General features: G+C 32.4%; 5 protein-coding genes across 6 annotated transcripts; 2 read left to right on the top strand and 3 right to left on the bottom strand.

Moving 5' to 3' along the window:
* The first annotated feature begins 2,821 nt into the window (after positions 1 to 2,821).
* LOC139492054 (dicarboxylate carrier UCP2-like) lies at positions 2,822 to 14,888 on the top strand. The gene is made up of 6 exons (XM_071280163.1): positions 2,822 to 2,911; positions 7,516 to 7,662; positions 8,197 to 8,434; positions 11,387 to 11,593; positions 12,364 to 12,646; positions 13,381 to 14,888. Exons 2-6 carry the CDS (start codon positions 7,525 to 7,527, stop codon positions 13,535 to 13,537), a joined length of 1,023 nt encoding a protein of 340 aa, XP_071136264.1. The 5' UTR covers positions 2,822 to 2,911; positions 7,516 to 7,524; the 3' UTR covers positions 13,538 to 14,888.
* Positions 14,889 to 15,592: 704 nt separating this feature from the next.
* On the bottom strand, positions 15,593 to 17,700 carry LOC139492053 (putative deoxyribonuclease TATDN3). The gene is made up of 2 exons (XM_071280161.1): positions 17,556 to 17,700; positions 15,593 to 16,388 (listed from the first exon to the last, which is right to left on the bottom strand). The coding sequence occupies exons 1-2, from the start codon at positions 17,637 to 17,639 to the stop codon at positions 15,639 to 15,641; spliced, it is 834 nt and encodes a 277-aa protein (XP_071136262.1). The 5' UTR covers positions 17,640 to 17,700; the 3' UTR covers positions 15,593 to 15,638.
* A 6,896-nt stretch (positions 17,701 to 24,596) lies between these two features.
* LOC139492052 (glutamine-dependent NAD(+) synthetase-like) lies at positions 24,597 to 57,016 on the bottom strand. The gene is made up of 19 exons (XM_071280160.1): positions 56,847 to 57,016; positions 50,458 to 50,518; positions 50,025 to 50,141; positions 48,357 to 48,410; positions 47,156 to 47,297; positions 46,118 to 46,206; positions 42,920 to 43,037; positions 37,432 to 37,563; positions 36,508 to 36,582; positions 35,919 to 36,040; positions 35,234 to 35,385; positions 34,423 to 34,591; positions 33,615 to 33,750; positions 32,349 to 32,455; positions 30,986 to 31,117; positions 30,611 to 30,683; positions 28,706 to 28,834; positions 27,499 to 27,675; positions 24,597 to 26,318 (listed from the first exon to the last, which is right to left on the bottom strand). Exons 1-19 carry the CDS (start codon positions 56,929 to 56,931, stop codon positions 24,744 to 24,746), a joined length of 3,645 nt encoding a protein of 1,214 aa, XP_071136261.1. The 5' UTR covers positions 56,932 to 57,016; the 3' UTR covers positions 24,597 to 24,743.
* A 192-nt stretch (positions 57,017 to 57,208) lies between these two features.
* Positions 57,209 to 76,345, top strand: LOC139492051 (catalase-like). Of its 2 annotated transcripts, none has more exons than XM_071280158.1 (12): positions 57,209 to 57,367; positions 58,756 to 58,927; positions 59,882 to 59,992; positions 62,870 to 63,000; positions 63,549 to 63,599; positions 69,286 to 69,465; positions 71,134 to 71,325; positions 71,732 to 71,884; positions 72,596 to 72,734; positions 73,777 to 73,928; positions 74,851 to 75,027; positions 75,398 to 76,345. In XM_071280158.1, exons 1-12 carry the CDS (start codon positions 57,311 to 57,313, stop codon positions 75,419 to 75,421), a joined length of 1,539 nt encoding a protein of 512 aa, XP_071136259.1. In that variant the 5' UTR covers positions 57,209 to 57,310; the 3' UTR covers positions 75,422 to 76,345. The 2 variants fall into 2 exon arrangements, with proteins under 2 accessions (XP_071136259.1, XP_071136260.1); XM_071280159.1 differs by having other exon boundaries at positions 57,245 to 57,426; positions 58,664 to 58,927.
* Positions 76,346 to 80,467: 4,122 nt separating this feature from the next.
* On the bottom strand, positions 80,468 to 92,851 carry LOC139492050 (uncharacterized). Its single transcript, XM_071280157.1, has 6 exons — positions 92,618 to 92,851; positions 91,679 to 91,777; positions 87,853 to 87,934; positions 85,945 to 86,060; positions 82,870 to 82,945; positions 80,468 to 82,305 (listed from the first exon to the last, which is right to left on the bottom strand). The coding sequence occupies exons 1-6, from the start codon at positions 92,631 to 92,633 to the stop codon at positions 81,474 to 81,476; spliced, it is 1,221 nt and encodes a 406-aa protein (XP_071136258.1). The 5' UTR covers positions 92,634 to 92,851; the 3' UTR covers positions 80,468 to 81,473.
* Positions 92,852 to 105,381: the final 12,530 nt, after the last annotated feature.

The following is a 105,381-nucleotide window of genomic DNA, read 5'->3' as shown; positions in this document are numbered from 1 at the left end:
AAAAAATACAAACAACAGTATACAAAATACAACATATAAAACAAAAGAATTATCAACATGAACATCAATTAAACTGGGTGAGCAGATCTTGCTTTACATGTGGTACCCGTCGTGTTGTTCATGTACGTACAATACCATTGATGTAATTTAAATCAGAGAGATGATAATAATGCTGGTTCCAAAGATTTCCTTATCCATCAAACAGCAGAGTCTGCATATATATATACATATTTATCATCGATAAATAAATTAAGACGGCTTAAGATTGTATTAGTCTCTGCATTTAAATCCATCGTTAAAGTAATGTAGAAAAAATAATGGCAGGGAATAAAAGATCACGACCAAATATAGCTGAGGAAATCTTAAACAAGGTTGAAACATGGATTGAGGGGGCGGGAAGCAGGAGTCAGACTGAATAATAAGGGAGTGATTGGTCGAAACTTGGGATAAGAGTGGGTTAGAATAGGAATAATAACACTGGGCAAAAAATTACCGATTGTCGTCTCGGGGTAAACGATAAGTAAGTGGCAGTAGGCTGGAAGAAATTATGGAGACTGGGAGAGAAGTGAGTTGGAGAGTAGGGAAGTGGAAACCAGAGACCCCCTGTCCTAGTAGCTCGTTGATGTTGTTTGATAAATTTATATGAAACGATATCAGCAATTCAAATCCATTTTGGCCAACAGTTCGAACGGACTGAAAAATCGCTTTGTATGCAAACATACTGACCCACGAAAAGAACTAAGAAGGTGTGTAATTGAGTCGTAATTCTATAACGTTTGCTATATTGGGACAATGCATACTACAAATTCATTATTGTTTACATAAGGTGTGTCAAAACTGTTATGTGCTTAGAAGACCTCATAGGGCATGCGGCAATATAAAACATTGCTATTGGCTTTCACTACAGGAAGGGCCGGGAATCGGGTGCAATGGGGGTGGGGTGGGGTGGGTGGGCTCAACATGTTTATTTAGAAACTGACGTGAGGCTTTTTTAAACTTCCTCTCCCATTCATATTATTATTTCTACGAAAATTCCTACCCATTGATATATTTCAAGGAAAATCACATCCTAATTATATATTTTCCCCAGCTTTCATGACATATTAGACGTTAACCATACACATGTGAACATTCATATTATTAACATGATTATATAAATACAATTATATATGATTGTCACAATGATCATCAACATCAAAGTTTTAAGATCATGATGAAATTTATGCTTCTCGTTTGGTGCTACGTTGTTAAGACAAATTGTTTGAAATAAATTAACTAGTTTTCGTTGAAGAAAATCCGTCTAAAATTATGCTTATTCGATTAAGTTTAAAGTCCACCGTTTTTCGATGTAAACAAACTATTGTTATTGTTCTATTTGTCACATCTTCCATATATCTGTTACTTAACATTTTACATATCAAAAGAAAATAACTGACATATAAATACTTTCAGTTTGGACTTTGTCCCCTGTCCATAAATAATAAGATACATATAAATTATGACCTTAACAGTATGGATTATGAACAAACAAGTCTACGTAACAAAGATCCATTTAAATATGCTAGGTCATTAACTGTATGTACTTTGGACCCAATCGTTGTTTAGTCTGTATCACCCCACCATATAGAAATGTATTACACATTTTAAAGAATATCTTAATTGTATCTTACCCCCTCCCCCCTTTTCCTCCCATGACACCACACCAATACTTCTCGTGCAACGATATATTTCATTTTGTTTTTATCTGTTCTCAAGATTACCCAGAACCAGTCTCTTCCCCAGATACATTGTGACTTGGATGGAGAGTTGTCTCATTGCCACTCATACCACATCTTCTTATTTATATATAGTTATATAACTCGCAAAATTTTTACTTTGCACTGCCTCGTGAAGTTGTTGAAAGTGATTATTTTATTTACCCCTTGATGAATATTTGCTTCTATATTTATTTCACTTACATGGTAATTTTTCTAAATTCTTAATCAAAAATCTTTCCTAAATCTCAAAAAAGTGTGAAAGATTCCTGACCCTACTTTTACAATCAGTATGACTGTCTTGTTAATTTTGTTTAAAACATCCTTTACAAATAACAAACGCATACAAATAACAGATTTTGAGTCATTGTATCAAAATGAAAAGAAAGGACATTTCAAGCTAATTAAAAACTTATCAAAAAAGTAAATGAGACGTGTCTTTCAAATACACATGCAATGGTCCAATAGCAAAGCGGTGTTTCGATTAACTGTGGCTCTTTTGCACCAAAAAAGTTTTTATTATAGTAGTTTGTAAAATAAAAGCAAAAATGTTCGAAGGCCTTTACAGTTTAGTTTACTATTATTGTTTTTAGATTAATTTAAATTATTCTTTTTTAAAATTTAAAATACAAATGTATGTTTTGATTTGATCAATTTTCATTACTTATTACAGGGGAAAGTGGCAATATCTCTGAATAGGTGAGAACATTATATCTTTGGAAAAGGTAACGACTTTTCAATAACTATTACACAGTTATGTTCAATTGAATTATATTACCAATTTTTATTTTTGCACTTGAATAAAGTCAATTACCATTTAAATTTTACACCCGGATTACTGTAGACGTCAATAAACGGTTAAAATGTAGTAAGATGATGAAATATTAAACTTACTTATAAAGAAAATGATTTGCAGAATTTAATTACAAACAAAATCACATGTCATGGAATGACAAATCAAAACTTCAGTTTAACACACACCTCCGGAAAACTAAATTTATAAAAATAGAAGTCCTTCAAGGAAAAAATATAAACCAATGAGAATCGAGAATTTTTACACACCCTCCAGTTGAACCCGTATAAAACAGAAAACTAATATCAAAATCGTTAAAATGAGAAAAGACAAGTGATAGTAAATTCTTGAGCATATAATCACTGTAAGTTTAATTCATAGATAATCAGTAAATTTGTTTTTTGTTACCTTTACGTAAAAAAAATGCTTTTGTATATACTTTTCTATTTTTATAAATATTGCTTTGCTTTTTCTGAAATATTCAAGAAATTGAATAAATGATGCAATAGAAAAAAATAGTGACATTGGGTTTTTTTTTCTGATAAATAATTCACATTATTTCCTTGTTCGATCAACAAAAGGTATAAACGGTCTATCGAGTCAGATTAAAAGGGGGTCAGGGTGCCAAACCCCTGTTGTGGGAAAATTTGGTTAATTATATAGGGAATCACTCAATCATGATTGGAGCGGGTCACCTGTAAGGCACTCAGTCCCTTGTGAAAATTTCTTGGTCCGCTTTGCACTGAGTAGTTATCGTACTTCCAATCTATCCCTATTTTGTATTGTTTTAAATCTCGTATTTTGGACGACAATAATCATGAGTGAAAAACTCCGACTCTCTTCCCCAAATAAGATCTCCAGAAAATTATCTTTATATCTTTTTTTCAGTTTGATAGTGTACGGCTTTCTTATTTTGATAATCTCAATCGTTTTTAGATCATACTATACGGTAATATTCATATCAGATTTAATTACGTAAATCATTGTCATAAATTCCTTTGCTCTTCGTAGGTCCTTAAGTTGGAATAATAGACTATTGGTCGCATGGGCCTCTTAACTGGAATAATAGACTATTGGTCGCATGAGCCTCTTAACTGGAATAATAGACTATTGGTCGCATGAGCCTCTTAACTGAAATAATAGACTATTGGTCGCATGAGCCTCTTAACTGAAATAATAGACTATTGGTCGCATGAGCCTCTTAACTGAAATAATAGACTATTGGTCGCATGAGCCTCTTAACTGGAATAATAGACTATTGGTCGCATGGGCCTTTTGAGTCATACCATGTGAAATAATCCAATATAATTATTGTGAAGTTATCTTAATTAAAGTAAAACAATTAGTTTGTCTACCTACTACAGTTCTATATTTTATTCACACATGCTTTCTTGAAGGATTTGTGAAGTATTATACATACATCAATTAAAAGGTTCTATATTCTAAAGCTTTATATTTTAATTTGTTTAAATACCAAAAAATCATGTTGTGCTGAATTTGATTATAATAATGACAAAAAAAAAACTGTTTTGTGAACAATTACAGAAGATGGAAATGAAAGTTTTGTTCAATTGCAGTCGATATAAATATTGACGACCTTCATAGATCGATATTTGGGGTGGTGCCCACTATCGCATGATTTATTTAATTCATATATATATATATATTTAAGCTGTTTAAACGACACAAAACTTTCATCTTGGGGTCAACAAACGGTCGTCAATAAAATAAACAAGGAACCAAGATCGTAATCGATCTCAGTCTAAAAAGACTAGCAACAATACAATATTCAAAGCTTCTTTTCGGTCGACAGCGAAAACCTCCAGCAACTGTACAATTAAACAAGCTCTTAATAGGTCTCAGTCTAAAAAGACAGGCAACAATATAATATACTGAGCTTCTTATCGGTCTCAGTCTAGAAAGACAAGCAATTGTGCAATATAACAAGGTTCTTTTCGATTGCAGTCTAGAAAAAACCATCACTGTACAATATATTTAGCTCCTATATAATCGGTCTCTGTCTAAAAAGACAGGTAACAATACCTTATACAAAGCTTCTTTTGGGTCTTGGTCTAAAATGACAAGCAACTGTGCAATTTTCAAAGCTACTGTTTGGTCTCAGCCTAAGAGGATAAGCAACTGTACAATATACCACGGTCATATTAGTTCTTAGTCTGGAACTACAAGTAACTGTGCAATATACAAAGCTTCTTGTCGGTGTCAGTCTAAAATGACAAGACTTGTATATATACCAAGCTCCTAATCGGTCTTAAAGACAAGATATTTGTCTCTTCATATTTCGGCTATCGAGATTTGATGGTGATGTTAGATATTTGTCTCTTCATGCTTCAGCTATTGAGATTTGATATGGTGTCGGAAATTTTGCCTTTCATGTTTCGGCTATTATGATTTCATGGTGATGTAGGATATTTGTCTCTTCGTGTTTTGACTATTGAGATTTGATATGGTGTTAGAACTTTTGTCTTTGTTTTAGCTTTTGAGATTTGATGTGGTGTCGGTAATTTTACCTTTCATGTTTTGGCTATTGAGATTTGATGGTGGTGTTGAATATTTGTCGCTCCATGATTTGGCTCAAGTGACTAACTGTTTGGTTGACTGAGTATTTTCAATGAGTAGTGCGTACATTGTAACTGGTAATTTGGTAACTACAGCAAAATTTTCGAAACCTCTGGCAGATTTTTTTAGTGGGATTTCAAGTAAAACTCAAATCATAATTTCACATGAAAAGATTACTATACAAGGCACCAGTTATAAAACGAATTCCCTTATATCTAATGTAAGAAACCATTATTGACAGGACAAATCTGTTCGCAGAATGCAAACAGACAGTTTTTAGAGGAAATACACAAACAACAAATTTAGTTTTGCAAAGGAAAGTTCTAATGCATGCGGTTATATTAAGCCAAAATTCCACCCGCTTTTCCTCGAATGTAACATTGTCGAATTCGACAAGATGGTGCCACTTATGAAGCAGATCTGCTCACGTTTCCTGAGAATCTTAATTTCCCGATGGTTATTGATGTGGTTTGTGTTGCTCAATTCACCGATGGTTATTGATGTGGTTTGTGTTGTTCAATTCACCGATGGTTATTGATGTGGTTTGTGTTGTTCAATTCACCGATGGTTATTGATGTGGTTTGTGTTGTTCAATTCACCGATGGTTATTGATGTGGTTTGTGTTGCTCAATTCACCGATGGTTATTGATGTGGTTTGTGTTGTTCAATTCACCGATGGTTATTGATGTGGTTTGTGTTGCTTAATTCACCGATGGTTATTGATGTGGTTTGTGTTGTTCAATTCACCGATGGTTATTGATGTGGTTTGTGTTGTTCAATTCACCGATGGTTATTGATGTGGTTTGTTTTGCTCAATTCACCGATGGTTATTGATGTGGTTTGTGTTGCTCAATTCACCGATGGTTATTGATGTGGTTTGTGTTGTTCAATTCACCGATGGTTATTGATGTGGTTTGTGTTGATCAATTCACCGATGGTTATTAATGTGGTTTGTGTTGTTCAATTCACCGATGGTTGTTGATGTGGTTTGTGTTGCTTAATTCACCGATGGTTATTGATGTGGTTTGTGTTGATCAATTCACCGATGGTTATTAATGTGGTTTGTGTTGATCAATTCACCGATGGTTATTGATGTGGTTTGTGTTGTTCAATTCACCGATGGTTATTGATGTGGTTTGTGTTGCTTAATTCACCGATGGTTATTAATGTGGTTTGTGTTGTTCAATTCACCGATGGTTATTGATGTGGTTTGTGTTGCTTAATTCACCGATGGTTATTAATGTGGTTTGTGTTGTTCAATTCACCGATGGTTATTGATGTGGTTTGTGTTGTTCAATTCACCGATGGTTATTGATGTGGTTTGTGTTGCTTAATTCACCGATGGTTATTGATGTGGTTTGTGTTGATCAATTCACCGATGGTTATTAATGTGGTTTGTGTTGTTCAATTCACCGATGGTTATTGATGTGGTTTGTGTTGCTCAATTCGCCGATGGTTATTGATGTGGTTTGTGTTGCTCAATTCAAAGATTTCGGTGTAGTGTTTAGTAGACTATTGTTTGTTTGTTTATCTTTTCGTCGTCTTCTTTTTGGCCATGGTATTGTCTGTATTTCTTAAACTGATGTTTTATGATCGTACCGTTGTTATCTTTATCTATTTTCATATCAAGTGTATTATATATATATTACTGAAGTATTACATATATTACTGAAGTATTACATATATAACTGAAGTATTACATATATTACTGAAGTATTACGTATATTACTGAAGTATTACGTATATTACTGAAGTATTACATATATTACTGAAGTATTACATATATTACTGAAGTATTACGTATATTACTGAAGTATTACATATATTACTGAAGTATTACATATATTACTGAAGTATTACATATATTACTGGTATTACATATATTACTGAAGTATTACATATACTACTGAAGTATTACATATATTACTGAAGTATTACATATACTACTGAAGTCTGAAGTATTACATATACTACTGAAGTATTACATATATTACTGAATAAACCATGTAAACTGTTGATTGTTTGTTTCAAATTCCTAATTTTCCTATATGTATCGTGTTTTTGCTTTCACCAAGACAACCTTACATTTGAAGCAGGTTGCTCCCAATGTTAGATGGGTTGGCAATAGCTAGAAAACATTAATTTTCCTATATTTATTGTGTTCTTGCTTTCACCAAGACAACCTTACATTTGAAGCAGGTTCTCTTATAAAGGATGACACATATAAACTGCTCCCAATGTTAGATGGGTTGGCAATAGCTAGAAAACATTGAACAAATGAATAAAAAGAAATTCTTTAAAAAAATATCTTTAGCACATAAAAAAGGGGGGTCAATGGCCTATGCGTCTGTAAATTATTTTTATAACACAAAAGTTTTCTTTATTTTTAAGAAATGTTAAATGACATCAACAATGAAGACACCCTGTATAAAAGAAGATCAACCAAGTGTTTATGTAAAGGTTATGAGTGCTGGATTAGCTGCATGTATTGCTGATGCTGCGACATTCCCGTTAGATACAACAAAAGTTCGCCTTCAGGTACGTGTAGAAAAGTACTTTAAGATAAACTTTAAGAAAAAGTGTGCATGTATGATAGAATGTTTCTAATTTACACCTTAATATAAACAACGCATAGCTTTGAGGAAGATAGAGCATAGTGTTACCCCGAAAACTTATTGTAAATCGAAGGGTACCAATCTGCTCTACCACCCTATCATTTATGTGTAATTTAATCTGTCATACTGACTGTTCTATCATTATTGTCTTTCAATTTAAATTGTTTGTTTTTTCTTCATTGGCTGAGGGTATTTGAAGGGGTTGAGACCTTACTAACACATGTTGAACCCCGCTGCATGTTTGCGCTTTCTCCAAGTCAGGAGCCTCTGGCCATTGTTAGTCTTGCATGATTTTTTTTATTTGAGTTCATTTCCATGTTTTCGCATTTAGTATGACGTAGATTTTCACTGAACTAGTACACATTTTTAGCTGAAGGCCGCCTCCTATAATTAAAAAAAAGTAAGTTTTCTGACTAAGTCTTTGACAAATATATCTATTTCTTACAATTTTTAACAGCTACAAGGAGAAGGGAAAACACCGGGAGTCCGATCAAAACCGGTAACCAGTTTATCTCGGTCCAAAGTAAAGTACAGAGGACTATGTCATGCAGTTGGTGTAATTGCCCGTGAAGAAGGTGTCCGTGGACTTTACAAAGGTCTGGTTCCAGGTCTACAGAGACAACTGTGCTTCTCTTCAGTCAGACTGGGTCTATATGACGAATTCAAAGATTTTTACCTTAGTTTATTATACAAAGGTGAGTGGAGTTCTTATATATTATAAAAAAAGAAGATGTGGTATGATTGCCGATGAGACAACTGTCCACAAGAGACCAAAATGACACAGACATTAACAACTAAAGGTCAGCGTAAGGCCTTCAACAATGAGCAAAGCCCATACCGCATAGTCAGCTATAAAAGGCCCCGATAATTGTTGAAAATAATAAGTCTTAAACAGAGCCGGTCTAGCTGATTAGTGTTGAAGACTGCAGGATGACCCCTACATCATAGTAGAAGATGTCTTTTTGTATTCGTGTCATTTGGTTGCTGACTCGTTGAAACACCTTTTCTTTTACTCAGATGAAGAAATCATAAGTCGAAGAGACAGATTTAAGCACGAAAAAAATAAACTAGAGGCTCTTTAGAGCCTGTGTCGCTCACCTTGTTCTATGTCAAAGCAGCATATTAAACAAAGGACACAGATTATAGACGAGAATAGAATTCATAATAAAATTATGTTTTGGTGATGATGATGTGTTTGTCAAACTCATTTTACTGAACATTCTTGCTGTTTACAATTTTCTCAATCTATAATGGACTTGGCCTAGAAGTTTCAAAGGAAAACATTTTGTAAAAGTTTACAAAAATTTACATAATTTACGAAAATTGTTTAAAATTTGCTTAAGAGTAATAACTCCTTAAGGGGTCAATTGACTGTTTTGGTAAAGTTGACTTATTTGTAGATCTTACTTTGCTATGCATATTAAATTGCTGTTTACAGTGTATAATTATCTAAGATAATTTTGAAGATAATAATAAAAAACTGCAAAATTTTCTCAAAATTACCAATTCAGGGGCAGCAACTCAACAACTGGTTTGTCTAAAAATTTCAGGGCAGTTAAATCTTAACTTAATGAACAATTTTACTACTATTAGATTTGTTCTAAATGCTTTGGTCTCAGATACATTAGCCCAAAACTGCATTTTACCCCTATGTACTTATTTTAGCCATGTTTGACATAATGGTTGATCGGCCGGGTTATTGGACACATTTGTTTTTTTTCAAACTAGATACCCCAATGATGATTGTGGCTAAGTTTGGTTAAATTTGGCCGAGTAGTTTCAGAGGACAAGATGTTTACGGACGACGGACGCAGGCGGACAACGGACGCAGGCGGACAACGGACGACGGACGCCAAGTTATGAGAAAAGCTTACTTGGCCGAGTAATTTTTGTAAAAGAAAACTAAAATTTTAGAAAAATGGTTAAAAATTATCTGTAAAGGGCAACAACTCCTTAAGGGGTCAACTGACAATTTTGGTCATGTTGACTTATTTGTAGATCTTACTTTGCTTATAACATTGTTGCTGTTTACAGTTTATCTGTATCGATAATATTATTCAAAATAATAACCAAAAACGGCAAAATTTCCTTAAAATTACTTATTTAGGGGCAGCATCTTGGTTGGTTGGCCGGGTCATCGGACACATTTTTTAAAACTAGATACCCCAATGATGATTGTGGCCAATATAAAAAAGAAGATGTGGTATGATTGCCAATGAGACAACTATCTTTGTAAAAGACCAAAATGAAACAGACATTAACAACTATAGGTCACCGTACGGCCTTCAACAATGAACAAAGCCCATACCGCATAGTCAGCTATAATAGGCCCCGATAAGACAATGTAAAACAATTCAAACGAGAAAACTAACGGCCTTATTTATGTAAAAAAAAAATGAACGAAAAACAAATATGTAACACATAAACAAACGACAACAAGTTTGGTTAAATTTGGCCCAGTAGTTTTAGAGGAGTATATGTTTGTAAAAGTTTACGGACGACGGACGCAGGACAACGGACGACGGACGCCAAGTGATGAGAAAAGCTCACTTGGTCCTTTGGGTCAGGTGAGCTAAAAAGACGAGAAAGCAGACAATATAGTTTAAGGAATTTTTACGATAACTAACGATGGAACATCAACAAACTCGGAACAGCTGTGAAAAATGAGGTGCATGTATATTACCCAGTAATAAATTATTCACGAGTTGTGTTGCTTTTGTTTTTACGTCATTCGATGATCAGATAAAGTGAGCGCTTAAAAGATGAATAGGATTGTTAGGTAAGTAAAGAGAGATGGGATCAAGAGGCGTATAGTAAAATATAATGGGATCGTCACGCGAGGAAAGGCTGATTTGACTCTGAGCAGAGTGATGGGGAATTGTTTTGGACGCGACTCAAGAGAGTAAACGAAGATGGTATTAAGGGGCAAATAAGAGAAAAGGGGATTGTGAGGCGAGTGCAGAAGAGTAAGATTTTGCTGCAAGTAAAGGGGAAAGGGTTTGTGATGCGAGTAAAGGAGAAGGAATTGTAATGTGAGCAAAGAAGGATGGAATTGTGGGATGAATAAAGGGAAAAGGGATTATGATGCGAATGAAGGGAAAAGTTTAAGGAGAAACACATTATGATGTGAGTGCAGGAGAAAGGGGTTGTGATTTAAGAAAAGGAAAAAGGGATTGTGATTTAAGAAAAGGAGAAAGGGATTGTGATTTAAGAAAAGGAGAAAAGGATTGTGATGCGAGTAGATGAAAAGGGGATCTTGATTCGAGTAAATGAGAAGAGTATTTTGGAGTAAGATGAAAGAGAAAGGGATTGTAAAGCTAGAAGAAAGTGATTGTGACTCGAGTAAATGAAAAGGCGATTGTGTTGTGAGCAAAGGATAAGGGATTGTGAAAAAAATACGAGAGAAAGGATAGTAAAACCAGTAGAAATGGATTGAGATGCAAGTAAAGAAGAAAGGATAGTAAAGCAAGAAGACAGGAAATGTGATCATGCTAGTAAGGGAGGATACGTTTTTTTTTCAGTATCTACAATATATACAAAGTTAGATAACACCAGTTTTCGCTATCCCGTTCTGTTCAAACATGTATGTACAGAGTTATGGTTTTGTTTATCTATATTTTGACATTTTTTGTTGAATTCATTTATAGATTCAGAAAACAAGGACATGCCTATACAAATTCGTCTCCTGGCTGGTGTCACCACTGGCGCGCTATCTGTTACACTGGCTCAGCCTACAGACGTGGTCAAAATTCGTATGCAGGGACAGAATACATCAAGTGCCCGAATATACAACAGTTCTATAAGTGCTTATAAATGTATAGCAACCGAGGAAGGAATCCGAGGACTATGGAAAGGTAATTTATTTTAAACGAATGAAGTCACCAAGCCAAAGAACGACGTCTGCCATCCGCGTGATGACTTCTTTTAAATAATAGTGTAGAATGAGTTGAAATTTTGTGTATAAAAAAAAATATCAGTTCAATGTCAAGTCTGCTTGCCATTCAGTTAAAGGACCAAAGCTAGTGCAAGAATTTTACATGTTAGATCCAAGTCAAAATACTTATTATATAATTGACAAACAGCTAGAAGTTGAATAGCGGTAAAAAAATATTTTTGGCTCAACATTATGAAAGTCGCAAAAATCTGAAATATTTTAAACATATAATTGACTCGAAAAAGGGATGTTTACTGCCAATCGTCACAACTTGGCAGATTCCGTATCGCCATCTAATAGTAAAGCGAAATCACTTAAGTTTGCCGACTGAAAAAGTTAAGGAATGGTAAATTTAAGACCTCGAAATGAAAGTCATATATATCAAGTTGGTGATGTCAGGAAATTAAAAAAAAATATAAAATGAGATTAATTCAAATTGACTATTGTTCTAAATTAAGGACCGAGCGCCAATTTAAAGTAGGCTTTTTGAAAGGAAGCTGATATAACCCGTGAAGAAGTTACTAACATTAGGTCAGTCGGTCGTTAGAGCCGCAAGAGACATTGAAGACCCATTGAAGTTAAACAAACCTAGAGTCTATTTTCTGTTTTTTGTTGCAAGTCGCTGTCAAAGTCAGAAAGTAACCATTGTATAATCATGAGACACTAAATATACCGTGTTTTGCTTTACAGGTGTAGTGCCAAATATTATCCGAAACATTGCTGTCGGAGTAACAGAAATGGTGACGTACGACGTCACTAAGCACAAGATACTTCAGTCCGGTGTTCTAACAGACGGTATTCCTTGTCATTTCCTGTCAGCTGTTACAGCTGGTTTCATTGCTGTTATCGTATCCTCCCCCGTAGATGTTGTGAAAACAAGATATATGAACGCTACAACTAGTCAATACTCTGGGATTTTCAATTGTGCATATGGAATTTATTCTGGTAGTGGATGGACCGGTTTTTATAAAGGGTAAATCTTAGCATTGCATTATTATTGATTTTCTTCGCTTTTCTGCATTCTGCAGTTTGCATGTGAAATACAATTTGTGGGCGTCATAGACCTACAACTTATACTTAATGTGTTAATCTGTACATAATATTTAGTGGCTGTAAATATATATAATAACATTGCCATATAAGCGAGAGGTTTGGCTAGCCATAAAACCAGTTTCAACCCACCGTTTTTTCTTGAAAATTCCTGTACCAAGTCAGTTGTCAAATAGTCGGTTTCTATGTATGTTGCAGTGTTTTTGTCGCATTTTCGGTTTCTATGTATGTTGAAGTATTATTGTCGCATTTCAGTGTGTCTATTGTTGCGTTGTTTTTCTCTTATAGCTGATGTGTTTCTCTCAGTTTTAGTTTGTAGCCATGGTTTGTTTTCTCTCAATCGATTTATGACGTTTGAGCAGCAGTATACTACAGTGGCTTCAAATTCAGCAACTTCTTCGTTTATTTTTTTTTTTGTTTGTTTTGGTTACAAACTTGAAATTAATTAAAATTGAAATGATTATTCAATACACGATATTTCTTTTTTCTTACGCACGATGCTTTACCAGTGTCGTCGCAAACCAGTACCATTAACAACCAGATCATCAAATGAAATTCCATGTTTTAATTTTTTGCATTTATAAAATTACGTTGTGATATGTTTCGATCAGACAGATTTGTTGTAATTTAATTTCCTTCTGTGCTATTTTTTTTTAGGTGTGTGCCTTACTTTGCCAGAATATGTTCATGGAGTATTGTCATGTTCCTTACATACGAACAACTGAAGACAATGTTTACACCTAAAACAAGCCGTAAAACTATGCTAAATATCATTGAACAAGACAAAAATATAAGACTAGAAACACGTCTCTGATTTATACAGCAACATGGGTGTTTATCGAAAGGAAGATCGTAACAAACAACAGTTCAACCCTTAGAAATGTCTCGCCAGCATTACTACTGTTAAATGTCTCGCCAGCATTACCACTGAGAAATGTCTCGCCAGCATTACCACTGAATAATGTCTCGCCAGCATTACCACTGAATAATGTCTAGCCAGCATTACCAATGAGAAATGTCTCGCCAGCATTACCACTGAATAATGTCTCGCCAGCATTACCACTGAGAAATGTCTCGCCAGCATTACCACTGAATAATGTCTCGCCAGCAGCATTACCACTGAATAATCTGCGAATGTTTTAGAGATAATTTATGACCTCAAGCAATTATTATATATTAAAATGAGCTCAAAATCAGTTTACACCTGTCAGATAGATATGTGCAGCTAACATTGATTCGAGAGAAAAAATATATATTATCTTAAATCGCATTTGAAGAGAAACTTAGAAACTGAACTAATAAATCTTTTAACCATATAAATGAGTTCTAGAAAAGTAACTTACTACACTCAAACTTATTCTGTAATCACTTCATTGCAATGAGAAACTGTCCAAGCAATATAACTTAGTGTTTTTCACTGTATCATGGAATAGAGGCCACGAGCGCCTGGGCCCTGCCAGACGGATATTTTACAATCATTTTATAGACCACATATAGTTAATCTAGTTAGTAATGTATATGAGAAACTGACCAAAGCGCGGAGCTTTAAAGTTGATCATTAAACCATCGAAATAGATATCAGTTGACTTCTGGCATTTCTATTTTGAAAGACCAAATTGTAACTGCTCATGCGCGAAATATTCCATAGACCAAATATGGTTAACACTAAATTAAGAGCGAATATAAAAAATTGGCTCTAAAAAGTCAGTAAATGAAGGTTTTCTGCTCTACGCCAGCCGGAAATCTAAGCATACAAGTCATATGTGCTCGGGCAGAATGTTAGTCTGACACTGTTTCTCAAGCAAGGTGTAGTTCTAACCTAAGGGAAATTCAAGCTAAGCTAGTACTAGTAATGTTAAATTGTTAGTGTTCATTGTGTTGTTGTAAAAGGTCTCATTTCGTATACGGAACTCGGCAATAACATATAAAAATAAATTATGATTTGGATGGAGAGAAATATATAGATATACATTATTGCGTATGTGTGTTTCTGTGCGAGTATGTTTTTGTGTCGGTGCGAGTATTTTTATGTGCATGGTAGTATATGTTTATTTATGAGTTTAGTTTGATACCCAACAATTTGTATGTGTTTTGTTACTGTTGCAAAGAAAATGTGCAATTTTATAATCATTCTTGTTTATTGTTAAATAAATATAACTCTTTAATGCATTGTTTAATTATTTTCCATGCATTGGACTTTCACCGGATTCTTTAGGCTATTCGTTCATGCAATTCGGAGCAGTAGTATACCGCTGTTCGAAATTCATAAATCGATAGAGAAAAAACAAACCCGGGTTGCAAACTAAAACTGAGGGAAACGCATCAAATATAAAAGAACTACGACACAACAGAAACATAACATTAAAATGTAACACACAAGAAACAAACTATAATATAACAATGGCCATTTTCCTGACTTGGTACACAATTCTTTGCTGTTTTTTTTCCAGAAAATATAAGTTAATCTTGCTGTTTTGAAGTTAGTCAGGAGATAACTGTATTGTATTTTAAGCTCCGAAGGCATCAATTGGGAATTAATTTGATGATCGCAATTAAGTTTACTGGCGACGCGTAATTTTTTTGAAGTAGTTGTATTTTGTTTACGAGTTTCGTCAGGGTTGTCAAAACATGAAACACATTTGTTGGACAATAAACAAGAAAAATTGAGGACATTTTTCCTTTCACCATGTTTACCATGCTGTCCTGAACATATTACAACACCGATTTATTGGTTTTGACAAAATATGCACTAAAAAGATGGAGAAACAAACAGCATGTACAGTCGAAATAGGAAGAAACCTCATGATGATGATATGATCTGTTTTAAAAAAAAAAACATATCTACATATGAACCGAAATAAATAACCCGTTTTACTATCATGACTTTAATTTACTTTACTCAAAAAAAATTATGATTATTTTACAAACTTTTTCAATTTGGGGAAAAGTTTTAATGCGTTTGAAGACGTAATTCTCCGGACTTCAGAAGTGTCCATATTCTTGACCTTGGCGATGTACTCACAAGAAATATGTAAATTAGACGGATTATTCCTTATCCCTTTCTCTGGTCCGAGCCCGGGCGAGTCTGTTTCCAACAGCATATTGTCAATCGGTACTTGTTTTACTAACTTTTCCTGATCATTTCGAACTATAGACGGAGGAATAGAGAAATAAAACCCCTCTCTAACACCCTCCATTGCTACAGCTGGACGCCCATCAAATGCGTGCATTACAACGTTTCGAGCGCCAAACTCCTTCAAAGCTGCTATAGTCGGGCGACCAGCAGAACGAGAGTGAACATTAATGGGTAAATCAAACTTTTTTGCCATCTCAACTTGTAATCGTAAAACTTCCTTCTGAACATCTTTATCACTTGGATTTTTACAGACACGTGGTTGAAAATCTAAACCTATTTCACCAATTCCACACAGAATGTCTACGTGTTTCTCTATTTCTGGGAGAGCTGCTTCAATGTCTGCAAGTGTCACACTTCTTTGGTCTTCGGTTCCTCTTTGGACCGGATGTACACCAAGGCATGGTGACAAGATGTCTCTATACTTTAGTGATATATCTAGAACTTTGGAAAAATCCTCTAGACCTATTGGAACTACAACTATTGCACTTACGCCATCTTTCTTTGAATTTGCTACAACTTCTTCCAGATCCTGAAAAAAACTACATGTATTACTTGTTTAGTCAATGTATTGACTTTGAATTTAAGGACGAGGAATAATTTGTATATGAACCCGAAATCCCAGTCTTAAAAACATGAAATTCTGAGGTCCCGAATTTAAAGAAAATTTAAATCCAGACATCACGAAATACGAAAAAAAATACCGGATCACGAAAGGATCAATCTCCAAATCCGGAGCTTAAAAACACCCGATCCCCGGCGACGTCCCATAAAAGGTTCAGCACCCTCTCTATTATCATTGAGCGAAAAATCCAGGAGTCTGTAGTCTAGAAGGAAGGGAGGTATACATGTAAATATACATCCATTCCAAGATGATTGCCTCCTACTATTATACATATTATCATGGATCCGGATCGACGAGCGAAATGCGCTTTGGGAATGACCACCCTCCCATTTTCTACATACGTGAAATATTCTGTGGCGGATCCAGCCATTTTAAAAAGGCGGGGTTCCCAACCCAGAATAAAGGGGGGGGGAGGTTCCAACTATATGCTCCCATTCAAATGCATTGATCGGACCCCCCCCCCCCGGATCCGCCACTGCATATTTGTTTGAATTGTGTTTGGTCATGATGATTTGTTATTTTTTAAAACTTATTTTTTGAGTTCTTGGTCTTCAGTATCCATACGATATCACAATACCAGGGTTGAGTTCAATATCCGTAGCGGCTACGTAGCTGCTATCTACATGTAACAACTAGTTTATAGCTACACGTCCAATAGTCAAAATCTAAGTAGCAGTGCCACTACGTAGCTGCTACGATATTTAACGCAATATATATGACCCTCCTCTATTCTTATATAAACTACTGTCATTGTAATTTCGAATATAGATAAGAGTAATATAAATCAATATTTATACAATAAATAAGTTAAAATAAGTTAAAATATTTAAAAGAATATTTTTATGAATGAAGACACATACTTTTTGTGGTATAGAAAAGGTTGATCCACTCGCCAAGCTTGGCAAGGCAGGATTCTGTGTTTTAAATCAAATATCTAATCGAATCTTTTAGTATTCAATATGATGAAAACGTCATTATTTGAGAACACAGGAGTTACCTCCCATATTTGTATGGCTTCTTTCTCTCTATCCTAAACTAAAAGTGAGGGTAACGACTAGTTTAACTTTTACTTACCTTATCAAACATATCATCAGCTAGATGACAGTGACAATCTATGTATCCAAGTTCATGTGAATCGTTACACAGTTCTTCCTCCATTTCTCTTCTGTGTAGTGTACACCAACTTGTAACAACTTTTATAGTTAAGGGGAAATAACTCAATCTTGATATTGCTCAATATTGTGACATTAATGTTTCAGTCTAGGATGAAATTTTACAAATCTCGTTCTATTCTCACCGGGAAGTATTTTTGCCTGTTCATTTAAAAGACCAATCTAGTATCCAAATGATATATCATGACATTTCATGTTTTCTCTCTCTTTTAGGGGACACTCACTGACACTCTTATTAATTGTGAAAAGAGGGGGAGGGCGTTTAATCATTTTCCAGGACCATATATATATATTTGCGAGTTTAAATTGTGATACAGAACTACTATTTCACCCAGTCCATCCTTCAAATCAACATGTTATCCCCCTTAAAAGTAATTTAACTAATATTTGGAGAGAGAAAAAATGCCTTGACAGGGTAAATGTTTTATTGGCGAAGCTAGCCAAAGTGTTAGGACCAAAATATTTATCCTTGATGATTGATAAGGCAAGATATATTTATTTCCAACTTTATAATCATGGTCAGAATATTAAATTACGAAATCTGTCAGACCCCTCCCTGTTGGATTTAAATAGTCTTCCCTTTATTAGCCTCTGAGAGGCACGATTACCACCCATAACCTTACACTACTGTTATTGTAAGAGAAAGACCGCATCACATAGGGGAAATAAGTGGAAATATAATTAAAAGATACCGAAAAACTTACACACAGAAAATTACAACCACTCCAACAACAAAGTAAACTGAGTAAAAATGGATGTCTGTGTCGTAGCCGCCTGATCACGTGTATCTCCCTCCCCAACAACAAAGTAAACTGAATAAAAAAATTTGTAAGGGTTCCACGGAACCCAGCGTCTCGCCTACTTTTGCTGTTAATCGCAGACTCAACAAAAATGAGGAAAAACATCAATAAAAATTTCCATCTCGATACTGTCTTTTGATTGAAAGAAGCTTCCAAGTTTGGTAAAAAATCCAGGATAGTTTATGAATCTAATAAATGTTTTATAAACTTTAACTGCAGACTGTATGTAATGTTAACTGGAAGAAAAACTAAGTCCATTTACATGTATAAGTAAAATACGGAAAACGTGATTTTTTTTTTTTACAAAATTTACTTCTGAATAATATCTTATGATCAGAAACAAGCTTTTGTCTAAGTTTGGTAGAAATCCAGGATAGTTTAAGAACATTATAAAATTTTTTAAAAACTTAAACCACAGAGTGAATGTTTTGTTTCTGGCAAAAAAACTAAGTCCATTTATAAGTAAAATACGGAAAAGTGGAAATTTATTTATTACAAAATTTTCTTCTTGATACTATCTTATGATCATAAACAAGCTTCTGTCCAAGTTTGGTACAAATCAAGGATAGTTTATGAAAGTTATTAAAATTTTAAAAATCTTTAACCACAGAGTGAATGTAATGTTTCCTCGCAGAAAAACTAAGTCCATTTATAAGTAAAATACGGAAAAAATAGAATTTTATTTTTACAAAATTTACTTCTGGATACTTTCTTATGATCATAAACAAGCTTTTGTCTAAGTTTGGTAGAAATCCAGGATAGTTTAAGAACATTATAAAAATTTTAAAAACTTAAACCACAGAGTGAATGTTTTGTTTCTGGCAGAAAAACTAAGTCCATTTATAAGTAAAATACGGAAAAAATGGAATTTTATTTTTACAAAATTTACTTCTGGATACTTTCTTATTATCATAAACAAGCTTCTGTCCAAGTTTGGTAGAAATTCAATATAGTTTATGAAAGTTATTAAAATTTCAAAAACTTTAACCACAGAGTGAATATTTGTGGACGCCGCCGACGACGACGGAATGTAGGATCGCTTAGTCTCGCTTTTTCGACTAAAGTCGAAAGCTCGACAAAAAGGATGTCCGTGTCGTAGCCGCCTGATCACGTGTATCTCCCTCCCCAACAACAAAGTAAACTGAATAAAAAAAGGATGTCCATGTCGTAGCCGCCTAATCACGTGTATATCCCTCCCCAACAACAAAGTAAACTGAATAAAAAAAGGATGTCTGTGTCGTAGCCGCCTGATCACGTGTATCTCCCTCCCCAACAACAAAGTAAACTGCGTAAAAAAAGGATGTCTGTGTCGTAGTCGCCTGATCACATGTATAGAGGCGGAGTCCGTGTTGTAGCCGCCTGATCACGTGTGTAGAGGCGGAGGCCATGTATTTATATATTTAACTCCTCCAAACATTTGACTCTTCGTGTGCGTGTTGGAGAACCATTGTCGGATTAAGTATTTTCAAAAAAGGGAAAGGTAAGTAAAATCAGGGAAATGAACATCCATAGTACTCAGGTAAAGTTCTGCAAGTACCTCAAGTTCAGATCTGTACTTTGTCGTTAGTGGATTGTTTTGCTTTGTATCGATCAGATGTAATTTATAGGTTAGTTTTCATTATTAAATTGTATCACATTTTTCATATTGAGACCTTTTATGAGTCGTTGATTTTTACAAAATTGTGAAAACAACCTATTTTTATCTGGTCTTAAATAAGGTATAGTCTTTCTTCAATGACATTTTTTTGATAGTAGTATATTATTTATGTTTAATAATGAATTGAAAATATATACTCTTTAATAAATGTATTTCTATGTAGGCTACTAATTAGAGTCTACTAAATTGTCAGTTGATAATCAACATTGGTGATCCTTTATTGCCTTTTGCTTGCTGTAATGAAGACACTTACTTCTTTAGATAAAAGTCAGTGCTAGAAATTAAATCCCTCTACCATGATACATGCAGACATCTTAAAACGGAAGCAAAGTTGTTGACACAATGGAGGATAGAGAAATTGCTTCTGAGGAGTCAGTGTCAAAACTCTCATGGGACCAGAGGACAAAAAATTTCTATTAAGCAACTTGTCAGCTTGGTATCTTGACTTCAGCTGTCAACTAAGACCCATGTAAAGTAAAGGTGTGGCTGTGTGAAGAGGTATACCTAAGTTCACTGTCATGTCCAGATATAACCTGTAAAAAACTTAAAATATCTTTTGATATTAGAAACCAGAAAAGAAGATGACAATAACCAACAAAGGTTCAAAATAGTTATTTCTTCAAATAACATGGAATCAACAAACAGATATTTCCTTATAATAAAAAAGACAGATTTGCCTCTTCAAAAACCAACAAAATATGTGAAAATTGTCAAGGAGTATTATCTGTGTTCTGCTACTTACAAAAAACAAGAATGTGTCAATAGTACACGGATGCCCCACTCGCAATATCATTTTCTATGTTAAGTGGACCAAAAAATTTGGGTCAAAACTCTAATTTGGCATTACAATTAGAAAGATCATATCATAAGGCACATATGTATTAAGTTTCAAGTTGATTGGACTCAAAAACTACCTTGACCAAAATCTTTAACCTGAACGGACGGATGGACGGACGGATGGACAGAAGGGCGGACGAACGAAGGCACAGACCAGAAAACATAAAGCCCCTCTATTATCATAGGTGGGGCATAAAAAATAAACATCCAAGACAAAAATATTTCCATTATACATCAGTTTTAAACTTACCCAGAAGAATATATTTGATATAAAGTTGTGACTTTATGGAACCATACCAATAATATCTAAGACAAAGCTTGTTTGTGTGAACCAGCGAAAATCTTTTATATCAAAACCATATGGTGTCTCTAAAAACTGTATCAACACAATGAAATAACTTGAAGGTCAATCAAAAAGGTGGGAAGCACGTCCATAAAATCTCACAAAACCTAGCACTGGACTATATCAAGTAACGGAACAACACAATAACAACAGTCATATCTCTGACTTAGAACATACATTACCAAAGAAAATAGTGAGTTAAACCTGGTTTAATAGCTAGTTTACTAAACAATTAAATACAATACAAAAGAAGTAAAAAAAAAAGAAAAGAAAAAAGGTAAAATCAAGGACAATAATAAGTTACTATCTTTAGATGATTTTTTTATTTCTGGAAAATATTAATAAACATATGTGACAAATCAGTATGTTTATATTAACATATTTCTCAATATCAGCAACAAATAAAACATGTATCAAAAACAATATCAAAATACTTCTACAACAAATACTAAAATCAGGCCTATTTGAGAAATAAGTTGATTTTGGGAGGGAAGATTGGCTTATGTCTGATCTCTTGCTAAAATGATTATATTTGTCCCTAAACTTATAAAGTTGCACAATTACCTACAATTCTGTTGCTATGTAGTATCTACAGTAATAATAATAAAAAAGATAGGAACTAAGTTTACAATTTCAAAGTCAAACAAAATAAACGTTATATAATTACTAAATTCTATTTGTAATTTGGTGCAGAAAGAGTTACTTCTCTTACAGCATGGAGTTATTTTCATATTATACAATTAGATAACAATATTTAACACGGTCTCTCTTTGATAAAAAAATGAAATTGATAGTGAAGATCATTTTAAAAATATCTTAAAATAGGTATCGATATGTTTAAATAAATTTTGTGTATTACAGGGTTAGGGACATGAACAAATTTTGAAAACAATCATAATTTAAAAATTAACCAAGAAACGTAAAAAAATATACAGAAAAAGTGTTTAAAACGATAACTGTGTGGATAAATGAAAATAAGGTTCACACAAAGAAATTTTGGGGATTTTTCCTATATTCAACAGAGTTTTCAAGTATAATCTGGTTTCTTATATAGGGACACATAAATGAACTCATTAACATATTGCTATTCAGTGATAGTAAATTCCTCAGGGCTGACTGCCACAATACAAAGATGGCACAATATTTCAACTATCCAATGATAAGACTTTTCTGATATCAATGTTCAAATGTTCCTATCTCAAATTGTGTACAGTTTTATTTTAGTTATTAAATCAGGCAATGAACCCTTATTGGTGTACAAATACAGCATGGTGTGGTGTAACTAAATAACACAAAATCACAACAAAAAATACTGGCTCAGTTTGTGAAAAGTGGAGAAAAATAAAATTCACCATTTCCCATGACTCATCCATAACAATGACTCTTGACAAACAATAATCTTATAAGTGGAAAAAAACTTGAAAGTCCTAAGTGATTTTAAAGCAATTACAGGTAATTTTTAATCACAGTTTTGTGTAAATGACTCTGGATAGTAAAGAACTATAATGAGGGAGTAGTAAAAGCATTAATCTAGGCACACAATTTTAATATGATGCACTTCAAGGCATTTATAAAAAAGAAGTTTCTATCAATGCTTTTACAACCTATAAATAATAAAGAGCATTCAATTCTCAAATAATTACTGATTCCTCTCTGGAATTGAACTAACATCATTACAGTTCATAGTGTTTTATGCATTGATATGTGTGCTTTAACAGTTTAACAATTTAATGTCACTAATACATTTATTGGTGCAAGTAATTTACCTTTTATAAAAACCTTTAGTTTCCCTAAAACAATTTTTAATGAATAGTGATTAGTGATTTTATCACCTAATACAAAACTCAGAAATAAATAGATCAAATGATATATATACACCTGTTACATAATTATTTAACATAAAAAAAAATAAAAAACTGGATGTTTATTATTAAATCATGCAAAAAATCTATGTTCTTGTTTATAATCAAATAAATTTGTTACATTTGTTTCCTGGTATTAAATTTATTCAACACAATAATTGTCATAGATTTCAAATGTCTAGACTGGGTTGCACCAACATCAATTAAATTAAAGGATGTTTAAATTTTAAGTGTCAATTAAATATGAAAATTTTCAACAAAATTACTAATAACTGACTAAAAATCTAAACATAATTTAAATTTAAATAGCCTTTGTGCAACCAAGCTGTGAATACATTAAAAAATAAAATGATTGTTTCAAATGGTAAAAAGTTCTCTTGATAGAATACATTATAGCTTCTGATCTTCCCACCCCCTAAACAAATTATAAAATATGAGCTGCGTCGGATAGAAATCGACCTTATGCAAATGAATATCAATACATCTTTTAACCTTTTGTCGGATTGAAAAAATCGCTATGAACAATCACTATATGTAACTGTTGATATGAGATAACTTTGTTGATATGAAATTCCTATATATCAGACCAAAATTTATCTTTGAATCGTTTTTTAAATGTTCCAAAATTAAACAAAGTCTTATACATATATAAACATACGTACACTTGCATAAGGTCGATTTCTATCCGACGCAGCTCATATATAATTACCCAGTGTAAACATGTTTCTGAAATAATTTTCATAAGTTACACATAAAAAAGTATACATAACAACTTAAAAACCACAATGGCTTAACTAGACCAGACTGATAATGTCTAAGGTAATATCCTACATGAATGGTATAAAAGTGGTAGTCACTGTTACTAATATAATATTATAACTTACTGTTTATAATAATGAAAATTAGGAGTTGCTTTCACAAAAAAACTTGCTACTAAGATAGGTCAAAATTTACTTATCATATTACTCCATATGGTACTACACTGGAGTCAGTTTATCAAAAAACTTACAACTAAGATTGATCCTAAGTCATGATACAATTCAGTATATATCAAAAATCCATCTTAGTAGCAAGTTTTTTTGTGAAAGTGACTCCTATTTTTCGTCATTAATATTAACAGTAAGTTATAATATTATATAGGCAACACCTAGGGACTTTTGAGAACAGAGTTGATGCTGTTTCTATTTTTCACGGGGAGGAGGGCAAAAGCTAATAAAACTGTTGCCACCCATAGATTTTTTGTGGCTGATATTTTTCAGATTAATGCGAGGATAGACCATTTATGCTCCACCTGAATCCACCCTCAGTTATACTTCTTCTTTTGTTACAGAAGCTACTTTAACAGCTAATGGCTGATAAAACAATATAAAATGTCAAACAATCTAATAAGATGATTTCAATTAAGATTAACTTTTTTGGCTAAAACATTTTAGATTTTCAAATATTTTTGTTGTGATAATCTGGCCAGTATAGATTTGACATATTGAATAAAAAAATAAGTGGCTTTAGCTGTACATGACCTTCCTCTTTAATGACTTCTACCCCTCTTGGCAGATGCATTCTCCCTCTCCCTCTTTTAAATATCATACAATTATCTCCTCCCCCTCATAGCAGCCATCTGATTCATGACAGGATTGTACCTCTGAGACCTGTACACATTATCTCCAGTTAGTAATGTATGTGCCGGCCATTTTCCTGGAGGTAGGCCAGCAGAATTCTGTTGAACAACAACGGTCTGTTGGACAGTGTTCTGTATCAGTCCTGTTGTATTCTGAACCTGGGCCTGCTGTATGACACGAGATGAATATCCAGATGAATTTCCATACCCTTGTTGAGCCTGAGTAACAAAACTTTGTTGACTGTGCCCAGAAAAGCCAGATCGTGATCCTGTTGCAAAGGCCTGTTGAGACTGAGCAGTATATCCTTGGCTGGTCTGAGCAGCATAAGATTGTTGTGATTGTGAGGTAAATCCCTGTCGGGTCTGTGCTATCACTCTCTGTTGTGCTAATTTAGCCTGAAGACCAGCAGCACTGACTGCTGCAGACCTGTTTATCAAGGCAGCCCTTACACCTGGGTTATTTATAGCCATCCTTGTTGTGTTAACTTGTATACCCTGTCGTATAGGAGTTCCACTAAACTGGTTCCCAAGCAAAACTCGGTTTCCAATTCTAACCCCAGGTGCTACACTTGGTGTGATAATTGGCCTTCCTATGGCATGACTAGATTGAAGGTTTGGTCTATTTTGTAAAGGTGTAATCCTCGGTGTTTGAACCACATGTGGTCCTGTTGAAGTGGAGGGTATGTTATCTCTCGATCCAGAAAAACCTGGTTTTGGTTCATTTTCTGTGGGAGTGGTAGGAGGAGAGGTCAACAATGTTTTTTTCTGAGGAGATTTTAGCAAGGGCTGTCTTGCAGGAGCAGCTAACAGAGGCCTTTTCAGTGGCCTTTTAAAGCGATTGGCTAATTTATTGAGTGGACTAAGTGGCTTATGCGTCATTCTACGATGATCTACTTTCAGTTTCTTCCGTCGTAAACTCCTTCTTTGATAATTTAACTTTGTTCCAACATTTTCTGCTGATTCTTTTTCTGTCTTGATTGTTTTAGACACTGACTGAATCAACCTTTGACCCGTTTTAGACTCTCCTTTCCTATCTTTATCTGAATCTTTCTTTTGTATAACATTTGTACTGCTATCCATCTTTTGATTACTAAGTTCAATAATCTTGGATCTCATTTCGTCTTTCTCAACAAAACTGTCATCTTCCTCTAAGATTGAGTCATCCTCTTTATGCTGACACAGCAATCTCTGATTATCACTTGATTCATTGTTTACATCTTCTGTAGCCATGGAAACACTCATCTGCTCTTCCTCAGCAGTTAACATGAATTCATTTTCATCATGTGGTTCTATAAGAAGAGTTCCATCTTCATATAGTGGCACACCGTTATCAGAGTACATCACTTCCTGTCCAGTATTGAGATCAATGTAAACATCGTGTGGGTTAACGGGCCCCATGTCAACTACCACACCTACATCTGACCCGCCAATGCTGTTGACGGAATCGTTGAAGATATTCCTGTTCTGTGATGTCCTGCTATCATTGGCCTTTGTATTCTCTGACAGGTGGTTTTTCCTCTCCTCATAAACAATCATCAGCTTCTTTGCCTGAAACAGGGAAAAGAATCAGAAAATACAACAATGAAATAGACTTTCAAATATACAACAATAAAAATATTAAAGACAGATATTGTTAATTCAGAAATTATTGAGTGCATTTATAATTGCAATTTTGTCATTTTAATTTTTTGATGTTGAGAAAAATTGTGTTTGTTTCATCTAAAAAATTTCAAAATGCGAGTTTAAATTATTGCAATTATAACCCTGTAGCATTATTAAAGTACATTGCAATAATTTCTGGATTACAGTATTTACATTGTTTGTCAAGCCAGTGATCTAAATTGTCCTGTGTCTAAAAGAGTTTTGAATAAATTTTAAGGAATATCAAAGATATGCTATCAACACTAGTTTCCCTTAAAAAAAAAAAGTTAAAATACCAAATTAAACTTTTACAAACTATTTCACTTTATACAGGCACCCTGTCAAGATATATTTGTTCTTCCCTTACAGAAGGTCTCCTGGAAACTTTGTTATAACATGTATAAACAATGCCATCATATCTGTTCCTATTGGGAGAAATGTGATTAGGATGGAGAGTTGTCTCATTGGCACTCATACCACATCTTATATCTTTAGTTTCAAGTTGATTGGACTTCAAGTTCATCCAAAACTACCTTGAGCAAAAACTTAACCTAAAGTGGGAAAAGCATATAAATATGACAAATACGAATTAACAACAACCACTGAACTACAGGTTCCTGACATGGGACAGACACAAAGCTCAGTTTTGATTTTGTTTGTCTAATGTATGTAATGAAACAGTTCATGACACAAAATAAATAAACATTCATGAAAACCTAAATGGAAAGGATTAGCATAGGAACCGCATTTGTATTGCTCTTCTTGATTTCAAAGTAAGGATTTCAACATAGAGAAAACATTCTTACCTGACTGCATGAACATAAGCTATCATTGATCAGGTATCATCAGCACTCAACATATCTGGGTTGCGTTATATCCTAGCAGCTACACAGGACTACATACATTTATGACTACTGAACGTGTAGCTAGCCTAGCTGCTATCTGAATCTATTTAGCAGCAAGGGTAGCTATAAGTTAAGTAGTAAAAAATCTACATTGCCCTATTTAGATCTTTGTAGCTGCTATGATATTGAACCCAACCCTGGTTTCTTGGTATTGGGTTGTCAAGACAACATAAAAGAAATACCTGTAAATCTATGTACTTGAACTGCCAAGGCCACTTTGCATTATACAGAAACTGTCGATGATCAAATCTGTTGTCATCTGGACTATAGGTTTCTGTGTGATATGCAGGTGTCACCACTGTCATCTTATGTCTGTTGATGGCATAATGGCGGAAAAAAAACTTTACTTTCTCTGCAATCTGAAAATTAAGTCACAATGTTGTAAAATAAATTGTAATATCAAATCTAATTACTAATATAGTTAATACTTCTTTTCATAATTCATATATGTAAGGAGAGCTAGTCCTGACTATCCAAAAGATAATTTTATCAAAACAGTTACTTGTATTGATAAAACGTCAAATCAATATATTTTACAGGTTAGCAGTTTAAAAAAAACCAAGAATGTGTCCCAAGTATCCGCACTATCATTTTTTATGTTCAGTGGACCGTGAAAATAGGGGTAAAATCTCTAATTTGGCATTAAAATTGGAAAGATCATATCACAGGGAACCTGTTTACTAAGTTTTAAGTTGATTGGACTTCAACTTAATCAAAAACTACCTCGACCAAAAATTTTACCTGAAGTGGGACAGACAGACAGACAAACGAACAAACAACAGACAGACGAACGAACTGACGAACAAACGGATGCACAGACCAGAAAACATAATGCCCATAAATGGGGTATAAAAAGATAATATGGATAAAACCTATTTTCTCTAAGTAACTGATGCTTTAATTGAATCAAGTCAATCACTGAAGAAAAAAGTCTGGTCAGGACAAAATATGGAAAGTTAACAGACCAAACTACAGATCCAATATTATAACTGTTTCCCTGTATATGAACTTACCTGGCTAGGAGTTAACTTGTTACTCCAGATATGGACCAGTTTACAGAACATACTAAAGGGGCCACAATAACTGTTTCCCTGTCAGTGAACTTACCTGGGTAGGAGTAAACTTGTCACTCCAGATATGGACCAGTTTACAGAACATACTAAAGGGGTCACAATAACTGTTTCCCTGTCAGTGAACTTACCTGGCTAGGAGTAAACTTGTCACTCCAGATATGGACCAGTTTACAGAACATACTAAAGGGGCCACAATAACTGTTTCCCTGTCAGTGAACTTACCTGGCTAGGAGTAAACTTGTCACTCCAGATATGGACCAGTTTACAGAACATACTAAAGGGGCCACAATAACTGTTTCCTTGTCAGTGAACTTACCTGGTTAGGAGTAAACTTGTCGCTCCAGATATGGACCAGTTTACAGAACATACTAAAGGGGCCACAATAACTCTGTTTTCTCAATCTACCATACAAAGACAATTCATCATAAGTCATTCCCATATCATCCTGAAATTAGAAATGTAAGCATTGAGTACTAGATAAAATATAATGTTAAAGTAGTCTTAAAAATATGTTAGAGAATATATCAAAGTTGCTTAACTTATAATTGAATCTATATACTTGATTTAAACATATTTGTTTACTTTTGAAATTTATCTTCACAACATATCTTGACCTTAATTGTTAGATATGCAGGCCCCAAATGGTGACTGGGTAATAGATATGTGGTCACTTTTGGTCTCCCTTCCACCAGCAGTAAAACAGTCAATTAAGCTATGTGGGATGAACAAGCACTCAGCCATGTCTGGATAAAAAGGGACAAAAATCCAATTACTCTTGTAAAGATACTGTTACACTTTCTGCATCTTGAACCTTTGCAACAACTCATTGGTCCATAGGTGACCTGTTTGAAGGCATTTCATTGGTCCATAGGTGACCTGTTTGAAGGCATTTCATTGGTCCATAGGTGACCTGTTTGAAGGCATTTCATTGGTCCATAGGTGACCTGTTTGAAGGCTTTTTTCACAACTTGTATACCATGAAGTCATTAAATAATGGGGATATTGAGTAACATCTTAATCATTTTAGACCACAATTCCCAAAACTTAAGTTATTTTGTCAGACCAAGGAATGACAGATTGCAAATGCTTGCAGTCCTTACAAAAAAATGGTGGTTAGCCATTTTTATTTACTTCAACCCTTCAAAAATAACAAACCCATGTGACAATGTGAAAGGCATCAATTGATGTCTGTGATTTGTCAAAATATGTGAAGATGCAACAATGTATCACAATTACCTTATATGTAATGTATGAAGATAATTGACAGTCAGACAATCAGACACAAAATGTTAAAGTGACGATGAAATGTTGGTGTTCAGAACTCTGTCACACCCATACCACATTTCAGATATATCAATTTATTTTAAAACAGCCAAGACTTCCAGGATCCAGGCAGATACTCCTTAAACCCTGTTAGGAATGATGATTTTTTGCTTTCTTGACAGGCAGTATTAAACCAACAGCTGTGAATACCTTAGCTGACCTCCTGTATAGAGAGCATATTCTAATCCAGCAAAATTATGTGCATTTTTTATTTCTCTGTTCAAGTTATCTCATCAGCAATCCTCTGGATGATGCACTGTTTGTTTTTGTTTATTTATTTATTTTGGTGAGAAATATTTAAAACTGGTTTGGAACACCATCTCACTGTGGATTAATTTATTTTCATGGATATTAATTTTCGTGAATTGAGGAAAATCGACACTTTCGTGGATATTGAATTTCATGGTTTTGCCAAAAGTCTGTGTACGAGCCAATAGAAGATTTACAGTTCGTTGAAGATTTAAGTTCGTGGTTAACCTGTACCTGCAAAATCCACAAAAATTGATATCCAACAAATATTACTGAATCTACAGTAACCAGTCTGTACTATCTGGACCATGTATTTTATTCAGATGAGTACATTTGTATAATAGGGACGACATCAAAAGATCGATGTAGGATAAAAAACTTAAATCAAATAGTTTGGGGGTGGGGGTCAACATTGCTGCAAGTTTTGTTAATCTAAAATCGATTTTACATATATCCCTATTGGTCAATCAATTTTTCCCAAATTAAGTTAAGAGGGGGGTGATGTGAATTAAGTTTTTTATCCTTTATTGAACTTTTGATGTCGTCCCTAGGTGTTAGTGAAATCTACTGCATTGTCCAATATGTTATGATACATCTGTTACATTTAATTTACATCATTCATACATCAACAACCTTTAAACAATCTTACCTCATCTGTCTGAGCCAAATGCTGTCCATCTTTCAAAGGTTCTAATTCTGCAGTGGGCGGTGCATGATAAATCCTACAAACCATACAATAATTTTAAAAAACCCACAGCAAACTGTAAAACAATCAATAATTAAAATACAAGTATTTAAAAACACATCTGGATTCATGAAAGTTGGTACCCAGGAAAATAAATTAATCCACAGTATAAGATAAACTTTAAATAAATCTTATAAGAGTAGTTTCTAATCATTTTTTGCAAGTCTACAGGATATCATGTGTCCCTAATCACTGCAAAACCAAGTAATTAAGAATAATGTCTTCTATCAAATCACAAAAATATTAAGAGATGAAATACAATACTTTAAAATAACTTACTTTTCTAAGGCAGAAAATCCAAATTTTTTTCTACAATACAATATAAATCTCCGTAAGTCAGATTTACTGATGCCACCTATAGGGTTAATATCTGCACTGGAACAATCATATTTAGTCATATATCCACGTAAACTGAAAATAAAATATCACGTAATATAATGCTACCATACAGAGTTAAGTTGATGTATGCTTATTTAGCAAGTAAACTGAAAATAAAATATCAGATTTACTAATGCCACTGACAGATCTAGAGTTTTACTATTGGGAACCAACAGAAATGAGCTAAATATTCTAACTAACAAAGGTAATAGCATTGGGCTGATTTTTGGTATGTGAGTTAACCGTGATGAGTTACAGATCAAGTTTAAATTTGTTCGGCTCGGCTAATTTTTGCTGTAATTTCGTGCTTGGGACTTTGATAAATTTTTGTAAATCACAGTTATACAGACCTTTTTTCTAAATGCTTTCAGATATTGCTATGATTTTTGGTATGTGAGCTAACCAGAATGAGTTACAGATCAAGTTTGAGATTCGTTCTGCTTCGCTATTTTTTGACAAAATTAAGGGTTTACAACTTTGAAAATTGTTGAAAATCACAGTTAGATGGACATTTTTCTATATGCCTCCAGATTTTCAGCTGATTTTTGATATGTGAGACTACCATCATGTTTGTGTCCACATGTGTTATTGAAATTACAGATTTTTTTGAAACGGGGCCATTCATGTCGCTTTTACACAGTTTAAGGAGGCTCGAGGGTATAAAAATTTCAGAAAAAAATTAAACAATTGTGTTTCATTACAAATTATATTTATTACCTTTTGTAGTTGTTACTTTATCATATTATACAAAAATCATTCAAAACAATCAATTCGAGTTGACCCCAGATAACTTTTAAAATGTATACATCATTGAAAAAGTTCCAAATTATCTCCCTTTGGTGGTTTGCTTTAAAAATGAAATATATCTTTTTTAACTCATCAATGACCTACATTTTTTAAGATAATTTCCATATAAGCTGTACTTAAACTAAATTATTGTAAAATTTGAGCGATTTCTGTAATAACATTTCTTTTTTTATTTCGATATTACCTTTATTTTTCCTATTACTTTAACAGAAAAAAAAACACCTTTACAAAAATGTATGATTCTTTCGAAGGCAGATTGTGAGCGAAAATGAACGGTGACCCCACCTTTTTATTTTATTTTTCTATTAACTATAAGATAAAGTTCATTTATAGAAAAATATAGAGAAATCCTATATAAATGATTTAAACCTGTGAACCTTCTTAAGTCTTCAAATTTTTTAATGCTATATTAAATACTTATGTTCACCCATACCCTAGCCTTTTCAATATAACTAACCATTCATCTACATTAGCAGAGCCCAGGACCAACAGTCCTCCAGATCTGCCTCTGGTCCACAAACATAGCTGGGCAAATAGGTAGGCTAACACCATTCTCACTCTGGCCTGAAACAATCAATGGACAAATTAGTTTAAAAGTCAATTATACAATTACATATTGTAAAGGAACATGTTACTTAATTATCAATAATTATAGGTTTCTTATTAATGAGATGTTGATAAACTTGAGTTATCTAATTCAATATAAAAATAAAAGAGACTCGTGAGTGATGATAACAGGCAACATCCAAAAAAAAAAAATTATATATGCGTAAAATGAAAATTCTGTGAAACTGTACTTGTTTTTTTCCCCACCTTTACAGCATATATAACTTTATAGTGTCAAAAATTAACTTCAAATGTTTTCAAGCTTTTCTATGCATCAAAATGAAATAACATTTGACACAATTATTTATAAGAATATTTTAGGTCATATTTTACTAGAAATTACACAAAAATTAATCAAAAGATATTTGAGTTAAAGTACGAAGTGATGATGAGAAGACAGACTTTTGCTATATCATAATATAATTTAATTTTGGATGTAACGCTTCTTCTGATTGGCTGACATTATTTTGTTATCAGCCCATAGACATAATTTAGTCATGTGATCGTGATGTCATCAACGTTTTTCGTGGTTTTCTACAGTTTAAAATGGAATTTAGAATTAAATGATAAGAAATGACTAATATTTTTCTGTCTATTCGAAATAACATAAAAAATGTGGTGCACACTGTTAAATAACCCGCTACGCACGTTATTCAGTGTGCACCACATTTTGTATGTTATTTCTTCATAGACAGAAAAAATATTACAGTAATTCCTTAAATGCACAATCTATGAAGAATTTAAATTATAGGGTATATATGAAGCTGTCAAACTGTATTCATGCCCCTTTTACATTAAATTGTTTGAGCTAGATATCCTATAAAAAAATGCACGATATAATAACTGTTCTGAAGCCTTTATCTGGATAATTGGAATATATGGTGAATTAAATGAGACAAAAATATCTTGCAATCACTAAATAGCTATAACATCTCAGATTAAAACTTGTTTGTTTATTGCTGTGCATCAATGCTAGGGACAAACATGCATAATGGTTTACTTTTATTAATTGTTACCTGGATGGTGATTTGTTTCATTGGCACTAATACCACATCTTCCTATATCTATTTGATTATTATTTCCACATTGAATTGTCTCCCTTATTTCTTGGATATACCTGTATATTTTGTAAAGCCAGATTTTCCCTCAAACTTCCACCATTGGCTTTAAACTTGGGAATCAACTTCAGTGCTGTGGTAAATACTGTTAATATGGCTGCTACAGCTATATCTATCTTTATTGATAAATGGAAGCTAGAAAAATAAATAGGAGTTAGACTGTCAAAATTGCTATATATATCCTTATGGATAAATGGAAACTAAAAATGTAATTAGTAGCTGCTTCAAGAGTGCTTGATATATAGATAGCATTAATCCCAACAACAGTGTTGAATTTGTTGTATTATTAATATAACAGCTAGTGCATGACGTTTTAGTCTTTTATTTATTTGAGGTTTAAAGTCCCATAACTCAAGAATGACAGAAATTTAATGATATGTTCTCCAATTTCAACAATAATACTGTTGATTCTCTGAATTCCTATAAAACAAAACAAAATTTTCCCTACAAATCATTTGTCATATATATGCATGTATCTTCCAGCTCCCCACTTATTGCAAAATCTTAATCTGTACCCATCATGCACATGTTTTGGTTTTATTTTAACTCTTGTTTTTTTTGTCAAAGGGGGTTTTTGTTCAACAATAAACAAGATTATCATTATATTATCAAGATACTTATATCAGTGATTTCCTTTCCAAATATTATAATATCAGGTTATTTTTTCTCAAGGTATCATGTAAAACAGACTAAATTCTAAACTAACTTTAAGAAAAAAAAATCCTCAATAAAGTTTGTTCAATATGTTCCATATAAAATCTATTTATGTATATTGAAACTGTTTGCTCTTGAGTTTAAATGTCAAACCTGCCGATCTGTTGTGCTAATTCAGCAGCTCTAGACTGTGTTTCTTTAGAGCTGTTTTCTGAGCCCATGTAACATGTTGTAAACACTAAACCAGCCAGCTCTTTATCATCTGTGGGTATATAAGATGGATCTCCTACTACTTTCCTAACATCTGATAAAACCTTGCTATCTGTAATATAGATAAAGCATACTTTATTAAATATTTTAAATTGGTGAAATATCACTAATGCAGTATGTATACATATTGTTTTCACAGTTGTCTTTGTTTAAATTTTACCACAAAGTTTAAATTAGTCAAACAAAAAATATAAATTACAAATAACTAATGGTGTATGGGAGATAACTCTTGGTATATTTGATAAGTGCATACCTTGAAATAGGAAACATATAAATTATTCAAAACTATAGCATGAAAATACAAAGAAGGTCATAATTGTGCTTCTATCAGTTGCTTGCTGTTTTATTTCTGCATTGGATGGAAAAGAAAGGATATGTGTGTTAAAACTTGATATCAATTATAAATAAAAGAATGAGTCAGAGATCATGAAAGCCCCTGCACATGATCTAAACAAATGAATATAGGACAGATGAACAAAAAGAGGGAAAGACAGAAGGATGGACAGTCAAGGATAACACTTAATGATGCTGTCACCTATTGGCAGGGGTGTAAAAAAATCTGCTAATCAGACTTTACGGATCAATTCTGAAAACGAAAGTTGGTTAAAAAGACACCTTCTTTTCAAATCAGTAGCATTCCACTTCAAATTCTTTTAAATTTAGAATAAAACCATCAGAAGATTTGCAGACTAACCTCCCTTCTTGACAGCATCTATCACAAGATGACACATACTGGACACAATACAGGCAGTACTAGAACTATCAATACCCCCACTTAAGGGGAGGAAATATCCTCCCTGGCCACTCCTTCTTAGGTAGTCCCACAACCAACAGGCTGGTCCTAGGCTGTAAATATACAATAGAACAAATAAAAATCCTACTGACGGAGATATTGAATTCTTTCTGACCACAGATCAGATTTTAAGATCTGCAAATAAATAATCAACTAGGTATAAATCCAAAACCGAGCTTAATTTTAATAATCTTTAGAGGTGTTTAGTTGTCAAATCTTTCTTTTTCTAGACTGTTGTTTTAATTTTGTCTATTTTTATTTTTGGCTAAAAAAATTTAGGTTAGTTTTTTTTTTGCTATAATTTTGTCTGTTATTATTTTTGGCTACAATTTTGTGTGTTTTTATTTTTGACATCAATTTATTGTCAGTTTTATTTATGGCTAAATTTTGTCAGTTTTAGTTATGGCTAAATTTTGTCAGTTTTATATATGGCTAAATTTTGTCAGTTTTTATTTATGGCTAAATTTGGGTCTGTTTTTATTCAACTCATGGTTTTGTTTACAACCTTCTTTGGATTTATTCATTTTCCTGAGTATCAATTTCCATGGACTGAGGAAAGATTTTATCTAAATGGAATAATCCTAACCTAATCTCCTCTTCAGGTGTATGATACTGCCATTCTATGGGGTCAGTGGTTGGCTGGAATGAGTCATCATGGGAAACAGCAAAATCACAATGAACTCGGGGATAGGCATAAGATTTGGATCCCTGAGAAAGAAAAGTAAAAAGTAATGTTATACAGCATACAAATACTATATTTAGGATAGGCATAGGATTTGAAAGAATTAAAGTACAAATCTATATTATTCAGCATATGAAACAAAATCACTAAGGCTAAAATGCAACAAATTCTTTACAGATTGTAACAAAATTAACTAAAAACGTAACATATCTATTTATTTTACAACAAATAAAACATAGTGAACTTCCATTATCTACGTGTATAATACAGGAATCTGACTCAGTAAACACATTTTTTTCCAGGAATATGAAAATCAAAGATAAAAAAAATAAATAAATAAAAAGTAAATAAAATTACCAACCTACCTTCCGAACTTATCTTTTAAAGATTTAACTGAATCCACACATATACTTATATTTGGCATTGGCTATATGTGTATGACTTACTTTTGAGACAATGAGAATACATCTGTTATCTTAATTATTATACTGACCAGTTCATTCCTGCTACGGATGGCATTTCTGTAAGTTCTCACATCTTCTAAGTCTACAGTGGCTACATTGACTACCTAAAAACATTTACACAATGTTACTATAGAATGAACTTTTTGTGCCATACTACATTATTGCAATACACATTAAAAGCAGTATTTTTTTGAGAGTTTTAATTTCCAAATATTGAATTAAGTATTTGTGCTGCAACTAAAGCTTGCAACTTCCTACGACAAGTTAAACTCATACAGTTTGTGATGTTTGAGCCCCTTTAGTTTCCTTTTATACATTTCAAAGTTTTTGCTTCCCTGATTTTGGTCTAAAACACAGACATTATTTCATACATTTTCATATTGCATATTGCATTGTACAATTGAAAAAATACTATGGAAATTGAAATGCTGAAAAATTCATGTTGCAATACTTGTAAAGAATTTTCAAGTCAAAATGTGACAACCCCATATATCCAGTTTTTGTGTCTGAATCTAGTTAATTGTCGTCCATTTGTAATTAATTAATTTGAATGGCTTACTTTTAGTCTTTCTTTGTAATGCTGGCTGTTTGGTGCAAATGTCAGAATATCCCTAATTTATGAAATATCCCCCATCAGCTGAATCCCTTTTTTTCTCTCAGTATAATCCCCTTATATTTCTTTTTTAAACGAATGAATTTATTAATATACATGTATAAATTTATTCATTGTAATCTAATTGATTAGAATATTCAATTTCAAATAATTATTTTGGGGGTAAAAAGGTTTGTCATACAAAATTGCCACAAAGAAACCTTAGGAGGGATGACATCATTCAGCAGCTCTTCAAGTTTAACAATAATGGTGTAGTATGGTGTCACTATAATCATTCTACTTCATTTCTGTCATGCTTTTATATTTTTTCTGTGGCTATAAAACACACAATTAAACTTACTACTTCCTGAAGACCAAACTGTGGCCCCTGGGAACAAATCTTTCCATTAATGGCAATCATTGAACAGCCGTCATAATATAATCTATCACCGTCACATCCAATCTGGTTAGCAAACACATATATACCTCCACACTGGAAACAGAAAAATATTATATTACCATGGCAAATAATCTGACCATATCAAGTAAGAAAAGTCTGCAGTCAGGAAGAACATTTTTGAAAACAGAAATATATCAAAACTTAAACAAAAAAATCTACAGCATGTAGGCCCTTAGTTTCTAGTGATAATTTTTCATATCACTCTACAGTGCTGAGAAAGGAAATTATCAGTTGGTAATATCAAAGTAGCATTTCGTAAAATAGTGATAAATTTGCATAGCTGCTTACCATTGGTCAATCTTTCTCTTATACTTTTGAGGTAAGAATAGGAAATGGAGTTAAATTTGTACAATTCGTGGTAGCTGTAGTTTTCGTTACTGAGGATATTACTGGATAGTATTTACAGTGAGTTGCTTATAGGTTTTACTGTAAAAGTTTACCTATAGCTCAACCTGTTTTTAAAATTGACAATACAATAGGGACATTTAAATTGACCAGTTGGTATTGTTAGATTTAAATCTACCTTGATGCTACCTGTAAAAAATTTTATTCACCTAACCCAAAGTTTCAGCATGCTTTTTTCCTGAACTTTTTCTTACCTAGGATTATTCTATTGAGAGATTTTTATTTTACTGTCATTCAAAATATTAGGAGTTATCAAGCCAAACAAGAATGACTATATCATATATGTTATTTTCTTGCAGTTTATTTAAAATTGCATGACCTAAAATGCACTACATTTCATCTTAATGTTTGCATAGCCACTACTAGCAGTGTTTAATACCCTAAATAATCCAGACGTAATATTTCACTCACTTTATGAAACATCAAAATCATATTTGAATAAACAATTTCATTTATTTTTTTACACTGATATTTGACATCTCATCCAGAATTCCAAAGTTTTTAAATAATTCCCAATTTTATTCATTTTTCACTACTTCACTAGATTTTTTTCTAAATCCATAGTATAAATTCTGATTAACTTCCCATGATATACATCCTAATTTAACAGGTGCAGAATCTATACATAATTCAGAATCTTGTAATTTTTTTTTATCATTTCCATTACTATATTCCAAATAGTTATCCTCACTTTACAAATATTTTGTAATATTTTATTTATATTTTTACTATATATCACTTGATTTTTCTATATCCACAGTAAACATTTTATTTCATTTCCTATTATAAATTTCCAAATCAAACAATATTTGATCCAGAATTTTATAATGACTATTTCCAATTTCTCATTCACTTAAAACATTTCCCCACGTTAGGAATATTTTAGAATATTTTACTTTCATTTTTCACTTTATCACTAGATTAGACTATATCCACTGCATTAATTCAACATTTTATTTCATTTCCAAGATCCCATTTAAATGGTAAATCATCTTAAGTTTGTAATAGATCCCAAATTAATAATGAATGTTTTTAAAATCACATTTAAAGCCACAGAAACATGTTGGATGAACTCACACTATATCTCCTACTTGAATTCCAATTTTGAAATTTTTTAATCTTTAACATAACTAAATCCCATCGTATGAAAATTTGAATTTCCTTGAGCAAACACAGCATTTTATGCACAAAAGTCCCACTAATATTATAATAGATTTCAAAGAAAAACACAGCAAGGTATACTCCAAACTTATTTTCGAATTTTACATGTACAACATCATATGTAAGCCCCACAAAACAGTTTGAATGAATTATTTCCTCCTTGATGTCCTTCATGACAATAAAATCTTGAAAAAAACACATCACATTTTGAGAAGCAAAATTGCTATAAAAAATCTAAGATGTGAATTCAAATAAAATAAATCCAATATTGTATGCACAATTAATGACACCAAAAGATTTCAAACATTGCAAATAATAATCCAAAATGAGAATCTTGAAGGGACATGTGAAGAAATGAACAACATATCCATCTGAAAATTTAAACTGTAAACACCTGAACAGCTATTTCTTGTTTCACTGGCAGCTGGACAATACTATATATAAGGGTTAGAATTTTAATGAAGCATTTAGTGTGTAAAAACAGTTTAATTTTCAAACATAGTAATACATATTTAATTTAATCTTTTACTGATTTAGAATTTTAGGTAAAAAATAGATAAATTATATATATCAGGGATTTAAAACAATGAAAACCAAAACTATTTTCTTCCCTATCAATTTTTTAATAGAATAATCCTAGGTAAAAACCAGATGCTCCGCAGGGCGTAGCTTTATACGACCGCAGAGGTTGAACCCTGAACGGTTGGGGCAAGTATGGACACAACATTCAAGCTGGATTCAGCTCTAAATTTGGATTGTGATTAAATAGTTGACACAGCATAGGTTTCTGACACAGAATGAATGTGTTCTAATGAACTTAAAATTTTGTTTTCTCTTAGAGCAATTCACTATGCTGTTGAATATTAATCCTCTCAAAAAAATGTTTGAAGAAATTTTCTTTTTTATTTATGAAATTTCAAATGAGAAAAATTGAACCCAATTTTTTTAATCACATCCCCCTTTCCCTTATTCCAAAACTAATCTCAATTAAAATTTCTAATGGAGTTTGCAACAATAACTACTCATTTAAATACATCATAAAATATTAAGATGTAAAAAAAACTGCTTGTTATCACTGAATGGTAAAGATTATTTTAATTTATCAGTTGGTAGTAATAAGTGAATATACATTGTATATTGTATATAACAAAGATTTAAGTTGATTCTGGACAAAGAAAGATAACTCCAATTAAAAAAAAATCTTGCTATTGCACAATATTTTGCAATTAGATATTTCTTGCTTACTATTCTGGACAAAGAAAGATAACTCTAATTAAAAAAAAATTTGCTATTTCACAATATTGTGCAATTAGATATTTCTTGCCATTGCGCAATACTTAATATAATAATTTTAGATCCTGATTTGGACCAACTTGAAAACTGGGCCCATAATAAAAAATCTAAGTACATTTTTGGATTCAGCATATCAAAGAACCCCAAGATTTCAATTTTTGTTAAAATCAGACTAAGTTAAATTTTGGACCCTTTGGACTTTAGTGTAGACCAGGGCTTCCAAAACGGTCATATATTCCGGTCATTTGTATAATGTCCGGTAAAAGTCCGGCTGGGCAAAGCATGAAACGGTCATATACTTTTTATTTTTCAAGGCTTTTTCGGTCATTTTTACATAATTCACGATCTTTTTGACCCAACCTTTTGCCTTTAACATCAACACGTTTCCGGTCATAAATGTGACATGATGATTAATTACTATCAAAACAACACCTACTTCAATACTTTCTAATTTTAATCAAGGCTAATTAGTAGTTGGACAGCTGAAATCTACCTGTTCAGGTGACAGGTGAACTATGATCAGTACCGGACATCGTATAAATTGATCGGTTTAATCACAAATATTTTCTTACATTTCAGCGGTTTGTATCTAATTGATTTCGTTCTAAAGATTAAAATTATTAGAAATTAGTTTATCAAAATGATTTGATGAAAAATTTTAAGGTTTTAAATAAAAAATCGTCAGAACTATGTCGTATGAACTAGAACACGTGTGCGCATGTGCACAGGTGGGAAATTTAATAATGCATCCTACATTTCTTCAAAAATGCTAAAATTATCAATGATACCTGTATCTAACGTTCAATTCAAGTATTTTGTTGAAGAAATAACGTGGAAAGAGCTTCTTCTCTCAGTCGTGCTTTGTAAAAATACACGGATTTTACGTATCCGTTTATGGTCCATGTTTTACCATTGTCAAGTCAACATCCGGTTGAAAACGAAAGTAGTTTTTGACAATGTCATTTTGCACAAATAAAAAGTCTATGGCAGATATGAGCACGCTGATGTGCACACTTTGAATGATGCACTGCCAATTTAACAGTAACATCCTAACATCAAATTCATATCATATCAAAGTAAAGTTTAAAATCGTTTTTTTTTTAATGTAATGTCAATCATTGGAATGGCCATCTGATTACCATAATTGCCTTTTGTGACTAAGTCTTAAGGGATTAAAATCGGGATCAGATATGAAATGTCCGGCTGGCTCAAATATTTTTTGGAAGCCCTGGTGTAGACCAATTTGAAAACAGGACCAAAAATGAAGAATCTACATACACAGTTAGATTTGGTATATCAAAGAACCCCATTTATTCAATTTTTGATGAAATCAAACAAAGTTTAATTTTGGACCCCGATTTGGACCAACTTAAAAACTGGGCCAATAATCAAGAATCTAAGTACATTTTAAGATTCAGCATATCAAAGAACCTAACTGATTCATTTTTTGTCAAAATCAAACTAAGTTTAATTTTGGACCCTTTGGACCTTAATGTAGACCAATTTGAAAACGGGACCAAAAGTTAAGAATCTACATACACAGTCATGACAGTTAGATTCGGCATATCAAAGAACCCCAATTATTCAATTTTGATGAAATCAAACAAAGTTTAATTTTGGACCCTTTGGGCCCCTTATTCTGTTGGGACCAAAACTCCCAAAATCAATACCAACCTTCCTTTTATGGTCATAAACCTTGTGTTTAAATTTCATAGATTTCTATTTACTTATACTAACGTTATGGTACGAAAACCAAGAAAAATGCTTATTTGGGTCCCTTTTTGGCCCCTAATTCCTAAACTGTTGGGACCTAAACTCATAAAATCAATACCAACCTTCCTTTTGTAGTCATTAACATTGTGTTTAAATTTCATTGATTTCTATTTACTAAAACTAAAGTTATTGTGCGAAAACCAAGAATAATGCTTATTTGGGCCCTTTTTTGGCCCCTAATTCCTAAACTGTTGAAACCAAAACTCCCAAAATCAATCCCAACCGTTCTTTTGTGGTCATAAACCTTGTGTCAAAATTTCATAGATTTCTATTAACTTAAACTAAAGTTATAGTGCGAAAACCAAGAAAATGCTTATTTGGGCCCTTTTTGGCCCCTAATTCCTAAAATATTGGGACCAAAACTCCCAAAATCAATACCAACCTTCCTTTTGTGGTCATAAACCTTGTGTTAAAATTTCATAGATTTCCATTCACTTTTACTAAAGTTAGAGTGCGAAAACTAAAAGTATTCGGACGACGACGACGACGACGCCAACGTGATAGCAATATACGACGAAATTTTTTTCAAATTTTGCGGCCGTATAAAAAGTTCAGGAGAAAAGCATGCTGAAACTTTGGGTTAGGTGAATAAAAATCTTTACAGGTAGCATCAAGGTAGATTTAAATCTAACAATACCAACTGGTCAATTTAAATGTCCCTATTGTGTTGTCAATTTTAAAAACAGGTTGAGCTATAGGTAAACTTTTACAGTAACACCTATAAGCAACTCACTGTAATAGAAAATGATGGAAATACCTTCATTGTAGCAGATTTAATGAGATCAACTCTGACATAACCTTTCCGTAATTCATGATGGCTGCCGCTACCATTGGCGATTATCTCAACTCCATCTAAACTCATATCAATGTGGTGCCTGAAATAAATCAGAATAAAGGCTTTAATTCATGTTCAGCTTAGGAAGGATATGTTGATAAGACAGAAACCCAAATGTACAAATATACATCATCTGACAGAAACACAAAGATACAAATAAATACACTCTCCTCAATCTAAATAAAGGCTATACATCATCTGACAGACACACAAAGATACAAACAAATACACTCTCCTCAATCTAAATAAAGGCTATACATCATCTGACAGACACACAAAGATACAAATAAATACACTCTCCTCAATCTAAATAAAGGCTATACATCATCTGATAGAAACACAAAGATACAAATAAATACACTCTCCTCAATCTAAATAAAGGCTATACATCATCTGACAGAAACACAAAGATACAAACAAATAAACTCTCCTCAATCTAAATAAAGGCTATACATCATCTGACAGAAACCCAAAGATACAAATAAATACACTCTCCTCAATCTAAATAAAGGCTATACATCATCTGACAGAAACCCAAAGATACAAATAAATACACTCTCCTCAATCTAAATAAAGGCTATACATCATCTGACAGACACACAAAGATACAAATAAATACACTCTCCTCAATCTAAATAAAGGCTATACATCATCTGACAGACACACAAAGATACAAACAAATACACTCTCCTCAATCTAAATAAAGGCTATACATCATCTGACAGACACACAAAGATACAAATAAATACACTCTCCTCAATCTAAATAAAGGCTATACATCATCTGACAGAAACCCAAAGATACAAATAAATACACTCTCCTCAATCTAAATAAAGGCTATACATCATCTGACAGAAACCCAAAGATACAAATAAATACACTCTCCTCAATCTAAATAAAGGCTATACATCATCTGACAGACACACAAAGATACAAATAAATACACTCTCCTCAATCTAAATAAAGGCTATACATCATCTGACAGACACACAAAGATACAAACAAATACACTCTCCTCAATCTAAATAAAGGCTATACATCATCTGACAGAAACACAAAGATACAAATAAATACACTCTCCTCAATCTAAATAAAGGCTATACATCATCTGACAGAAACCCAAAGATACAAATAAATACACTCTCCTCAATCTAAATAAAGGCTATACATCATCTGACAGACACACAAAGATACAAATAAATACACTCTCCTCAATCTAAATAAAGGCTATACATCATCTGACAGACACACAAAGATACAAATAAATACACTCTCCTCAATCTAAATAAAGGCTATACATCATCTGACAGACACACAAAGATACAAATAAATACACTCTCCTCAATCTAAATAAAGGCTATACATCATCTGACAGACACACAAAGATACAAATAAATACACTCTCCTCAATCTAAATAAAGGCTATACATCATCTGACAGAAACCCAAAGATACAAATAAATACACTCTCCTCAATCTAAATAAAGGCTATACATCATCTGACAGACACACAAAGATACAAATAAATACACTCTCCTCAATCTAAATAAAGGCTATACATCATCTGACAGAAACCCAAAGATACAAACAAATACACTCTCCTCAATCTAAATAAAGGCTATACATCATCTGACAGACACACAAAGATACAAATAAATACACTCTCCTCAATCTAAATAAAGGCTATACATCATCTGACAGAAACACAAAGATACAAATAAATACACTCTCCTCAATCTAAATAAAGGCTATACATCATCTGACAGAAACCCAAAGATACAAATAAATACACTCTCCTCAATCTAAATAAAGGCTATACATCATCTGACAGACACACAAAGATACAAATAAATACACTCTCCTCAATCTAAATAAAGGCTATACATCATCTGACAGAAACACAAAGATACAAATAAATACACTCTCCTCAATCTAAATAAAGGCTATACATCATCTGACAGAAACCCAAAGATACAAATAAATACACTCTCCTCAATCTAAATAAAGGCTATACATCATCTGACAGACACCCAAAGATACAAATAAATACACTCTCCTCAATCTAAATAAAGGCTATACATCATCTGACAGACACACAAAGATACAAATAAATACACTCTCCTCAATCTAAATAAAGGCTATACATCATCTGACAGACACACAAAGATACAAATAAATACACTCTCCTCAATCTAAATAAAGGCTATACAAATGTACATCATCTGACAGACACACAAAGATAAAAAATAATCATCAGACATACTGAACTCAATGTAAATTTTAACGCTACTTTATGGCAAATAAGATGACAGCTAAAAAAGCTAAAACATAAAAGTAAGAACTCCATGCTAAAGGCCTCAGTGTGACTTTTAGATGAAGGAAAGCAATAAAAGCAATGTTCCTTTGCATTTGTGTTTTTTGCAGTGTATGTATTGATTTTGTGTTTTTTGCAGTGTATGTATTGATCTTGTGTTTTTTGCAGTGTATGTATGATCTTGGGTTTTTTGCAGTGTATGTATTGATCTTGTGTTTTTTGCAGTGTATGTATGATCTTGGGTTTTTTGCAGTGTATGTATGATCTTGGGTTTTTTGCAGTGTATGTATTGATCTTGTGTTTTTTGCAGTGTATGTATGATCTTGGGTTTTTTGCAGTGTATGTATTGATCTTTTGTCATTAATGGATACTCATTATCCTTTCTTTTATATTCTTAGAAACAGTCTGCAGGCAATTGCAAAATAATGTGAGAGATTACCTCCAACTTGTAATATCCTTAATAAATTCAGGATACTATAAGGAGTCCATAAAGTTTTGAGCTCACTATACATATTACAAATGTAAAGTAATGTTGATGGCTAACTTACTAACAGTTAATTTGAATAGAAACTGCCAACCCTTTCAGAACAAGTAAGTTAAACCTTTAAAAGTATTAATGCTGATTTTTTTTTAAATTCTTGACCATGGTGTTTTCTGTTTTATTGGACTCAAGATTTTTCTGCCTTTTATTTCTTCTTCTCACTCCTATTTGTTTTTCACTGTTTCACAAACTCTATAAAAATTGATAGATATAAATTATTTCTTAAAAATATTTTTTTTACGGTTATGCATAGCCCTTCTATTTACCCATCAGGTGTCCATAATTCTTCACAGATTTCTGATCCTATACATGTATCAACAGTAGATATCACAGCATCACCAATAGGAACGGTCTTCTGGAAAATATATAAATGGAGAAATTTAAAATAGTGACCATCATAGCATCACCAATAGGAACGGTCTTCTGGAAAATATATAAATGGAGAAATTTAAAATAGTGACCATCATAGCATCACCAATAGGAACGGTCTTCTGGAAAATATATAAATGCAGGAGAAATTTAAAATAGTGACCATCATAGCATCACCAATACAATGCAATAGGAACGGTCTTCTGGAAAATATATAAATGCAGGAGAAATTTAAAATAGTGACCATCATAGCATCACCAATAGGAACATCTTCTGGAAAATATATAAATGGAGAAATTTAAAATAGTGACCATCATAACATCACCAATGGGTACTGTTTTCAGGTAAAAATACACACCTGACCAGTAAAATCCTCTATCGTATACTAGGGGAAGGTTCCTCTATTACTAAATATATACAATGTAGATAAATGCCTAAGCAGTAATATAATGTATTAAATTACAGAGGCTTCTATATCACACCTGATCAGTAATATCTTGTACAATATGTACTATGAGAAGGTTCCACTATTATTAAATATAGATATCTGCCCAACATTTGTTAATGTTGTTGTTTGTTGGTGCGGTTCTTCAGTATTTCTCATTTCTCGTTTCCTATATAGATTAGACTGTTGGTTTTCCTGTTTGAATGGTTTTACACTTGTCATTTTTGGGGTCCTTTATAACTTGCTGTTGGATGTGAGCCAAGGCTCTGTTTTAAAGACCGTACTTTGACCTATAATGGTTTACTTTTACAAATTGTGACTTGGATGGAGGGTTGTCTCATTGGCACTCATACCACATCTTCTTAAATCTAACAGTAAGTTTTGCCCCATCACTAAAAGTCTATATATAAATACATATTACATACCTGATATATCCTGTATAATATATATTTGAATTTTCCTCTCAGTTAAGTCTAAGATAGAAACATACCTGACCTGTGATCTCCTGTATCATACGTGGAAGGTAATAGTCCTCTATTTGTTTATGTTTACCCCAAGCTGTAAACCATCTTGGTTCTCTGTAGTTGCCATCATTTGCCAAAGCCATCTTTGGTCGAATCAGTAAAACTTTCCTTCAAATAAAAGAAGGTTGTATAATAATACACATGCACCCTGAAATTGCAAAAAATGTCAACTTATGCAACTCTTTCAAAATTATGTTAATTGTTTTGATAAATAAACTGGTGAATATAATTTGTAAACTAAAAGGCAGAAAAGTTACTTGTGACATGTGACAAGAGATATCAAATTTAACATCCCAATTACAAAAGGAGGTGGACGTTTATTTCTACATCTGGCACTGCCATTCAGACAATCAAAATTAGCAAGTATTCTAATGTTGGCGTGAGAGAAGTCCAAGGGATGACTTTATTTCTATAACTTAGTCTGCAGTTTACCATGACAAGCAAGTTTGAAGGTTTGATGTCCAACAGAATATCTTCAATGCCTTATAAACAATCAACATCTAGCATGTGCCTAGATGTTATTTTGAAGAATTATAATACATTTTAACTAGAGGCTAACATAAGAAGCCTGTGTTGCTCAACTTGGTCTATGTTCATATTCAACAAAGGACATTGTAGATGAGAATAGAATTCATGACAAACAAGAATGTGGCCATATAGTACCAACTATATATGCAAATATGACTCGATAGTAGATTTGTTACTTTGCTGATCATTTTTGTGATTTAAAGAGTATTCATCTGTTTTGACTTTTATAATATAAGACAAAATGCTAAAAAAAAATGGTAAAAATCGTCATAAAAGGGCATTAACTCCAACAAGGATTCTTTGGACAACTTCCTCTATTTGTCGTCATTGTAGATCTTGTCTTAAGCTAGTTGATCATCTATGCTTATTTAACTTTCTGTTTAAGATATAAGGACTAAGAAATGTTATCTAACAATATATTTAGGTAAAAAAAAAAACTTGTAAAATATGATCATCTTTTCTAATCTAAACATCACTAAGTTAATCCACATTTACATGAAAATATCATCATGATCATAATCTGGATTAAGGTAAATAAACCAACACATTTTTTTTTCTTGCAACAACATATATTTTGCAACTATAACAAATATTAAAATCCAAACATACAAACCACACATTTTCATATATATAACTTACTTATTCAGAAAGAAAACACGACAGTTGTAAGCTATATTTTTATGCATCACTGGCCTGAAAATAAACAAAATGCATATAAAATATATAGATCACATGACATTCAGTGCAAAATTTTTTGCATTTGTCAGATTTATCAAAGTTGTAAACGCAAAAAGCTATAAACTATCAAAAACAAGGGTAATGTCTAGGTGTAATACCACCAAATCATGGTACGTCACATCCGGTTGTATACAAAAGTAGGTCGAAAAAAATATTCCCTTGAATTTGACAGTTGTAGGTAATTAATCCTACATTTTATTGCAGTAAAACCATTTCTGTGTCATAAACATATGTCTTGGGTATTTCAAAACACCATTATTTTTTATTTGGGATTTCTATAGAAAATTTTGTAATCTTGAGGTTACATTTGTACATGGTGACTAATAAAATTGAGAATGGAAATGGGGAATGTGCCAAACTGACAACAACCCGATCATAGAGCAGACAACAGCAGAAGGTCACCAACAGGTCTTCAACGCAACAAGAAATTCTCGCACCCGGAGGCGTCCTTCAGCTGGCCCCTAAACAAATATATACTGGTTTAGTGATAATGAACACCATACTAAACTCCAAATTGTACACAAGAAACTAAAAGTTAAAATAATACAAGACTAACAAAGGCCAGAGGCTCCTGACTTGGGATAGGCGCAAAAATGCGGCGGGGTTAAACATGTTTGTGAGATCTCAACCCTCCCCCTATACCTCTAGCCAATGCAGAAAAGTAAATGCATAACAATAAGCACATTAAAATTCAGTTCAAGAGAAGTCTGAGTCTGATGTCAGAAGATGTAACCAAAGAAAATAAAGAAAATGACAATAATACATAAATAACATCAGACTACTAGCAGTTAACTGACATGCCAGCTTCGGACTTCAATTAAACTGATTCAAAAATTATGTCTTCATCATATGAATATCAGGCACAATCCTCCCCGTGAGGGGTTTAGTATCATACCATCATAACATATAAACCTTGTACACAGATAAAATAAGGGGAGAAATTTGATTGGTTAACTTCCAATGGTGGTTATTTTCTTATATGCAATGAAATATTATGTGATTTTTTTTCTATAGAACTGGACAGGATAAAACTTTACTCATGCCAAGTATTTCTTTATTTGAAAGATAAATTCTGCACATTTTTTTGAAAAATGCAAATTTAACAAAGACTAATAGGGGAAAATCAATGGTGGTATAATATTACACCTCTAGATTGTTAACAGTTATTGTAAATTCATAAATTATTGTGATTTATTTATAATGTACAGGGTTATAATCGCAATAGTTTAAACTCGCATTTTAAGAGAGATCCATACACTTAAACATAAGTTATTGTCTGGAAACTAGAAAAATAATGAAATATGCTTATTTTGACCCCTTTTGGGCCCCTTGTTCCTAAACTGTTGGGACCAAAACCATCAAAATCAATCCCAACCTTCCTTTAGCATGTTAAGTGGTTATGAACCTTGTGTTAAAATTTTATTGATTTCTATTTACTTGTACTAAAGTTATCATGGTTATTATTTCCGGAAATCATCCGTCTTCAGACGACATGATACCGATATAAGACCAATTTTTTTTTAATTTTTGCGGTCGTATAAAAATCATTGCGGTCGTATACAAACTTACATTCCAACATCACAAAGAATATCCTGGGTAACTGGATTAGTGAGAATCTGTCCCAAACTCTGCCATGAGTGTAAGAATGTATCACTCTCCAGAAAATGGTCTGCACATCCATATCCTCTACAAAAACAATTGATGCTATTATCATTTTTTAATTTCAACATGTTCGAAAGAATATTTTCAAAAAAAATTCTTGTTAAAAAGTATGTAAGAAAAACTGTCAATATCTTAGATTTTCAAGTACTGGACACTTACCATGCTTACACCTTTTCTTATACACTAAATATTACATGTATATGCAGCATTGCTCCTGAAGGCAGCATAAATGGTAAAAGTAAAAAATCAATTACCTGGTAGAAAACTTCTTATTAATGGTCATACATGTACATATTTTGTAAAAACAAATTGAAATTGTTCTGCGTCATATTATACTAACGTTATCTCCAGCTCAGGGCCTAATCTGTAAGTTGCACCAAGCTCTTTAGCCTTTTGAATACCTGAAAATATAAACATCTAAAATTAAGACTTTTAAGGGAAAACAATTGTGAGTTCAAAGCTACTGAATTAGCTCCAAATCTGATTCATCTTAGCCATTTCTGTTTTCTAAAAATGTGATATAAAATGGAAGTCCTTAATAGCTGTAAATAAAATAATATACATAACTTATCTCATGTGAACTGCCTATTTTCAGGGAAATGTAACCAATAGTTTTGTTAATTGTCATTTGTTATAGTTCATGTAGTTTAGGAATAACAACAAAATATTTTTTTTCTCACTGTCAAATTCAGAAGTCACAAACAGTCAAGGATCGAAGACTTGAAGTGCTCATCAACTTGATCAACAACAAGTATTTTAGTAACAGTTTTTTTTAATAATTGAATAAAGATTTGGAGGGCAAACATTTACAATGAAATGATTTGAAATGATTTTAAGGCCACTTTTTTTTTATTTGATGGTTTACGGATCCGCCGACCCTGTTTTTCACGATTTTAAAATAAAAATAAAAACGATTTTGAAGATTTTTTTTAATTCCGCCGACCCTTTTCTGTTTGAAGAAGTACAAATAAAAATAAAAACATGAATGATATAAAAAGATCGGTCTTTCTTCTTCCAGTCGGAATACCCTCAGAGTGGATTCGAAAATCCCGTGCGGTTCCCTGTTCAGTCAACGTTTCATCATGATCTAATGTTGTGAAAAGGAACCTGTTGAAAGGCGGTTCCCTGTTCAGTCAACGTTTCATCATGATCTAATGCGGTGAAAAGGAACCAGTTGAAAATGGAGGACCAAATACGATTTTACAATATTTACTTAGATTTACACATTAATTGTTTGAGATTTTCGGTGTAAATCTAGCGGTTGAACAAATTGAACATCGCAGTCATGAATAATAAAAATGAAAATTATTTTTGAGATCGTTTGGGAATTTTGGTTTAAAAGGTCGGACCAGGGATCTCCATGGATGAAAATTGAACGATGGAGGAACTTTCACCATTACAAACCGTGTCTACGCTGTACAGTGTAGCGCGATCGGAAGTATTTTATCCCTCCATACAAGGAATGGTGAACATGCTAATTCATTGCTTATTTAAATTATATTTATTTGAATTTTCATTGTAGAATTAGAAGTATCAATATTTTCATTTATTGCCGTTTTTAACCATTCAAATGCCAATTCTTCATGGTCCCCCCCCCTTAGTGTAGAATAACCAAAAGCTGTCATGAAGGTCCCCATGTAGATTTCAATTATTTTTGGTAATTGTTATGGGGGTTAAAATTAAAAATCATATGATGTGGAGCTTATTTTTCATGAACACTGTCAAATTCAGAACCCATTACCGGTATGGCTGATTTGCAGCAATTACAAAACGATTCGTACGGGTTATGTAAAAGGTTAAAGAGATTTTTAAAGCAAACGTTGACAAATGAAAAGGTTTTTAATGACTTTATCTGGCAAATTGAAGCTGTGCAACATGCATCATTCGAGTCTGAATAGAAACCGGAAACGCCAATGTATCAATTTGATTGTAATATACGAAATGAATTCGGAATTACGATACGATATTTCTTTACAGGAAATATTTAAGTTTTTACCCTTAAACTTTTAAAGTAATTCTAACTCATCGTTACAGCAGTTCTTGAGTTATTTGCGATGAAATAATATTTACTGTTTTGCGTCTTATTTTGTACTTCTTAAAAAAAGGTGATGCTGATTGCGTAAGTCAAAATAAAGTTGTGTTCGACTTGTTAAACTGTTTATTTGTAACTGGATTATTAATTAATTTATTTAATCTAAATTATCATAATCATTTGCTGAAACTATGTTGATTAATTCGACAAATGGATCGTCTATCCTCAGATAGTATTCTCCTGTCTGGTTTGTTGATCTACCTGTACAAGCTCAGGTACAAGTGATTAGCGATCTTAATCCGGATATCCCTAAGGCGTTAGAACTGTATTGGATTATAACATAAAAAGCCTAAGGGTTATGCAATTACATGCATTTGATTATAATTGATAAAAAATGGCGTTGGGCTACACAAAACGATGAAGTTTTGAACGATGGCGGAAGACAATTAAGGATGGCGCAAGACAATTTAACGATGGCGCGAGTCATTTGACGATGGCGCAAGACATTTGAACGATGGAGGGGCGCCATCGTTAAACAGGCCATGGAGATCCCTGTCGGACCACAGCTAATTTGAACCCCTGTTTCAGACAGTCAGTGAGGTTGATGGCGGGTCAACTTTGGTTCCAAACTTCCAGTGTCGATCAGAAAGTCTGAAACCCGTCGAAAGGGGCTGTTTTAGTTCCATTACACATATGAGGTACTAGTCCAAATAATTATGACATCTGGCAAGGCTTCCTGGCATCCCAGATTTGTTTTTAAATAGCCTTGCCAGACGTCACTATTAAAAGGGAAGGATCTTTTAACTTGCTGCCAGGGATGGGTGTCTGATTAATTGGCCTTGTTATATAAATACCTAAATACCATCCCACGGTACCCATTAAGATTTAATGGAACAAAGATGGGATATGGTGAACAAGATCCCAACACAAAATCAGAACATGTATTACTGTCATAGAATGCCTGACAATTAAAATCACTTCGACATTTATAACAAGAGGCTCTCAAGAGCCTGAATCGCTCACCTGAATTTTTTTGGTTTAATCTCTCATCAATGATTATTTTGGCTTTTCAATTTATTTAAATGTTCTTTGAATCGTCCTATTTTCTTCAAAAGCAAAAAAAAATCATTTTCTCCTATGTTCTATTTTAGCCATAGGAGCTATGTTTCTTGACATACAAGGAAATGAAATATAAAATTTATACTAGATACTCTGAAACTCTGAAACTCATTTAGCCTAAGTTTGGCTGAAATTGATACAGCAGTTTCATAAGAGAAGATTTTTTAAAGTAAGTCAACATGGTGAACAAATTGTGAAAAAAGTCTTTAAAGGGCAATAACTCCTAAAGAGGTCAATTGACAATTTTGGTCAAATTGACAATTTTGGTCAAATTGACTTATTTGTAGATCTTACTTTGCTGATCATATTTGCTGTTTACAGTTTATCTTTATCTATAATAATATTCAAGATAATGACCAAAAACTGCAAAATTTCCTTAAAATTACCAATTAAGTGGCAGCAACCCAACAATTGGATGTTTGATTCATCTGAAAATTTCAGGGCTGATAGATATTGACCTAATGAACATTTTTACTCCATGTCAGATTTGCTCTTAATGCTTTCGTTTTTGAGATATAAGCCAAAAAACTGCATTTGACCCCTATGTTCTATTTTAAGTAACGGCGGCCATGTTTTTTGACGGATCAAAAATCAAAGCACACACTTTGTGCAGGATAATCTAAGGAACAACCATGCTAAGTTTTAACCAAATCCATTCAGTAGTTTCAGAGGAGAAGATTTTTTAAAGTTAGCAAATATGATGAACAAATTGTGAAAAATTGTCATTAAAGGACAATAACCCCTTAAGGGGTCAATTGACAATTTTGGTCAAATTAACTTATTTGTAGATCTTACTTTGCTGATCTCTTTTGCTGTTTACAGTTTATCTTTATCTATAATAATATTCAAGATAATGACTAAAAACTGCAAAATTTCCTTAAAATTACCAATTAAGTGGCAGCAACCCAACAATGGTTTGTTTGATTCATCTGAAAATTTCAGGGCTGATAGATCTTGACCTAATGAACATTTTTACTCCATGTCAGATTTGCTCTAAATGCTTTCGTTTTTGAGATATAAGCCAAAAACTGCATTTGACCCCTATGTTCTATTTTAAGTAACGGCGGCCATGTTTTTTGACGGATCAAAAATCAAAGCACACACTTTGTGCAGGATAATCTAAGGAACAATCATGCTAAGTTTTAACCAAATCCATTCAGTAGTTTCAGAGGAGAAGATTTTTTAAAGTTAGCAAATATGATGAACAAATTGTGAAAAATTGTCATTAAAGGACAATAACCCCTTAAGGGGTCAATTGACAATTTTGGTCATATTAACTTATTTGTAGATCTTACTTTGCTGATCTTTTTTGCTGTTTACAGTTTATCTTTATCTATAATAATATTCAAGATAATGACCAAAAACTGCAAAATTTCCTTAAAATTACCAATTAAATGGCAGCAACCCAACAATGGTTTGTTTGATTCATCTGAAAATTTCAGGGCTGATAGATCTTGACCTAATGAACATTTTTACTCCATGTCAGATTTGCTCTAAATGCTTTCGTTTTTGAGATATAAGCCAAAAACTGCATTTGACCCCTATGTTCTATTTTAAGTAACGGTGGCCATGTTTTTTGACGGATCAAAAATCGAAGCGCACATTTTGTGCAGGATATACTAAGGAACAATCATGTTAAGTTTCATTCAAATCCATTCAGTAGTTTCAGAGGAGAAGATGTTTGAAAAATTGTTAACGACGACAGACGACGACGACGACGACGACGACGGACGCCAAGTGATGAGAAAAGCTCACATGGCCTTTTAGGCCAGGTGAGCTAAAAAGGGACAATCACAGGACACTTCGAGATATACATGATATAAGCTAATACTTAGCAGTGTAAAATAGCATAAAAAGCCTAAAAAGGACATGTTTTCATGTACCACATATGAAGGCATATGACATGCAGAGCACATATATGGTATTTCCTCAATAAGAATGTATTGTGTTATGAGGAATTTTTTCCCTCCCTGATCTAAATTTGATAAATAAATACACAGAACAAAGAGAAATGCAATTGGAAAAGACACTTCCCTTTCATCAGGAACATGTACATGTATATATATATATATATATATATATATATATCTGCTTTCATCAATCTACATTGACATTGGACTCCTTGTAACACATTTAATTTATATTAAAACAGCAAGAATTAATACCAAATTATGAAACAATCTGCATACATAATTAGTATAATACTATTATATAGAGTAACGTCATTGTTTGTTTCTCTCCATTTTTGGTAAAAAAAACCAGTATTAATTCAAATTTTTATTTTTTAATTTTTTTACGACCTCCTACCCTATATTTTTTCATTATTTTTATTTTTAATTTTTTTTCGACATCCTACCCTTCCAACTAATAAAAAAAAGTGGCCTAATGACAGTATTGACTTAAAATTTTATAGCAATAGACAATGCAACTGCATCTTTTGATTCTGTATGTGAACAAGATGTATTAATTTTACGTAAAATATGAAACAAATTAAAAATTATGATATGAAATTTCTTCAAATTACCAAGTTTCAGTCGGTACCTCGAATGACCGAATAACACTGTTAATATCCGAATAACACTTATAATGACCGAATAACACTTGGAATTTCATATTTAGCACATATTGATGACTTTTAAACATTGATTATTAATTAATAGTATATTATCGATGTATTTTATAACTTATAAATGATTTACAGAAGGCAGATAAGTTCATAAAAAACTTTTAAAATTTAGTGTGTACATCAATATGGCGACCACAGAAATTACAATGCCTGCCATGTTCGATGTACACACTAAATTCAAAAGTATCTTTATGAACTTATCTGCTTTTTGTAAATCATTTTTAAGTTAAAAAATACATCGATAATACATTATTATTTTTAAAATTATCAATGTTAAAAAGTCACCAATATGTGATATTATTGTATAGCAATATAATATTTCCCACAGAAAGTAACCAAAAGTTAGCGTGCAATAAATTCTAATATTGCACTAGTGCAATAAATCGTAAAAATTATGACGTCATCAACGACAAAATCTTAGTTTAAACCAATTTTTACTTTCAAATATTATATTGCTATACAATAAAAGGGTTATTGCATGAATATTGTCCCTCGTAGAATATATATTGCACTCGCAAGCTCGTGCAATATAAAATTCTACTCGGGACAATATTCATGCAATAACCCTATAATATTAAAATTTCAGTGTTATTCGGTCATTACAAGTGTTGTTCGGAAAATAACAGTGTTATTCGGTCATTACAAGTGTTGTTCGGAAAATAACAGTGTTATTCGGTCATTCGTGTTACCCAGTTTCAGTTAATATTCATGTATTTTCTTGTAAAGTAATTCAATATTATCAACAAGTGTAATACTCATATCATTTGGCATACAACTATGTTCTAAATATGGGTTTAATTTGTACCTGTAAAGGCTATTTAAAAAGATAGACTTAAGCATTCTGTTTTCAAGACTAACAAGAGTGTGAAAACGTGCATATGATGATATGTTTTGAAGAAGAAATGTTCACAACTTTAGTTTTATAATCAGCTCTTTTTTAAATCTTCCATACTTTCTATTATTCTTGACAAATTCCCTTCAAAGTCCATTGCCCATTGATTCAATGTGCAAGTGGCGAGTGTCGCCGTTCTCCCCATTTTGGAGACCCTCTGTTAATCGTCAAAACCGACTCAAAAATTATTGATTATCAACTTTCTTTTTCGGACACCGGAAGTTGTCTATAGAATGTTTGATTAGTCCACGTGTTACTGTTGAAACTGTAAATTTTTTGTTTGTTTATAGTTCTTTTCAAAATAACCAAAATTTATCAGTAAATTGATAAACGAAAGAAATAAGATTAAGTATATTCTTAATGCTAGAAAAGAATGGCATTATTTACATGATTAAAATAAAAAATGGCAAATCGAACGCGACAAAATTTATCTTTTGACCTTGACCTAAAGTGACCTAGAAATTACACAAGTACTGTTTGGACTTCGTGCAGTGTGTAAAACTGGAACTTGACAGGTTAACAAAATGGCAAACAGAGACAAAGCAACAAACCAACTTCTCAATTTTAAAGAATCACAGACGGTATGCTCTTTATATTTACAAGTAATGTACTGTGATGATATAGGGTCTGCTTTGGAACTGTTGTTAGCAGTGGCAACCCTGTTTTCAGGACATTTACGCTGCACTTTTAGTTTTACATTACATAAAAAAAACCCACAACTTTAAAATTCATTCACTATGCATTTCCTATGTCACAATGTATTAATGGGTAGGTTTTATATGTGCACAATGATTAGAATTATATGTTCTATATTCAAGATATTAGGTGTAGAACTCACCAGTATTCAGAAAGGGGGGGGGGGGGGGGTAGGTGGTGGTAGGAGGGGTCCTGATCCCAAATTAGGCTTATAAACATGGAATCCTGAGGTCCCAATTTTAAAGAAATTTAAATCCCGAAATTCTAAAAATGAATACCCGGATCCTGCCGAAATCCAGAGCTTAAAAACACCCGATTCCAGAGTCCTGATAAAGGTTCTACCCCCTCTTAGGAGATAACTGTATTTGTGGTATCGTAAATTAATCTCTGACGGCATTAATAGGTGATTTAATGGGCCCTAAAATACGTTTTGTAGTGAAGCGTTAGCTGAGCCAGTAAACATGGTAAACAGGTATTTGCAACCATCAAATCTCTAATTGATGCTGTCATAGCTGAAAATACAATATTATTATCTCCATTCTAATGAAACTGACAAAACCATGTCAAATATACATTTGAAATTTGTCTGCGTTTGTGGGTGCTTTTTCATATCATCAATTTGTGAATTAATGTTATGAAAATTTGTGATGTTATTCAGTTATTAGATATCCAATCAAAATGAATGTTAGAAACAATTTTGCATTAGAATTAGTTTTTAAATATGTTCATGATGTTGTTGTAATACAACATGTACATATGATACAATTGTATGCAGGTTTATTTGTCTATGTCTTATACAACGATTGACATGAAGGTCATCAAATGGAACTCTTTCATAAAAAAAACAACAACTAGAGTTTGGTATATGCAATTTTGTTTCAGCCATATTTTCAAATGTTCCGTTTGATCCATGTCATCAAATGTGATGGAACCACTTGAGTGGTCTAATTGTAGCATGCTTACGGCTCTGTGATAATAGAATATTGTTTCCACAGCAAGAGTTAAAAAAGACACAATTATCATGATTAAAATGTCTCAAGCACGGTGTTATGTTTTAATTTAGCCTTCCACATCATTCAGCATTGTTTTTGTTCAGAATTTTGTATTAATAACTACTGTGCCTTAATCATGTTAATTAAGAATAAGCAATCTATGATTTGTAAAATTGTTCTAAAATTCAGTACATTCAAATCATGTTTGTAAAGAGATAAGGCAAAACTGACAGACAAGAGTAACAAATGACTAAAATTTTAATGTTCTTTTTTCCTTTCAGAAACCTGATGTCTTGACAACTGGAACAGGTGCCCCTGTTGGCACCAAAACAGCCACAATGACAGTTGGACCAAGAGGTCCAGTCCTGTTACAAGACTTTGTCTTCACAGATGAAATGGCCCATTTCAACCGAGAAAGAATACCAGAAAGAGTAGTACATGCTAAAGGAGCTGGTACATATATTATAGTATTAATAGGAATCTATGATTCAATGCTATACTCAAACACAATAAACATTATTAATGCTACATGTTTATCTTTCAAACTTATATTCTGCAATTACTAAAATTTAAGCAGTTAGTGCTTTGACATAATCATCACATAACCATTCATGTTCATATGTGTAGAAGGTTTAAATTTGTAACCAATCTTGAAATATTACAATGTACATGATGTAGATTACATTTGCACATGCTGCCATGTTAATAGTTTTAAAGTAAATATATTAACATGATTAATCATACCTGCATCTACATAGCATATTACACAATTTATTACAATTAAATAATTGCTTAAAAAAGTAATTTAACTTGTTAAACATGACTATTGTTAAAACTCCCATTCATATATGTCTTATTGAGAAAAAAAATATTGTACAAAAAAATGTATTAGCATTTCCATGTATGTTGTATATCATTTTTGATCAGAACATGAATTTTTATTTACACTACAGCTCATGTCATTTTCATTTTTCTAAGTGTAATTAACATGCACATATGATTAAGTTATACATATATTTACATGGCTTCTAGATTGGATACTGTGGATTCATTCAAAAGCCAGAAAAATCAAACATCCATGAAAATACAATTTTTTCTCAATCCATGAAAATTGATACCCATTAAAAATAAATAGATTCACAATAAAAAAAATCTTTTTCTCTCATCTTAAGAATTGACCCAATGAGCTCGAGACATGAAGCATAAAGATCTACAATTTAACTGTAAACAGTAACCAGAATTATGACCACATGTTCCAAAATGTCCTCAGTGCTCTTCAACTTTATATTTTATTTAGTCTTTAGACTTTTTTTGATTTGAACTTCACTGATGAATAATTTTACAGGAATGTCATTAATAAGTGTTAGTGAGATCCTTAGTTATAACATATTATGACTTATTTTACAGGAGCATTTGGATACTTTGAGTGCACACATGATATTTCTAAGTACTGCAAGGCAAAGCCATTTGAATTTGTTGGTAAAAAGACACCTCTGGGAGTGAGATTCTCTACAGTTGGTAAGTGGCATTTTTACATTTCTCTAATCCCTTTCTGCACGCATAATATAAAAAAAATAATGAACGCGTGGTTCGTTTGATCTCAGTTCTTCATTGGTTAAAATCTGATTATGACGTTGAATACTCTTCTTTTCCTCTTAATTTCCTATTGTGACGGCATGAAAAAAGGCGACCATGCCTGATGACGTTACATAGAAAGAACACATCTTTTTGCAGATCAGTCGCAAAGAAGCAATAAGTTAGCCTGTGTATTGTTTGAAAATCATTAGAAAAACAGATTCCACCACCAAATCTCGTGTTATACGATATTTATCCACTCTTGACAGTTAAATTTTGAATATTTAAAACGCTCAGCAAGCCTCGCGTTTGAAATTTGAAAATTTAACTGTTTGAGTGAATAAATATCGTATCACACTCTATGCAGTGGTAGAATCTATATGTATTGCACCACATGTTCCTCAATTTTATGATTATTTTTTTTTATTAGTTAGTTCACATAGTGAACACAATTCATGAAGAAAAATAAAGTGTTTTGCTTTATCTTCTAACAGTATTTTTTTTTCTCATTTAGAAATGAGCATAGAGCATGGTGTCAGTGTTCCAGCTAGGTTTTCAAAAGGGCAGGGTGCCAATCCTGAAAAAGGGCATTTAACGCGCGATATGATAATATGAAAAGGGCATATTTTAATAAAAGATGTTAATCAAACATTTGTGTTTATTCGTTGAATCACAGGTTATACAAGAACAACATCTTTAGCCCATATAGAACTCTATCTTTCTACTTTTAAGGCTGAAAAACTTGTCAAGCAGCTTGTCACACAAGTTTTTTTATCATTGCTTGGCACAGTTGAACTTTATATGCAGTATGTTTTGAAAGGAGATCTGTTTCATACTGTTTCTATGGTCTACCACATTTTACCAGTTTCACCTTTCTACCCCTGCTGTGCTTGATGGCAATACAGCACAAAACAGCTGTGCTCAGTAAATTCACAATTTTAGGATATAAAGCAACAGTGAAAAATAGTATCAAAAATAAAGACTACAGAAAAAGATGACCAAGGCACCCTACCAACACTGCTACTAAGACCCTCTTTAACTTTTCCCATAACTCAAAATAAATACCTAAACATATATATTCTTAAGCAAGAAGTATGGAGACACATTTTAGAATATGTAAATGGGTTACTTAATGCTAGGAAAAAAAATCAGATTGAGTTATCTTTCTTTATTCGGGTGTGCTCCTTCTTTGGAGGATTATAAACAGTACGTAAATATGATGTAAATATGATCACAATATGGCGGATGATTTTGTTATTTTCGTATCAAAAATGAAGGCAGTCAATGACAAATACGTCTGAATTTTCTGTTTATTTTACAGAAAACAAGTAAAACAATGTCTTCAACGAGTTTATAATGGTTTTCCAACTTTCTGTCATTACGTTTCTTCCATGAAACTACGGTAAACATCGCAAATTGTGCCCAAGTTGTTGTATGCACATTTCTTCAAAGATAATTGCCGACTGACCGATTCTATTTGAACGAATTAATGTTGATGATCATAATGACCCATCCGATCAACGGATTACCTATAACAACAGATTATGACACCAGTTGTAACCATTGATTAGCTTGGGGTGGTAAACAAAGTCATAATCTTTTCCCCAGGTAAAATTTAGTAATTAGCGTATCATATCAATACGCAAATTAATATGCAATCGATCTTCAAAAAAGGCAGGGCGCCCTGGAAACTGTAAAAAGGGCACAGGGTGCCACTCGGAAAAGGGCGGGCGCCGCGCCCTCTGAAAACGGCCTAGCTGGAACACTGTGGTGTGATAGAATTATTTAAAATCTAATAGGAACATTTAGGATCTTCAAGACATTTTTGAAAGGCAACCATTTAAAATATAAAAAAGAAGATGTGGTATGATTGCCAATGAGACAACTATCCACAAAAGACCAAAATGACACAGACATTAACAACTATAGGTCACTGTACGGCCTTCAACAATGAGCAAAGCCCATACCGCATAGTCAGCTATAATAGGCCCTGCTAAGACAATGTAAAACAATTCAAACTAACGGCCTTATTTATGTAAAAAAATGAACGAAAAACAAATATGTAACACATAAACAAACGACAACCACTGAATTACAGGCTCCTGACTTGGGACAGGCACATACATAAATAATGTGGCGGGTTTAAACATGTTAGCGGGATCCCAACCCTCCCCCTAACCTGGGACAGTGGTTATAACAGTACAACATAAGAACGAACTATAAAAATCAGTTGAAAAAGGCTTAACTCATTAGATGGACAAAAATACAAGTAGACGTGGCCAAAGACTTACAGAGATCTAGATCTTGAAACAACCATTTCACAATATAAAAATAAACATGTAATCTTACTTTTAGAAGGATTTTATTTCATTAACTAGCAACACATACACTTTTGTCCATTTTGATTCCCTGGCTTGTTTGAAATGTAACTGACATTGAAATTTTATTGGGAGTCATGTGCGTTACATGTTCCAACATGGCTCTGGTTGCCAAGCAAAAGAAGCTGTAAATATTTAAAAAAAAAAGAATAAGTTACTTTTTTACATGTAACTATTGAATGATACATTGCTACATGATTTTATACCGAGTTAGCTCCCATATTCAGTTAGGATTTGACTTTATTTTTATTTATCATGTTTTTTTTTGTCTTACTGATTTTTATTTTAAATTATTTTTTAAGAACTGAGAGACAATTTTACATTTGAAGTGATATTTTCTGATTTATTTGAAATAAAATCAATTTCAGATTATTTTAAATCCAGTAAAAATGAAAAATTTAGAACTAGAGTTATCTCCCATTACACACTGTTTTATTTTTAGGAGGAGAAAGTGGTTCTGCTGATTCTGCCAGAGATCCCAGAGGATTTGCTGTAAAGATGTATACAGAAGATGGTAACTGGGATCTAGTGGGGAACAATACACCAATCTTCTTCATTAGAGATCCTATGCTGGTATACAATAGTCATATCAGTTAAACTAATCCATGATTCATGGGCAATAGGTCTAAGAATTTTATAATATGTTAAAAGTATAACTTATGTAATAATACAGCAAATTCCTTTACTTATAAAATAAGGTGATGTGAGGCTTTGGAAGAACAAAGACTTGGAATATAAATAACTACTGGTCAGTGTATGAGAGCGACCTTCCATGCTTTAAATATATATATATAGAAGAGAACCAACAATTGGAATGAATATAATGGATACCGAGAAATTGTTATTACAATTTAGTAAATTGAGTTACAAATTTATTGTGATAAATTAATTTGAAAATATTCTACAGTGTTCTAGTAGTACAATTATGGCAATTTATATTATGGAATTTAAAAGGAAATAGTGATTTTGTCAAAAAATTATATTGTTTCTTATGATACATGTGATGTAAAATCAGTCAGAATTTCTGACAATTTCAGTTTCTTTCTAAACCAATCTTTGCCCTTTTCTATATTGACAAGCTTGTTGAGTTATTGCCTACATTATATTATTTAAAATTTCAGTTTCCAAGCTTCATTCATACACAGAAGAGAAACCCAGAAACTCACCTGAAGGTAAAAGACATATATGGACCATAATTTGGTATTCGGCCTTTGGTTTCTTTTTGTATCCTTTTTTATACGACCGCAAAATTTGAAAAAATTTTCGTCGTATATTGCTATCACGTTGGCGTCGTCGTCGTCGTCCGAATACTTTTTAGGAATTAGGGGCAAAAAAAGGGCCCAAATAAGCATTATTCTTGATTTTCGCACAATAACTTTAGTTTAAGTAAATAGAAATCTATGAAATTTAAACACAAGGTTTATGACCATAAAAGGAAGGTTGGTATTGATTTTGGGAGTTTTGGTCCCAACAGTTTAGGAATAAAGGGCCCTAAGGGTCCAAATTAAACTTTGTTTGATTTCATCAAAAATTGAATAATTGGGGTTCTTTGGTATGCCAAATCTAACTGTGTATGCAGATTCTTAATTTTTGGTCCCGTTTTCAAATTGGTCTACATTAAGGTCCAAAGGGTCCAAAATTAAACTTAGTTTGATTTTAACAAAAATTGAATCCTGGGGGTTGTTTGATATGCTGAATTTAGAAATGTACTTAGATTTTTAATTATTGGCCTAGTTTTCAAGTTGGTCCAAATGGGGGTCCAAAATTAAACTTTGTTCATCAAAAATTTAATAAATGGGTTCTTTGATATGCAAATCTTACTGTGTATGTAGATTCTTAATTTTTGGTCCAGTTTTCAAATGGTCTACATTAAGGTCCAAAGGGTCCAAAATTAAACTAAGTTTGATTTTAACAAAAATTAAATTCTTGGGCTTATTTGATATGCTTTATCTAAATATGTACTTTGATTTTTGATTATGGGCCCAGTTTTCAAGTTGGTCCAAATTAGGATTCCATATCAAGTATTGTGCAATAGCAAGAAATTTTCAATTGCACAGTATTGCACAATAGCAAGAAATAAATAATTGCACAATATTGTGCAATAGCAATTAATTTTCAATTGGAGTTATCTTTCTTTGTATAGAATAGAAGTTGATAATATATGTTTGCCAGACATGACTATGATGTCATTTTCTATTTTTATTTGCCAATAACTTTATGTAAATAACTTCATTGGAAATTTGCCAATATAAAATGTTGCTGATGAAGCTTTTTTTCCTTATCTTATCTAAAATGTTTTTAGATAATGTATGTTGGACATTTGCCAGACATGGACTATGATGTCATTTTCTATTTTTATTTGCCAATAACTTTATGTAAATAACTTCATTGGAAATTTGCCAATATAAAATGTTGCTGATGAAGTTTTTTTTTATTGTTTTATACAATAAACAATGTATATTCACTTTTACCACCAACCAATCTTTACCATTCAGTGATAACAAGCACTTTATTTTACATTTTAATATTTTATGATGTATTTAAAAGAGTAGTTATTGTTGCAAACTCCATTAGAAATTTGAATTGATATCAGTTTTGGAAAAAGGGAAACGGGGATGTGAAAAAAAAGGGGGGGGGGGGGGGGGGGGGGGGGGGGTTTAAATTTTTCTCATTTCAGATTTCATAAATAAAAAGAAAATTTCTTCAAACATTTTTTTGAGAGGATTAATATTCAACAGCATAGTGAATTGCTCAAAGGCAAAAAAAATATTTCAAGTTCATTAGACCACATTCATTCTGTGTCAGAAACCTATGCTGTGTCAACTATTCAATTTTAGATTTAAAAAGTTTGAAGAAGAAATCTTTAATTGATTTGTAAAATCTTGACATTTGTTTTGTGTAAAAAAAACATGTAATGTCAAAAATTTGATCACAATCCAAATTCAGAGCTGTATCACGCTTGAATGTTTTGTCCATACTTGCCCCAACTGTTCAGGGTTCGACCTCTGCGGTCGTATAAAGCTGCGCCCTGCGGAGCACCTGGTTATAAGTTCTAAAACTTTAACTTTTATTCTGTGGGTTGTGTTGGTGTTAGAATAGTATTAATGGAACAATTGAGTTTTTCAAGAAAAAAATAATACATTTTGATTCACCGTTTACGTGACAGGAAACCAATCTTTATTTTCTTTATTTTGCACAATATATTTCAAAAGACATAAATGAACACCATTACTAGTGTTACTTGCTTCATGTTAATATTTAAAATCTATTTTCAATGTTAAATTAAAGTTTTTTTTTAAAACGCGACAGGAAACCATAAGAAACCGAAAGCATTTTTTTAGTTTTATTTTATTGCAAAATCTGCTTAAAATAATCTGAACAGTATACTTTTTCTTAAAATCCATCTTAAATGTAACAGTATTATACAACTCCTAAATATGTGCTTGTTTTGAAAACAATTAGTACAATTTATTTAGAAATTTCCATATTTTCTTCATTGATACAGGATACCATAATCGTTGTATCTTGATGTTTTAGCCAAAAAAATGTATTTATATTTGGTTTTGAAATTCCAGTTATATACAATTTATTCCAAATCATTGGCAATGTAAAATTCTTTAAATCCAGTAAAGAAAAAAACTTTTAACTTGGAATTAAAATCTTTAAAATAGGCACCATGTGATATTTGTGACCTGTACACCATCTACATGGTTTCCACATTTTAACCTACTTTAGTGGGCTAAAATCAATAAAGTACTTCCTTTCAAGTCATGCATGGTAAAAGTTTACTTCTCCTTTGACAAGTTTATTGCGTTTCTGAAAAGTGTTTGCAGAACATGAATAAAAAAAAATAATTAAAAATTGTGACAAAGATACCAACTTTGTACATTCCAAGTGTAACGGTATATTAACATGTATTTTTTATTAAATTATCTTTATTCACCTAAAATATCCAGTAATATTTACTGCTGAAGCAAAATCAATCTAACGATCATCGGCACAATGATAAGAGACGTAATGTCTATTGAATTTTCCAAGAACCCTTTACATCGTTATCAGGAAACGAAGTGTGTTATAACGTCGGTCAAATCTGAAATCGATTTTGTCAAGTCATTTGGCATTTATTTTCACACAAGATCGTATGTAACATTATGCACATAGGAAAAATAATAGACCCCCGTCGCAATCTCTTTGAAAATTGTATTTTCCTTTTTTAAACAAGACGAAACAAGTCTACAGATTATGTTTGCTAACATCCCGTTGGAAACAAAAACAATGTTTAGACCTAGTATTTCATACATCTGGCCGTAAGGGCGTGATCACATGTTAGTCACATGTTTCACTTATGACCGGAAATGATTAGAACTTAACGACAAAAACAATTTTAATAAAAAAAATGATATAACTGGACTTCTGTTTCGTTTGAAATGTAACGCATAAAGATAACGTCATTTTCTAACTTAATTATTACGAAGAACAAAACTAGAATGTAAATCATCTCTGATTTACCTGTTTGAACATCTCGCGAGAGTTCATATTTGCATATTGTTATAAAGAATTCTATTACAACAAAGCAGATTACATCATCTAAAATTTGCGTTACGAAATTGGAAACCAAAGTAACGCTCGTGTTCTTACACCTGCTACAGAAATACTTACAGTTCTCGGCATTTTCTTCTCACTATTCTTATTGGTCGATGTTCTTTATTATTTGAAAGCAAAAGTTACGAATTTGCCGGTGACGATTATCTATAAATCAGTCAGCGTTATGCACTTCGGAAGCGAAAAGTAACGCGAGAAACGACACAAAAATACGGTTGTATAATCTTTAAAATTTGTTAATTTCAATTTTTTTTCTAGGGAAGAGTAGCATACACTTGTATGTTGATAAAAATAAAGGCATCTTTAGATGTAGTTACAACTTTTCTTACAGTAATACACATTTTTATCACTTTTCTATAGTTATAGGAAACGAGCCCAATAGCAAATTATGGTCCATATATACTATACACCAGATCTTAATGGATTATTATAATAAATCAATCTATGTTGTAAACATCTTTTGTACAAAGTATAAGAAATGAACTTGAAAAAAAACATGAGATAGATTGTCAGGAAGCAGGAAAATAGTGAGGAGTATAAAAAAAATCTAATACAGTTTTATTGTGGTTTTTGATGGAACAGCATGACACATTTTGAGGGGTAATTTCCACAACTTTTCAACCAGAATAACAACAGATAAAATTTCTGACCATCTCTAAATTTAATTAGTAGGACTCAGTGTTCTCCCCAGGCCGTTTTAGCGTCGCGGTACCGCGACGCTATATGTTTTTACCGTGATGCTATAATAATTCCCGCGACGCTATAATTATTCCCGCGACGCTATAATTATTTTGAAGATGCTATTTTACTTGTCCTCAATTTTGAAATTTCTTCTATTAACGATTATGATCATAAACATTATATCACCTTTAATTGTAATCCCTTATAGTCGGACACTACAGGCAATTAAGAGATTAAAAATAGCTAGGTGTTAATTGCCCTTAGGGTGATAACTGTTTGGATGCGAATATCCCAAGCTGACACTTATGACATGACTAATACCACGGCACGTGTCTGCAATCACCAATTTCGACATGGAAAAATGCAATCACAAAACAATTCGAAATCTACATTTTGTATTACGAAATTTGCAAAGATTGGAACGATTTTAATTTTTTAATAAAAGGTCGTTTATTTGTGCTCTCCAAAAATTACTTTCTTTCTCTTCCGAGAGCGAGAATTTTGGTTTAGAGCCAAAATAAGTTTAATACTTCTTTCAAAAGTTATCATAATTGGCTGAAGTTTATGTTTAATCTATTTAATGCATTAAAAGCGTCTTATTCATTCACAATCTCTTGTCAAACAATGTTTATTCTTGGACTCATTTTCGTAAATTTTTCCACGGCCGCCATTGCACATTTTCGGGAAAACCACGGATCGGAACCGGACCAGATATGACAAAAATCCGCATTTTCACGATAATGACAACAGATCGAAAAAATATACCAAGAGAGAAAACTACGCATTAACAGACTTAGTATTTGTTAGATAACTTTGTTAAAAATACAGATCATTTTGATGTAAAGATAAGAATCAACTGGGACTAATTGATTGAGTGCCATGAAACAATGAATTTCATAAACAAAACAAAAAAAGTTTTTAAATTGATTTTTTTTTGCTACTTTTGCTACTTTATCTTTACTTAATATAATATAAAAAATAGTTAATTTTGTGTACTAGATATTTAGTTTTGTAATTCTGTAACTATTAATGAATAAAGAAAACATAAACTGAAACAACTGTTTTTGTGGTTATAGTTTAATTGTATTCTCAGTTATGAATATATAACAATATAAACTAAAACATATAAAGGAAAAAGACCATCGACGCGACGCGACAAATGACATTAAAAAAAATACAGTTTTTTTTTTACGCAAAATGTGATGCTATCCAAAATTTCTGGGGAGAACACTGGGACTGATAGCAATTTCAATTATAATATGATATGAAAAATGCTATTAATACATTTGAATACTCACTAATGTCCGTCTTAGATTTTACAGTTGAAAATATCAATTGATATGAAATATAATTACCAACAAAATCAATGAAAACTGGTATCTGACAAATAACTATGAAAACAAAGTAGCATACTTCCTACATGTCAATCACTTTACTGGATAGACTTTCATTGGGAATTATTGCAACAAACCAGGCTAGATAAGGCATGACATGATTCAGAAGGGAAAAGATTACAAAAGAAAAGGTTAATTGTTTCATGATTTTTTGTTAATTTTATTTTATCTTTTTTTTAAGGATCCAGACATGTTCTGGGATTTCATTACACTTCGACCAGAGACAACCCACCAAGTGTCCTTCCTGTTCTCTGACCGTGGAACCCCTGATGGATACAGACGTATGAATGGTTATGGTAGTCACACATTTAAGACGGTCAACAAGGATGGACAGGCATACTACTGCAAATTCCACTTCAAGGTAAAGTTGATTCCATGATTATTGATTCGTCCTATGACAAATTTATTTGCCTTTTCCAGACAGTATTTGTAAGAGTTAGATGCTATAGTCAGTAGACCTGCCTATTTTCATGATTTCTTTTCCAGACAGTGTTTGTAAGAGTTAGATGCTATAGTCAGTAGACCTGCCTATTTTCGTGATTTCTTTTCCAGACAGTGTTTGTAAGAGTTAGATGCTATAGTCAGTAGACCTGCCTATTTTCGTGATTTCTTTTCGAGACAGTGTTTGTAAGAGTTAGATGCTATAGTCAGTAGACCTGCCTATTTTCATGATTTCTTTTCCAGACAGTGTTTGTAAGAGTTAGATGCTATAGTCAGTAGACCTGCCTATTTTCGTGATTTCTTTTCGAGACAGTGTTTGTAAGAGTTAGATGCTATAGTCAGTAGACCTGCCTATTTTCGTAATTTCTTTTCCCCCTCAAGAGGTGTTGACTTGACTCTTGTCATACTCAATATTTTATATTAGAACATTTAGAAATAAAGTAATGCATTGGATAAACAGATTTAAAAAATGTTGAATTGAAGTACATTTTTGTGGAGACTGTGACATAGCAATCCTAGATTCCGTCAGTGGTGTCAATATTAGGTTCAGTCTGTGGTTAAAGTTTTGTTAAGGCATCAATAACTTTGTCAAATTTTCATGGAATTTTATTAAAGGAGAAGGGTTCACGAAGGGTTCAAATTGGCCCTAACTTTTGGATGTTTTTTTTTAAATCGAAACCAAAAATTTACTTTTACATAAGAGTTCTTGTGATATTACTATTTCTCTAATTCACTGTCTATTTATCCCTTTCTTCACCCATTGTATAAAAAAATTTAACCAATGTGTGGTTCGTTTGATCTCAGTTCATCATTGGTTAAAATCCGATTATGACGTGGAATTTTCTTGCTTTCCTCTGAATTACATATTGTGACAGCATGAAAAAAGGCGACCATGCCTGATGACGTCACATAGAAAGAACAAATCTTTTTGCAGATCAGTCCCAAAGAAGGAATAAGTTTGCCTGTGTATTGTTTGAAAATCATTAGAGAAACAGATTCCACCACCAAATCTCGTGTAATACGATAATTATCCACTCACGACAGTTAAATTTTAAATATTTAAAATGCTTGGCGAGCCTCACGTTTATAATTTGAAAATTTAACTGTCTCAAGTGGATAAATATGGTATTACACTCGATGCAGTGGTAGAATCTATATGTATATTAAGACCCAAAAAATTTTTTTGTGACCTTCCTTGAAAATTTATGAAGCTATGACCGCTTTGATAAACATTATTTGTATTTTAGGGTCAATTTTGGTAAAAATTTTCCATAATTGTAATCATTTTTGGCATAGATAACCTTGGCAGCTTACCATATAAAAGTGTTTATATTGATGAATTCCATATCAAATGGAATCTTTTGGTTACAAAACATTATGGATCATAGGTGGCGGCCATACTTTTCCTAAAGCTTTTAGGTCTGAAAATTCACCAAAATCATCATATTTTGACAAAATGTCCAAAATGGGCTTACTTTGTATAATACTCTGTACTTTAATTACAGAACTGATTTATTTAGCATTGATCCCTTACAAATGTTTTACTACAATCACCATGGTCATAGAAATGTTTATCCTTTCCTTTCAGACTGACCAAGGTATAAAATGTCTGAGTGCTGAGCAAGCAGACAAGCTGTCTTCAACTGATCCAGATTATGCCATCCGTGATTTATACAACGCCATCTCTGAAGGAAATTTTCCTTCATGGTCAGTGAACGTCCAGATTATGACATTTGAAGAGGCTGAAAATTTCAGATATAATCCTTTTGATCTTACCAAGGTACTTGCATTTGCATAAATATTCAGATAAGGGCTGTTCCAACAATAAATGGGGGGAGGGGGGAAGGAAGGCACTTTTTAGTTGACCCCACCATGCATACATTTTAAATTGGATATTTCATTTAAATGTTTAAGCAATCTTTCTTAAATAACCACCGACCATCAATTTTTAATAAAAGTGCCGTCCTTCCCCCCCCCCCCCCCCCCCCCCCCCATACAATTAATTGTGGAAAAGCCCTAAGCTATTAATCTAACATTTGTAACAATTTTTCACACTTTATCAAAAAGTTACTTGCCTTTTGTCACCATATTTAAGATCTATGTGCACAAATTCCATGTGTCTGTTAAACTTTACAGCATCTTTGTAGTCTTTATCTTATTTGAAATATAATTATTAATGTTGACAGATTTGGCCTCAAGGAGAGTTTCCATTGATCCCTGTGGGTAGAATGGTTTTAAACAGGAATCCAAAGAACTACTTTGCTGAAGTAGAACAGATAGCCTTCTCTCCAGTTCATATGATTCCAGGAATAGAAGCCAGTCCAGATAAAATGTTACAGGTAATAACCCCAGGTAGATAATCTACCCTAAACTAGACAAAGGTTAAAGCAAAACAGGTAAAAAGTCCTATTCACCATTACCATAAATGTACCTCATATATAAGAGGGTCAAGGCACCCTGAACATCACTAAATCCACCTATATACAAGCCATTCAAGATAAAATGTTACAGCTTATTTCTTAAGTTAGCTTACTAGTGCATTAAATAAAATAAACAATATGAAATCCTAAGGTAACTGACTTCTGTGAAATATATAATATAATACCTCAGGTAACTTGCCTTGGGTAACTAAATTTTTGTATATATATTTATTTTTTTTTGGCAAAAAAAAAAGATTTATGATTTGTAGAGCTGTAGGAACACATATTTGAATTGAAATATAGTGTCAGTTGTTTATATGTAGCGTGCTTGAAATATTATTTATTAATCTTACATTTCTATCTGTTGAGCAGCAGGCAAAATAATAGTTGAATTCAACCATTCTGCATTAAATTTAGGAGAAATATACCCAAGAATAATGTCCTTAAAGTTCCTTTAAGACATAATATTTGAGGTAAATACCTGTGGCAACTCATGATTAATAGCTGGATTTTTAAATGTTCATTGACCACCGATAGTTACCTCGGATACAAATTTTGTTTCATCTCAGTTTATAGCCTGTGACAGACTCAGTATATGTACATAGTCATCTATTGTTTTCTTTGTTTCAGGGAAGATTATTCTCCTACTCAGACACGCACAGACACAGACTTGGTAGCAACTACCTCCAGATACCAGTAAATTGTCCTTTTAATGCCAGAGTTAAAAATTATCAGAGAGATGGTCCACAATGTGTTGATGAAAACCAAGGTAACAATCTTGGACCTTCTAATTGCCTGAAACAACAGGCTCAAGCTGTTCAGTTAATGACAGTTATGAAAAACTATTGAAGGAGACAGTGGTTACTAAAGAAATTTCAAAACCTTTTAAGAAGCGCTAATTCAAGTCCTAAAATAATACTGTAAATTCAGAAATTATTGCAATGTTTTAATTATTGCGAAAAATGGGACAGGGTTATAATCACAATAACTTAAACTCTCATTTTGATTTTTTTTAATATGAATTAAACAGGATTTTTCTCAAATGGCAAATTTACAATGGTTGACTATGTTTAATGTCTGCTGAAAAACATTAAACCAACTGATTTATAGAATGATTGCTTTCCTGTTTATAAGTCATTACTGATTTCAGCCATATTTTCATACTCTGCTGTTAATACAGAATTTGCCTTAGATATAGGAAGATGTGGTATGAGTGCCAATGAGACAACTCTCTATCCAAGTAACAATTTTCAAAATTTAACCATTATAGGTCAAGGTACAGCCTTCAGCACAGAGCTTTGGCTCACACAGAACAGCAAGCTATAAAGGGCCCCATAAATTACTAGTGTAAAACCATTCAAATGGAAAAATGAATGGGAAAAACAATGGTCTAATCTATATAAAAACGAGAAACAAGAAACACTTATGAACCACATAAACAGATAATAACCACTGAACATCATATTCCTGACTTAGGACAGGTGCAAACAATTGCAGCAGGAATAAACGTTTTAATGGTACCAAACCTTCTCCCTTTTCTGAAACAATAGTTTAACGTCACAACATAGAAAGACTCGCTATAAAATATCAATTGGAAGATTTAACTAAATCAAAAAACGGAAGTAACACAAATTAACACTCAATAAACGAAAAAGATTGATCTGTGATACCATGGAAATGCATAGTTAATTTGCCATATTTATTTTGTTTATTATATGAAAATAATTTTCCTCAGTTTTATTGGGAGAGGTGGCCCTGCTATTGTATAAATAGATAAAATCTTATAAAGTTTAAATTATTTACTTCCATAGCTGGAGCACCAAACTACTTCCCCAACAGTTTTACTGGACCACAGGACAATCCTCAGTACTTAGAGTCTAAATTCAGCCTTAGTGGTGATGTCAAACGTTATAACACAGCTGATGATGACAACTATTCACAAGTTGGTGTATTCTGGAGAAAGGTAGGTATCCATGGTGATGTTTTTATTGGACATATGGATTTGGTTGTTCATTGTTTTAATGTTGCTTTATTTTAGTGAAGAACAGATCACAAAAATTTTCATTAAATGAAATTTTAAAGCACTAAAGTTAACTTAGAATCAGAATAATTTTTACCTCATGTTCAGTAGCAAAATCTATTCATAGACCAAAGGTCCAAGTTGTGAACAATTACAAGTGACCTGGCATCATTTAACAAGGAGCTAACCCACACCATATATATCATGTATTAATCTGCAAATGTGAAACATTTAAAAAGAGAAAAGTATATGCTACAACAATGCAATGAACCACAACCAAGTATCACAAGACATCAACCCCTGGATTTCAAGGTATCTGGTTTGGCATCATTCTATTTTATGTAATCAAATTCTTTAAAAAGATAGGTCAAAACAACTGTTCCTATGAATGCACTCATAGTAATGTTCACAAAATTGAAGTATTATTGCAATAATACCAATAAATATTTGAGAAGACATAACCAAATACTGTTTCATGAACAATTAGCTATTTAATTCCTGATGTCTTTCAAGCATAGATTTTCCTTGGGTGTGGATCATTATAAAATGGCTGACAGAGGTTAATTTCTTAATCAAAGGAAGCTACTTACAAGTTTGTGTCTTCAGAATCAGAATTCTGAATATACGCATAGTATCTGCTGCTGTTATGGATGCACTAAATAGTTACTGTTGGACTTAATTCACAGATTATTACTGCTGAAATTAATGCTCAGAATATTTACTGTTGAACATTAATAATGCTCAGAATATTTGCTGTCGAACTTAAAGCAGCCATTGATAAATATATTGTGAAATAAGGTTGCTATAAACAAGATTGTGTTAGCTAAATTTTTAAGTGGTTGGGTCTTTTTGTTTATTTTTTAAGGTACTGAACCCAGCAGAAAGACAAAGACTGGCAGAAAATATTGCTGGCCATGTTTGTAATGCATCAGAATTTCTACAGAAACGAGTAATCAACAACTTTGGACAGGCTGATCCAGAATACGGACAAATGATTAAACAATTATTGGATAAAATTAATGCTAAAAAGAGGGCAACACAGGTTAGTGATCTAAGAATGGACATATGGCACAGTTCTTTATTGAATCTGTCAAAAACATACATAAAGAGTTTTTCAATTATGTGTTTATCAAACAATAACTTTGCACTTTTTTATGTATCACTGAACTGACTTTAATATTAAGGTACCATCTTATGATGATGAATGAGTGGATTTTTGACTGAGCATTTTTTTGTCAGTCACATGTTTGCCCATACTTATAATAATTCTATATGTTGAATGAATTCAATACTTTCTTTACACATATTTCCAGTACAAATGAACAGAATAACAGCCTTACAGCTATTAATTTTAATCATAGTAATAAATAAATAATAAACAATAATAATAATAAATCTATATTTATTTTCAGGCTGGAGTACCTGCCAATTTATAGATTTTATAAAGACTGGTTAAAAGTATTAATGAACTTTGTTGTGATGGATCAAAACAATCGTAATTGTAGATAATAAATTATCATGCTGGGAATATTTCCTGAAAGCTAATATTTTAAGTATTTAGATTATGCCTTTTAAATTACTGAGATATTATTTGTTCTTGTGCAAAAAGAAAATCAAAATCAGACAAACTGAAAGTAGGTTTATATTGTATTCATAGAGAATATAGATATAGGCTGACTGGTTTGTAATAATTTGTTGATCAATACAATTGTTTCATTTATAAAGCTGCTTTGAAACAGTATTAATTGTATAAAACAAATTGGCAGATTTTGTAAAAATATTGTATGTATTAATGATAACTGTTTTGAAATCCCTGTATTGATTGAGAGTTTTTTTTTTAAATTTCTTAATCTAAGTTTCTATTGTAAACTGTCTGTAAAATGATAGTTTTTTTAATATGAAGTTTTCCTTGTATTTTACCCACACAATTTTGGGAAATTTCGTTTATAATATATTTTAATTTTTTTTTACCATTATTTATAAAATTAAGTCAGTTTCGGAAACATGTTATAATTTTTTTAATTAAGATTAAAAAAAAATAATTATTTCTTATAGAAGCTCTTGTCTTTGAAAATGAAAATGGAAGTTGGCTTGATATAAAGAAAGAAACCATATTGGTTATGCAATTTGTCATCTATGAATTATTTAAATTCAGTAAATGTAAAAATGTTTTCCAACTATTATTTTATTTCTTTAGTTACCTACAGTAAATTAATTTTTTAAGTTTTTGATAAAAATTGATTTTGTGAGTGTTATGTAATTGTTAAATGTGATAATAATTTATGCATACTTGTTAATGAAGTTAGTTATTGTATAATTCATAAATGTACATGGAGATGTAATAAACAGAAATAAATAAATATTTCGTGGTTTAGTAATTCAGAATGGAAACTATCATTATTCCAGGTGTTCTCCCATCCAGCAGTAAAAGCTCAATTCGCCGTTTCAGAATCTAATGCATTCGGATAATATTTTCAAAAGTGTACACCAAAACGTCGTGATTGGTTAAAAACGTCCTAAACAATGGAAATTCAACCAATGAAGTGACGTTATTTTCATTTTGGGGTACAAACAATGAAATTACCCATAGTCCTTTAGATTCTGAAACGGCCAATTGGCTGTGTTGGATGTATAAATAATCAGCCACAGACGGTCATATAAAATGAAAATAGCATGTTATAAATTCTATAGGTCGGAAGAGCTTTTTGTAAAAGGAACATATTACTCTGAGGAATGTTAAAAAAAGAAAGTCCTTTATCAAAAGGCAGCCCTCCCAATTTCTAGCTCTTCATGCTTATCAACCTACCATTCGGAACCCTCTTTTTATTGGTATGATTTTGTTCTGGTTCTTTAATTTGCATTTAATATCAACCTATGGATGTTTAGCAAGAAATTGTTAGATAATTATTGCTACAGATAAGTAACAAATGAAAAAAAAAGATATGTAATAAATTGTATGTGTGTCTGAAATCACTTTTTCTGTATTTGCTTACCATTATAATATCTGCCTCTGAGTATATTTAACAGCAAGTGGGGCACATGACACTGAGACAGCAACCTAGCAAACAAACAAATAATACATAGAAATTATTGCATTATTTTTATAAAAGCAATAATGCCACTGAGTTAGTATTTTGATAATAAAATTTTGCATTCGGAGATTTTTTTTCTTTCTTTAAAATTGAACCATAAACATAAGATAAAGTTAAGGACGAAATCTAAGACCATTATCACAGACTTGATCATGGCAAAAAGCCAAAGTAATAGATGGAAAGATTATAGAAACAAACATCATCAGAAATAAAATGAGATTTATTTGCAATTTATAAAATCGTTTCTTTTCATATGCATTGCATCGTAATGCAGACAACAACCTGATTATCAGAGCAGCATTAAAAAGAAATAGAGGACATAGAAATTGAGATTAATATTAAGCATATTTTATTCTTGCCGATTTGTTTTTTTATTCATATACGACTGACCTCATTCAGGAACCTCTAAGAAAGCAAGGAGTAAGCAGTATCCTCTAACTTTACTATGGATGATGTTAGCTATATACTAGTAGATGATGTTAGCTATATACTAGTAGACGATGTTCTCTCACTAAATATTTAAAAATTTCGTGACTTGAACTCATCTATCCCATCGAACTTGACATAAAGGATGCAACAGATACAGTTAAATCTGCCCCACATCTTACCTTGCATCTAGGAATTAACAATGAGGGTTGGTGGAAAAACCAAAATTTATGACATAAGAGATGATTTCAGATGCCCAATTGTGCACTTTCCATTTCCATATGTAATAACAACCAAGCAACACCTCTAACGGAGTATATACCTCTTAGTTGATACGATGTTCCAGGGCTTGCATTTCCTATCATGATTTCCTTCATGTGGTTGCTACTCACACAGAAGATATTAAACCAAGAGTTTCAAGTGGTGAAATTGATATCGTCCCTTTGTAAATTTTATGGACGCCATCACGAGTTGGTTGACCATTTCGGAATATATCCGTTTCACAGTTGATAACCGAAAGTAACTAAAGTTCCGACCCCTTTCTCACGATTAAACTTTTTATCTGGTTTGTTCTAACAAATGAAACATGACAGGGTGGAACAGACTCTTCTTACCTTTCTGGAGCACACCCTCAGTTTTAGTGGGATTCGTTCGAAAATAAATATAAAGCAACTATGTTTATTGAACATAAAATAGATGAAATATTAAAAACGGTACCAATTTGTCTGCACCAATCAATGTCTCTTCATGTAATGGCGCTCTCAGTATAATGATGATTATCACGAACCCCCTTATCAGTTTCCTTAATAATCAGCTAATCATGCTACACCAGTGGTACTCATCATGTTGCTCATAGTGAAAACAACGTCTATGATACGTTTTATAGAACTGACTCGCAATAGACAAAAAAAAGGTATAACAAAAATACTCCAAAGCAAATTCAAAAAGGAGAATTTCATAAAAACTGGCATAATCAAAGCTATTAATAGACGGAACAAGTGAAAGACAACTGGTATATAATATTCCCGACTTGGTTCATGTATTTCTTGAAGAAAGTGGTGAGCTAAACCTAGTTGAATAGCACGACAAACCTCACACTTGTATATTGAGGTGGACATCATTGGGTGGATAACCTAAACAGGTAGACATAATAGGTTAATGTGACAAAAACTGAGTACGGATTTATAGATTCAATAATGGTCAATAATGGGAATTGGAACATATCGTTGATTAAATTTGACATAGATATTCCATAACTGTCAACCATTGTCTGATGAATTGCGTCTATGATAACAAGTTCATAATATAGAAGCTAATTCCATATTTTTCTAAGTCCCGATATCAACCAACCCTCATTATCTATATCGAGATGCTAATCAAGATATAAGACACACTTGTCAGTATCTGGTGTATACTAGCTGTTGTTTTTTCGATAGTTCAGGAGTTTAACTTCTTTCACGACGTTAAAGGATAGTGTGAGATATAACAGTAATGCCCGTAAAACATTTTCAAAACACAAAAAAAAATTTAGAAAGTAAAATCACTAAAATATCAAACTCCGAGGAAAATTCAAAACGGAAAGTCCCTAATCAAATGGTAAAATCAAAAGCTCAAACACATCAAACATGTCAAACGAATAAATAACAACTGTCATATTCCTAAATTTGTACAGACATGGTGGATTGATTCAACCTGGTTTTATAGCTAGCTAAACCTCTCACTTGTATGACAGATGCATACAATTCCATTATATTGATAATGATGTGTGAACAAAACAAACAGACAAAATAAGTAAAAATGCCAAAAATTGGGTACAGCAGTCAACATTGTGTCATAATCTAAAACACTATGAAATCAAACAAATATGTAACAAAAACACAAAAAGGCATATAGCCAAGCATATAAACAAAACTACAAGACAAGAACACAGTATAACTCAATTTCGGGATGTATAAGAAAGATCCACGTCAAATGAAGCCGTATTTTGCATTGTTTTTGTGAATTATTGGTTCCCAAAGCTCATTAACATTGTTCTTGTTTTTGACTTTCTAATATTTAATCTGAGCGTCATTGATGAGTGTTATGTATTTTATATTTGTAAGTACTATTTTACAATTTTTATTTTTTACAATTCTTATTTTTTGTTTGGGGGGGGGGGGGGTATAAAATAAAAGTAAGATATAGAATATGTATGTATATGTTGGTAAGTGTCGAAGAGAATATCCTGGTGAGTTTCTCCAATAAGCGCTCAGTAGTGCTGTATACTTTTGCTTTAACCATAAGTTATGTTACTTGTCCGGAGACTATTATGGTATTTAAATGCACAAGACCGTAAAACAGTTTCTCGCTAGCTGAGAAACAGACTCGCTGTATTGGTTAACAACTTATGAAGATGATTGTAAAACGTGTATATAATGTTGATCTCAGTTGTTCTCCATCATCACACCACTGGAGGAGTTATTGCATTAGAATCACACATGTCAAATTAAATGCAGTTTATATACTGAAATAGCAAGTATGTTTTCAAATTTGAAATGATAAATATATTCTTGAGATGGGGAGCATTATGATCATGTCTGAAAACACTCTCTGTTACCATAATGAAATTTCTTCGTCATTAGTTCTAGGTCATCGAACAAATTTGTCTTTTTTTTACCTAACAGCCGATAGCATTAAGTTTGTAGTTAAAGGTACATTTATTGGTTAGTTTGCTTGTTAGCTGAACCGTGACGTCATTATTATGTTAGGTAAACTACCCTCCTTTGAGAGTAGATTAGTCTAACAGATAACCAATCTTTCTGTCTGTATGACTATAGACTACTTGGAGAGGTGGGTAGTATACCTTACCTAATAATGACACGGTTCAGCTAACAAGCAAGCTAACCAAGGATTCTACCTCTCCCTTCACACTCAATGCCATCGGCTAGAATTTATGCCCTACAAACGAAATTGTAAAACACACGATACATTTTATATTTTTTATTTCTCTGTACAAACACTTTATTCTATACATTTATACACAGTTACTATATAACATTTCATAAAAAACAAAACAATGAAAAAACTGTAACTTTTCGAAAAATAACAAAATCAGAGATAATCTCACAACTTCAGGGTTTGTTTTGGAAACGAATTATGGCTACGGTTAATTATAACCACTCACCAAAATATAAAATAAACATAAATCATGTACACTAGTGCAAAATGATAGCATAGGCCCAGTAAACCATGTTTCGCCACTGACATGACTAATACTTACTTGCTTTCAAATGTTTCAAAAGTTCTTGATGAAAGCATATCCTGACAAGTATTAGGGACGCTCCGATTTTTTACAGCACTAGGTCGATTGCTTTGCTGATAGATTGTTATTTAAACACATTTACACATATATCTAGTTTTCATTGATAGCGAAAACGTCTAAACCCACAAACAATTCACCGATAAACACAGCTTAAAAGTTTCATGTGGGCCAATGCACATTAAAAGAAAGGCAATCCTTTGTTTTGTCTTGTGGTGTACCTTTCATGTTACACGGTCAATCATGATAAGACATGTTCGTTACTGACATTAAAATCCTTTTCCTATTCAAATAACATTGAAGTTTAAAACACAGATGGTATGTGAATATAGCTGAGATAATCTCAATTCTATGAAGCACTGGAGTAGATACAAGACTCAAGATATAAAAAAGGTGTCAAAAATTGTGCTGACTCGGAATTAAATATGCAAAAAGTTTGAGGTTTCATTTTATTTGGCATTACTTGAGAAGATACAACGGAAATTCAAAAAGTTATAGAGAAAGGCCACGTCCAACAAACTTAACTCATTTTTTCTCAAAAGGCCACGCCTAACAACCTTAACTCATGTTTTCTCAATGATAATATAACCGAAGATCTGTTACCGATATCAAAATGAATATATCTTATCAATGTTTACTCAAAGATACACATGTAGGTTTATTCACTGGTTATTAATTCTCATACATCGATAAATATCCATTTTTCAGGCGGTCGTCATAATATATTTTTTCAGGCGGAATGTTTTCGTGAGACAGAGTTAACGGTTTTCCAACTTTATTCTCCTTTACTTTCAGGAATGACATAACTTCTTCTGTTAACTCCATAACGACGTAACCAGTTCGTGGTCTCTCTGGCTTTTTTGGTGCTGATAGAGTAGCGAAAGATGAGTATTGATCGTCTACTTCCGATATGTTACGTGATTTAATTTCTTTTCTATGTAAAGTATTTCGCACACAGTCTTGAAAATTTGCGTCACGGAAGTCAATATGAGACTCGTCGTCACTAAGATCGCTTTCCTTTGATTTGACCCAGACCCTTGTGTTTTCGTAGTCCATGAGAATCTGTTGAGAATTATTTAGACTATTTTCGGACATCGTGTTTCCGTCCAGTTTTTTAATGTTAATGTAAGAATGGCGGACGTCGTGACAACATGGTGGACCCTCTTCTGGATTTGGAATTAAAACAACACTAGGAACAGACATATAATGACTTTCCCTTTGATGAAGAGGAGAGTTTTGATCTTTGAATGCTTCATCTAGAAGTTCTTGGAAATTATCGCTTGTTGCTAACTTATCTTCACTGTTAAAAATCCATGTTTTCTGTAAGGTACTAGGTATGTTTGATTTCCGGTAGCTTGGTACAGTTCTGATACAGTCGTCTTTTGACCTGCGACTAGGTGGGTTTGGTGCCATTGCCTGTGGAAACGGATCATCAATTGGCGGTGGTGGTGGCGGGGGCAATGGTGCCAGTGACATATTATCTAGTTCGTCCTGTTGGTAGGTCCTGAAAGTAAATTTACATAACTATGTAGTCTATTTGTCAAAATAGTTTAGAAGATGGAATATTGCATGTCACTCACTAATTTATCCACACATCACATCGTCCTTATACAGAACTCTTTTACTCTACATTAAGCGTGCTAAAATATAGTTGGAAACTTATGATACATGTTATTACATAGAAACTCAACCTTGTCATATATAGCTCCAAGATGACTAAAAAACTGTTTTTGTAACAAAACAAAAAAATCTTCACGTTTTTCATTTTAATTAACCCATGTCATTGTCATTGATTCTATCACACGACACTGTGCACTGGATATCCTGGTGCGAAATACACGACAAATACAAATGATAGTTAAATAAAGTCTGGATCCGATTCCTATGAAGTATAATTTTGTTTCTGTTTAGAAAAACTAAACTTTATAGACTTCGGATTATTTAGAGGTAGGCATATTATCATGAATATTGAAGAAGTTTTGCGTTTCTCCTCTTTTGTCAAATGTCATTTTGTGGTTGGGTAGCTGACACACAAAACATCTTTTTTTTTTCAAATAAATGATTGTACCTTTCGAAATTATGTATGCAATCTCCACCTATGTCTGTCTGTATACCCCGATGTCTGCTGTCGGTAATGAATACAGCTGTAATTAAAATGATATTTGTATAAAACTGTGAAATAAATGTTATATTTTTTTAGAGAATTGTGTGTTTTTTTGTATCCTAGATGTCACAACTACGGAATGTTTGTATTGACATGAAACAAAGAGAGGGCTCAATAAACCTCACATGAGACAAGGAGCGAGCTCAGTAAACCTCACATGAAACAAAAGAGAGAGGGACCCATGAACCTCACATGGTACAAAGAGAGAGGGACCAATGAACCTCACATGAAACAAAGAGAGAGCCCAGTAAACCTCACATGAAACAAAGAGAGAGCTCAGTAAACCTCATATGAAACAAAGAGAGAGCTCAGTAAACCTCAAATGAAGCAAAGAGAGAACTCAGTAAACCTCACATGAAGCAAAGAGAGAACGCAGTAAACCTCACATGAAATAAAGAGAGAGCTTAGTAAACCTCACATGAAACAAAGAGACAGCTCAGTAAACCTCACATGACAAAAAGAGAGGGACCAATGAACCTCACATGAAATAAAGAGAGAGCTCAGTAAACCTCACATGAAGCAAAGAGAGAACGCAGTAAACCTCACATGAAATAAAGAGAGAGCTTAGTAAACCTCACATGAAACAAAGAGACAGCTCAGTAAACCTCACATGACAAAAAGAGAGGGACCAATGAACCTCACATGAAATAAAGAGAGAGCTCAGTAAACCTCACATGAAGCAAAGAGAGAACGCAGTAAACCTCACATGAAATAAAGAGAGAGCTTAGTAAACCGCACATGAAACAAAGAGAGAGTACAGTAAACCTCAAATGAAACAAACAGAGAGCTCAGCAAATAAACTCATCATAGATACCAGGACTAAATTTTGTATATACGCCAGACGCGCGTTTCGTCTACAAAAGACTCATCAGTGACGCTCGAATGCAAAGAAGTTAAAAAGGCAAAACAAGTACAAAGTTGAAGAGCATTGAGGACCAAAATTCCTAAAAGTTTTGCCAAATCCAGCTAAGGGAATCTATGCCTGAGGTAGAAAAGCCTTAGTATTTCAAAATTCTATATTTTGTAAACAGTTAATTTATAAATATAACCATATCAATGATAATTCATGTCAGCACAAAAAGTGCTGACTACTGGGCTGGTGATACCCTCGGGGGAATAAATCTCCACCAGCTGTGGCATCGACCCAGTGGTTGTAAAGAAACTCATCATAGATACCAGGACTAAATTTTGTATATACGCCAGACGCGCGTTTCGTCTACAAAAGACTCATCAGTGACGCTCGAATCCAAAGAAGTTAAAAAGGCAAAAAAAAAGTACGAAGTTGAAGAGCATTGAGGACCAAAATTCCTAAAAGTTTTGCCAAATCCAGCTAAGGGAATCTATACCTGAGGTAGAAAAGCCTTAGTATTTCAAAATTCTAAATTTTGTAAACAGTTAATTTATAAATATAACCATATCAATGATGATTCATGTCAGCACAAAAAGTGCTGACTACTGGGCTGGTGATACCCTCGGGGGAATAAATCTCCACCAGCTGTGACGTCGACCCAGTGGTTGTAAATAAACTCATCATAGATACCAGGACTAAATTTTGTATATACGCCAGACGCGCGTTTCGTCTACAAAAGACTCATCAGTGACGCTCGAATCCAAAGAAATTAAAAAGGCAAAAAAAAGTACAAAGTTGAAGAGCATTGAGGACCAAAATTCCAAAAAGTTTTGCCAAATCCAGCAAACCTCACATGAAACAAAGAGAGGGCACATTAAAACTCACATGAAACAAAGAGAGGGTTCAGTAAATCTCAAATTAAACAGTAGAAAAGAGAGCTCAGTAAACCTAGCATGAAAAGTAGGGTCCAGAAAGCCTCACATGAAACAAAAAGAGGGATCAGTAAACCGCACATGAAACAAAGACAGGGTTTATTAAATCTCACATGAAACACAGAGAGAGCTCAGTAAACCGCACATGAAACAAAGACAGGGTTTACTAAATTTCACATGAAAGATCATGAAACAAAGAGAGAGCTCAGTAAACCGCACATTAAACAAAGGAAAGCCCAGTAAACCGCACATGAAACAAAGAGAGAATTCAGTAAACCTCATATGAAACAAGAGAGGGCTCAATAAACCTCATATTTAAATAGTTTTAAAGCTTCATACAAATAAGTTGATATTATGTTGACCAATTGGTTGCCTTTTTCTGTTGTTTGCTTTATGTTCGAGTTATTGTCTCTTTGACACATTCCCCTTTTCCATATTCATATTTTATGATCCAATGTGGTTCATACCACATAATTAGGTTTGAAACGATATGTATTACACTAGATACAACGTCATATACTTTCTTCAAAGACTTAAGGTCGTAAAAGTAATTGTTAATGTTTTATGAAATCAAAGTTTGGATAGTTGTCTCATTGGGACTCATACCACCTCATTAAAGCACTATTTACTAGGGATGTCGAAAGTTCTGAAAAGTAATACTCGAATACTCGGTCAAGATATTCGCGAGTACTCGAGGACTCGGATGAATCTTAAACGTCTATTGAAAAGATTAGAGTTTTGGTCGGATGCAGTATTTTTGTTATTACCTTTTTATAAACCTAGTAATTATAATTATATGACAGCCTTTTACATCTTAACGAAACAAAACGTTTTATTGCAGAACTCAAACTGTATTATAAAATCTCTCATCTTTTTTTGTGTCAATAAAACAATCAATGAATTACAGATCACCGTTTCTACAAATAACCTATCATAATAGCATTGTACATATTGTTTATATTACGTGAACACACGTTATGAATTAAAATGTAAGAAAACAATTACATAACGCATGCGGTCATCGAACCGCAAAAAAAAGTGAGAACACTGGAATTGTTTAACATAATTTCAAAAGTTTCTGATCTGACATACTTTCATGACTTTATTATCTCTGTCTTTAATTCAATTGTTGTTTCCTTTGGATCTTAATCCTATTTATCTTTACCCCCGTGACCTTAATGTTATCATGTTACTTGCTTTCTGTTCTTCTCTGTTCTCTTAGTTCCACCATTCCGTCCAATTGGAATGCTGCATCATGGTCCCAGTACACGGCGTTGTCATGATGGAAGCTTTCTTCTCGTACTCTGGGTTTCCTGTAATGGCGCAAATAAAATGTCACTTTATTTTCCGGGATTTGCGTTTTGGTGGTCGGCTGTGACGTCCAAATTATGTTTGTAAATAAATGCAACAGTATGTATACCGGTGTTCAAAAGTTATAAAAAAATTGAGAGAAAATTAACATATCCGGCTAACAAACTCAAATCGATGGAAATACATCAACTATAAGAGGACATCAAAGGAACAACAGGAACACTGAAGAGCAACAAAAACAAACGCCAGCATACATAGAAATAAACTATTTGATAACAACCACCATATTACTTACTCGGAACAGGACATTTTAAGAATAAATGGTGGGTTGAACCTGTTTAATGGAAAGCCAAACCTCCCACTTTATGACAATTTAAAATGATCTATCGCTCAAATAACAACAGAAGCACAGCACCAAATAACACACGCAAGAACATTCATCACAAAGAAATGCACAAACAAATAATATAATAGTTCGCACAACATGCAGACCACAGAACAATTAAAAACCAATTGTTCAGAGAACAATTGAATGTCTTTCAACCAATAAGGATCTGTTTTGATATGAAAATATTAAAAGTCAGTTGAAAATGTCAGTTCCTATGGCTTGATGATGTATAAATATGAATTTAAAGCAAAGGTCAAAATCTAGAACTTCAAATATATTGATGACCTAGACCTGACCCCAAATCAAAAGACCCTAGGTCTGTAATATGTATAGTTAATGAGTTATATCACTTAACGATTAATTTTATATATAGGAGGGGCAAAAACTCCCATTTTATGTCTACGCAACCTTTTAACCAAAATATATAAGTTACGACATGTCGCAACTAACAATTTAGTAAAAATAATTTGTCGATATCTTATAAGGTTAATGAAAATGACTGAAAATAAGCCAAAATCAAAATTTAGAATATGACCTGACCTTTGACCTTGACATAATTTTCATTTTTTTGGACGAAGGATCTTAAAACAAAAGACCCTAGGTCTCTATTACTTATGGTTTACCAGTTAGAAATGCATATCACTTATATCATATACAGTGTGGCGGATCTAGAAATTTTCATAAGTGGGGGTCCACTGACTGACCTAAGAGGAGGCCCGCTCCAGTCACGCTTCAGTAATTCCCTATATAAGCAACCACATTTTTTTCCAAAAAAGGGGGGCCCGGGCCACGGAAAAGTGGAAAGACCTAATAATAATAATAATAATTAGAACAAAAGCTATAGGTCTTTCAACCGAAAAGATTGAAGGTTGAAAGACCTAATAATGAACACATTCAATCAACGACAAACATCAAAAGTTTTCAATAAACAGTGATGCTCGTACGTAACAAACATGCAATTTACAAACTGTATTCTTTATTTTCACAATACTTGTCTAAACAATTGTCATGCAATGATGTTATAGAAAGGGTATTTTATAGGTACATATGTAACAACAGTTATCCTTTTAATGTATTATCACACATTGTATGATATGATTATTCTGATTCAAGGTTTTCGTAAGTTTAATTTTTTATCTAGTCGTATAGGTTGAAGAAACACACAAATTTTGTTACTTGGGAAATATATATAAAAAAATGATTAATGGTATTTCCACAAAAGTCGTTTATATTATTTTATGTATTGCCAATTAAAAAGCAATATTAGCAACGACGTTGAATAATTTAAAAATGTCAAACTCTATAATATTGCGTCACTCAATCACATGAAACTAGATATAAAGAATCTTATTATATATGATATGCATACACAATAATTATTATTGAAAACAGACGTTTATACTTACAGCGATCTCCGTTTTCTATAGTAACATTTAAATAAAACAATGGTCACAACGATTCCCAGCAAGAGTGCGAATGGTGTGTAAACTGAAAGTATACAAAATAGGTTATTCAACTTCAGTCAGAAAAAAACTGAAAGTATAAAAAATGGTTTATACAATCTCATCCAGTAGAAATTGAATGGTGTGTAAACTGAAAGTATAAAAAATGGTTTATGCAATCTCTTTCAGTAGAAATTGAATGGTGTGTAAACTGAAATTATAAAAAAGAAAATCAATAAAAATACAGAACCCCAAGGAATATGCAAAACGAAAAGTCCCAAACCAAATGAAAAAACCAAAAGCTTAAACACATCAAACGAATGGACAGCAGCTGTAATATTGCTGCCTCGGAAAAGACAGTTTCTTATGTAGAAAATTATAGCTTCGACCTATTTTGACGGTCATTTGTGAACAAAACATACAGACATAATAGGTATGCACAACATAACCCGACACGTGTATAAACTAAAAATAAATTAAACACGGTCAAAACATCGTTTCCTAGGAGAACTCCGACTGTATGTAAACTGAAAGTATTAAACACGTTCAGGACAACAGAATGACACCAAGAAAGAATCGGACTTTTTTTTTTAATATTGTAAACCGATAATGACAATGCTATTTTATTTAATTTTTTAAATCTACAGCAACTTCACATTAAACAGTATTTTTTCTTCTACTAAATTTTCATCCTATTACCTATTGTGAATCTTCATCTAAATTTATATAGCGGTTGTTGCATTCATAGCAAGATATGTGTACCCTGTCAACATATCGATTCCATTTAGATTTTCGCAGGTTTCACTTGGTTTCTATCTTTAAATCAGATATGCAAGATATGACCATAGATAAAGTATTGTAAAGTAAGAGTTCTCATCAAAACTATTCGGTATAGTTAATGAATAGTTCCGACAGCTTTTTAAATGAAAAGCAAATGTCTGCAAATGTCCGAATGTCTGTTAGTACCCACTACAATGCATTATTTGGGAGTAGTTTTAGTTGAGCACTTGTGAATTAAATTAATAATTGGTTTTGAATAAAGTCAGAAGAAATTTCATAATATCATGTACATCTATGTGTATGATGAGACTCTACTTTCGTTGATAAAATCGGGATAGATAAAAAATGTATTTAAGTATCTAAGGCTTTATCAATTAAAATTTTTCGTTTTTAAACAAGGGCGGCACATGTATCTACAATGTAGGTTTTATTTTTTGTTTAAAATGCAGCAACAATGTACACATTATGTTGTAGTTTTATAATTCACCAGGTTATATCACTATGTTTAACTTGAACAACAATACGATCGTCCTTTTGATACATTGGTTGGTATATTGCTAGTCCGGGAAATGTTCATCATCTCAGACAGTTGACAGTGGTTCTCTCTTCTGGTATGACTTATAAAACACCTTTCTTAAGTTCTCCGTTGAAAAAATATTAATTATCACAAAATTCGGATTCCAACTGCTTCAGTTAAGATTGACTTTAGATTGGGTAACGAATTTATTCCTTCCCCAATAGCTCTTACATAAACATTTTTAGTTATGAGCCATATAACCGAAAGGATCGTGAAGTACATGTACGAAAATTTATAGCAAAATTTATCTGGCGTCAACATAACGTAGAAAAAAATAAAACATTAATTTCTAAATCATTTTATGGATAATTAAAGAATATTATTCTGTTTTATGTGAAACCAAAATCAAATGTTATCGGAAGTATTGTAATGTGTTTCTATAACATATTTTTTTTTCAATTGTTTTCGGATATCCTTCAATTCAAAATTCTTCGAAATTATTACAAAATAGAAAAGTGTTTCCATTAACATGGTTTTTGCAAAATATAATGTGATGGAATAGATTTTAAAAACGTATTAGTTGATTTATATTACGATATTGTAAATTACATTAATTAAAAATCTTTAACATTTAACATTTAGTAAGTTTTATTAATTCTCAACTATCTATTCTGTGACGAGTAAAAGTAAAACTCCTCCGTGTATCCTTAAAACATTGGGAGACGTGATATGATTGTCAGTTTTATACTCATATACGAATATATATATAAACGTAAATTTAATCTAAAAACCTGCAAGATAAACAACAGATTATATTATACATAAATATTCACAAATATTTTTTTGGTGCATTCTTACAAAAATCAATACAATTTATAAGTTTAAATCATTCATTTTCTAAAATAATCCAAAATACAACAAGACAAAGTCACACATGTGTTACTCCACACACCTTTCATCGGCGGTCAGGGACAACTGGACACAACAAGACAAAGTCACACATGTGTTACTCCACACACCTTTCATCGACGGTCAGGGACAACTGGACACAACAAGACAAAGTCACACATGTGTTACTCAACACACCTTTTATCGACGGTCAGGGACAACTGGACACACCAAGACAAAGCCACACATGTGTTACTCCATACCTTTCATCGGCGGTCAGGGACAACTGGACACAACAAGACAAAGTCACACATGTGTTACTCCACACACCTTTCATCGACGGTTAGGGACAACTGGACACAACAAGACAAAGTCACACATGTGTTACTCAACACACCTTTTATCGACGGTCAGGGACAACTGGACACACCAAGACAAAGCCACACATGTGTTACTCCACACCTTTCATCGGCGGTCAGGGACAACTGGACACAACAAGACAAAGTCACACATGTGTTACTCCACACACCTTTCATCGACGGTTAGGGACAACTGGACACAAAATAAACCCGATATGAGTCAAATAAAAGGCTCTACGTTAACCTTGACAAGTGTCACGTGCACTGTTCCGTCTGGATAGTCAGTTACTTGTGTCTTCACTTAAACAATGCTTGTAAGTTAAGACAATTTTTTTTATAAATTGCTATTGTATATTCTCATTTAAAATAACAGTTAAGGTGCTCTTATTACAGATATATAACGACCCTATACATCAATCACAGATGGAAACCTATATATTGGTTAGTACTTAAAGTTATGCCATTATATATGAATACCTGTACCCGTTAATATGATAGTTTCCCGCTGTATTCTAAAGGAGCAATAAGTACGAGATATGAAAAGAATATAATATGATTCTGTTCATTCATTAATTTAAGTGAATTAATAATTCGTTATTGGCAACCAATTTGGTTCAATTTTCAAAAAGCAAAGAAATATTGCTGATAAAGTATTCACTCGCAAGTGAATTATTTGACCTCACCGATCCCGTATTCAGGTGACCTTCAAATTAATCCAATATCTTAAGGTTGTTAATGCATGTTTAAATCTTGGCCAGCCACTTAGAAGGAGAGAATGTCAACATTGAAAGTGAAACAAAGGTAAAACATTAAGTTGACTGATTCGACAGATAAAACCGACTTTTTTATGCAATCTATGACATAGATAACTATAAGTCAAACATAGATAGAAAGTTTCAATTATACGAGGTCGCTATTTATTAATTTGTATGTCTATATTAATAATGGGTTATATGACAATCGAAAATCTGCTGTCATCATCTCGAAAGAAAATTTGATGGCGTCAAGACTAAAAAAAACACGAAATTCTGATATAGATATAGTATCGAGTACATGCAGTGCTTACTGTTTATTTGAAACTTATTATTGTAATTTGAATTTACGTTTTGTTATGTTATAAATCAAATATTAGAATTTAAGTCAAATCGGTGAATATGATTGACATCTAATGCCCCTTTAAGTAGCAACGAAGTTTCGAGTAATGCTAAAATTACGATATTAATTAATGTAAAATAGATTAACATACATGCTGTGCTTAATGAAACTGTCCAGAATTCATCATCGGGTCTGGTATTACATTCTGCATTAGTTGAAACACTGGTGACCATTGTAGTTACTGGAATGACTACATTAAATAAAAATATAACAAAGTCACTATATAGAAGTCATATATGAATGAAAAAGAAATTACCTTATTACAAGCAGCTTTTAACTTTATTTTTATTTGTTTTTATAAACATGTATCTTTAAAGCTATTAATGATTATTACGAATATTATGGAATTTTATGCTACTGTTTTTTTCGCTTTTTATTTCGCCATTGTTCCTTAAATCGTAACTACAATCCCCTTCCCTTTCATAAATGTGACCTACCGAATAAGACTATTGACCGGATTTGTTATCTTATAAGCAACACGACGGGTGCCACATGTAGATCAGGATCTGCCTACCCTTCGGGAGCACCTGAGATCACCCCTAGTTTTTGGATGGGTTCGTGTGTTTATTTGTTAGTTTTCTATGTTGTGTCATGTGGACTTTTGTTTGTCTGTTTATCATTTTTAGCCATGGCGTTGTCAGTTTATTTTCGATTTATGAGTTTGGCTGTCCCTCTTTCGTTCCTCTTTGATTACGGACTTTCCGTTTTGAATTTTCCTGTGATTAAGGTAGTATTGTGACTTTACTTTATACATCGTCTAAAGTTTTGATTAAACAGAGTGATCCTAAGGGTCTTTTTAACAAAAACCAACAAGACCATGATTTAATCACAAAAAACGGCGAAAATGACAAGCAACAGTAAAAAAATAGCAAAACCTCAGGTTCTAAAATGAAATAAGTGGTGTTAAATAAAACCCCGTGAAAAGAACACACAACGGCTAATTTTGTCCGTAAACTTTAGAAATTAATGAAACAATAACAAGATGTATAATATCATAAAGATGTTGAACGATAATAATAAAAATACATACGTGTATACATATTCATTTATCTTCGTTTGGCTCCGACATTTATATTGTATATTGATAATCCATTTTTTTTTATAAATTGATCAAAATGATTCTAATGATAAATAATCAAATTAATATTCAACAAGGAAATAAAAGACTTGTGTTTTCAATTTATTATTTCCTTACTTTTTGAATGAGTGTTTATAGATCAATCATTTCCGGGAAGTTTATACAATAAATTTAATATTTTGTTTCACAGTCTGTCATACTTACACCGTTTAAATAGTTAAAATTAAATAAGCTCTTATTTCGATTTTGTTTTCTTGTCATATACATATTTGGGACGGAGTTTTAGTTTGAAAACGAAATTTGATTTCAAGGGGTGGGAGCTGGGGTGATGTTGGGTAAAGATTTTGAAAATGTATACCCTTGCTTGATAACAGCTGAAAATACAAAATTTATTTTCGAGGGGTGGGGCCTGGGGTGATGTTAGGTAAATATTCTGAAAATGTATATCCTGGCTTGATAAGAGCTGAAAATACAAAATAACATGACATAAGACAGGATTCAAAGGGATATTCTGCACACAAAACTCTGGAAAAATGTGTACAAATTAAAGGTACAACTAAAGGAGTAGGTCCGGTAAGGGCTGATTTTAGCCTCAAATTTCTGACGAAAGATTTTTGTACACTATTTAAATACTTAAGTGTCTATTTCGGTTGATTCAATAAGTTTATGTGAAAGATTTTAACTGATTTACTCATTAAAAACGCTCCGATTCAAGCTTAAATATGAACAATCTATCAAGTATGCAAAAAAATGTCACTTTTTAAATGTTTTTTTTTCAAGAATGAAAGTGGCCGCATCCATGTTCATCCTCAACCTTTATATATCTTATTGTATCATCAAATAAAACTTACATTTCAATATTATGAATGAACAAAAATGCGGCCACTTTCATTTAAGACGGAAACCTTCTAAAAATTAACTTAAATGCTAAAATTGAGAAGATTTCAGATTTTTATAAATTTGGTGTTTTTTTTTATCAGTGCTGTTTGACCTTTTCCCGGCATAGATGCTTGACTGACTGAGTATGTATTGAATGGTAAGTGATGTATGCATTGCCGGAAACGCACTAGCTATATAAACATCAGTTAACTAAACTATTGCCTTGATTTATTTAGGTGTAATACCACCAAATCATAGTACGTCAGATCCGGTTGCATTCGGGAAAAGGTCGAAACATTTTTTTTTCGAAATTAATCCTACATTGCATTGCAGTAAAAAAATCTGAGTCGTAAACATATATCTTTGGTGTTTCAAAGTCAAACTATTATTTTTATTTTTTTTAATTTTAATTTTTTTTAATTTTTATTTGGTGTTTCTATAGAATATTTTGGAAACTTGAGATTACATTGTACATGGTTACTAAAACTTGTACACAGGAAAAAAAGGGGTGAATATACGTGTAGTTATCAAAGGTACCAGGATTATAATTAAGTACGCCAGACGCGCATTTCGTCTACATAAGACTCATCAGTGACGCTCATATCAAAATATTTATAAAGCCAAACAAGTACAAAGACCCAAAATTCCAAAAAGTTGTGCCAAATACAGCTAAGGTAATCTATGCCTGGGATAAGAAAATCCTTAGTTTTTCGAAAAAATTAAAGTTTTGTAAACAGGAAATTTATAAAAAGACCACATTATTGATATTCATGTCAACACCGAAATGTTGACAACTGGGCAGGTGATACCCTCGAGGACGAAACGTCCACCAGCAGTGGCATCGACCCAGTGGTGTAAATAGTTATCAAAGGTACCAGGATTATAGTTTAGTACGCCAGACGCGCGTTTCGTCTACATAAGGCTCATCAGTGACGCTCATATCAAAATATTTATAAAGCCAAACAAGTACAAAGTTGAAGAGCATAGAGGACCCAAAATTCCAAAAAGTTGTGCCAAATACGGGGTGAACAGTTGATTAACAGCCAGTGATGGTTATTTTCTTATATGCAATGAAATGTTAGGTGAAAATTTGTCTATAGTACTGGATAGGATAAAACTACCAATTTTACCAAATATTTCTCTATAAGAAACAAGAATTAATTATGCACAATTTTTTTCAAAGTGCATATTTAACAAGACTTTATAAAAGGGGAAGACCAATTATGGTAATATAGTCAATATATCAAATAAAAAGAAAAACAATAATTTACGAACAAAAAGTAACCTCACATTTAAATTTTTTTTTTAAATTATTCATTGTTCAAATATGATTTCAAAAATAGTTCCTTTCTTTTGATTAACAAAACATTTAATTTATATTGTCACTTTTAATATATACATATATGTTTTTCTTGACTTAGTCAAATATTTCGCTACTAGATAATTGTATACATGACCATGACTATATTCATATGATGAAGACATAATCTTTTAATCAGTTTAATTGAGGTCTGGATCTATTTTCATTTGTTTCATATTCTGATATGGGACTCGGACTTCTTTTAAACTGATTTTTACTGGGCGTATTGATGTGCGTTTTTTATTTCTACATTGGCTGGACGAATACGGGAAAAGTTGAGATATAAAAAACCCATGTTTAACCCCGCCTCAGTTTTGCGCCTGTCCCAGGTCAGGAGACTCTGGCCTTTGTAGGTCTTGTGTGATTTTTAATTTTAGTTTCTTGCTTAAAATTCTATGTTTAGTATGACGTCCATTATCAATGAACTAGTATACATATTTTTTTAGGGGCCAGCTGAAGGACGCCTACGGGTGCTGGAGTTTTTTTTTGCTACATTGAAGACCCCTTGGTGGCCTCCGGCTGTTGTCTGCTCTATAGTCGGGTGGTTGTCGCTTCGACACATTTCCATTCTCAAATTTATTCTTCAAACAATATTTCTCGTTGCTGATAAAATCTATTTTTTGTTGTTATTAATCATTATATAAATTTAAGATTGGTATATCAATCAAAGCTTACAATTTTATATATTGAAATCTATGTTTGAATACAAGAACTTTTAAAATTTGTATTGAAGTAGTTTTAAAATATTGACCTTCTTTTCAAAACCTTTCAACAACATTATTTAATGTATGATAGAATGACATTGTGTTTATATTTATAATTAATTAAAACATCAATAGAGGTCAGTATCGATTATCAAATAAGATAAATTCAAATGAATTATGAAAGTATACTTCAATGAGCAAATAACAAACGGATATGTTCCTTTTGTGATAGCCACATTCCACGGATATGTTTCATTTGTAATAGCCACAACTCCGGTATATGTTTCATATTTAATAGCCACAACCGCATATAATAATATTTTGTCAAACTTTTTTTATTCTTAAGATTTTGTAATTGTTAATAAAATATTTTCTATAAACATTGCATTATGAAGATAAGTATTTGTTTGTGAGATCATAATGAATGCCGAAAACACCAATGAAAACATTCCTTATAAGTATGTTATTTTTACAATTTAAATCCCTTCAATTCATAAATCTGATAAATGTTACGACAACCTATCTGTTTCTTTTGTTCAATACACACACCACGGAAATCTAAATGAAGCTATATCAATAATATATTTGTGTTGAGTTATAAAAACTAATAATAAATAATGTCTTATTTTTTTTTTAAATTAACACGTTTAACAAAACGTCGAATTGTTCGAAATACTTAGGATTTTCCACCACGGAAATCGATTACCTTACCTGTATTTGACAAAACTTGTCGTAATTTTGGATTCTCAATACTCGTCAACTTCATACTCTTTAATGTTTCTTTATAACAGCGTCAAAAAGGGGGTAAACATTTGATTACTAAGTAGTTAACAGGCAGTGATGGTTATTTTCTTATATATATGTGCAATGAAATGTTAGGTGAAAATTTGTTTATACTACTGGACAGGATAAAACTTTACTCATACCAAATATTTTTTTTATTAGAAACAAGGATTAATTATGCACATTTTGTTTTTAAAGTGCAAATTAAACAAAGACTAAATTATAGGGGAAAGTCAATTGCGGTACAATTTTTATCACACCTATTTAGTCAATATAGCAAATAAAAAGATAAAACAAATGGAAGATTTCCGAACAAAAAGTAACCTCACATTTAAAATATTTTCATAAATTATTTATTGTTTAAATATGATTTCAAAAATGGTGTCTATCTTTTCATTAACAAAACATTTAATTCATATTGTCACTTTTATTATATACATTTGTATATGTATTTTTTGACTTAGTCAAATATTGAACTACTAGGTTAATGTATACATGACCATGCATTCTTCAAAAATAAAAATAAAAATCGTTGCTAATAAAATACATTTGTTATTACTCATTATATAAATTTAAGATTGGTATATCAATCGAAGCTTATAATTTAATATACTGCAATCTATGTTTGAATACAAGAACTCTTAAAACATTTGTATTGAAGTAGTTTAAAAATATTGACCTTCTTTTAAAAACCTTTCAACAACATTATTTAATGTATGATAGAATGACATTGTGTTTATATCTATAATTAATTAAAACATCAATAGAGGTCAGCATCGATTATCAAATAAGATAAATACAAATGAATTATGAAAGTATACTTCAATGAAGAAATAACAAACGGATATGTTCCTTTTGTGATAGCCAGATGCCACGGATATGTCTCATTTGTCATAGCCACAGCCCGAGCATATGTTTCATTTGTAATAGCCACAACCGCATTTAATATTATTTTGTCAAACTTTTTTTTATTTTTTGTAATTGTTATTAAATATTTTCTATAAACATTGCATTATGAAGATAAGTATTTGTTTGAGAGATCATAATTAATGCCGAAAACTCCAATGAAGAATTTCCTTAGAAATATGTTACTTTTACAATTTAAATCCTTTCAACTCATAAATCTTATAAATGTTACGACAACGTATCTGTTTCTTTTGTTCAATACACACACGGAAATCTAAATGAAGCTATATCAATAATATATTTGTGTGGAGTTATAAAAACTAATAATAAATAATAACTTTCTTTTTAAATTAACTCGTTGTACAAAAAGTCGAATTGTTCGAAATAATAATGATTTTCTACCACGGAAATAGTTTACCTTGGCTGTATTTGACAAAACCTGTCGTAGTTGTAGGTTCTCCGTGCGCTTCAAATTCATACTTGAATTTAATTTTTATCTTCTTTTTATAACAGCGTCACTGTTAATTCTGCAGTACATAATCATCAGCCTGGTATCTTGTATCAATGATTTTTATTGAACCATTGAGAAAAATTTCACTACTGTTATTCGTTTCAATTTCAACAATACAAACAACCAGTAACTATAAAAAAGGAGATGAAGTATAACTTTACAGAAGAGACCAAACGACACAGAAATTAACAACTACAGGTCACCGTACGGCCTTTGACAATGAGCAAGCCATACCACATAGTCAGCTATAAAAGTTTCCGAAACGACAAATGTAAAACAATTCAAACGAGAAACAAACGGCCTAGTTTACTGATGAGTCTTATGTAGACGAAACGCGCGTCTGGCGTATAAAATTATAATCCTGGTACTTTTGATAACTATTATGTACAAAAGAAAGAACGAAAAACAAATATGCAACACATAAACAAACGACAACCACTGAATTGCAGGCTCCTGTCTTTGGACAGGCACATACATCCATCTTATCCATTGCATTATTTTATATAAGATTTAAATACACAATTGCATTTTTAACAATGTGTTGTTGAACATATCTGTAACACAAAACAGATAACGAGGATTGATCCATTAGAGCATGCGTACAAATCCTATGTACTGCATGGATTTTGAGTCGGTCAGACAGCTTTAAAAAAAACTTATATTAACTTATATTAACCAAATGATGAATAAAAATTCAATGTTAACGAACTATGAAATCACACAGATTAACCAAAATCAGAGCACAAATCCGATGTACTTGATTTTGAGTCAGTTATTGCGCTTTGAAGTCGGTTTTCAATTCTCCTTGAAAATTCTCTATTTTCCGATTCAATGCACGTTGCACAGCACCGTTTACCCAGTACATCACAAAAGTGTACTTTACTATTCATCAATCTATTTGAACATGTTGGAGTTTTATAGTTACGTTTCTTATACTGATCAATATACTTATCATTCATGTAAGACTTTTTACACGTTTTACAATTAAGAAACTGACTATAGACTGAAGGTAAATAACACTGGTCTCTCTCAAATCTTGACATTTTACCTTCCCCAAATGCATCCATCATAACATAGCGTTTTTCCTGTAATTTATCTTCGTCAAAGACGTTTCCCTTCATTCTTCTAGATGTAGCTATAGGCGGTAAAATGATGGAATTTTGTCTGGTTATAAAACGATATAAACTGTCCACGTGTTTACTATAAAGTCCTTCACTGTCAGTGTGCTTATTTGGCTTTTCTCTTACAGATAATGGTGTCCATTCTTTGTCCAGCTTAGGTCTAGGTCCCCTGTCAGACAAGCACAAATGGACATTCTTGTCCAGTCGTCTATAACGTGCTGTTTCTCTGGTTTCCGCCTTGTCCGGTCGTCTATAACGTGTTGTTTCTCTAGTTTCCTCCTTGTCTATTGTATATGAGGAAGGGTATTTGTTATTTATACCTGGTAATATTTTATTACGTTGAACAGTCTGTCTCACATTCAGCATTACAATTGGAAACCGTAATTCTTTTCTGTTAGGTCTTTTTCGTCGTCTTATCATTTTATAAACTATCCTAAAAAAAGAAATAAGATCTTTCTTTATTTTATTAAACTTATAAAATATTTAGCCCTGCAACTGTATCTTGATACAGACCATCATTGATCATTTTGAGTCCGACTCTTTACTATCGAGTATTGAAAAGGATCCCGTGCTACGAGGTTTTGAAATATTGTACAATAACAATTTTTAGCGACACTTTTGGTTTCTCGCTCTTTTAAAATCTCATTAGGTATTATCACTAATAGTGCAATCATAACTGATGATATAAGTTAATTGTTTGTTTTTGCACTACTGTTAATTTGTAATACATGCAGTTGTTAACAAAAAGCTATGTCGGGTAAACAACATGAAAACATATGTTTGGTCATGTATTGCTGTCATAATTGTTTCGTAAATAATTTTGATACACGAACCCCACCAAAAACTAAGGGTGATCTTAGGTGCTCCGCAAGGGTAAGCAGATCCTGCACTACATGTAGCACCCGTCTTGTTGCTTATGTTATAACAAATCCGTTTAATAGTATAATTCGGTAGGTCAAAGTCATGAAAGGGAAGGGATTGTAGTTACGACGTAAGGAACATATCCGATATCAATTGCGAAACGGTTATTCAACAACGGTAAACCCACTCGTGATGGCGTCCGTGAAATTTACTAAGGGATGATTCCAACTTCACCTTTTTGAATTTTTGGTTTAAATCTATGCCCGATACAAATAAACAAAAGATATAAGAACAGAAGGAATAAGTCATTAATCAACATGATTCCGAGATATTCAATCATTTATAACAGTAATGATAATGACGGCTTCTTTTGTTGTTTGTTGCTTGAAGAAAACTAAAGCAGTAAATTTTAATAAATTGTGTCACCTGACCATATCATATCATAAAATAACTTGCCATAGTCGATTTTTATGTTATACCCTTCATTTTTTCAGAACTACCTTCATTACTTACCCTTACCTATATTGAATACAACTCACTTTTCTTACACTTATCATAACCCTAGGATAGAAGGAAAAAGAAGACTAAACTCATCGAAAGTACTCGTGATTTAAGCATCTTTTCAGAACTAACACAGACACGCAAAAAGCCTGGTTAAATACGAAGGGACGTCATTTTTATTTTAATTGTTGCGATCGTTATGTGTAATTTTTGACACAACTGATGTTTTGTAATTCTAAAACAAGTGGCACAGACGGACCATTTGAAGAAAAAGGTTATGACGCAAAAGGACGCATTTTTCGCGCAAACAGATTCCTCCCAAAAAAACTATGCCGTGTCTCGGAATTCATGGCGCTGTTTTGTTGCAATTGAGGTAAATCAAACATTTTTTTCGTTTGGTCTCATTGCCACATCTGATTATTTTTTTATTTGAAAGGCGACGTTAGGAGAAAAGAAGTAAGAGAAGAGAGTAACTCTACGTCCTAAACACATTTAAAATTGCCCACGCATCGACATAATTCGATTAATAAAAAAATCAAGTTCAGAAGGATCAAATAAAAATTCTACATGTAAAAAAACTCATCATAGACACCAGGACTATCAAGCAATACATTTTTTTTTATCTATGGCAATAAAAACTGGTTTTACCCTTCTTTTGCAATTTTACAATATTCTTAAAAGCTTCATATTTTGTGTAAAACAAATGCGCAACAATCCAATACATGCTTCTCTTAAAACACATATTAAAGGTTGAAAGACTGTTTTCAAATTAGCCTGTATTTATGTCTACCCTACTAACGGGTGGATAGGTGATTCCAATAAACTACCCCCATCCTTCGAGATTGATTGGGCACGTGTGTTTCTAGATTATTTCCGAACTTGCGCTTAAAAACGAATATAGATTTAGTCGCTTAAAATATGTCTTTGAATACCCAATTTTATCACCATTTAGACCATTTAAAACGACATTTTCTTAAATGTAAAATAAAATATACAAAATGTATATACTAAATTTATTTAATACTCACCTTGCATTTGTTAAAATACAATTAACTCGTTTAAATGAATCATAATTTTAACACTACACGTATGTTTCAAAATATATTCATTTCAAATATCATCTAAATACCAATTCAACAGTTGTGTCGCAAATGATTACATTACTGCACATATCTTATCAAAGTTTGGGTTTAAGGACTTTTAACATTTATATTGAGCTATATAAATCGTTTAAACCTATTGATTTAATTTTCAAAACCTTTCAACAACTTCATATTGAACTATATTGATAGTGTTCTATGTTTATTTTCATAATTAGATTCATTAAACAATTGTAACAAAATATGACTGACATGGGCAATTGGCGATTGTTATTGAATTTGCATATAAACACTTAACTTTGAAATTAAATATATGCACTGAAATGTAATGAAATGCAAATATATTGCACGATAAGACAGCTTTGGAAAAACAAACTTAACAATCCCAATACACTCGCCATTCAAATTATAATAAAGAATCCGGCTCGACTTGTTTTACATATACCGCCATTCATTGCGGTAGGTCCTTAATGCGAATACATATGTTTATGCAGATAGATATGGTTCAAAAAAAAACAAACCAAAAAGCTCACAGATTATGATAAACTAATTATTTTTTTTAACTATATATGGCAAAACAGATATGTGCCTTTTTGCGACACAAATTAAAAATCAACCAGGATAGCCAAGCTTCTGAGTATTAATTCAAACTGTCTAACTCGAGAGAAAAAAACCCTATTACTATGCTATAAAAATGAAAATGGAAATCATGAATATGTCAAAAAGACAACAACCCGACCAAAGAGCAGATAACATCCTAAGGCCACCGAGGAATCTTCAAAGCAGCGACAGAATCCCGCACTTTTACGTTTATTTGTGCTGTATTCCTGTCACGTAATATTGTCATTTAACGATATTTTTACATTGCCATATAAGCGAGAGGTTTGGCTAGTTATAAGACGAGGCTCAACTAAACATTATTTTCTTAAAACGTACTGTATCATGTTAGGACCACAGCAGTAGTTATCAAATATTTCGTTTATATGTTTGTTGCCGTTTGTTTTTGTAGCAGCTCAGTGTTTCTGTTGTTCTGTTGTTTTCCCTCGTATACATTCCCTCGTAAACATAGTGGATATGTTTGATTGGTTTTGGTTTGAGACAAGGAATTGTTTTCGTTTAATAGATGTATAAATATTGAACAGTGGTATATTACTGTTGCCTTTATTTTCTACGTTCTGATGAATTAAAGTACAAATAACTCAAAAGTAAAATAAAATGTGAACAGAAATGAGTTAAGATCATGGATGGTTCTGATCATTTTTATTTATTTGGAATTGATAATAAAAAAAAAAAACACAACTTAATATATTTTAGGGAAGTTGAAACATTCTTATTAGAACTTTTGCTCAGAACAACCTATCTCATATAAAGTACAAATTACAAAATACTTATACTATATCTAATAAATAGTTCCAGAGTCTAATCATTTTCATTTCGAAAAAAAAAATATGTCAGTGGCTATATTGATGGCTCTGCTAAAATATCTTAATTCAAGCTTCAAAATAGCCTACTTATTTGTATAGAAATGGCTATTTTACCAGCGCAATCAATAAAGTGAAATAAGGGAGATAAGCGAGATTATCTGTCCATACAATGCAATGTATTTATTCTGCGTAAGTGTGATCTATGTACAAAATAAATAATTTATTGGAGTTTCAAATCAACTTTTCAAAGTTATGTCAATATTGTAACCACAGGTTCTCATTTTCATATCTTGTTGTTCACAAACAATTGACCTCTATTCAAATGAATTCAAATCAACATGTCAAGTTATCAAATATTATATATATACATGTTAAGATATGTTTGGTATAATAAACAAAGATGAATTATACACAATCTTTTTTAAAGTGCATTTCAACAAGACTTAAAAATAGGGGAAAACCAATTGTGGTAACTGTGTCAATATATCAAATAAAAAGAAAAAGAAGATTTACGAACAAAAAGTAACTTTACATTTAAAATATTTTTGTAAATTATTTATTGTTCAAATATGATTTCAAAAATAGTTTCTATCTTTTGATTAACAAAACATTTAATTTGTATTGTCACTTTTAATATATAGATATGTTTTTCTTGACAATATTTAGCTACTAGGTTATTATATATGTTCCGGACCATAGGAGTATTTGGACCATACGCGTATGGTCATGACCATATGGGTATATACTCATATGGTTGGGGTAATTAGCACTCTGTTCCAGTTTACTTTTAATACTTCTAAACTTTTCATATTGTATGACCGTTCATTAAAAAGACGCTATCATATAGATAATTTTATCATTATATTATTATTTTATTATTTATAAAACAATTGGCTAAATAAAAATTAGAAGTTTCACACAGCTATTTTTACTTACTTGTCAAAACTATAATAAACACATTTTATACCGATGGTCATTACCGATGGCTATTACCAATTTGTTATTACGAGTGATTTGCTATATGTCGACTTGAAAAAATAAATTTCAAAAATTTCTTAATGAACTGTTACACAAGAAGTCACTGGAAAGTAAAGTTATCTTGTGAGTATGGTGCATTGCAGTCATTCTACGATATTTGAGATATAGAGCATCTTTGAACACCGTAGACATATCGGAATGGCTGAAGACCTCGGTATTACTGTACGCAGCTACAAAAAGGCTAGCATTTCACTTGCAAACAAAAAGTGTAAATGAAAAGGATCGTGCACAACCTAGAATTGCAAATGAAAAAAACGCTATGATACCGTGTGGAAGTAAATTTCACCTCAAGCCTACATGTAAGAATGTAATTAGCGATGAAAACTAAATATGGCATCAATAATAATATATAGTTTTTACGTAGTATGTGAATTATAAAAATAATATATTGTCATGTAACCATCATTGTTTTTTTAGATAAAGTTTTTGTATCATTGAACCTTTTATAGTGTAATTTAAAAAAATACCTATATGGTCCAAATATTCATATGGTCCGTGTCGTCAATAACCAAACGAGTATTATACTCATATGGTCCGACCATACGCGTACGGTCGTACCATACGCGTATGGTCGGACCATATGAGTATACGCATACGGTCATGACCATATTCGTATGGTCCAAATACTTATATATATATGGTCCGGAAAATATACATGACCATGCATACATTCATATAATGAAGACATAATCTATCGATCAGTTTAATTGAGGTCTGGAGCTGACATGTCAATAACTGCTAGAAGTCTGTTGTTATCTATGTACTATTGTCATTTTTTTATTTTCATTTGTTTCATATTCTGACATCGGACTCGGACTTCTCTTGAACTGAGCTTTACTGTGCGTATTGTTGTGCAATTTGTTCTACATTGGCTAGAGGTATAGGGATAGGGTTGAGATCTTAAAAAAACATGTTTAACCCCGCCGCACTTTTGCGCCTGTCCCAAGTCAAGAGCCTCTGACCTTTGAAGTTTTGTATGATTTTTTATTTTAGTTTCTTGTGTATGATTCGATGTTTAGTATGACGTCCATAATCACTGAACTAGTATACATATTTGTTTATGGGCCAGCTGAAGACGCCTCGGGTGCGAGAGTTTCTCGCTGCATTGAAAATTCATTGATGGCCTTCGGCTGTTGTCTGCTCTATAGACGGGTTGTTGTCGCTTTGAAACAATTCCCATTTCCATTCTCAATTTTATTCTTCAAATATAAACAATATTCCTCGTGGCTGATAAAATCTATTTTTTTTTTTATTATTAATCATTATTATTATTATTACAATTATTATTACAAGGCATTTTTATAGCGCATTATATAAAAATACAATTACTCTAAGCGCTTTATTTGTTAAAACAAAAATGCACAAGTTCGTAAGTACACGAAATTACAAAGTTAAAAATATACCAAGATATGTATAAAGCATACATCAAATCAACTATAGAAAGTTAAGACTACAGCAACTTGGTAAAAAATGACTTAAAAGAATTATTAATGAATAAGTAAAAATTTGAAAACTTGTTATCCTAACT

This window comes from Mytilus edulis, chromosome 10 (genome assembly GCF_963676685.1).
Source record: "Mytilus edulis chromosome 10, xbMytEdul2.2, whole genome shotgun sequence".
In the NCBI taxonomy this organism is placed as follows: Eukaryota; Metazoa; Mollusca; class Bivalvia; order Mytilida; family Mytilidae; genus Mytilus; species Mytilus edulis.
This window is presented reverse-complemented; position numbering and strand designations above follow the sequence as displayed.

What these genes read in the sequence shown, in the direction of transcription:
- LOC139492054 (XM_071280163.1), top strand. Translation starts at nt 7,525, where the DNA reads ATGACATCAACAATGAAGACACCCTGTATAAAAGAAGATCAACCAAGT. An exon ending in CCTTAGTTTATTATACAAAG is followed by an intron (nt 8,435 to 11,386) that starts GTGAGTGGAGTT and finishes ATTCATTTATAG; the next exon opens with ATTCAGAAAACAAGGACATG. An exon ending in AATCCGAGGACTATGGAAAG is followed by an intron (nt 11,594 to 12,363) that starts GTAATTTATTTT and finishes TTTGCTTTACAG; the next exon opens with GTGTAGTGCCAAATATTATC.
- LOC139492053 (XM_071280161.1), bottom strand. Translation starts at nt 17,639, where the DNA reads ATGGAGGAAGAACTGTGTAACGATTCACATGAACTTGGATACATAGAT. An exon ending in CTGATGATATGTTTGATAAG is followed by an intron (nt 16,389 to 17,555) that starts GTAAGTAAAAGT and finishes AGTTTTTTTCAG; the next exon opens with GATCTGGAAGAAGTTGTAGC.
- LOC139492052 (XM_071280160.1), bottom strand. Translation starts at nt 56,931, where the DNA reads ATGGGGAGAACGGCGACACTCGCCACTTGCACATTGAATCAATGGGCA. An exon ending in GGCCCTGAGCTGGAGATAAC is followed by an intron (nt 50,142 to 50,457) that starts GTTAGTATAATA and finishes TTGTTTTTGTAG; the next exon opens with AGGATATGGATGTGCAGACC. An exon ending in TCTGCTAATGTAGATGAATG is followed by an intron (nt 31,118 to 32,348) that starts GTTAGTTATATT and finishes TTTTATTTTCAG; the next exon opens with TTTACGTGGATATATGACTA.
- LOC139492051 (XM_071280158.1), top strand. Translation starts at nt 57,311, where the DNA reads ATGGCAAACAGAGACAAAGCAACAAACCAACTTCTCAATTTTAAAGAA. An exon ending in AGTACATGCTAAAGGAGCTG is followed by an intron (nt 58,928 to 59,881) that starts GTACATATATTA and finishes CTTATTTTACAG; the next exon opens with GAGCATTTGGATACTTTGAG. An exon ending in GTCCAGATAAAATGTTACAG is followed by an intron (nt 71,885 to 72,595) that starts GTAATAACCCCA and finishes TCTTTGTTTCAG; the next exon opens with GGAAGATTATTCTCCTACTC.
- LOC139492050 (XM_071280157.1), bottom strand. An exon ending in TATAGAAAACGGAGATCGCT is followed by an intron (nt 86,061 to 87,852) that starts GTAAGTATAAAC and finishes GCGCCATTACAG; the next exon opens with GAAACCCAGAGTACGAGAAG. An exon ending in TGCATACATAATTTCGAAAG is followed by an intron (nt 82,306 to 82,869) that starts GTACAATCATTT and finishes ATTTACTTTCAG; the next exon opens with GACCTACCAACAGGACGAAC.